At 41.3% G+C, this 135,790-nt stretch overlaps 7 protein-coding genes across 9 annotated transcripts; 4 read left to right on the plus strand and 3 right to left on the minus strand.

Moving 5' to 3' along the window:
• The first annotated feature begins 15,111 nt into the window (after positions 1-15,111).
• Positions 15,112-32,317, plus strand: pdyn (prodynorphin). 2 transcript variants are annotated; one of them, XM_039604824.1, is made up of 4 exons: positions 15,112-15,158; positions 30,749-30,907; positions 31,144-31,267; positions 31,593-32,317. In XM_039604824.1, exons 2-4 carry the CDS (start codon positions 30,849-30,851, stop codon positions 32,157-32,159), a joined length of 750 nt encoding a protein of 249 aa, XP_039460758.1. In that variant the 5' UTR covers positions 15,112-15,158; positions 30,749-30,848; the 3' UTR covers positions 32,160-32,317. The 2 variants fall into 2 exon arrangements, with proteins under 2 accessions (XP_039460758.1, XP_039460757.1); XM_039604823.1 differs by lacking the exon at positions 15,112-15,158 and adding an exon at positions 26,993-27,038.
• Positions 32,318-35,143: 2,826 nt separating this feature from the next.
• On the minus strand, positions 35,144-42,587 carry gmeb2 (glucocorticoid modulatory element binding protein 2). Its single transcript, XM_031726715.2, has 10 exons — positions 41,745-42,587; positions 41,143-41,305; positions 40,458-40,537; positions 40,117-40,241; positions 39,939-40,042; positions 38,244-38,401; positions 37,381-37,449; positions 37,147-37,284; positions 36,915-37,037; positions 35,144-36,792 (listed from the first exon to the last, which is right to left on the minus strand). The coding sequence occupies exons 2-10, from the start codon at positions 41,283-41,285 to the stop codon at positions 36,170-36,172; spliced, it is 1,563 nt and encodes a 520-aa protein (XP_031582575.1). The 5' UTR covers positions 41,286-41,305; positions 41,745-42,587; the 3' UTR covers positions 35,144-36,169.
• A 2,643-nt stretch (positions 42,588-45,230) lies between these two features.
• Positions 45,231-55,821, plus strand: tpk2 (thiamin pyrophosphokinase 2). The gene is made up of 8 exons (XM_031726694.2): positions 45,231-45,492; positions 45,574-45,815; positions 50,447-50,510; positions 50,593-50,723; positions 50,841-50,959; positions 51,603-51,735; positions 51,838-51,934; positions 52,012-55,821. Exons 1-8 carry the CDS (start codon positions 45,423-45,425, stop codon positions 52,056-52,058), a joined length of 903 nt encoding a protein of 300 aa, XP_031582554.1. The 5' UTR covers positions 45,231-45,422; the 3' UTR covers positions 52,059-55,821.
• Positions 54,171-65,149, minus strand: LOC116310003 (rho-related GTP-binding protein RhoA-C). Its single transcript, XM_031726725.2, has 5 exons — positions 65,016-65,149; positions 61,003-61,158; positions 59,658-59,778; positions 59,425-59,555; positions 54,171-57,096 (listed from the first exon to the last, which is right to left on the minus strand). The coding sequence occupies exons 2-5, from the start codon at positions 61,156-61,158 to the stop codon at positions 56,923-56,925; spliced, it is 582 nt and encodes a 193-aa protein (XP_031582585.1). The 5' UTR covers positions 65,016-65,149; the 3' UTR covers positions 54,171-56,922.
• Positions 65,150-70,077: 4,928 nt separating this feature from the next.
• tpx2 (TPX2 microtubule nucleation factor) lies at positions 70,078-86,305 on the plus strand. 2 transcript variants are annotated; one of them, XM_031726719.2, is made up of 17 exons: positions 70,078-70,158; positions 70,653-70,804; positions 73,407-73,529; positions 73,623-73,746; positions 75,412-75,474; positions 75,619-75,720; positions 80,241-80,350; positions 81,164-81,309; positions 81,463-81,634; positions 81,729-81,867; positions 82,595-82,817; positions 82,921-83,016; positions 83,098-83,271; positions 83,354-83,500; positions 83,572-83,683; positions 84,358-84,542; positions 86,018-86,305. In XM_031726719.2, the coding sequence occupies exons 2-17, from the start codon at positions 70,693-70,695 to the stop codon at positions 86,126-86,128; spliced, it is 2,139 nt and encodes a 712-aa protein (XP_031582579.1). In that variant the 5' UTR covers positions 70,078-70,158; positions 70,653-70,692; the 3' UTR covers positions 86,129-86,305. The 2 variants fall into 2 exon arrangements, with proteins under 2 accessions (XP_031582579.1, XP_031582580.1); XM_031726720.2 differs by having other exon boundaries at positions 84,376-84,542.
• Positions 86,306-86,453: 148 nt separating this feature from the next.
• plod1a (procollagen-lysine, 2-oxoglutarate 5-dioxygenase 1a) lies at positions 86,454-110,708 on the minus strand. Its single transcript, XM_031726709.2, has 19 exons — positions 110,298-110,708; positions 109,232-109,323; positions 108,827-108,960; positions 106,670-106,833; positions 105,228-105,340; positions 104,729-104,792; positions 102,991-103,088; positions 99,615-99,716; positions 99,347-99,478; positions 96,495-96,616; positions 96,224-96,328; positions 95,943-96,068; positions 94,321-94,456; positions 94,110-94,223; positions 92,438-92,503; positions 92,095-92,199; positions 90,267-90,413; positions 88,667-88,792; positions 86,454-88,437 (listed from the first exon to the last, which is right to left on the minus strand). Exons 1-19 carry the CDS (start codon positions 110,386-110,388, stop codon positions 88,282-88,284), a joined length of 2,193 nt encoding a protein of 730 aa, XP_031582569.1. The 5' UTR covers positions 110,389-110,708; the 3' UTR covers positions 86,454-88,281.
• Positions 110,709-113,948: 3,240 nt separating this feature from the next.
• On the plus strand, positions 113,949-121,219 carry kiaa2013 (KIAA2013 ortholog). Its single transcript, XM_031726710.2, has 3 exons — positions 113,949-115,252; positions 115,933-116,786; positions 119,348-121,219. The coding sequence occupies exons 1-3, from the start codon at positions 114,295-114,297 to the stop codon at positions 119,396-119,398; spliced, it is 1,863 nt and encodes a 620-aa protein (XP_031582570.1). The 5' UTR covers positions 113,949-114,294; the 3' UTR covers positions 119,399-121,219.
• The last annotated feature ends 14,571 nt before the right edge of the window (positions 121,220-135,790 follow it).

Raw genomic sequence — 135,790 nt, forward strand, 5'->3', positions numbered from 1 at the left:
CAAACGCTCTAGTGTGAACGCTCAAAGCGGCCCGCATGCGCAAAAGAAGACGTCACACACAACGCGCTCTGTTTAGACCCAGAGCAAACAGTATTGTTTGACTGATGGCCCTTAATATAAAGACTTCGGACTTTACGTTTCCCAACTTTTGCTTTAAGTTATTTTGTTATTTACATAATAATGTAAATAACCTAATAATGATCCTTATTGCTGTTTTAGAGGAGCGGTGCTTCAAAGGATAGCTGCAGGTTTCTGTCAGAATCTGCAGATTATACAGTACAAATAAAATGTTCACGTTGTCTTCCCAACAGTTTCACTGGATGGCCAGGAAGCGTTCACGATGTCTTCTCAGGCGCTTCTCCGGCGCTGATAATTGGCGTCTGTCTTGTGTCAGTGACGTAAAAGACGGATTTAATGCGACATGACCGTTCACACAGCAGTCGCTTTCTAAAACATCGGATATGTATCGGATTCAGGACCACATACGAAAGTGACCCAGATCGGATTTGAAAATATCGGATTTGTGCCGTTCACACTGTCATACCATGATCGGATATGGGTCGCATAGGAGAAAAAAATCGGATTTGATGCGCTTTCGCCTGCAGTGTGAACGTAGCCTTACAGAGGGCCTCCTGACATACACTTTTGAATATATGTCCTTATATCATCCACTGGTGAGCTTTCAGAGAACATCAGGACAGTTTCAGTCAAATTAAGTGCTGATCTACATGCTTTTAACAGTCATCCCTACTAACACAACAGAAAGGGAGTCGTGGAGTCCTGTGTCTGATATTAAACACCACCAGAATGAACCCACCACTTGTTTTGAACCACAAGTTCAATACGACCTGTGTTTCAACACAAAATGTATTGAGCCACTTTGTGGTTTCTCCACCAAGGTGAGAACCAAGGCTGTGGTATGATTGTCTGACCATTACCCAGAAACTACCAATCTATATTTCATGAAACATGGTGAGAGGATGAGCACTGGCTGAGAGTACAGGCAAAGAAATAACAGTTCAAATTATGGTGTAAATCCAGAAGATTTGCTTTGCTTTGCTGGATAACACGGATGTATTGTTTTAGTTTTCACTGTGCTCAGTTCTTAGTTCTGTATTTACTGTATGACAGTCAAGCCACTTTCCTGTGATGAAACGATACATACATTCATACAGTTACTGCAGTCGAGTTCAAGAAATAAGTCCAATACATAAAACCAGAAACCTTTTCATTCAAAGAAACCTGGTAAGATTTTTAAAGAAAAAAAAATCAAAACACATACAGTGAAAGTGTTCCAAAGGTTATTAGGAGAACTTTCAACAACAGCAACCCTAGCTCTTCTGACTTTTCATCGAGCCGTGAGTTTGATAATGAACTTTGTTAGTTGAAGTTATTAACTGAAACAGACCACCTAGCATGCAGGAGAAGTAAAGTCCTGCTGCTCTGTGTTAGGCAGGGATTCCTGTGTGATTTTGTTTGGGATGAGCCTCCAGGTCAGAGCAGTCAGTACTGAGGAAATGGCAAAATGCTTTTAGATGCCTTGTAGGAAGTCATGGCAACATGCTGTGTCAAAACCACACAAAGTAAATGTGGGAAGTCAAGCAGGTGACTGCCTGATGCATCGTTTATTAGTGTCTCACAGCAGTGGAAAGTCAGTGTTACCTTCCTCAACTATGAAGTGGGATAAAAAGGGGAAGCAGGCACCAAACGAGGTTTTCATCATGTTTCAGCCATTGTACATCAGCATTATATTCACTGCCTGAGACTGATCCATGTTACAGAAAGGGCGTGGAAACAAAGTATTAATGTTAATGCTGTTCTTATAAAAACTGTAATCCAGACATGTTGCTCTCCTACTGTGGTGATATGTGCTCTGTCCTTTTCTGGACATCAGGCTTAGGTTAAGTTAATTGGAGCTAAAACCTAAGCATAAAGTGCAGCTTCCTTTTTTTCTAAATTCTGTCCTGTCTTGGCAGCTTTTGCAATCTGAATCATGATCTAAACGCCCTGTTGTCCCAAACACATTTTGCTTTCACAAGATGTGCTCTATAAATTCTATAAATGGGCTCCTATTGTTTATGTATCTCTTTTAACTGTTTATTTAATTATTTTTATTAGTGTTATTTCAGTTATTACATTATATGTAACATAGTGTAGTATAGTGTGACAATGACCAAGGCATGAAAAAAAAAGGGAACGGGGAGGAAATATGAGAAAATATAATGAAAGGATAGAGAACATCTGCACCTGTAAGAATAGAATAGAATAGAATAGAATAGAATAGAATAGCCTTTATTGTCATTGTACAGGGTACAACGAAATTGGAGTGCCACTCCCTTGGTGCAAAAATACAATAATAAATATAAATGTAGAATATAAAAGGTACATTAAAACAAACAATAGTAAGTACAATATATACAGGATAGCAGCATTAATATAATGACAGTATGAATAGCAGCATAATATAATATGATGACAACTCGGTTCACTCTGGCACAGCTGGCTGCCGGCAGAGCCGGCGGGCACGCCGGTGCAGCCCCCTCTGGCTTCTGCTCCGTGGCTACTGGGTGACCCCCTCGTCTGGGGATCTCCTCAGCCCTTCCCAGGAAGGTGGCACGGATGCCCCTCCGGTGGTACTCCTTGGGCTCTCGCACTCTGGGTCCTCTGGATGTCTGGAGCCTGGATCTCCTCCATGCCTGCTTCATGCCCTGGGGGACGGGGCTATGGGCCTCCACACCCTCTAGCAGACCGTTACATGGGAAAACCTTTTTTGTATACAAGCGTTGATCCACACAGGTGTGCACACGGGTGTTCACTGTTCGTAGACATAAACTACACCTTTCTTAGCTGCTACTTCAAAGCACATTGTGCGCTGTCTGTCCTGCGTGCTGCACAACAACATTCAATATTTAGTATTTACTGCTGTTCACACTCAGCTAGATTAACGTGATGGTGTTGTGTTTAGTATGTTGCTTTGTTTTTGTTTGGTTTTTTTTGCTTGTCTTCTCTTCTTTTCTCTCAACAGGTGATCCAAGAGATTTTTTTTTTTTCTTTCTCTTTGTCTTTGTAAGTGCCCTTTCTCACTGTCCCTTTTCCTTCTGTTTTTCTTTTCCTTCCTCTCTTTTTTCTCCCTTTCCTATCCCCCAGTCATGTCTGTCCCATCTGTAACAACTGAAAATAAAATAAATAATAACAACAAAGTTTGATCAAATGGACCAATACGGCAATGCCATGATGATCCATTTGGCAAAATAAATCCATTTGGTATCCTTGTTGGTCTTCAGACAACAATTCTGACGGCTTAAGAACCAAATGGGACAGACAAAAAAAAAAAAAAAAAAAAAAAAAAAAGAATATAAAAGGTACATTAAAACAAACAATAGTAAGTACAATATATACAGGATAGCAGCATTAATATAATGACAGTATGAATAGCAGCATAATATAATATGATGACAGTGACAGTATGGTGTAGCTAAGCAGGTTCAGTTGTTTTTGTGCTTATTTACTACGGTGATAGCTCTGGGAAAGAAGCTATCCCTGAATCTGTTTGTCCTGGTTTTATGTGACCTGTACCGTCGGCCTGATGGTAATAGTTCAAACACTTGATTGCTGGGGTGAGAATGGTCCTTGATGATATTGCCAGCTCTGCTGAGGTACCGAGAGTTTGCAATGACCTCCAGGCTGGGCAGAGAGCAGCCAGTGATCTTCTGGGCTGTGTTGATGACCCTCTGCAGTGCTTTCCTGTCTGCAGCTGAGCACCCTGCATACCATGTTGTTATGCCGTACGTTAGGATGCTCTCTATGGTGGCTCTGTAGAATGTCACCAGCAGCCTCTCCTCCAGGTTGTTCCTCCTGAGCACTCTCAGAAAGCGGAGACGCTGCTGGGCCTTTTTTACCACCGCCGTGGTATTTGCAGTCCAGGAGAGATCATCAGAGATCTGCACGCCCAGAAACCTCATGGAGTGTACCCTCTCCACACGGTTCCCGTGAATGTACAGTGGGGCCGGGTCTGCTCTGCCCTTCCTGAAGTCCAAGATAAGTTCTTTAGTTTTTGTGGTGTTCAGTTGGAGGTTATTAACTGAACACCACTCAGTCAGTCTGTTGACCTCATCTCTGTAGTCCGACTCATCCCCCCTTGAGATGAGTCCAACCACTGTGGTGTCGTCCGCAAACTTTAAGATGGTGTTTGAGAGATGGGTAGGGGAGCAGTCAGATGTGTAGAGTGTAAACAGGAGGGGACTCAGAACACATCCTTGTGGAGACCCGGTGCTGAGTGTGATGGTGCTGGGCAGGTGGGGGCCGAGTCTGACAGACTGTGGTCTATTTGTCAGGAAGTCCTTGATCCAGAGGCAGATGGGGGTGGAGAGTCCCAGGTGAGACAGTTTCTGGACCAGGATCTCTGGGATGATATGATTGAATGCTGAGCTGAAGTCCAGGAAGAGCATTCTCACATAGCTTCCTCGGTGCTCCAGATGACTCAGCGCAGTGTGGAGCGCTATGGTGATAGCGTCCTCGGTGGATCGATTTGTCCTGTAGGCAAATTGGTGGGGGTCCAGAGTGGGAGGCAGACTGGCCCTGATGTGCTGACAGACCAGTCTCTCAAAGCACTTCATCACTACAGGCGTAAGTGCAACAGGCCTGTAATCATTTGGGCTGACCACAGCTGTCTTCTTGGCGATGGGGATGATGGTGGAGGTTTTGAGGCAGGGTGGGACGGTGTTTAATGACAAAGAAAGGTTGAAGATTTTAGTGAAGACTCCAGTCAGTTCGTCAGCACATGCTCTGAGAACCTTTCCATGTATTCCATCAGGACCTGCCGCCTTCCTGGGATTCACTGACCTTAGAGCACACCTCACTTGATGCTCCCTAAGTGTTAGTGTGCCGGTGCTGGGGGCGGGTGGAAGTGGTGTGACAGCTGAGGGTCTGGTCGTCTCAAAGCGGGCGAAGAAACGATTTAGATCCTCAGCCAGCGAGGCATCAATCCTAGATGTCGCCTGGTTATTGCTTCTGTAGTTGGTAATGTGATTGATCCCCTGCCACATTTTTCTGGGGTCGTTGTCAGCAAAGTGATCTTCAATCCTCCTCCTATAGGCAGCCTTAGCTTTCCTGATGCCTCTACTCAGGTCTGCCCTGGCCGCCCTGTACGCAGCCCTGTCCCCTGACTTGAAGGCAGTGTTGCGGCTTTTTACCAGCATCAGATGATAGTCTGTGAGATGGCTTTGGAAACAATGAAGAGGAAATGAGTGAAGGCAGAGGCAAGAATTAAATGGAGGAAGTTGAAAAAGGAAAAATGCCGTTGAGACACGCTCTGGTCTTAAGTCCCCAGATGTCTGCGAAGGTGCAGCTGTCCTTGGTTTATCCTCTGGAAAGATGACAAGGAGGCTTGATAATGAGATGAGAGAATTCAAGAGTATCCAAAAACAGACACTGGGAGTAGACATTCTCTGTTGATTCACCCGTGTGGCAGAGGTGTGGTTTATGGCTCCAATGCCGGTGAGGGGTGGTGCAGGCTTGAGGGGAAGCCATGGAGGCTGGCAGGACAGCTGCAGCGCCTCCATTAATCACACTCTCGCCCTTTTTCAGTGATACTGGAGCCTGGAGTGAGAGGTGTGTGCAGAGTCGGCTGGAAAACTATTCAGCAGTGGTGGTGAACAACGGTGTGGAGACAAAACTCTGTTCAGAATAAATAAACACAAATCTCAAGTAAAAAGTTATGTGTATAACTGCGGTTATAAAGTGGTGCCGAAATCCAGTTGCGTCATGTCAGACTTGCAACCTGCTCAGCCAACGCAAAAGGTCCAATTGCTTACACAGATGCTCCCGGAGATGGCAGCGATGCACAGTGAGCAGGCAACGGCACAGAGGGAGCAGCTGGGCACACGGCAGGACTAAGCCGAACGTCAGACACAGTTCAATTCAATTCAATTTTATTTATATAGCGCCAAATCACAACAGAAATCGCCTCAAGGTGCTTTATATTGTACAGTAGATCGCACAATAATAAATACAGAGAAAAACCCAACAATCATATGACCCCCTATGAACAAGCACTTTGGCGACAGTGGGAAGGAAAAACTCCCTTTAACAGGAAGAAACCTCCGCAGAACCAGGCTCAGGGAGGGCGGGGCCATCTGCTGCGACCGGTTGGGGTGAAAGAAGGAAAACAGGATAAAGACATGCTGTGGAAGAGAGACAGAGATTAATAACAGATATGATTCGATGCAGAGAGGTCTATTAACACATAGTGAGTGAGAAAGGTGACTGGAAAGGAAAACTCAATGCATCATGGGAATCCCGGCAGCCTACGCCTATTGCAGCATAACTAAGGGAGGATTCAGGGTCACCTGGTCCAGCCCTAACTATATGCTTTAGCAAAAGGAAAGTTTGAAGCCTAATCTTGAAAGTAGAGATAGTGTCTGTCTCCTGAATCCAAACTGGAAGCTGGTTCCACAGAAGAGGGGCCTGAAAACTGAAGGCTCTGCCTCCCATTCTACTTTTAAATACTCTAGGAACAACAAGTAGGCCTGCAGTGTGAGAGCGAAGTGCTCTAATAGGGTGATATGGTACTACAAGGTCATTAAGATAAGATGGGGCCTGATTATTTAAGACCTTGTATGTGAGGAGCAGGATTTTGAATTCAATTCTGGATTTAACAGGAAGCCAATGAAGGAAGCCAAAACAGGAGAAATCTGCTTTCTCTTTCTAGTCCCTGTCAGGACTCTTGCTGCAGCATTTTGGATCAGCTGAAGGCTTTTCAGGGAGTTTTTAGGACATCCTGATAATAAAGAATTACAGTAGTCCAGCCTGGAAGTAATAAATGCATGAACTAGTTTTTCAGCATCACTCTGAGACAGGATATTTCTAATTTTAGAGATGTTGCGCAAATGGAAGAAAGCAGTCTTACATATTTGTTTAATATGTGCATTGAAGGACATGTCCTGGTCAAAATGACTCCAAGGTTCCTCACAGTGTTACTGGAGGCCAAGGTAATGCCATCCAGAGTAAGAATCTGCTTAGATACCATATTTCTAAGATTTTCAGGGCCGAGTACAATAACCTCAGTTTGATCTGAATTAAGAAGCAGAAAGTTAGCGGCCATCCAGGTCTTTATGTCTTTAAGACATTCCTGCAGTTTAACTAATTGGTGTGTGTTACCTGGCTTCATGGATAGATAGAGCTGGGTGTCATCTGCATAGCAGTGAAAATTTATGCTATGTCTTCTAATGATGCTGCCTAAGGGAAGCATGTATAATGTAAACAGAATTGGTCCTAGCACTGAACCCTGTGGAACTCCATAATTGACCTTAGTGTGTGAAGAGGACTCTCCATTTACTTGAACAAATTGGAGTCTATTAGATAGATATGATACAAACCACTGCAGCACAGTACCTGTAATACCTACAGCATGTTCTAATCGCTCTAATAGGATATTATGGTCAACAGTATCGAACGCTGCACTGAGGTCTAGCAGGACAAGCACAGAGATGAGTCCACTGTCAGAGGCCATAAGAAGATCATTTGTAACCTTCACTAAAGCTGTTTCTGTGCTGTGATGAGCTCTGAAACCTGACTGAAACTCTTCAAATAAGCCATTCCTCTGCAGATGATCTGTTAGCTGTTTGACAACTACTCTTTCAAGGATGTTTGATATGAAAGGAAGGTTGGAGATTGGCCTATAATTAGCTAAGACAGCTGGGTCTAGAGATGCTTTTAAGTAAAGGTTTAACTACAGCCACCTTGAAGGCCTGTGGTACATAGCCGATTATTAGAGATAGGTTGATCATATTTAAGATTGAAGCATTAATTAATGGCAGGACTTCTTTGAGCAGTTTTGTAGGAATGGGGTCTAAAAGACACGTTGATGGTTTGGAGGAAGTAATTATTGAAGTTAACTCAGAAAGATCAATTGGAGAAAAAGAGTCTAACTTAACATCGATGGTACTGAAAGTAGCTGTAGATAATATTACATCTGTGGGATGATTATTGGTAATTTTTTCTCTAATGATAAAAATCTTATTTGTGAAGAAGTTCATGAAGTCATTACTAGTTAACATTAAAGGGATGGTTGGCTCAACAGAGCTCAGACACAGGTGCTGGAGAGGCTGTTTGGGGCCTCACCAGCGGTGACACGGGGTTGTCTGTCTGGGGAGGCAGCCCCACCGGGTCCAGTTGTTCGCTTCACGGAAGCTTTCCACTAGAGCAGTCTTGTGACAACACACTACCCTAAACCTTTGACCAAGTGTCTTGGTGCCCCCTGAAGGAGCGTGGACCTACCCGCACTTTGTATTGATTAATGATAGGCTTTGTCGAGTGGGTCATGACACTCACAGGGAAGAGAAACACACCCAGTTGTTGATGCCTAAAAACCATTGGGAAATTTCCAGGCGACTCATTATATTCCCATGGCAGGGCATATGGGATATGGCCCGATTTTATTGGCCAGGCATCTGAGCGGATGTGTGCTGATGGTGCGTGTCCTCCCTGGAGGGTCAGCTGAGATTGTTAACCAGCCAGCCATTCCAGAAGTGCCTTTGCTGTCGTTACCATTAATCCCATTTGATTTTATCGGCATGGACCTCATTGGGCCATTACATCGCTGTGCACGCAGATATCACTTTGTGTTAGTTCTGGTGGATTTATGTGTCGTGATTAGGGTTACAACCCAATAACTATATTCACAGTATTCACTCATTATCTTTAGCTTTGCGCTAGCTTAGCTTAGCTCATAGCTGACTCCCAGGCAGTACAGACTCTTCACCTCTCTCTGCTGCGCTTTCCTGCTCATTGTGTCAGATGTTTAGTTACTCCTCAGCTTCCTTAAGGAATAATGATACTTGTATTAAAACTAGCTTATTTGCTCTGGAGGCCAGGATGACTGAATTGGAGACTCAGTTTGGGCTGTCATGGTAACTGGATCATTGACCCAGTGTTTTGAGTTTGGACATTATGTCAGTGTTTAGTTTTCCAATGTGTTTCCTGGTTTATTGTGATAGTCTTTTCTTCCGTGCACATTATGTTTATTATGTTTGTTTTTGCTTCCTCTGTTTCATTTGTTAGATCTGTTTCCTATCCTTCCATTATCCTGTCGGTTTAAGGCCTCAGTTTGTCTCTGCTCCTGGTTACATCGTCATCATCTCCTCATGTCTGCACCTTGTTTATTTCACTCATATGTGTTCAGTTCTCTTGGCTCCTTTAATAAAAGCCGTGTATATTCCAAGCCAGCCTTCCCTGTCTTGCATTTGGGTCCTCTTTCCCCATTCATCACACACCTGATTGTTACATTCGCACCCTCGAAAAGCAAACTCTGGTAATTCACGATTCTGCTCTGAGACATGTGAATCTAGAGACACCAGCAACCATAGTCAATTGTCTTCCAGGGGCCAGAGCAGGCGACATTGAGGGAAATTTAAAACTGCTGGCTAAGGGTAAACGTAAATACAGTAAGATCATAATTCACGTCGGCAGTAATGACACCTGGTTACATCAACCAGAGGTCACTAAAACTGATATTGAATCATGTGTAACTTTGCCAAAACAATGTCGGACTCTGTAGTTTTCTCTGCCCCCCTCCCCAATCAGACCAGGAGTGACATGTTTAGCTGCATGTTCTCCTTGAATTGCTGGCTGTCTGAGTGGTGTCCCAGAAACGATGTGGGCTTCATAGATAACTGTTATCCCCCCAAAACTCCATCCCCTCTGTCTGCTCAACCTATCTCTAATAATCGGCTATGTACCACAGGCCTTCAAGCTGGCTGTAGTTAAACCTTTACTTAAAAAGCATCTCTAGACCCAGCTGTCTTAGCTAATTATAGGCCAATCTCCAACCTTCCTTTCATATCAAACATCCTTGAAAGAGTAGTTGTCAAACAGCTAACAGATCATCTGCAGAGGAATGGCTTATTTGAAGAGTTTCAGTCAGGTTTCAGAGCTCATCACAGCACAGAAACAGCTTTAGTGAAGGTTACAAATGATCTTCTTATGGCCTCTGACAGTGGACTCATCTCTGTGCTTGTCCTGCTAGACCTCAGTGCAGCGTTCGATACTGTTGACCATAATATCCTATTAGAGCGATTAGAACATGCTGTAGGTATTACAGGTACTGCGCTGCAGTGGTTTGTATCATATCTATCTAATAGACTCCAATTTGTACATGTAAATGGAGAGTCCTCTTCACACACTAAGGTCAATTATGGAGTTCCACAGGGTTCAGTGCTAGGACCAATTCTGTTTACATTATACATGCTTCCCTTAGGCAGCATCATTAGAAGACATAGCATAAATTTACACTGCTATGCAGATGACACCCAGCTCTATCGATTTCTTTTTTCCATTCTCCAATGCACAAGTTTGCAGACGACACAACTGTGGTAGGTCACATTGTTGGGTCTGTTCCCACAAACCCCGCTAATTCTAGAGACTTATTCATCATGAATGAAAACAAGACAGTCAGCGATCAATCGATTACTTGCGCAAGGGAGGCCTCATCTGTGTCCAGCACGAAAATGACCCCAAATCCGGCCTCCTCTCGCTGCCTTTTATTGAGAGACAGTTCACACAAAACACAGCAAAGCAACGCCCACATGGTTCTAAGGCATTGTATGTATATGTGTGAACCTTTATATGTAAGTGTCATGAAACGCTGTGTGGCAGGCAGGAGTAGGACCCAAAATGCAGGCGCTCAGACTCAAGGTGTAAACTCAAAGTCACAGCTTTATTGGCTGGCAGGGAAAAAAGGCATACAAACTAAACTAAACTGGGAAATATAAACTTACATTTGACGGAGAGGCACACGAGGAAACACACAGCTTGAGGGACGACGCGACACTGACTCAGAGAAACACAGGGTTTAAATACACTGGGAAGTAAGGAGGGGAATGAGACACAGAAGGAGAGCACAGCTGGGAGAAATCAGGACTGACGAGACAAGGGAGCAAAGCAGGACACATTTACATAAGACACGGACCTTCAAAGTAAAACAGGAAGTATGACACAGAGACATGAACTTGGCACAGTGGAGACAGCAACTAAGAAACACAGAGACATAAACCATAAGACAGAGGACTCTAAGAACCGAAAGACACAGAGGGAAACTCAACATGCAGACAGACTACACAGAACAGAGGGGACACAGAGAAACACGAAGGGCAACGGATCGAAACTAGAAACGATACAACTCACAAGCACAATACTACAAAAATCATAAAGAATTAAACATGCTGGGTCAGGGGACCCAGGACCCTGACAGTAAGTAGGAATGTGTGTGTGTGTGTGTGTGTGTGTGTGTGTGTGTGTGTGTGTGTGTGTGTGTGTGTGTGTGTGTGTGTGTGTGTGTGTGTGAGACCTCCTGCTGACCAAAGGGTCGTAAAAGCAGGAAGCTTACAACACAAGAAACAGATCTTTCAGATAGGATGTATCTACAATAAAACCTCCCCCAACACAGAGTGGTTAGAGGTGCTCAGGATCAAAGGAATGGCTTTGATAATACTGCTTGAACTAAGACTGTACAAATTTAAGAAACACAATGGCAACATTCAACAATTAGACCTAACACACATCAACAACAACCATGAGACCTACTATAGGAGTGAAGTTAAACATCTGGCCGAGTGGTGCAGCAACAGAAACCTGTCCCTCAATGTGGAGAAGACTAAGGAGATCATCATAGACTTCAGGAGAACTCACTCCCTGCACACCCCACTAACCATCAGTGGCGCTGCTGTGGAGCAGCAGCACCAAGTTCCTGGGTGTGAACATCTCAGAAGATCTCTCCTGGTCAAAACACACAGCATCACTGGTCAGCAAAGCCCAACAATGACTCTACTTCCTCAACAAACTGAGGAGAGCAAGAGCCTCAACCCCCATTATGAGCACCTTCTCCAGAGGCATCATTGAGAGCATCCTCACCAGCTACATCACTGTGTGTAATGGCTCCTGCACTGAGTCCTGCCAGAAAAAGTTACAACGGGTAGTGAGAGCAGCGGAGAGGTGCCTCTCTTCCCTCTCTCCAGGTTATCTACCGCACCCGCCTCATCCGAAAAGCCCTCTGCATTACAGGTGAGCACACACACTACAACCAGGTCATGAATGTATCCCCACATACTGCCCCAAGTATATGGGCACACATACCACCCCAACAGGTTATTAAACCCCAGGCAATCTCTGCCCAGAATTAAGGGGTGCGTCAGGTGAGAGATAACTGAAAGACCTGGTCCTGCAGTTGGTTGAGCTAGTGTTGATGCACCATCGCCTGCTCCCGATGCATAGCAGCTAGCTCCATCACTTCTCAGTACATCACACACAGCACCAGGAGAGAAGAAAGGTGCTGCATAAGAATCAGTCCTTTTACTATTTACCATATACGTTTTCTTGGGACATCCACTAAAAAGTCATCCCATCAGTACAGCGGTCCCTCGTTTATCACGGGAGTTACATTCTAAAAATAACGCACAATAGGTGAAATCCGCAAAGTAGCCAGATTTATTTTTTACAATTATTTTAGATGTTTTAAGGCTGTAAAACCCCTCACTACACACTTTATGCACCCAGACAGGCATGAACATTTTCACACTTTTCTCTCTTGTTTAAACTCTCAAAGTTCAAACCTTCGTAGAAAAATAAGTCCAGTATTATAGAATGAAACCAAAGATCAAACCCTGTTTTCAGGTCCAGGACATTGGAATAGAGCAGCTGCCAGAGGATTCAACATTAATGAATCAATGGTACGGAGACAGAGGAAGCAAGAAGAATGAGTTGAGTAAAATTTGACTTATCTGACTGTTTTGTTTCACTTAATGCAACTTATAATCCGAAAATACAGTAACTTCTACCTTCCTTTAGCCTGTCCAGAAGTCCTACTTTTTGTGTGATGGTTAGCATCTTCCTCTGCCTTTTGGGTGCTACCGCAGGTACCTTTGACGGTCAAAACATTGTGTTTATTGGGGAGAACACTTACAAACATACAGTACAGCACTTCAGAGTCACACTGCTAGAGATCGAAGAACAGAATGCGCTGTAAAAAAAAAAAAAAAAAAAAAGCATGCAAAATTGCACACAAAAAAAAATCAGCGAAACAGCGAGGCCGCGAAAGGTGAAGGGAGGGACCCCTGTATATCACAGTTGGCCTTCGACTTAGGCTACGTTCACACTGCAGGTCTTAATGCTCAATTCCGATTTTTTGATCAAATCCGATTTTTTTGTCTGCTTGTTCACACTACAAATAAAATGCAGCAGCAAACGCGCTCTAGTGTGAACGCTCAAAGCGGCCCGCATGCGCAAAAGAAGACATCACACACAACGCGCTCTGTTCAGACCCAGACCAAACAGTATTGTTTGACTGATGGTCCTTAATATAAAGACTTGTTTCGGACTTTACGTTTCCCAATTTTGCTTTAAGTTATAAAGTTATTTTGTTATTTACATATGGCCTAATAATGATCCTTATTGCTGTTTTAGAGGAGCGGTGCTTCAAAGGATAATCTGCAGATTTCTGTCAGAATCTGCAGATTATACAGTACAAATAAAATGTTCACGTTGTCTTCCCAACAGTTTCACTGGATGGCCAGGAAGCGTTCACGATGTCTTCTCAGGCGCTTCTCCGGTGCTGATCATTGGCGTCTGTCTCGTGTCAGTGACGTAAAAGACGGATTTAATGCGACATGACCGTTCACACAGCAGTCGCTTTCTAAAACATCGGATATGTATCGGATTCAGGACCACATACGAAAGTGACCCAGATCGGATTTGAAAATATCGGATTTGTGCCGTTCACACTGTCATACCATGATCGGATATGGGTCGCATAGGAGAAAAAAGTCGGATTTGATGCGCTTTCGCCTGCAGTGTGACCTGTACTCGGGCTCACTCCAAATAATGCAGCAACTTGGATTTTGCGGACACTAGCTTGGAGTTGCCCTACAGCATGGGCCCCATCCAGATCAGTTAAATGTGGCATGCTTGGAGCAGACACCAACTGACTGCTGTAGCAGGATACGCACTCACACGTGTGCTAATCAGCCCCCAAACAGGAACTTGATTGTCAGGAACAGGGGTTCCAAAACCTTGTAACAAGAGTCAGTAGCAGAATAAGTCGTTTGGCACTGGCAGAGAAGATTTGGCAAATATTTCATGGGCACAGCTCTGCTGCTCAACAAACACATGCATTTTCATCACAAATGTGGCATTATTTAAGGGGAAAAACAGACATACCTATAAAATAAACAATTGTGTCAAAAAAACTGCAAGTTCATTTAGTCTTCACTGAAGCACTGGAGCTGCTTAAAGCAGGTAGGATTTTTTATTATTATTATTTCATCTCCAACCATCTCCTGTCAGTTTTGGGGTTCTTTGTTTTGTTTTTTGCACATAACAAGTGGATGGGATCCACCTTAAAACTGCTGAATGTAAATGCATTATTAATTGAATAATGTTTTTACTTTGTTGTCTGCTTTTTTGTACTTTTTTGTTTTCCATGCATTTTAGTTTCCTAGCAGCAGAAGTCGTGTCACAGAACTATACCTGCTATAAAGGCATACATGTAGGAAAATCCATCTTCAGTGAAGTATGTTATTGACATGGCACTTTTTTTTAAACTTAGTCTTCTGATATTGAGCATCAAGTCTGCTGTTTCACATACTTCTGTTTTATTTTTGCTTTGTTCGGGAGCATATCTGCCTTGTTGCATTTAAGACACTCTTGCCTTGAAGCACACTTGATGTTTTCAATTCAAACACACAGAGGCTGGCACTTAATATTTTCCCTTGTGCACACAGCCTTCATCTACAGTCGCAACTCTGAGGAGTCAAAAAAACTCTTTTTGAATATTATCATTAGCTCTGTTCAAGTGGAGAGTGGCATTAATGAAAAATTAAAGTCTGTTGTATTAAATTGTGTATTTACACTGTGTAGCTGCGTATCTGTTCGCTGTTATAAAATAAATACCATGATCCTCCACCTATCAGGAAGTTTTATTTATGGTCACAGTGGCAGCTTTTCTTAACGGCTGCTATGGTTACTTTCACACCAAATACGGTGTATAGCTCAGGTTGGTGGTGTTGTTGTCACTTGTGTGCTCACCTCGCTTTTGTCTCACAACAGATCTTTTTCATTGGCGGAGGTGTGAGGCGTCACCAAGGAGTCGGTGGGTGGGAGGGATAGAGGTAAACTGTGTAAGCGTGTAAGTGTGATGATGATGATGCATGGAAAAGCCTGAGGAGAGGTTGGCTTTAAAGCACTTTTTCAGCCACCTTGACACAATGATCGTGTGCATGTGGAACCTACAGGAGTAAACCACTATGAGAGAGCAGGGAAATGGAAAGAAGAAGGTTTATGCTCATTGAACTCAAGACAAACATTACAGCGTTACTATCTGTTTAATTGTGCTGTAAACCATGACTTGCAAGATAACGCCATATAGTGTAGTGTGTGTGTGTGTGTGTGTGTGTGTGTGTGTTGAAAGCAGTAGAATGTCAGAGCAGTAGGCTGGTGTTCTGTGTGACATGCAGGTGTCTCCAGGTTACTGGGGAATGTAAATGCAAACAAGGCTGCTCAAACAGAGAAAGGGGGAGCATTTATGAAACCCAGAGCCATATACGATACTCGTGTGTGTGAGAGAGAGAGAAGAGGGGTGTGGGTGTGTGAGAATAAAGCAGCTCTCTACAGCCAGTACTTTGCAAATGTTGGAATGTTTTGGTGGTAAATTTTCCCTTTTCATGGGTTTAAAGGGTTGTCAGCTCATAAAAATAATTAAAATTAAAATTAAAATCAATTAGCAGAAATCAGCTTCCTGTGAAAAGTCTCAGTGTCAGAGGTTAGTTGAGGGCCTCAGAGATTTAAGTGGCTCTCAGTGTTTTCTTTTACCTCTCTGGTAGTCTGGTTTGCACTAACATATCTCTGGGCCTCATATTTAAAATTACAGTGAAAAACTAAAAAATACAAATGCGAAACTTTGTCTGCTTTTTTTGTAATTAATATTGAACCTCTGCAAACGGGGGACTGTGGATGTAAATGGCTGCATTGTCCTTGGACATATTCACCTTTTTGCACACCTTCCTGGCTGAAGAACTTCAAAATATTATAATTGACAGCTTGAAAAACAGGCAACCAGACTTCCTCAGGTTTCTGAAGACATTTCATCTGTCACACAAGGAGCTTCAGTTTAAAAGGTGACCCAGGTATTTAACCTCCTGTGTGGGTTGTCGTTTTTGGATGTGATCCTGAGGATTGACCCACTATTGTTCACATGAGTCATTACATCTGGCAGTTTGTGGAAAAAAAGTATGGGTCATTAATACTACTCATTAAGGGTGAAACCACTGGGAGACCTTGCCCAAGCTCATCATGTGACCTCTTGAGATCACCTGAGGGGGTTGATGCACCTGGGAAGGGATCTCAAGGATGCATTGTAGCCAGCACCTCTTTTCAATGATGGCTGTGGACATAAATGGCCCCCTCCTTTACTCCCCTTTCAAACCATACACAATATTGCCATATTATTTATTCACACATCCAAATTATTGATACCAGCACTAGAGTAGAGAAGCACTATATAAGAACCAGTCCATTCACAATTTACCATATCAGGTGTTCCACTCACGTCCATGGCCATGCCAGTTCTTAGGCTTAGGCAAGATAGTAACACCAAGCTGTTCTCCAATGCATGAATGAATGTGTGTGAATGCTGGATAGAAAAGTAATGATAGATGGATGAGGCAATTGTATAAAGGGCTTTTAGTACTCCGAATAGAAAAGTGCTCTAGAACAGCGGTCCCCAACCTTTTTTGCGCCACGGACCGGTTTATGCCCGACAATATTTTCACGGACCGGCAATGAGGTGTCGCGGATGAATACAACAAAATAAAACTAGTGCCGGTACCGAAAAAAAGAAGATTTATTCATAACACACGTGAAAAGACCCAGGAAAACTGAGTTAACGATAAAAACGATAACAAAATAACGTTGAAAACCGATAAAAACCCTGAAAACCATACATTTCACACCTGAGCCTCAACTCTCGCGGCCCGGTACCAAACGACTCACGGACCAGTACCGGTCCGAGGCTGGGGAGCACTGCTCTAGAAGAACCAGTCCACTTACTGTCCTTTATCCCGATGAGGTCCACTGCACTGTAAATAACTAGACAAAAACCCAGGATCCAGTGTGCCATCAAGGTATGGCACATGGTAAGAATTTAGCTATTCAGATTTCATTATCAATGTCACTTATCAATTTCATTCCTTATCGATTTTCATTGGGTTCTGTTAGAGCTGGGCGATAAAACGATAACGATATGTATTGCGAAATAACTTTTTCTCGATAGAAAAATTAAACTATTGCGATAGGCCTCATCTCTCTTGTCCTCTTAAAAAAAAAAGTACAGCCAATCCAAATTAAGTAGCGCAGAGCCGAACCAATCACAGCCGCAGCGTCACGTCACGTGACTTGTTACGTACAGCACAAGCGCCAAGGCGCACATGTGTATTTGTTTTTGCAGCCGGGCTGCCCGGGTAATGAAGGAAACGAGTGTGCCGACTAGAGAAAAATCAACCGAGAGCGTGAGCGAAGGTTACCGAAGAAAAAACAGATGATGGTTCCAATGCCGGAGAGCTTGTCGAACGGAAGGGCCACAGAAGTTCCGTGAGTGAAGGTATTTCGCTATTTCAAGTCTGACAAAAACAGAGTAGCGCCGCACTGTAAATTGTGCCGAAAGCAAGTCTGAAATACAATAAAGCGGTGCATGCTCAATCTCTGACTGAAAGCGCTAATTCGTCATTCGGCTTTTGTCAGACTAAAGTAACTGTTAAAACTGTTTGAAAAGCTAAGCTATACAACAAGGAGAGATTGAGAATTTCCTTTTAGTTCTCAGTTTATTTGATATTGACAAAAGTTAGTCAATTTTGTCTGTTCTTCTGTAAAACAAACTAAGATTTATTTTTAGAATTAATATTTTGTTTCTAAGTGGAATTGACAATTTAGTCTGTTTTGTTTGTTCTATTTTGAAACTTAAACGCTTTAGCGGCTGCCTTTTGTGTAGTTTGCAATATTTGCCTTTATTTATCTGAAACTGAAGTCTCATGTTCCTTAAGTACATCTACCCTGTTGAACTTATTATGGGAAATAAATATTTAAATCAAAACAAGCTGCTGATTATTTCACATTTTACTTGTGAGCAACGGCACATTTAAATCTTACAAATATAGTTATTTGGCTTATATCGTGATATATATCGTTATCGCCAGAAATGAAAAAAACATATCGTGATATGAAAAAATCTTATATCGCCCAGCTCTAGGTTCTGTACATGGGTGTCTTCGCCTCTCAGCACTCTTTCCTGGCTAAAAGATTATATAATATTATTACTTCTATAGTTCAATTAAGAAAAATAAAGTTGAGAAAAATCTTCCCCATTGGTCTTAAATGTGGTTCTATATGTTTAAGGCGGAGCTTATTTTAAATACTTTAAATCCTTTTTAAACTCTATCATCATATTCTATAAAGCATATGCTGTTACTTGCTGTCCTCTCAGGATTACATATTTATGAAAATGATGTTCCTGAGCTTCTTTATTTGTAAAAACTTTTTTTTTTAAAGTCGAGTCTGTGTGTCTAAGCTCATGAACATCAGGTTTTTGCCCAGAGATCTGGTCACAGTTGCTGTCCCTTCTCCAATATTATCGTAGCTTTCCTTGTTCATGTGCTAAAGGAGTTTCAAACTCCATCTTCCCTACATCACAAGTGTTGGCCAAGGTGGTTAGCAAGACGAAACGTATCTGTTACGATGATAAATCCCTGAAGGTTCTTTCACTTGCTAATGGTAGCTGTGTTTCCATTTGAAGACCAGACTGTAACTGATCTCAGAGCAGTGAAAGCGGAGGCGGTGCCAGCTTGCCTGGTCTTCCATCAGTTTAGCAGAGGTTGAAAAGCCATCGGTTTGTCCGCAATGTGCATGTACAAATGACCAGAAAATATCTGTTTGCCCCTCAGTTTGTGCAACTCCAGTAGCTGACTGTGGCCACAAGATGGCAGTAATGTAAAGGATGGATATAAACAAACCAGGAGATGAAACGCGAACGAGATGATTTATTTTGGTAAGTTTTTGATTTAGGTTTATTTTTAGAGCAAACACTGCTTGCCTTGCTTGACCTGATCGACCGCCACTGGTTTCGACCTGCATTATTTTCTCTGTAAGAACTCTGCATTAAAGGGTTTTTTGAGTTGCGTTTTGCATCTCCAACCTCCCACGCAGCCCATCTTTGACACCTGACATTTATGGACTGTTGCTAACAGAAGAGGGGGAAATGTGTCCCTATCCCAACTTTTTTGTGACGCATTTCTGCCTTCAAATTCAACATGAGCTAATATTACACATATAGTTGATTTACTCTGGTCTGAATCAGCTGATGAGTTAACTTGTAGCTTTTTCCTGTTGTTTGGTTTGTTTTCACAGGGGAAAAATCCCAAGTTAACTCCAAGTGAATCGAAATGTGTCACTACAAAATATAGAGGTGCGTCTGGAGCAGGAAAACAAAAGTAAAAAGAGGGAAAAGGTCCAGTTCTGGTCTATTGGAGAACATGGAGAATTTATCTTCATTTCACAGCTAGCTGCTAGTCCATACAGACCCTTGTACATCTATAGTATCTTGCCACATTGAGAATTAAAAGCATACGTGGTTGAGGTTTCAGGTGTCACAGCTGGGATGGCCGGTGTGTTTGTGAAGCGGACCCAAAAGCAGACACTGGAGAAATGAACGTGCTGTTTAAACAAAAAGCAAAACTTTATTTCGGCTGATAACATGAATCCAAAAAACAAGGCAAAACAAACAGTGGCAAAAACTAAAATCAAACTCGAAAAAACTAAAGACTATAATAACTACGACTAAGAGAGGCATGAACATGATTCTGAGCAGGACCATGAGAGAAGCTATGAGATAAACCATGAACGTGAAGCATGAATCACTTGAAACCTGACATGACGTAGAGGGAGCAAAACAGACGATGTGACACTGAACAAAGGACAGCAGAGGACTTAAATACACAGAGGGGTAATGAGGGAAGGGGAAACACAGCTGACACAAATGAACAAGACACCACAGGGGAAGCAAAGCCAAACACACTGAACATGGAAACACAAGACTTTCAAAGTTAAACAGGAAACATGGCGAGACATCAACTGGAACACACAAGCTTGACAAAGAGAGAGGGAGCGAGAGAGGTAGGGGGACACATAGGAGAGAAACCTACATACACAAGGATGATAACACAACTAGACTAAACTTCAACTAAACCCTAACTAAGAATAACATCACAAGAACTTAACATATTTCAATATAACGTAAGAAATCAAAAATACAAAATAAACAGAAGATGCTGGGTTGCAGACATCAGCTCAAACTTGCACACCTGTAGTTGGCTTAGATTGGGATCAGATCACCTTCATACTATAAACAAACTGCTTTGGAATCAGCCCCAGACCACCTCCTCCAACAGGTCTCAGCGTGGTTGTTTTGGTCCACACCCAAGTGCAATGTTCACATCTGGAAAAGGAACCACATCAAGAGGAAAAATAAACCACAGTTGGACTTAAATGGACCAAACACCACAGCTGTGAAAAAAGTACATTTTCTGCATTTCAGTGTGTTTGTTATGTTTGTTATGTTTTCTATGTTCTATTGTAAACAAAATACAACTTCATCACAGCTTTGTTGAAATTGGGGTTGTGCATGTGACAGCGGAGGATGTGAGGGATAAGTATGGGCTCAAAATGTGGTCATAAATATTTTGTACTTGTAAATCAGGATTTGTATGTGTAAAAAGATTTGTGTGTGGACTTAGCCAAAACCCCCCTGCAGTTCAAAAAAGTGCCCCTCCGACAGCCAAACCCATCTGTTCTCTGATTGGATTGTTACATTTGTGATTGACATGACATTGACCAATCAGATGACAGGAAGAAAAATAGGGTCAAAATTCGTACTTGTAACTTGCAGGGGGGTTTTGGCTAAGTCCACACACAAATCTTTTTTACACATACAAATCTTTTTTACGCACGCACAAATTCTTTTTACACATACAAATCCTGATTTACAAGTACAAAATATTTATGACCACATTTTGAGCCCATAGATAAGATGAGATGGAGGCAGATGTGGTGACCTCTAAAGAGAGCAGCCTGAAGAAGAAGAAAAACACATGATGATCAGAGCCTGGAGTGTTTCTGACTGTCAGCCACAAGGAAATGAGTCAAAAGCATCAAGCTCTCGATTTCTGTTGCCTCTTTAAGCTGATGCCAGTCAAAACTATTTCAGATGTTTTTGCATGGTGGGTCTTGCTTACATGGAATGTAGAAACTGTCTTACTGTTTCTACATCCCCAAACACCGCTGACTGACACGCAGCCAAAAAACGTGACAAAGCCTCAACTATTATCTACAGATGGCTGTAAGGACATTCACAGACTGTTTATCTCTATCACATAATATATCTCCTTTAGTTTCTCAGTGACTGACTGTTAGCAACAAAGTGAATAATAATGCAATTTAACATTGGCTCTTTGCTAAGTTGTCTGTTATGTTCAAACACAACACTCGTTTATCGTTTCAGTTCTATGCTGGAATGATTCATCGGTTAGTGTTAAGAGGCTTAACAAACAAAATAAAGCATTCCTCTGAAAATGATCAGGTCAGGTACAAGGACCGGACTAAAAATGGAAAAGCAGCAAATGTCAAAAGAGATTTTTTAATACCTTTAGAAAGTTTGGAGAACTTCTTGCTCAAGTCCACTCGACCATTTGAAATGACAGGAAATGCTAGCACCTTAGAAGAAAACTATAAAAGATACAAGGATAGCTCAAGACCTTAACGAAGTACTCTATATTTTAAAAATCAACACAGTGTGAGTTCAGTTTGAGTCTATAAAATCCGCTGATGTATCCACGTATCATACTGGTGATAAGCAGTCGCCTTTGAGTCAGCCCAGTTTAAGGATTCACATCTCACCACAAACATTTGACCTCGAGTCAAAAACTGTTTGCTTTTTTCTGAACCTGAGTCACACTTGCATATCACGGTCACTCTGTTAGGCCATGCTTACTCCCAAAATAACTTTGTCTTTAAAAAAGATATATTAAGTGGCTGCAGCGGTGTGGGTGTGTTGCTAACACTACAGCTGAGGATGGCATACAGCACGTCAGTTTAGTCAGTGAAAACATTACATATTATTTTATAGTACAACTAACTACATTAACCACATCTGACCATAAAATGATTTATCAAAAGCCATAAATAAATTCAACCACACCATATTTATCCATGATGTCATGGCAACAACAGCAAGAAAACTGACTGTATTGTTTTTTGTTTGTTTGTTTGTTGTAACTCAGGTGTAACACTTCTGTTGTTTGCTACGAGGTACCTGCTAACAGAGAGAGAGAAGGCTAAGAGGGGTACATTGGGGTAAATTGTAAAGGAAGCTTATGCTGTAGACCCAAGTAGCCGGTTAGGTTTCAAATTAGAGATCAACAGATTTGACAATTGCATCACCATTCCTGGAAGATAGGAAGATATTAAGTTATGTCTTTGTGTTTCCTTGATGAGCATCAGTAATAAACACAGATTCTTAGATGGAACTTTAGTCCATGATTTTTATTTTTCACTGTTCTACCAGCATTAATACATGATCCTGAAACAGCACCTACGCTCTGCTTGCTGATCTCATATCAAATTTGTACACAGAATACGCTTATGATTGAATTATGCTTTTATATTTAATCTTTGTCTCAGTCTCAAACCCTTAAACACCTGCAGCTGAAAAAACAAGAAACAAAAACTATCAGAGCAGCTTATGTTTCGGAAAATAACTGGAATTTAACCTGGAAGCTGGTTTCACAGAACAGAAGTCCTAAAAATGAAGTGACCAATCATCGCGTTCATATGGATCAACCCTCCTATGAACACTTGTTTGGTTTCTCTTTGTATTGTTTTATGCTGCTGATCTTCTCACAGGTCATTTCTGTGGTTTATCAGCATTTAGTGTTTAGTGTATTTTCCTCCTTATTATTTGTGGACATCTGTCTTTATTTTGGCAGCACCTACCAAGAAAGGATTATTATTCCTGAACTTTAGAAATAATGATGAATACACACGTTTTGTTGGATTTTGTCAAATTTTTTTAAATTTCTTTCACTTTTCACTTTTCTTTCAGTGGATTTTGAAAGTGCGAGTTTGCATCATAAGGATGTTAATGATGCACCCATAGCTGTGGCGCTTCTGTGAAAACTCTGAAAGGTTATCTACACATCACCAAGGGCTGCACAATTATTAGGCACATCATGCATGTTGTGTAACTGGTTGCAAGTCTTACTGCAGAAATCAGACTGCTTTCAAGGGTCATCATCTGTCACATTGTGAGACTTTGCACCCTTTGTAGTTGATGTTATTATACTATTGTTTTATACGATCGGTCCTCACAGGTTAGTTCATGTGCTTGTTAAGTAGTGTGTAAAAGTAGTACGAACATTTATTTATATAAAACTTCACTGATAATGAAGTACAAAGTTAAGAAGATTCCTGCAGTCCTGCATGTAACGGCCTGACACTGATTGATCACTCAGAGACACAGTAAACCTGGCAACCTTCACTCTAATCAAGTGTTTTAAATCAATATTTCCTATAATTGCTTATTTTATTCTTTTAAATATTAACTTAAGACCCTTTTATTTCATTAAAGGTTTCTGAACCCGGTCAATAACACTTGTGAATTGTAATAATAGTTTTAGCATTTTTATTCAGGTTTTACAGTTTATTATAGAGAGACTGCCATTATGAAGATTATCAGTGGCTTACTTTTAACAACTCATACAGGTGACTGCTGAGTTTTAGTGTTTTTGGGTTTAACTGTTGCATTCTGCACAGTCTGAACCTCCAATGTTGTTAGCAAGGCCAAGAGCATGGAAGGTGAATTAAAACTGTTCCACTGAGATGTAAAGGAAGAAAAATGGAGAAGGTGTAATTCTGAAGGAAAACATGTGAATAGTATTGTGGAGGTGAAGGGAGTGTTAGACAGAATCATGACTTTCAAGCTAGAAGTCGAAGGTGTGATATTGAATGTTGTCAGTGTGTATGCCTCAGAAGCTGGACGCCAGTTGGAAGTGAGACCTGCTACAGTGTATGGATGGAGACAGCAGGACTGACAGAAAGACAGGAGCTTTCTTTCATTTGCACAATTAGAAATATCCTGTCTCAGAGTGACGCTGAAAAACTAGTTCATGCATTTATTACTTCCAGGCTGGACTACTGTAATTCATTATTATCAGGATGTCCTAAAAACTCCCTGAAAAGTCTTCAGTTGATCCAAAATGCTGCAGCAAGAGTCCTGACAGGGACTAGAAAGAGAGAGCAGATTTCTCCTGTTTTGGCTTCCCTTCATTGGCTTCCTGTTAAATCCAGAATTGAATTCAAAATCCTGCTCCTCACATACAAGGTCTTAAATAATCAGGCCCCATCTTATCTTAATGACCTTGTAGTACCATATCACCCCATTAGAGCACTTCGCTCTCGCACTGCAGGCCTACTTGTTGTTCCTAGAGTATTTAAAAGTAGAATGGGAGGCAGAGCCTTCAGTTTTCAGGCCCCTCTTCTGTGGAACCAGCTTCCAGTTTGGATTCGGGAGACAGACACTATCTCTACTTTCAAGATTAGGCTTCAAACTTTCCTTTTTGCTAAAGCATATAGTTAGGGCTGGACCAGGTGACCCTGAATCCTCCCTTAGTTATGCTGCAATAGACGTAGGCTGCCGGGGATTCCCATGATGCATTGAGTTTTTCCCTTCCAGTCACCTTTCTCACTCACTATGTGTTAATAGACCTCTCTGCATCGAATCATATCTGTTATTAATATCTGTTATTATCTGTTATTAATGTGAAATAATATCATAAAAAAGTATTGGTCCCAACACAGAACGCTGCAGAATTACATGATTAATGTTTGTGTGTGAAGAAGAGTCTTTGAGTACATAAACAAATTGAAATTTAGCACATTTACATGACTCATGGCAGCGCAGACGTTATGCTGTAACAGTGATTATAGTCTTTGAATATTGGAATCAGAAGTTACATTAAGATCTGGCAGGACAAGCAAACAGACAAATCTACTATCTGAGGCCAATTCAAGTAACTTTAGCTGCTGTTGTTTCTGTGCTATGAAACTCTTAGTTTCAGTTAGTCAGTTATTTCATCATCTAATGCCGAGACTGAATTGAAAAAATAGCTGATGATGTTGAAAGTAAAGCTCTCCCATCGTTACACATCGTTTATTTTAACAACTTCCAGACTCCAGTTTTGGCCACTAATCAGGAGGAATTGCATTTTACTTATCAGTCTGTATTTTGTACTGTAATGTGGTCATGTAGGGAAACCATAATCCTACAAAAGTGTAGAATTAACCTTCTGTAAGGATTACATCCTGTTAGTACAGCTACAATTTGCAGCTTGACCAGTCTTTCAATGAAATTAAAACCAATGGGAAAAAAATTAAAGCTAGATGAATGCAGGTGAAAAAGTATGTCATGGTAACCATAGTAACTGTTGTGTTCTATGCTCCAATTCAATTACAGATCCAAGGGAGTTACTTTGTTTCTCAGATTTATCTTGTACTCTGTAGAGCAAAGCATTCAGAGTTTCAGGGTCTGTTCTTCTCCGTGCGGAGGAGGGCTTGCTGGTAGAAAAAACAGTTTGTGTGCTCATCTGACCATCTTTCACAAAAACGGGCCTAGAATCCCGAAGGTGTATTCTTTTTCTGTGCATGAGACAGGAAGTGATTAGTCACATTGAACACAACTGGGTCTAAGTGGCGTCATCAAAATAGCTACCACCTATGAAACCAAATAGTCTCAGATGTTGATAGAAGAACTCAAACGGTTTCCTACAGTTGTGTTAGCAACAGTTCAGGATTAACGAAACCCGCAAACCTTAATAAAAGACTTTTACTTTAAAAAACAGAAAGCCGAGCGGCTAAGCCTTGCTGCAGGGGCTGGAGGGCTACAGCATCAACCAGGGTGTCTGTAGACACATGTCAGTGTCTTGTGTCAACTGACAAAAATAAAACACTAACATTTCAGTCAGTGGGATTAAGGAGGTCTTCAAAGTGTTCCTTAAACCACCCAACATGTTGAGGAACCAGACTGGCAGCTTGTTGAAGGTTATCCTGCCTCACACCCGAAGATAGCCTGAAAAGGTTCCAGGTCCCCTATGACTCTAATGAATAGGATTTTATAATAACAGTGAATAATAATAATAATATTAAAAAGATAATTACCCTACTTCAATCCCTATACAACTGAATGTGGACAAAGCACTTGCAGCAGTTGTATAGGGATTGAATGGCCCATAGTAATGAGCTGATCGCCGTCTGATCCAACTCACCACCAGGTGGTGATCAGTTGACAGCTCACCCCCTCTTTACCAGAACATACGGCTGCAGATCTGATGATGTGATTGCAAAATCGATCATCGACCTATGACCTAGGGTGTCCTGGTGCCACATGCACACCATAATGAACAAACTGTGCTTTGAACAGAAGTCCAATAACAAAACACCACTTGGGTCCAAGCAGGCTGTTCCTCCCAAATGCCACTTTCCAGGCCTCACTGTCATTGCCCACATGAGCATGGAAGTCTCCCAGGAGGACCACAGACTCTCCAAGTGGAGCACATTTGAATGCCCCTCACAGAGACTCCAAGAAGACCAAGGACTCTGAGCTGTCAGGGTCCAGTCGGGACCTGTTCCCCAAACCAAAGGCATAGGGAACCAGCCCTCTCATCTAATTGGAGTCACTGAACTAGACTTTTGAGTTGCCTTTTCAGAGCTCTAGAGTGCGACCAAATATTTTCGGGTAACAAAAAAAAAAAAAAAAAAATCTCTGCGACTCTCAGTGTGGTCAACAGCAGACACACATTATGCCCCTATCGTGGACTAAACCAATCAGAGATAGTCAGGGGCGGGACCTCTCTGATTGGCCGTGGTCCAGTTGAACGTGCAGGTGGAAGAGAGAGGTGAGTAGCTTGAATAAAGCGATATCGATTCATTAACGGATTCCACACAAAGACGTAAACACAGAGCGACCCGACGCATCAGAATCAGCTTTGTCTTTCTCGGCTTTCTCACCCCACGGCCCGAACACGGACACGCTGTCGGAGCTCAGCGATTCTGATGCGTCGGGTCCGCGCTGTGTTTCCGTCTTTTTGCGCTGATTCTGAGCTGCAGGTTTTGTCTCTCCAACCAAAATTCGCCGAGCCAGCAGCAAAAGAAGCAGCAAACTGCGCTTCACATTTGATCAATGTCGTCATGAATTCCCTCTGACTTTTGCTGTTTTGCTTCCACCACGATAAAAATCACACTTCATGCACAGCTCTCTCTCTCTCTCTCTCTCTCTGTACTTCAAGAACAGTTTCCCGTCTCAAATCTCTGTTTTCTGCATTATTCATTCGCTTATTACCCACCAGTCTACCGTTGTTTACAGCGCTGTCTTTTTCTTTTTTCACTTAAATGACCTCGGACAAGAAAGCCTAATTTCTGCTGTTCAATACTGAAGAAATGTAAACTTTTTAAAATTATGCAAAATTGCAGAATATTGCAGAATATTTTTAAGGTTATCTGCTATAAAACGCCAGACCAGGAAAATCTCCTTCATGTTTTTCTGTGTTTTATCCTCAGTTACTTTGACACAAAGGCATCTGCTGTGATGTTCACATCTCTGATGAAGTCTCTGCGGTGTTAAGCGATGTGGTTGAAAAATTTGAGTGCGCCTAACTTTTGTGCCGGTACGCCTAAATTTTTAAAGTTAGGCGCACCGGCGCGCCCATGTCAAAAAGTTAGTCTAGAGCCCTGCTTTTTGGTGTTGTGTCGTAAATGGAATGAAGTCTGCCAATAGAATTAAATGTCACTATGTGTAATGTTGACATTTATTAGACTAAGAAATCAACTTTTTTAAGTAAAAGGCTGGGTGTGATACCAAAAACAGATGTAGACTGTGTCAGCACATTGTTATTCCATCATCATGTTTCCATATAGAAATACTGAAAAGACTCACAGTCAGGTGGTCTTCACTTCAAACTTGAACCTGATGAACCTGAACTGTCATGCTTGATCTGTTTCACTGGATCCTTTCACTGTAAAACAAAGACTGGCTGGATTTGCTACTGCTTATCTCATAAACAAACCTTTAGGTGTTTACAGACCATGTGGGTCACATGAATAACCAAGAAATACAGTGGGTGTAACTCAGCTGAGAGGTAGAGGAGGGGTTGACATAGTCTTATTTTTTAACTTCCTGAAAACTTTACTCTATTATTGTTACTGTTACTTGAAAACCTTTAAATTCTAAAACATACACTTTGCACCCACACACTGAACCACGAACACTCAAACCCCAAAGTTACAGCCACCCCAGTAACCCTCCTCCACCTCCTAGACCTCAATGCACCATTATCAACTTAATAAATAGTGGTGAAAAATCAGGGACATGTGTGTTTTTTGACAGAACGAAAAGTCAAGGGATGTTGGCTACATTTGTACCCTGGAGATGGCACTGCCCCCTGAACCCACTGCACTACCCCTGCCCTGCAGCCGAGCCACAGACCACACATCACCTCAGTTTGTTTCCCATATGAGAACATTTCATTTTTTTATTTGGTTAGACAGCAAAACTACCTGGTTAGTGTTATCAGAAGATGATGACCTCTGTGAGGTCTCGGACATCATTAGCAACTCTACACATAGTGTTAATGCTTTGCTATCACAATACAGAATTTATGGCTTTTCTCCAAACTCTTAGCTTTTCAAATAACAAAAAGTAAACACTGTAACAGCTCACATTAAAAGCACTTACATTTTTTAAGCAATTTCATTTTTATTCAAACACTGGGTTAATTGGTATTAATGACGCCTGATGCAGGGTTAACATTTAATCATTAGCACCGGTTCACAGCAGAAACATTTTTAGTAAAATACAACTTCACAATAAAGCTTTACCACAGTGATAAAAGTGTGTGACAGGTCAGCTTAGATCAGTAATGACACTAATCTGGGGTTTTGTAAAATCCACTCGTTAATGGGAATAATAATTCACCTGCAACATGAAACAGCAGCAGGATCCTGTCATGAATGAAGAGAGACTTTCACGCATTCTAACCTGATTATTTACAGTAAATTAACCTCAACAGACAACTGAAAATGATACTGTACACTTCAGACTGTCACGAGGAGTCACAGTTCATACGCTATTATTTAACAGTTAGTTAGGATTATAAATAGTTACCAATAAGCAGATTTTTCTCTCTCTGATAAAGTACTGTTGTTCAGCTAATGTGTGCAGATTTACTGGACACAGTGTGGGTGGTGCTATTTATGTTCTCATTATCCAGGTATACACAAGTATGACAGCAGGAAGAAATCTAACACGTGATTTCATGTCAGAATAAATTATTTTTGTTTGTTTTCTTTACCTGAGCTTCCAGGACTTTTAGGTGAAACTGGAAACTCTGCTTGCCATCAGTCAACACAGGCAGCTGTTGGGGACCCCAGACCAGTGTGGGGACCAAGGGCTGACAAACTTTAAACTACATCACTGACAATGTGCACGATGTCTGAGGGCTTGATGTCCTCTAGTGGACCCTGTGTTCACTGCCCACTACTGTGGTATTCTATGGCAAATGCCAGTTTGTCATAGAATTGGCAGGTGAAAAGCACTGTGTTCTCACTGGCTTTGAAGAAGCCATTGAGAACGTTATGTTGCCTGGTTCTTCACTGGGTCAGTGTTTTTTGGGGGGAGGCACTTCCATGGAGGGACACAAGACCTCTACAAACTGTGCAATGACATCCTTGGACCCACTGTCAGACCCTACACTGATGCGGTGCGCCCTGGGTTCTTCCTGATGCATGACTATGCAGGCAGTTCCTGGAGGATGAAGGAACAGATACCAGTGACTGGCCCCTATGGTCGCCTGACCTAAATCTATTAGAACACCTCTGGGACATTATGTTCATGTCCATCCTCTGGCACCAGGCTGCACTTCAGAATGTTCAGGAGCTCAGTGATCCCCCAGGATACCATTCGCCAGTTCATTAGGAGCATGCTCCGACGACGAAGGAGCCTTTTGCGTTGCTGCAATAATTTTTTGGCAAACTGAACTAGCATGCCATATCCTTTTTTCACTTTGATTTTTAGGTTGTCTTTGAATTCAGCACTCAGATCCATCCAACAATGTGGCATCCTTTTGTCCCTAGTCCATATGAGTCTAGATACCCAGCATGATTTTTTTAATTAAAGCGTTCCTTTAATTATTTTTGAGCAACGTAAAATGTTAATAGGGCGTTGTTTTGGCGGTGGTGGAGTCTGATTATTTACATAAGATAACGGTGGTGAACCTGGAGGGGCCTTATGTGTCTAGAACCCCAGAGGATTTGCCGCTGACTGAAAAGCTCTGTTTTGACGCACAATGGTCACTTTTGGATCCATTTCCTGCTCAGTTCAGATATATGGTGTTCTACAGAAAAAGAAAAATCATTTTCTTATTGATGTCAGTATGATTTACAGCCAAGGGTTTGGTCACTTCAGAGATGGAATGATGACAATAATGATGTGCTGATGGGATGAACCGCGCTGCTACTCCTGTCTCTGTGTGGGCGTTGTTAAAACTCCTGAAGCGGGGAGGCAGTGCGTTTATTTACGCAGTATATTTCCCTCCTATTGGTCCGATTATAGAAGCTGTTCTGATGACACAGCCAAATCTCCAGTAATAAAAAGATAGACGCCAGGACGCGCTAGAGAAACGGGTGTCGGAGGGCGGACAGCGAGCAGTTTCATGGTAGATGTGCCTCTGCGACTCTTAACAAGGCTGGAAGTATCGGTCCGATTCCTGAGGTACCGAGTCTGGTTTTTACACTTTTTTTTTCTCTCAAACTTTAATTTAGAGAACATTTTATTTCCATTTTATTGATATTGATAACAAATAGAAGAAGGAACATAAAAACTTGGGCGTTCCGCTAACGTGATTCTCAGTTTCAGTAATTCCTTTAATTCCAGTCTGGTTAAACATTTGATGTGGTGTTTCTCTCCCCTCACTGACTCTGTGTGTGTGTGTCGGGATGTTTTTAAAGAATGGAGTGGTATGTCCTGGTGCTGATGCTGAGCTTGCCGCCCTGCATCCACACAGATTGTTCTTCACAGTGTCAGAAATGCGCGCATCAAATCCTCAGCCCCGATGAAGCTTACAGCAGCCTGGTAAGAAAGTTCAAACGGGAAATTTAAGATGACTTCAGAATCTTGTTGCTAATCCCAAATGATGGAAAATTCTTCGGTGTGTTATTCTAATTGTAATCATCTAAATTCTGGAGTTAAAAAGCAGGAAAAACATTGATAAAATCTTGGAAGTGCAGCAGCCTGTGTGTATATATCGTTTTGAAATTTCCCGTTTGGCTGGGAAGTAAGGCGCATACGCCAAGCTTTTCCAAAAACATAACCCACAAGTGGGAAATGTAACGTGCGCTCAGGTATAGTGCGCCCTGCTAATGTTGCCTGGTTTCCCGATCTTGTCTGTGTCCTGCAGTCGTGCAGCGCCGAGTGTGAGGGCCAGCTGGAGAGCTGCAGCCAGGCTCCGCGGTTGGCCGACTTCAGCCAGGATGAGGCTGCTGCGGAGGAGGAGAGCCAGCAGGCGGATCTGGTCAAACGCTACGGCGGCTTCATCAAGAGGATCGACAAGAACAAGAATAAAATATTCACATCTCCGTGGCGCGACAATTACATCCTGAAAGCTGCCTCGCTGCCCAAGAAATATGAGCTTTTTTTGAAGAAGCTGGAAGATAGAGACGCAGACACAGCGGAGCAGGAAGACGACACTCCAGAGGATCACGTCCTCCGCGGTTATGTTAAACGTTACGGCGGCTTTTTACGGAAATTCGGCCCTAAGTCAAAAAGAAGTAGTTCCGTGGAGCAGGAGAACCAGGAGCCCGAGGAGCTGCAGAAGCGCTACGGAGGCTTCATGAGGAGAGTCCGACCAAAGTTGAACAACCTGAAGTGGGACAAGCGGTACGGAGGGTTTCTGCGTCGTCACTTCAAAATCTCTATGCGCTCAGTGGAGGAGCCCTATTTCTCCTATGACGAGCTGACCCTATAGACACGGTCGCAGGAGAACTCAAAGGAACTTGCACAGGTTTACTTGAAATGCCATAACTGAAGTATCATATGCCTGCTGAGCTTGCCTAGATTCGGCTGCCTTCTGTGTAACATTTGTGTTATTTGCATCATCGCCTTTCCTTCAATAAATGCTTGTTTAATAAAATCATAAATAAATTCACCCTCTTTTTTAATGTATTATATTGTTTTACAGATAAGTAGGACGAAATGGCGCGATGTTCGCTTTGAGAGCGATTTAACAATTTTCCGTTGTTGTTTTTCTTGTTGCGGGCAGGCCGCTGTTTGCTCTCTCAGGATGGTTGGTTTTGTCCTAAATTTGAATTTTCCAGTAAAACGATGTCTGCGGACTGCACTTTGAGACTTTACAGAATCTAAATGCCAACTACCTGAATATTTATTATTATTATATTAGTTTATTATCGTTATTATTGTTGTTGTTGTTGTGGTTACACATTTTCCCAAGTTTTCCAAAATATAGATAAACAGTTTTTACAGGATGAAAATAACAGGAGCGCAAATGCCAAGAATTTGATCCTGAGACAGAAAACTGATGAACCTGCGAAGTCATTAAAATAGGATGTTCTTGCGCCACGTTGTGGGCAAGCGTCAGAAGTCTTTCCCCAGAACAGGAGTTAAAGCACTTTAATAATAGGCGTCATTTACGATGAATGAATGTGAATTAGCTCATTCCTGTACCAGAGAAGAATATGCAGATTTTATTAATTCCCTTTCTTATTATAATGAGAAAAAAAAAGGAAAAAATAGAAATAGACTCGTTTGACATTTTTCTATTCTTACTGAACAAATTATTTTCAGTACTAGCTTTAGCATATCTCTCTCACTGTGCATGGCTAATTTACAATGACAAGTTACAAAACATAAACAGCATATCTGTTCTGTGCGATGAAGCCAGGCGTGCCTGTAGGAAACCCACAAAGGTACAGGAAAAATCCACAGAAGGCCCCGGCTGATCAAGAGGTTTTTCCTGAGAGGCAACAGTGCCAATCACTGGTGATTACCTAAAAATTTATAGTGTTCAGTTGAAGAATGTTAATTCAGTTTTAATTTCAGTTATACATGTAAAGAGATCCATCCATCCTCCCCTGCTTAGCCTCAGACGGCAGAGCCGATTCCAGCTGCCAAAGGACAAGATGTAGGTACAGCCATGACCCCGGGCTAACACAGAGAGACAGACAACTCTTCGTACCTATTGACAATTTAGATTCACCAACTAACCCAACCCCACTGACTGCATGTCTTTGGACTGTGGGAGGAAGCCAGAGTGCCTGGAGAGAACAGGGGGAGAACAGGGGGAGTCAAACTCAGGATCTTCTTACTGTGAGGCAACAGTGCGACCCACCGGGCCACCTGCTGCCCACGCAGACAAATGATCAAACAAAGACTAGACAAAGATAACCGGCTTCTCGTCCTATGGTAGCTGGGAAAGCTTTTAGCCCTCCTGTGATTCTGGTAGATGAATGGATGGACAAAGTAACTGACATGTGCCATCCTGGAAAGCATCACAAAGCAATTTCTAAGGATTTGGAACTCCAGCAAACTTTAGTGAGATTCATTTGTGGTTCAATCTCACAGATGGAGAACACTTGGAACAGTGGTGAAACTTCCCAGGAGTGGTTGTTCTACCAAAACTACTCCAAATGGTAAATGGCCTGTATTTGTATAGCGCCTTACTAATCCCTAAGGACCCCAAAGTGCTTTACACACCCAGTCATCCACTGGTGATGACAAGCTACATTGTAGCCACAGCTGCCCTGGGGCGCACTGACAGAGGCGAGGCTGCCGGACACTGGCGCCACCGGGCCCTCTGACCACCACCAGTAGGCAACAGGTGAAGTGTCTTGCCCAAGGACACAACAACCAAGACTGTCCAAGCCAGGGCTCGAACCGGCAACCTTCCGATTACAAGTCAAACTCCCAACTCTTGAGCCACGAACGCCACACCAAGTGCATAGACGAATCATCTGGGAGTTCATAAAACAACATCTAAAGAACTGTGGGTACCACTTGGCTCAGTGGAGGTCAGAGTTCATAATCCAACAGTAAGAAAGAGACTGGACAAAATGGCATCCATGGGAGAGTTCCAAGATGAAAATGACAGTTGACCAAAGAGCATCCTGATGATCCAAGGGAAAATATCCTGTGCTCCGATGAGAAGGTTTGAGTCCCATTATATTGTGGTATAAAACAAACATTTCATAAGAAGCTCATCATAGTAACCGCTCAAACATGGTACTGATAGTGTGATAGTCTGGGGTTCCTTTGCTGCTCCAGCACCTGGATGACTTTCTGTAATTGATAACAGTGAATTCTGCTCTTGATCAGAAAATTCCAGCCATCAGTTTGTACCCTGGAGCTCGAGCACATTTGTGTTATGCAGCACAGACCTGAACCAGCACGTCCACCTCTGAATGCCAAAAAACTAAAGTGTTATACTGCTTTAATCAAAACTCAGACTTGAATCAGAATCAGACAAACTTTATTAACCCCAGAGGGAAAGTGAATAAATTGCATGATCTTAAACAATGATTCATGAAAAAACCCTTCAGTGTGGATGAATTAGAACAATTCTGCAAAGAAAAGCAGACCAGTGTTGCTAATCAGTAACGTAAATGACTCAGTGCCAGTCATCTGTTGATTGCTCTGTCAAGGGTAACACAACCAGTTCTTGGGTTTACAGTGCAATTACTTTTTTCTCATAACAGAAGACTGTTGTCTAATATTAACATTTGTTCTATGACCTGAAATATGTAAGTGTGCAAATGCAAAAACTAAAGAATCTGCTGCAGATCTCCTCTGGTTAAGAGTTCTTCCACCAACCATCCGATGACTGCGGCTTGTGTCCAAGCTTGGAATGACTGCTGTAATCTCCTGCTTTGTTTATCAAGCTGAAGGATTTACTCATAATCTTCATGTTCTGGGGAGAATAAGGCTTTTAATGCAAAGTAGGGTCACAAAACTTTAATGCAACAAAAGTAACAATCAATTAAATACATGTACACCTGTACATGCTTTCCTCAATGTGAAGTATAATTAACACAAAGCTTTTGTCATTTACATGTTAATGCTGAGTTCATGATACATACTCCAACCAGCGTAAGTCGTGTACTGGTTAAGCTTAAATGTTTTTTAGCCTATTTTAAAGTGTTCTCCTGACCACACCCAGTGTGCCAAAGAACAGCATGAAGCAGGGAGCCGGTGCTCATGTACAAATCTGTTTGGAAAACAGAAGGATTCAGAGTCTTGGGGCAGAGAAAGCAGATTCCATATAGTGAATAATTTTGAATATATCAGTAGTATTCGCTCTCTTTCAATGGAAAATACCAAATTAGTTCATGCAAGTGTCAACACACTGGTGGCTGTAGCCCAGGAGGTGGAGCAGGTCATCTACTGGAAGGTTGGTGGAGTTAAATCCCAACATGCTATCGGATGCATGTGTCAGAGGATGAATGTTAGACAGAAAAGCATAAAGCATGTTGTACAAAGTGCTTTGAGTGTTCAAGTAGAATAGAAAAGCACGATATAAGACCCAGTACTTTAACAGTGTTTTCTAATCTAGTGAATTTAGACTCTATTAAGCGAGTAACATCACAGCAAACAGTCATGAAGATCAGGACAATTCAAAAATCCCTTCACTCTTTTTCTTTTTAAATGAAATTTTGAATTATAAAAATAAGTTTTACAAAAATCCTCAAGTCCTGAACTTTTCTTTAAAAAAACAAGCATTTATTATCAAACTAAACAATCTTCCTGTGTGGAATAAGCAGACAGACGTGATGCATATTTTATTACAGATGAAATATACAGTCACAACACCTGTTCAGTTTCTAATAAAGATCTATGGATGTCTTGAAATGCATGAAACAGTGTGGAAAAGTCAAAGGGTTCGCAGGCCTTCACCTCCACCTTGCGTCCACTGCAAACTGAAGCCAATCAGAAGCCAGACGAGGGAGCAAACAGCCAGGCTGTATTTCACTGCTGCTGGGCCTGCTGGTCCCCGTCTTCCTCTTTAACCTGCTCTGGCTGACCTTTATCGTCATCATCCAGCTGGTTTGCCTCCTCGGAATCGGCGGCGGTGGCTGCCAAGGCGTCGACAACACTGATGGTGCCAACCTGCTGTTGGACAGCGGCGCCCTGTGTGGTGGCCAGACCCTGCAGCGTCACCAGCTGGAACTGAGGTCCCACCAACTTAACGAAGGCCCCTGAGGCTGCTTGGCTGCTGGCTGCAGCTGTCCCTTCCTGACCGGCAGCAGTGGACAAAACTGTCAAGTTCGAGCCATCAGCTGAAAGCTCTGACCCAGAGAGCGAGGAGGTCAGGAGGGTGTACGAGCCAACATTGGTGCTGGGCTGGGCTCCTGCCATGGTCAGCACCTTGCCCAGCGGGAGGCTGGTCAGCTGGCTAAGAGGCAGGGTGATCTGGGTGGGTGCAGCGTTGACTGCGGCAGGACCGGAGACAGCACGCGTCAGCCGGGGACGCTTGGGCCCGGGAGGCACAGACACCGGCGTGAGGGTCATCAGGACGTTGTTGAGGTGCTGCGATTTGTTCTTCAGCTCCTTGGCTCGCTTCCTGTGCTCGTCACACTGCTGCTCCAGGGCTACGGGGGAGACGGTGAAGTACCACAAGATTTCTGTTACTCCTTCATGCAGAATGCAGTCATTTCTACAAAGTTACACAAATCACAAGCACAAGAAAGACCACTCAGGATTCTGCACTGACCGGCTAAGCTGCGAGTGTACTGCTCTCTGTAACGGTCCATCTGGCTCTTGTGACTAGCCAGAACCTTTTTCACAAGGTCCAGCATTCCAAAGTTCTGCACTATGTTGTTGAGTAAAACAGCATCTGAGAAACAGAGCAGTCACGCTGCGTCATTTCACGATCGGTATTTATTGCTTTTATTAGTCGTCTGTGGCAGGTGACTAACCGACCCACACCTGTGTGTGTTTCTAACCTTTGACCTGCAGCGGTGGGTCACATACTCTCTCCTGCAGCCCCTTCAGCACCTCCTGCAGCTCATTCTGGAAGTCCTCTACCACCTCTTCCAGCAGCCCCGCCTCCTTCACTGCACGCCAGAACGCAATGGAGTCCTCTATGCACACAAACACACACATCAATAACATGATTACCTGTGTGAGTCAGGTGACTCCACTTGATGGTGACTGTGTGTATGTAGGTTGCTGATCACCTCCGATGGCTGTGACCCAGCCTGAAGCTTCCTCCATCACCTCTGGAAATGATGCTGCAGCTCCATTCACTACAACAGAGACAGCACATGTGACTGTGGTGCTGGTTCAGAAGCTCCACTCATCTGTGCTGCGCTTTGGCTTCACTTTATGTTTATTTATAACAGTGACGTACTGTGGCTGAATTACTGCCAAATGGGATTTTTCACAGGTAACATGTTTTGCCAGTGTTCACTAAAACTAGCTCGGAAATAAGAAGCCCGGTTTTCTGTTTGCCTGTAACTATACTGCTGGATGAAGGTTAAAACTGTGCTCACACTCGTACATGCGGCCGAAGCATCGAGCTAAACCTAAAATCTGTGTTGGCAGGATTACACTGAGTGAGGCTAATGCAAAAGATTACTGATTAATGTTCATGATTCTGACCTCATCACGTTTGCAAACCTGCACATGGAGGTGTAACACACTCCAAGACTCTGCAAAGTTATTTTTACATCTCTACAACTAATGCTTATTTAGAGAGGACCGCCAAAGAAGATACGAAGCATTATTTAACTGAGGTAATGGAGTACATGTGAGTATTGTGTGTGACTCTGTATATATGATTATACCTTTTAAACAGGAAAGTTTCAAAGGCACATGGATGTAAACTGACACGTGTCTATGTTAAATGAAAGTCTGATAAGGAAACATCACATTTCCACGTCCAAACTCTTTACAGTTCTTATTTGTATTTGTTTTCAGTACAGTGAACAGAGTCTGTTAGTATTTACTGTTTAAAAGTGTTTATTTTTGGTTTATCACAGTCATTATTTTTTATGTAGTGTATTTGATTTGCACTAAATCATTTTGTAAAAGGACTTACAATCAGCTGATGAAGGCGTGGCGGGAATCACATCGCCCGACGAATCAGTGCTGATGGACACTTTAGTTCCCACCAGGTCTATTTTAGTACTGCGGCAGGTGTTGGAGCAGACCTTTGTGTGGTGATAGAAGTCCAGTTCACCAGAGTCCATGATCTTCCTGTGAAATTAAATATGATGAAAGGCTTTGAGGACAACAAGATGCACAATTTGCTGTAACTGTCTATCATGTCTGACAGAAGAGTGCCATCCTGACACAAAACACATTGAAAATAAGTTACAATGCAAACCAAAGGCCAAAAAAAAATATCTAGGGGAGATTTTAAGTATAGACAATAAATAAATAACCGCAGAGCGTGGGAATCTCTACGGGTTTATGAATAAATTAAATGTAAACAGGGGAGGGAAGAAAATATACACACACAAAAAAAAGAAAAATTAAACAGTATTTAATACTAGTTTGAATGAAAAAGTTATTTTTTATTGCATTGCACCCGAGACTGTGAGACCACCAGGCCCTCTACTGGTTGCTGTCGGGAACAACAAGCCGGCGGACGGAGAGGAAACAAAAGCAGAGATGCAGAGCTGGCTACCGCACCCAGCTGTGAATCCATGTTTCCATCCATCTTCCTCAACAACACCAGATCCCTCGCAAACAGAACGGAGGAGCTACAAAGAGATCGGCCTGGGAGTGTGGAGTTACCAGGCCGGACATTACCCCCCAGGACCGCAACAAAGACACCGCAAAGGGAAGGCGTGGTGAGCTCTGTGCTCCAGAACTGGTGTCATAACAGTAGAATTACAGAATGTCACTGCTCACCAGCCTTGGAGGTCATGTCCATTCAGCCCTTATTATCACAGGACCAACTGATGACAATTTACTCATCGTGGGCCAAACTAAAACGTTGCCCGGGTTTTCAAACTGAAGCAGCTACTTAAGGAGCGGAGAGTAAAAGCTCACTGAGAGTGATGCATTTGAATCAGGCAGAGACGGAAATCGTGACGTACTGCCAAAGTCAAAGTTTTGCAGAAGACATCGTGATGTTAAAGGTGGAGTAAAGAAACCTAGCCTTTGTTTAAGTTGAATCCAGTTATGAGAGTGAGAGGAAGTTTAAGCCGCTCAGTGGTGCCAGATGATTTCAAGCAGCATTCATTTTACCTAAATACTCTCATATTACACCTGAGACAGACTCATCATATTACAGCCCACACTGGAAGGGATCTTATGATGGCTAACTTGCATGAAAGATTTTAGATATCAGGGGCAAATCGAGCCATCGGGCCAGATCCTGGCTGGATATTTCATATGCAAGCATCAGCATGTACCAACCAGTGGGTGTATTGAGATTCAAACCTGTGCGAGATTTTTAGTGAAAACACCTATGCTGTCAATTTGAAGCTCCTATGTCGCCTCGTTTTCTATTACTGCATTCACAAACTTAGGTGTCCACGGCATCAGCCCGCCAGCAAGGTGACGACAGTACAGAAGGCTGATTTGAGATCACCAACTAACACGCAATGATAGCATGTCTCCAGTATTCATCAGAGGCCGGTTTTACTCCTGTAATATGATCAAGTCTGATGAAGGCAGCTATAAGAAGTCCTGCACACACTCTGAAAAGGTTGTGTTGAAAAACATACTGCACAGTGGGGTTTGTATCCACTACAGTCACTGTCTATTATTAACAAGTCCAGACCTGAGCATGGTGCCATTGAGTCGGATAGCTCTCTTCCAGTCCTTCAGAGTGGATTTCCCTGCTAAACACACAAACTCCTTTGGGCTGATGAGCTGCTCATTGAACTGATCAGAGGGGAAAGAAAAACAAGTCAGTGTAGATTCAGGACAAGCTAAGTGCTTTAAAAACGACTGTGTACCTGGACACATTTCACATTTATCCCAGGGCAGACGAATTTCTTCCAGATCAGAGTGGCTTTGACGTCTCCGCATGTGATTGGGTAGAACACATCAGCTTCCACATCCACCTCTTCACTTAATTTCACTGCAAAGACAGAGACGCAAATATCTTCATAAGAACATTGAGTAAACTGTAAAGTAACGCCATCACTTACACTTTCTTTTATTTACTTCTGAAAAATTCAGAAGAGTGAAAAATGGCACGGCAGTTTATTCTTTACAGAAAATTAGCCAAACAATGTGGAAAACAAGAAAAATCAATCCAGCTGAAGCTAATAAAGAAAAGTGCCGTTCAAATTACCAATCATTGCGTCTTCCTTTGCCAGTGAATCTGCTCTGATGGCCTCTGCTTCCATTGGTGCTACTGTGAGGACATTCTCCCTGAGGGGGAAAAAACATGGCTCAGCTCAGCAAACTTCTACACATCAGTACATCTGCTGTACTTGATTTCATGTACGATATGTTATTTCGTATATATATGACTGTCAAGTAACCGGAGTTGGCAGACCACCTACAGTTTATCTGTTCTTTATGTAACTATTCTGCATCTTATTGTACTTGTTTGAGTTTATTTTTAATGTTGTATCTCTCTCACTTTGTATGACCGTCATCTTTTAGGCCATTTTATAAATTTTCCCTTTTGTACATGTTGAGTGATTTTACATTTCTGTGTTTGTTGCATTTCTTTGTAGTGTGCACTTTTGCATATTTTCATTTTGTGTTTTGTATCTCTTTATAGCAGTTTTGCATTTCCATCTCACTTTGTAGTCATTCCATATGTCTGTGTCTGTGTTTGCATCTCAGTCACGTCATTCTTGCTTCTTCATGTTTTGTGTCTTTTAGACACAACTCTTTCTGGTCATTTGAAGTCTTTGTACTTCTTTTAACTTTATATTATTATTTGCAGTTCCATTACTCATCTTATATCTTTCACATTTATTTTACATTTTGACCACAAGCCGTTGTGTGCAGTGAGTATGTGTTACCCGGTCTGAGGGGTCAACTCTGCAGTCACCAGCACTGCTTTATCCTCCACTGCCACAGAGGGGAGGTCCTCGCTCCCCGATTCTGGTAAGGTGACGATCACAACCTCATTCATTTCCTGCATGTTTACCTCTGATGAAGCCATGGAGACTCAGTGGGGCTCACCTACAAACAGGTGACAGCAGGGGGTGGACAGATGTTACTGATTGTATAATGTTGTTAAAGATTTAGTAATTAGAATAAATGGTCTCCTGACTATAGCAAAAACACACCATAGTTCAGAGAAGGCTGGGAATGTGCAGGGTTATTCCAATAATACTGGGAATAACTGCAGAACGTCAGCAACTGTATACGGGGGCTAAATGGCTGCTAGCTAGAGTAAACAATGACAGCATCTACTGTGTACTTTGTCTACACTGAAAAACTACATGAGACATCACTGTTTTATGACGGAATTAACTTGTCGGGGTTTGAATTTGTTTGCAACAAACTAACTAACATATTGAAATGAAACATATTGAAATGAATTGAACGTGTTTGCTTTCTAGTATGCAACGACACTCCCGCAGATTAGAGTAATAAATAGGGAACTGAATAAGCTTACCTTGGCCTTGGGACGTGAAGTTGAAAACGGTGTGTTGGTGTTGCCCCGACAGAAAGGATGCTATCTAGTAAATTTGAACCTATTCCAGTAAATTACTGCCAAAATGTAAACCTGCTAAAACCAATTGGCTGATATCCGTCTCTTTTTGTCTTCATACATAACATTGCCGCTCTATTTTCCAGATTTCTGAAGCCTAAATTTGAAAACAAATACAATTAAGATTTCCTGCTCGTACCAAGCTAGCATGAATTGTTTTCTGTGTAGTTCTTCTTCTTTTGTTATTTTTTTTTGGTGGTTCGCGCCCCCAGATGGTACGTTACTGCCCTCCATCGGTGTGGAGGCTGAAATGCCACACAAAAAACTACCTAACAAATTAGTCTGTCTTAAAAAAAAAAAAATGAAATATAGCCTGATAGTTTTCACTTCTTCACTTCTTTATGAATAAATCAATAAGGTGTAGTTTCATTTCAGTTTTTGGATCAGGTGTCTATGCATACCCTCATATTTCCTGCATTGCAATAAAACATGTTCTCCACTGCAGACACATTTTCCTGTATGCTATTTTTCTGTTGTGCTGTTTAAATCAGTGTGTCTAAGTCTAAGTCCAGATATGACTGTCACCTCTCCTGTGCTTTCTTGTGCTTCTCGTTTCTCTGTTTTCCTTTAAATTTTGTAAAAAAAAACCTCTCCTTTCCTTTCTTCCTCTCATTGCTTTTGTCACCTTTACTTTATTCCCTGTCTTGTTATGCTCTTTATCCTTGTCCTAACGAGAGTCTGTTTGAAAAACTCTTTGTGGCTTCCTTTGCTGTCCTCTCAGCCATTTCATGTCTTTTAACTTCATAATGTGCAGGTACCCATTACAAAGTGAGCATAAGCCCCCTCATACTGATTCTAAAAAGTGTTTGCTGATCTGTATCAGAATGTCCTGTTGATGTCCACCTGGAAATAGCAGCAAAAGAAACAAAGAGAGGAAGAAGGGAATCCCTCAGAAAAACCTAGAGCCCAGCACAGAGGTCAAAGGTCAACGTCGCTGTCCTCCCAGAGAATCAGAGAAGAGACTATATACCTCAAACATGAACTATGAATATATTAATGAATATATAAATATATTGAGTGTCTGTCAAGTCTATTTTATGTACAGAGCACATTTAAAGAGGAGAAATTGCCCCAAAGTATTTTAAGGACCGACACATTCAAATTCCAGGTAAATAGTTTTTTTAAAAAGCTTTAAAATACACAAAAGGCTAAAAGGTGTGTTTTTTGTGTTAATTAATTATTGTGAAAAGTGGAAATAACAGTGACTTAGTAGTCATTATGATGTGTTTGCAAATTTGAAAATTTATTTTGACCATAAATCATGGCTGCTCTCCTCGAAATAAGCTGCCTTTATAAGTCACAGTATCATAATCATAATTGGCCCTGTGTTTACTTGGTATCTGCAATATCGCATAGCACTAGAGGGAGGGAGACTTCATGATAAATGGATGGAGATGAGGTGTGAATGGGCAAAAAATACAAATAAAATTAAAGCTGCAAGCAGCGATATGAGGGCCCTCGCACCCCCGGCGCATCGAGCCAAGCCCAACACCTAAAACCAGCGCTTCCGATCTGATGTCACATTGATGGAATTCATGCATTTAACCACCAGCTAAAATTTCATCTCATTCAACCATTATTATAGTCGTCCCACTAGGTGGCGCTCTAACCATTACTGACAAATGGCATAACAAACATTTCCGAGCTCGAGTCTCATCACGCCTGCGACCTTTGGGAGAGATTGGACATTGTGTTTTTGAGCGACAGCAGGTTACTGCTTTTTGGCGAGGGATTGAAACTCCACGTGCCGCCATGACCACCCCGTTTCCCTGAACGTAAAAAGCTTCGCAATTTAACATCACAAAGGTCTTTAGATTCCACACACTGGAGATCGCGTAAATCTAATGAAATCCCTTGGAGGAGTTCGTCAAAGTATGAGGCCTGAAAAGAGGGGAAAATGTCACCAAATTTACACATTAATTTTAAAATGGCTGACTTCCTGTTGGATTTGGGATATTGCTCCAAGAGACTTTTTTGTACATCTTGATATCTCCAATAAGCTTGCCAGGTTTCAAACTCATACATAAAACACAGAGCAGGGGCTGTTGTTTTGAAATTTTGTAGGGGGCGCTGTGGAGCCTTTTTGCGCTGTTCAAGGAAAAGAAACATATAAAAAGAAATCCCTCATCACATTAGAGGTGTGTGCCAAATTTCAAGACTTTTTAAACTTTTCAAGCCCCTCAAAAGCCACTTCATCTTTCATGGTGAACTGCGTTGCCACCAGGGTGCGCCGTTCAGTTTATAGTCACAATTTTCTCACTGAAGCATCAAGAGGGACTGATGGTGATATTCACCGCTTTTGAGGTGGCCACGATGAACCTGTGAAAATCAGTACAACAAAATGAAAGACATGACATTTCCTGGTGCCACTAGGTGGCGCTCTACGTATTCCTGACAATGGGCATATCAATCTGTTCAGGGCGGGTCTGACATCATCCCTGTAAAATCTGGTACTGATCAGATTGGATTTCATTGAGTTACACTAATTTGTTTCTTCATGGCGAGACCTCAATGTTCGCCATGCTGCTGGGGTCACACCCTTCAGCGAAAACTCACAGTTTTCTCTGTAACCCAAGACCAACTCCTTAAGGCTTTCCTGGAGAAATTTGAGGCTGCAGATGTCACCCATTACAATACTGTACCCCAAAGTGTAAAACATGACATTTCCTGTTCCCACTAGGTGGCGCTGTCCCTGATGTCAAATATGGCAGTTGAAATATGTTCAGGGGTGGAGCCTTATCATATGTGTGCTCTTTGGTCCACATCGGACCATGTATGAGGGAATGAGAGACGATAAGATTTTCATGGCGAGTCATCGAAATTCGCCGTGGCGCCACGGCCTCACAGTATCGCGAAAACTCAAAAGCTCCGCAATTTAACATGGCCCAGGTGTGTAGTTGACACTGACCAAATATGAAGCTTATATAATCAAACCCAAAGGAGGAGTTCGAAAAAGTTCGAGGCATGGAAATGGCAAAATTAGAGCCAAAATGTCACCTTCACTTCCAAATGGCGGACTTCCTGTTGGGTTTGCGTCAATGGGCCCCAGACTTTTTTGTTCGTCTTGGCATGATACACATGTGTGCCAGATTTCAGACATGTAGCTCAAACGATGTGTTCGTAGGGCTGCATTTAACAAGGCATAGGTGGCGCTCTACAGCCATTTCCCAGTGCTCATATGTAAAACCAATAAAATACAAAATTTTTCACCAGACCTGGCATGTGTGCAAAATTTCAAGAGTTTTTGAGCATGTTAAAGCCCTCAAAAAGGCCCTTGTTTTGCCTGAATAATAATAATAATAATAATAATAATAATAAGAAACGGAGCAGATACAATAGGGCCTTCGCACTCGAAGTGCTCGGGCCCTAATAAGAATCTTTACTGCAGTGACCTTTGTGTTGCCGTCAGTTTTTATTGTTAACGGTCCCGTTATCCAGCGGGTCAGAGGAAGTGCTGCCTGACAAGCAGATCCCAGGGACAAATCTCTCTACAGCAGTTGTCTCGTGAGCATGCGCAGTAGAGTGGCTGCAGTGCCAATAGCTAGCAGCTGACTTGTATGCAGTTTTTTAGTGACATTTAAAATGGCTAGTTGCTCTTGGGCAGAAAACATACTCCAGCTCCTCCGTAAAATGAATAACTTTTATTTACCAGGTATGCGGGTGGCAGCAAGAGAAAGGATGCAACGGATGAAGGCAGTTTGAGAAGTAACCACGTCTAACTTCGTCTCCACAGGTTCACGTCGTTCAAGCTGCTTTCGTTTTGAGATTGAAGGAGCCCAGGTCGGCTGGATACCTCCTCACGTAGCTTCGCTTTTAGCGCGCTATCCAGACGTGTTCAGTCCGCCACACCAGGGTGCAGTGACCCTCTGCCACAGCCTGGACTCGTACGAGAAGAGATCAGAGGCTGTGAGTCATGTAGTGCAAGCTCTCAGACAGGAGCCCTCTTTAACCTGCCTTAAAGGATGGAGAGATGAGGTGAGGCACGCAAGTCAAACGTCAGCGTTTACAGTTGTGTCTTTGTGTGGATTTTCACTGTAAGCATTACATACTCTTTACGCGTGACCAACTGTATCACGAGTTGTAAAACCAAGCCTGAGCCTCCGACAGCCCTGTGCCAAAGTCAGAGTTTACTAAAACATTTCAACTTTGCAAGTGTGTCCTCACTGCAACGTCTGAGACTCAAGTACACGCACAACCTCGGGTAAATATAGAGGAAGTAGTGTTTCCACAAAGAATGCAAACAGAACGGTTCAATTAAAGAACTGAAGGGTTCCCACAAACCTCTGGCGTTGTGGGTGGATTAGACTGTCAACTGTTCTGTGATACAATTTGTCCTATTTTTTAAATTCAACATGAAAGTGAATGAATGAAAAAAGTATTTTCTTCATTTTGTTACTAAGAATTTATTGTGTTTTGGATGCTTTATTTTGCATTCTAGTGAAATATAGCTGTATACCATTCAGAAATTGTCACTAGTCATCTTTTGCAATATAAAGTTTTTTATTTGTGCGTGCTCAAATATGGGGCCGGGTCTTGTATTGGACACAGAAACTTTGTGCCAGTTTTGCAACAGTCTTGCTTGTGAAGTTTCTTCCCTCCAAGATTATTCACAATCTACAACACGTAGTATTATTAGAAGAAGTAACTTTGTGGCAACTCAGATTAAGTTACACCCACTGGCATATAAATTGCCAAAGCTCTGCTTAGCCAAGTCCAAATCTCGTGGAAATTAACATTGGCGCAAAAACTGCACCAGGAGCTTCATGGCATTGTTTCCATGGCTGAACAGCTTTGATATGTGTAAGCACAGTACTTGTGTTCATATAGTGTGGCATGATCCAAACCAGACGGGTCCATTATAATGCTTTGTTTTTTACCTTTTAACTTAATCATCTTTGTCTCTTAGCAAATGATGTGAGTCCAGTACCAGCTATACAGTGTGTTTTGATTCAGCCTATGCTATACAATAAACACTGCTGTGAAAACATTTTTGCCACCTTTCTTATTATTTGTTTTAATCTGCCGAGCCCTAAGTGAAAAAGTAATGTTTCTGTTCCACTAATACCTACTTGGCTCCACTTGGCTTGACTCGGTTTTTTGGGTTTTCCATTAGGTAGTAGTACCTGATTCCAGGTACTTTTTACTATCTGCTGGGATTCCAGGTGAGCAGAGTCGATCCAAAAATGTGATGTTGGTAGACTGCATTCCACCAATTGGCCAGTCAGTGACATCACTCATTGCTGTGGTTCCCAAAGTGCGTGGGGGCGCGCCCCGAATGCTTGCACACTGCCAGCATAGTGCACAGTTTTTGACAAGGCTCCCACACAAATGGAAAGCAGAAGATGAAGCATCGCTAAACCAACTTCCTTCCAAGCCAAAGACTATAAAATATGATGAACAGGCCTGCTGACTTTAGCACATACGAGGAGGAACTGTTCATTGATCTAAGTTCTGATTCAACAAAGAGCCTGCAGGCTGTGCAAAGATGTTCTTGTAAAGCAAAGTGGAACCTAGCAAAAAAAGTTTGGGAACCACTAACTCAATGTCTCATAAAAGCAAGTCATTCACAAAATTCGGACCCGCCATTTTTGGGGAAGTGTCTACGCAAATACCAACACCTTGGACCAATCATGATATGCATATTTATTTGGTCTTGGTGGCTGATGATGGCAGGAACCAGGCAGAACAACCTGAAATGAGGTGTACCAGGAGATCTCTGAGCCTGGTGGCTGCTCAGGGGTACCAGAGGACGTTAAAGCAATTTCAACAAAAACCTATAGAATATAAAAGCGATTGCAGGACCATCAAGGACCACCACAGTCAGAGTGGGTCGACTGGAAACGGTTCAATCAAATGGACAATGCACTGACCGGCGAGCAACAAGAGGAAGATTGGGCCCGACTCAGCTACAGCATCGTTGGAAACCATAATGAGGTTGGTGAGTTCTTTATGGGTTTATGCATCTTTTATGCTAATTATCCCATTGGTGGTAAGCTCACTTTGAACTAACAAGGATATTTTAAAAGTAATGCCATTGTCTCCTATATGCAGACAATTACCTAGATAGTTAACTATCAACTCAAACTCCATACTTTTATTTGGCGCTTGCTGTATTTTAAGTAGTCACTTCCAAGAACAAAATATTTGTTATACGTTTATTGGCCTAATATTGTTTTTAAACTGGATTTCATTAACCATCTCCCATTTCTGCCTTTTGCAAGAGGAAGAGGACGCACACCAAACCAGACCTGACAAGTGTACTTGAAGAGATGCAGGCTCAGTGTCCTGAATCTGGCCCACCATGAACAGCACAATCGATTTGCTTCTCAGTGAGAGATGTAAGGCAATGGAGCAAGAAGCCATCTTTCAGAGGAAGCGATTAGAGTGCTACCTTAATCCATGCATTCCTCTTTGTACTGGATGAGCTTGTGCAGGCAATGAGTTGCCAGTGCAAGTGACATTTTTACCCCTCAGCTGTGAAAGGCTGATGTGGTATTGTCGTCACTCTGTTGGCGAGCGGGCAGCATGCACTCCTAATTTTGTAAATGTGATAACTCAAGAAGGAAGTCACGTAGGACGTTCAACTTGATACCGTAGGTGTGACTACTAAAAATCTGGGACAAGTTTAAATCTCAGTGACCTCGGCTTGAAAGGTCAGAGGTCAATTTTTCTGAAAGTCTTGTGAAAGCAATAACTCAAGAATTTAGGATTTTGAAAATCCCTAGGTGTGCCCAGTAGGAGGCTGAGGGGGTAGCACTGGCAGTCACCAGTATCTTTACATCATGAATGCAATAAATGTGTATAGTTTCATTTTTCAGCCTTCATTTTGTACATTTTAAATCGTTTGGCTTTTGCTGCTGACTAGAATAAAGAATTTAGTGACCATTGAGTATGTGATTTTCTATTTTGTCTGTTACAACACCAGTAAGAAAAGAGTACGAACCAAACAATTATCAGTGAAGTTTTGGTGCAGTGACGGCCCCTTTTTTAATAAAAAGTAACCAAAAGAAATAATCTTCTTCACCAGGTAGTCATCACAAAAAACACTATAGTCTTGGATATGCAGAAGATACTGCACACTTTAGTCATAGCAACAGTATATCAAGAAACTCTGTGCCATACTGGTGTCGGTTTTTCCTATAACTCTGTTAGTGTTTAGTAGGATTTAACATAAACAAGTTAAATTTATCTTTTAACATTTAATTTGTGTCACTGAATCTTGGTCACCAGCAAAAATAGAACTTAGAAGCAAAGATGGAGACGGAACACAACTTTATTGTCAAAATTCATAGTGACGTTAAACAGGAGTACATTTGTAGGGACATGACTGGGAAGGCAACAGCACCTTCCCTTCAGTCTGCCGAAAGGATTTTCAATAACCAACCATGCTCAAATGATTTTTTTAATGTCCAGTGTCATGGAATGGTTTCAAGAACCAGCCTTGCAAGGGACAAGCTGAGTCTCCAAGGATGTAATAGCTACCACACCAATGTTCCTGATGCGAGCTGGTAAGAGGTTTTCCCAGCTAGCTAACTCCCACAGTGTGGACGTATTGATATGGTAATCAGTTATATTGGAAAACGACCTAAACCAAGTTGAGTCTAGTTAAGTTGACTCAAGATGAGCAGGTACTAGTGGAAAAGAGGTTTATTTGTCCTCTAAACCTAAGAACTGGTTGTGCCACCCTTGGCAGGGAGAACTGCAATGCAAACCATTATCATGCTGTATGGGTTACTTGGGTATGGGTTATTATGATCTCTATTTATATTTCCTATCAGTACTCTCCCTGTAGCATTCTGGATTGACTCAAAGTTTTTAAGGAGTGTTTAGATTACTCAGATAATAATAAAGTATAATAGTCCAGCCTAGAATTAATAAACATGAACACACTTTTCAACGTCACTCTGAGAAATTATGTTTCTAATTTTTTGCAATATTGTGCAAATGAAAGAGAGCAGTCCCACATATTTTATTAAAGTGCTGGTCAAAGTAGCTCCAAGATTTCTCACAGTGTTAATGAAGGCAAAGGTAATGCCTTAGTAGTATTTGATTAAAAACCCTGCTTCTGGGGGTTTAAGGCCAAGTACAAAAACATCAGTTTGATCCGACTTTAGGAGAAGAAAATTACACAACATCCAGCCCTTTATGGCTTTGAGACATGCCATAACTTGTTGATGTAAAGATGAATATACCTAGGCTTTATAGCATTGAAAATGTACGCATCCATCCATTTACATAATCCCACTAACTGCATGTCTTTGACTGGTGGAGGAAGCCGGAGAACCTGGAGAGAACCCATGAAGACACAAGGAGAACATGCAAACTTCATAAAGAAAAGCCCTGGCCAGATGGTGGAGTCAAACCCAGCAGCATCTTGCTGTGTGGCAAGAGTCCTAACCACCATGCTAACCAAATTGCATTACATTTTGGCTTTGGGTTCAGTGCTGCTTGTTTACATCTCTGAATGGTTATAAGCAGGTGGAATGAAAAGGGCAAAGCAAGATAGTTTCACTGTCTTAAATATAGGTGGAAGGTGTGAAAAAATGTTCAAGTATAAATCAACTTACATGTTCTCACTTATAAAACTAAAACATCTGTTCTTTCAGAAATACAGTGTAATGCCCAGATTTGCAGACTGCCCTTTGATGTGGATGGAAAGAGCAGCTACAAGTAGGTTTTGGAGCATTGTCTCAGGCTTTTATATTACACCTGTGTTTGAGCTGTATGAGCAGACCATGCTGCTACACTGCAGGTCTCTTTGGGGTGAAGCGGTATGGAGTTCATATCAATGGCTACACTGTCAGTGACCGTCAGGAGGTTTGCATGTGGTTGGCACGACGCTCCCACACCAAGCAGACGTACCCTGGGCTCCTGGATAACATGGTAAGAATAGACTGAAACACTGACATACTGCCATAGTGTGATCAAAGCATTGGTGCAGCATCTCATGTCAAGCTATTCCACTTCAGTTTCTTCAGTGTATTGCTTGTATCCTCGAAGGCAGCAGGTGGGCTGGCTGCTGGTGTTGGCATCAAACACACTCTGGTCAAAGAGTGTCAGGAGGAAGCCTGTGTTCCAGCAGCCATAGCTAAGAGGGCTCGTCCAGTTGCAACAGTAAGGTGAGCTTGACACACTGCTAAGAAAAAGAGGGGTTAAAGAACAACGCTAAGGGTAGCCTACACTTTTTCTTACTGACATATCTCCCGAAAAGACTCCAACTAACAGTGATTACACAGTAACAGATTAAAAGGCGAAAACAGAGCCACCAGAACCCACATAATGGGGGAGGGGGCTTGGTCATTCATTTATTTACATATATATAGCTGTAGATATACTAAGGGCTGAGGGAGGAACTGGAAAAAATGTGGAAGTTGAGTTTTTTCTTTTTATCAGTATATGAGTTGCTGGACAGTAACTGGAGGCACTGTGCAAAAGGTTCATCCCACTGCGATGTACCACAGAAAGCCATCAGACAGCTTCTGTCTGTAAAACCAGAACTATTTTTATTTGCAATATCTTTTTAAATTTCTACATTGTAGTTTTGATTGTTGATTGTTTGATTTTGATCTACAGATCTGTTATCTTCAACCATGTGCACCTGCTTAGAACCTCTCAGCAGCTCGATCATGTTGCTGTAACAAGCAGAACAAACACAATTCTGTTAAAACTGTTCTGGAGAATCATTGCTTTATGAAACAGTTAGTTACATCATTGGATTTTCAAAGAGACACTTTAGCTGCTTTTGCTTATTTTATTTTCAAGCTACACATATGAGGATGAAGAGGGTGTGTTTCCAGAAAGCCAGTTTGTCTTTGATTTGGAACTTCCTTTGGAGTTCAAGCCCAGAATAGGGGATGGAGAGGTGCAGGAGTTTTACCTCCTCCCCATAGATAAGGTTGGTGTTTTTCTCATACTATAATTTGGGAATTCAGCTTCTAGGAGCCAGTACTGCATGGGTTGATGACACAAAGATATAAAATATAGCGTCTTGTTTCAGGTGAAGGAACTGCTGGCCACTGATGACTTCAAACCCAACTCTGCCATGGTAGTCTTGGACTTCCTCATAAGACACTCGTACATTGACCCTGACACAGGTTTGTGGGTGTTTGCAAAATGTCCACATTTAAAAAACCGGCTCACTGCCTCAGTTCTCTCTTTGTTGTCATTTCAGAGCCATACTATCAGGACTTTGTGACAGGACTCCACCAGATATTATAGAAAGAAGATGAAGATTAAACTCACTGTGTCTGAGGCACAACGTTGTTGTTCACATTTACAGTTGCAAGAAACATCACAAAAATGTGAACTGATCTTCAGAAACACTCTAAACAAAAGTCATACACTTTGTTGTACATCATGTTAATATTAAATATAGTGAGTTGTTACATTTCACAGGTGTTTTTCATGCAGTTTTGTTCAGTGGGCTCAGCCTGATAACAGCAGGTTCAGAGGATGGCTGAACCACATGAGTGCTGGATCTGAGAATGACATGTAGGAGTTATCCTGCACAACACTTTGCAGGTGTCATACAGACCTCAGAGTAACTATGTTCCTATATTTATAGTCATAGTAAGACCTTTTAAGTACAAAGTGCAATTTCAGTTTCTGCAGTTCCACCCATTAAATGCCGTAATCATACCTGATTCAAATCTGGTCATCTCCTTAGATACTGCATTCTTCGACAGGATTTAATTTTTGGTAAGAAGATACTCTTTTAACTGAGGGCTGCTGTTTGGGCTTTGGGTTGTAGTCAAAGATCACAACAAGTTGTTTTTATTGTGTTTTTTTCTAACTAAATTTATGTATAGCATAAAAATGTAGAGAACAAAAATATATGTTATTCTTTTGAGTATGTAGAGCTCAAAGCTAAGATAAGCAACCTGATTAGAGTAAAGCACACATGGATATTTGCTGTGTAGGTGGGTGGCTTGTGGGATCCAGCACTCCATCACTGGTCACATAAACCCAACAGAGCCTGGAGCTGTGTTTGGTACTGCTGAAAAACTAATCACTGTTTACACAGTGATATATATACTACAATATACATATATAACACTCCAAAAAAGAATGTTTTGAGACTCCTCAAAGCAATAAAGTGGAACTTGCGAGTTCATTTTTATTTATTGGTGCTGTTGTAAAATGTTAACAGTGTTCACTGGACCAGCCTTCATCATTGCTCGTGACACTTGCACAATAACGAAGAACAACTTTAGACCAGTCCTTCTGCGAGGCGTCTCTTCATCAACAGTTATGGAATATCTTGATCATACAATATCATTGCATCATGCTACACCACCTCATGTGGGTTAAGCGCAGGACTCCCTGATTTTTCTTTGAACAATTCTGATATTAATTTACATTCATGCTTTGGGTAATTTCTTATTTCATCAAACTGTCCTAAGATTCAACTCGTGAATCGCTCCCCAGATCCAGTGCAAATAATCAGACTCACTGATTCAATTTATTGTTCCTTTAATGACTGTAAAGCCTCAGATGTACTTCCACTTACATGCCCACTAGTGTCTGCTCAGGTCCAAGTGGTGTGAATTTTGTAATTATTCAGACTTTAAAGTCATCACTACTCAGAGTCTCCACTTGTCTGTGTCCACAATGGGATATATTTGAGGCTGAAGAGATCAGGCTTCGATCCTAAAACATGCTTCCTCCACCATATTTCACTGTTGGGATGAGGTTTGATGTGCAGTGCATTGTTCTTGCAAAAAACAGCAACAGTCATTTTATCTGTTGAACTGCTGAACTGTCAGGTTTTTAGAATGGCTTTCATAACCTTCTCCAGCCTCTGTGCATCTCAAGCCCTTAAATGTGGGGCTCACACCCACTTACGTCCTAAGTCTGCCAAGTGTTGGCCGGTAATTACACTTTGGCTTTTTTTTTTTTTTTTTCCTTTGTAAGGTAAAAGCTAGAGTTATTGCTTATCTGTAATACTTGAATATTATAACAGTTGAATGTTTGCAATATGAAGTGGGGATTATACTTGGCTGTTGATGAGGTTTTAGCATCGATGGGAATATGTTCCTCTGTACTGTCAAAAGGCGAAAACAGAGCCACCAGAGCCCACATAATGGGGGGTCTTGGTCATTCATTTATTTACATATATATAGCTGTAGCTATACCAAGGGCTGAGGGAGGAACTGGAAAAAATGTGGAAGTTGAGTTTGTGAAGTCTGCAGATACACTACAAAAAAAAGAATTTGCAGACACATGAACATCTTCACAGACTCTCAAGCTCACCATCTTGAACAAACCATAACTTGGGCACTTTAAGTGGGTAAGAGGACAAAACACATGAGAAGTGACACACACAGCAGATTTGGTCGTTCTCAAATGTATTTCCTTTAGAAAACTTTACAAAAGACTACTGGATATAAAAGAATATTTTGCTTACAAATAACCAATCCTATAGAAGATCCTTGCATTTCAGAATTTGGACATTGTGTGTTTTTATACAACACAGACATTTGAAGCTATGTGCAAATAATACAAAAGTAAGCTGATGGAATATCCCATAGTTAAAATAGCATACAATGGAATGCAGAGCAGGAAAGAAAAAGAAAACATATAGGTACACTATAAATGTTCAAACTTGTACTTAAATAATGAGTTGCATACTAGCCTCACAACATGCTTTAAAGGAGTATAGTGTAAATTTCCAGAGCCCTAATTCCATCAGTCCAACACAAAGATATTAGAAGAGAAACACTGTCCTTTACCAGGTGTGTGCAGGCTAGAAAGCCTTCTAGTTACAGTCTAACTGTAGCACTGATGGAATTAGTGTTGTAGAAATTGTACATTATACTGAATTCTTCAAGACAGCAGGTGAACAAGGCCAGATCAGAAACATGGAGGTGTCGCATTAAAACTGGAACTGCTTGACTCGAACACAATCCTTTCTTCTATAAACATGCACTCCTCTCTGTCAGAGGTACACCAAGGCCTCTTTAATATCTGACAGTTAACAAAAACTCTGTTCAGGATAATTTGCCTTTGTTAACGCTTCTATAGCCAACTACATACAGTGTTAGACAGTCCACATCAGTTTAATGACTTAAAAAACAAAATCAAGCAATCTAATTTTGAAAAGTTGTACAAAACACTGGTAATTTAATCTTACACACAAGGTTTGGCATCACGCAGAAAGTCCTTGTTTTGAAAGACAAGCACAGACTTTTATTTTGAAAAACAAAAACAAAAAAATCAGAAATGAACCAGAGTCCATGGCTACATCATGCACAACTAATGTAATGTATTGCTGTAATTTTATTGGAATACCTGTATTGGAGTAGAAAGGCCAATTCTTAGCACAGTGTTCCACTGGCATGTTGTTACTAATTCAAGTTTATCATGTTAGATGGTTAATTAATTACACTTTTAAACCTTTAGCTGAGTAACTGAAACATCATCCTTTGTGTGTTCAACCATAATCTGCTATGACAGTGAACGCTATTGCATGCAGGAAACTGCCCAGAACATTGTACACAATATTATTCCCTTTATAAAACAGCCCAACTGAGCAACAGGCCAAAAACATGAGTCTGCTGTTTTGAATCCATTTAAAAATTATTTTGTTTTTAAGTCTCTTAATAGTTTTGCCCCTGAGCTGCTTCACCCTTACATGCTGTCACATGCTCTTACATCAGCTAACCAGGTGCTTTTATAAATCCAGAGGAGACCGAGCTTTTGCAGCTTTCGCTCCCAAAATGTGGGATGACCTGCCTCTGGAGGTCAGGCAGGCTCCATCCCTCACTGTTTTTAAAACCCGTTTAAAAACACACATTTTCTCCTTGGCTTTTAAGTGAGAGTTGACATCTTCTTATCCTTTGTATGTATTTTTACTGATTTAGTCTTTTGTTCTCTTATTTTCTGTACAGCACTTTGGTCAGCGGTCATGTTGTTTTTAAAGTGCTCTAGAAATAAAGTGGGGAAAAAAAGAACGTAGATGTTGGACAGAGGAGGTCAGGGAGAAAGTTTTATAAACAGATAAACCTAACTTAGAGGTATTTGGGTCAAAATGAATATTTCAGAGACAAAGACTGAAGGGTGGTGGAGGTGTGCTCGCCCCCTGTCAAGTGGCAACATGTAAAAGTTTTGGGGGTCTTTGGGATAAAGTGGGAAATTCTGGGAAATTTAGCACCACATCTGATCCTCTGGATGCCGACTGACTGCAACAGCACAGTGAGCCATAGAATTACTAAACTATACAGAAGCAGCTGAGAGCCCAGCACAGTCATTGGGTCTCAGTCCACTCTCACCCACATTAAACTGGGAGCTTCTGGAAGAATGAACTAAAATGTCAGCAAACTGATGGTAGAATGCTGGAAAAACTCAATTATTTTTGCAAAAATCATTATTTCTAACCTTTTTAATATCAATAATATGTTTTCTACTCACTTTAGGATTCATTTAAAGAATAAAAGTGTGATTTTTATTGAATTATTTAATTTGACATTTGGTGACTCGTACTTTTGAGTGGTAGTGTGGATTTTGAATATGAACCTGCAGCGACAGGTTACTCCATCATCATACAGGAGGAAATCAGGTCCGTATAGAGTTGGTTGGTCTTTGCAGAGAAATAAAGGAAATGACAAAAGTACAGACTAATAGGGTGTTAAACTCAAAGAAACACCATAAGCCAAGTCCTCCAGAAACTTGTTCATATGGTATATAGCTGTGAATGTACTGAACACCTGGGATGAATCTGTTCTAGAGATGGTCTCATGTACAGACCATCAGGCTGCAATTTAGAATAACGGAGACCACTTAACTGTGTTCATAGGTCTGGAAATCCAACGCACCTCTTTAAGAGAGATGGTTCCTTCTTTCCATGTTCTCTTGATTTTAGGTTTGATGAATCCAAAGATATGATTACATATTAAAGGCTTTTGTGTAACCTTGGACATGAATGCTTACACTCCCCTTTTGACCTAGTTTGACTTTTCTCCCTTATTCCTGAAAAGGCCCCATTCAATTCTGCACAGCATGGTGACAAATAGAAACAGGAGGAATGTTTTTGTTGGCAAGGATCCTTTCCTCCTGTCCTCCCTAACCTGTGTAACTTGACGCTCTATAGCAGAAGGCAGCCACTCTTTCTGCCTCGTTTCTTAGCCTGTAGCGCCGCCCTGGTGGCCATCTCAAACACCTCCCTCACACCATCCTTCGTCTTGGCTGAGCACTCCAAGTAACCAAAGGCATTGATCCGGTTGGCCATTTCTCTCGCCTCCTCTGACTTCACAGGTTCCTGTTTGGGAAGAACAAAACCGTGAAGGAAAACCAGCTCAATCCAATGAAAAAGAAGAAGTGAAATCATTATTTGATCCTCTGTGGGATTTAAATACGTTTGCTCACTTACAAGAAATGAACACACTCTAATGTTTATGGTAGATTAATTTTAATGGAGAGTACTAAGAGTAACCAAAGGTCCAGAAACAAAAACATTACATAAAAGTAATGTTGATTTGCATGTCGTTGAGTGGAGTAAGTCTTTGATCCCTCCCACAGATTGGCTGTGAGCACATTTAGCACACAGATCAATCAATTACAGACACTCCCGATCTGAACTCTGTACTGTAAATGTATCAAGCACCACAGTACGCCATATGTACAAGCCTGTCTTAAGTTTAATCAAGCAACGAATTTTTGATATGATCAACAATAACAGTGGAGCTACTCATTACTGAATTCATGTTTGTAACTTTAATTTCTGTTTTGGGGGGTTTACGGATTTTTTGAGGTGTGGTCCTAAACTTTCCATCAGCTGTGAAACTGCGTGTTTCAGTTTAAGCGTTGTTTTCAATAAATTGCATGCTCAAAAAAATGTTTTGTCTCAGTCCCATTTCTTCATGTTGCATGTTGAATTTCTACTTGGAACCTTGTTAAGATCCAAACATGCAAAATATGATTTTTTGCCATTTTTCAAGTGGTTTTTAACTTTTGATTGGAACTGTATCTGGAATGATGTAGCAAAGAAAAAATGATAAATAACTGTAAATATGTTTTATATCATAGATTCCTCAAAGTAGCCGCCCTTTGCTTTGTTGACAGCGCTGCAAACCCTCGGCCTTCTCTCAGTGAGCCTCATGATGTCGTCACCTGACATGGTTTCCCTTCACAGGTGTGCCTGTCAGGGTTCATGTGTGGAATTTCTTGCCTTCTTAATGGGGCTGGGACCATCAGGTGTGTTGTGCAGAAGTCAGGTTGGTACACAGCTGCCAGCCATGTTTGACAACTGTTAGAATTCATATTATGGCAAGAACCAATCAGCTAAGTAAAGAGAAACAACAGGCCGTCATTACTGTAAGAACTGAAGGTCAGTCAGTCTGGAAAACTTTGAATGTGTCTCCAAGTGCTGTTGCAAAAACATCACTACAACAAAACTGGCTCACATGAGGACGCCCCAGGAAAGGAAGACCAAGAGTCCCTCTGCTGCTGAGGATACATTCATCCGAGTCACCAGCCTCAGAAATCACAAGTTCACAGCAGCTCAGATTAGAGCCCAGATAGATGCCACACAGAGCTCCAGTAGCAGACACATCTCTACATCAGCTGTTCAGAGGAGACTGTGTGAATCAGGCCTTTATGGTCAAATAGCTGCTAAGAAACCACGACTGAGGAAAAGCAACAAGCAGAAGAGATTTGTTTGGGCCAAGAAACACAAAGAATGGACATTAGGCCAGTGGAAATCTGCGCTTTGGTCTGATGAGTCCAAATCTGAGATGTTTGGTTCCACAAAGGTGAACAGAGGGTCTCTGCATGCAGGGTTTCCACTGTGAAGCATGGAGGAGGAGGTGTGATGGTGTGGGGGCTTTGCTGGTGACACTGTTGGGGATTTATTCAAAACTGAAGCCACACTGAAGCATCATGGCTACCACAGCATCCTGCAGCAACATGCCATCCCATCATTGATTTTTCAACAGGACAATGACCCCAAACCCTCCAGGCTGTGTCAGGGCTATCTGACCAAGAAGGAGAGTGATGGAGTGCTGCACCAGATGGCCTGGCCTCCACAGTCACCTGACCTAAACCCAGTGGAGATGGTTTGGGATGAGATGGAGCGCAGAGTGAAGGCAAAGGGGCAACAGGTGCTCAGCATCTCTGGGAACTCCTTCAATACTGTTGGAAACCATTTCAGGTGTCGACCTCATGAAGCTCATGGAGAGAATGGCAAGAGTGTGCAAAGCAGTAATTAAAGCAAAGGGGGGATATTTAGAACAATCTGAAATATCAAACATGTTTTGAGTTATTTCCACATGTGGTTCATTCATAGTTTTGATGCCTTTAATGAGAATCTACAATGTAAACAGTCATGAAAATAAAGAAAAACCATTGAATGAGAAGCTGTGTCCAAACTTTTCACTTGTAGTTTATGTCAAAAACAAAAGTTAGTAAATATATTTCTCTTCATTATCAGTGGCTGCAGCCCTATAAAAAAAACCTAATGAATGTTAGTGGAAACTGTAGTAGACTAAAGGCTGACAGACAAAAGTTATGGACATTTTTGTCATTAGTTATGTTAGTATTTGTGTGGTGGGATAAATATGAAACTGTATGAGTCCATGCCATCACTGACCTGTTTCATTTTAGCCAACTCTCGGCGTGTGTGCTCATCATTTCGCAGGTCTTTCTTGTTTCCCACAAGAATAATGGGCACATTGGGACAGAAGTGCTTCACTTCTGGAGTCCACTTCTCCGGAATATTCTCTGCATCAAGTACAATGTGTACAAGGTAAACATGCAGCAGGTATAAAAGATTTTCTCTTTTTTTTTTCTTTTTTTTAATGAAACAAACAGCAACAGGCTCACCTAAACTGTCAGGGCTGTCAATGGAAAAGCACATGAGGATGACATCTGTGTCTGGATATGACAGAGGCCTCAGTCGGTCATAGTCCTCCTGACCTGCTGTGTCCCACAAGGCCAGCTCCACCTGCAGGGGGAGGGACTATAGTTAACTCCTACTACACACACCGATTCTGCTTAGGGTCATCAAACACAGGCCCATTTTTACCATGTAACAGCATGCTATGAAGACAGGTGATGGAAGCCATTCAGGCATGTATGTAAGTGTGTGAGGTGTAAATCATTGATTAGCGTTCTAGCTTACACAGAGTCCTAAAATCGAGGGCATGAGCACTCGACTGATGAAGGTGCAGACAAACTTAAGAGGGAGAAAGGAGAGAGGAAAAGAGCAGCACAACCCACCAACCTCTAGGTGACATCTGCCCCCAAGATCCTTGTTTGATGAGGCAGACATTCCCTCAAGATTAATGTGATCTACAAGTAATTTCTATACTGAGTAACACATCGACAATTTTTTTGATTTTCCATTCATAGACACTTTGGATGGACAGATCTCGCTCCAGTTTTACAACTGGGAGGGAAATGGATTCATTTTTGTTTGTTTTCTTGCTAAGCTGTACAATTATGACCCAGCTCCAGATCATGTTTTGCTTAATCAGTGAATCCAAAGCGTGAGCCGCACAGATACTGCAGGTGAGATACAATAATAACAGAAATTCAGTTTGAAATCACGAGTATGTACAGTTACATATAAACAGAGATTTAAAACTGTAATAGAAGGTGGTTAGTTTGTCATGTGCCTCTTTACGCTGAACATATATTCATTGCTCTTGTATCGAAGTTTGACTGGCCTTAACACTTTGCATACTGCAGGTAAAATAAGTATTGAACATGTCACCAAGTTTCTAAGCAAATATATTTCTTAAGTTGTCTTTGACATGAAATTCTCACCAGATGTTGGTAACCATCCAATCCACCCATGCAAACAAGTCAAACCACTGATGTCCATAAATTATGTATAATAATGTGAAATAGGCTCTCTTAGATCTTTGGAACCATACTGATGGAACAGGTTACAGGAGAATTTCTAAACTACTGAAGGATCCAGTAAGTACTGTTGGGGCAGAACATCAACGAGCCACGACCCGATGCTCCCCACAAGACTTCAGACAGAAGAGTGAAAAGAATTATCAGAAGAGCTGTCAAAGAGCCAAGGAGCACTTATGGAGAGCTACAGAAAGAGTCCTGTCCTAACACTCTTAGCCTCACACATAGCACACACACTGCTATGCTACTGTACTACAATAAATATGAAACAATTTGACATTTATTGTTAGAATGAACAGCTTACCTGTTTACCATCCACCTCAATATCTGCCACGTAGTTTTCAAACACTGTAGGCACGTAGACCTCAGGGAACTGATCCTTGCTGAACACTATGAGGAGGCAAGTCTTGCCACAGGCTCCATCACCGACTATCACCAGTTTCTTTCTGATTGCCGCCATCTGAAAAAAGTCAAAGTATAGAATCCATCAGCCAAGTTAGAGATTTAAATTAACACACAGGTTTATTGCCAAAGACAAACTTGATAGGGCGAGTGGTTTGAGCTCTTGTGAAAACACAAAATCAGTGAAATAAGAAATATGAAAAGGTGTGAAAATACTACGTAAAAAATGTGTGCTTGGACAGAGCTGACGTAAGGTCCCTAAAATGTGTGCACATTTCTCACCAATCACAAAATAACTTCAACTGTAATGTTTCATCACAGCTTATTTTGAACGTTAGGCAAAGCAGTTCTAGCTTTTGTCAGTTGTGGTTATTTCCTGTCTTTGCAGGTGCAGTGCCTGATGAGGACATTATTCATGTCCCCTCTGTTACTAAACCAGACACAACTGTATCAGAGAGCCTCAAAATGGAATGCAGGGATTTGTAAAACATTTAAAGCCAATAGGCCTGTTCACACACTCTGAAACACATTCTTTTCTATTGCTTGTGCTGCAAAATAACGGTTTCCTGCAGAGCAGAGTGCGAGTACTCACACATGTCATGGTCAATCCTCAACAGTTGAGCTTTGAAAACCGTGCGTTGTGATGCATGTTTGCAACACCAACAAAAACAAAAAAAAAAAAGTGTACAGCTGCATGAAGTTCAACCACACAATGAATGAAAACATGGAAGAAAAGTTTATCCAAGTCCAACGGAGAAAAGTGGTGTTGAATCATATTTTCCCTAAATTAGGCACAACACAGGTTTGTTAAAAAAAATAGAAGTTTGTTGTATCTAGGTAGGTGGACTAGTTTTTAAATACAGCAGGTAAAATAAGTATCGAACATGTTTTCTAAGCGAATATATTTGTAAAGGCGCTACTGACATGAAATTCTTCCCAGATGTTGGGAACCATCCAATCCTTTGTGGATCGGATGGTTCCCTGCAGGAAAAGACTTATCAGAAGCGTCGCCCAGGAGCCAAGGACCACCACAGAATTTGAAGAATGGCCCAAATCACACCTGAACAATGCATGTGACTAGGTTTTCCAGACAGGAGGCATATTGAAGAATCACCAATACCAGTCCCAACTTGACATCCTGCTATTATGCGTTCTGTATCTTAGCTGTTCCTAGGACTGCTCTCTTCTCCTGGAAAGAGGTCTCAGATGTTGTTCCTGGAATCTGCTGGATTCCAGGAACAACACTCACCAGCTTTGATCCTGGTACTATGCGTTTCACAGTTTCCAGGGTCCCTTTGCACAGTTTGTAACTTGGGTCCTGTCAGCTGTGACAGCCGCCTCTATGATCTGGTGCTTAGATCCATAGCAGCACGTGCCATGATCACAGCATCTGTGCTGTCCTGTAGGCCGGCCTCTTCTAGGAACTGGTAGTCTAAAGAGCTTGGAAAGAAAATGTCATTCACTTCCTTCATCTGTCAATGGTACATCCCACACAGGGGCTCAGTCATCCATACTTCCTCTTCCTCATCACTCTCCATCTTCAGCTGTCTTAGGCATTCTTGGAGCAGCTAAACTCAGGAGGTCATCTTCCTGATGTATTTGCGGATGCGTTGTGTTTCATCAAGGATTGCAGTTCTGACAATTACTAATCCTTACCTTGCCTGTTTCCATTTCTCGCAGAGGCTCGAAGTGCTCGACTTCAGGTGAAGGCCTGCATGTACTGTTCTTGTTATCAGTGACATATCTTCTACTGTGGCTACCTTACTAGTGGAGATGGGCATTAGATGAATGGTCGGCCATATGTATTGATGGCTTGGATGTTACTTACTTTGGGCAGCTAGCTTCCAAGAGTATTTATTTATTTATTTATTTGCCCATGAGTAAGTTTGCTAATAATGATGGAGCTAATAGAAGCAGTCAACAGAAAAAAAAATAATAATAATAGCGCTGTTTTAACAGCACCCTCTTTCATCTGCGAGCAAATGCCCCCTCCTCAGAGTGCACCCAGATGCTTGTTGATGGAGCTGTAGAAGCTGGTGATAGCCTAGCATACTTAGCCCGATGGTGGACACGTACATGCTCATGTAAGTTAGCCGTGTTTGAGTACTTTGCTCCCACCATACGTCTGCACAAGTGACACACCGCTTTGGTTACATCCTTAAGTTTACCTCTGTCATCTGATTTAAAGCCATAGAAATGCCAAATTGGCGACTTTATATTTTTTTTAGTGCTGTCAGTGTTAACGCGCCATCATCACGACTAACGGGATTAACAAATAACCCATCTGGAGTGCAGACTGAATCAAAATTCCTGAAATGTCTCTGTCAACACACTTCGGCAGTTTGTCCAAAGTCTGCTCATTCTGCGCTCCAGATGGGTTGAGCCCATTCAAAATTTTAATCGCGTTAATCGTGATGACCACGTTAGGGCTGACAGCCCTAATTTTGGGGGGAAATTAGTTCGTCCATGTTTGGACTTCTTCTGTGTTGTAAACGTGCAAATCAGTCTGTGCATGATTACGCCCATCGTCAATTTTGAGAAGTTCACCACTGTTCCAAGTGTTCTTCATTTGTGGGTAATAGCTCTCACTGTGGTGCCCTGGAGTCCCAAAACCTTAAAAATGGCTTTGTACCCATCTCCAGACAGATTTCAGTTACTTTGTTTCTCAACTCTTTTTGAGTTTCTTTAGACTTTGGCACGGTTTGTTACTTTTTGAGATCTTTTAGCCTACTTCACATTGTGACACAGGTTGTATTTAAGCGATTTCTTGATTTAACTGGTCTGACAGTAATCAGGCCTCGGTGGTGAGTGCAACTGAATTCAACTCAAGGGGGCCAATAACTTTTTCCCCACAGGGCCAGGTAGTTTGGGTTATTTTTTTTTCCCTTGATAATTGAAATTATTAAAAGCTAAATTTTATTTTTCAACTTTCCAAGTTATTTTGGACCAAGCTGCCTTTTTAGAAAAATGAATCTATTGAACTAATCTCTTACATTAATAAATATGAATTTTGCTAAAAGCATTAGTGGACATGTTTTTATTACATATGACAATCCTGTCAAAAATTAAACTTCTTGTAGTATTTTTGGGGGGTGTGGCAATAAAACATTTAACCAACACTGAACACATCACTACACAATAAAGTACAGTTATGATAGTTAAGACCAAGTTTCTGTTCTTTTGACTAAATATGGCACCCAATATAAATACTTTGGCTCACAAATGCCACAATTTGGATTTTAAATTGTCTTGATAAACCCATTCAAGCGCTGTGACTCTTCTTTATCCAAAGCAGTAATTTCAGGATGTATTTCTGTGACATCACTATTTCCTGAAGGTTCAGACGTCCGCTCAAACGCAGTTCAGTAAAGGCAGACATATTTTGAGTACATCGATCTCCTAACTAACTAACTTTCCAGTTATACTATAAATGATTAGTCTTTCTGTAAATACCTATACGAACCATTAACGATATAGTTCACAATTATACACTCCTGAGAGTTTAAGCCTCGGTGATCTGGGGATTTTGTAATATTATGTTGCTTTAGAACTTCACTTCCTTAATGATACTTGCCTCCAATGGAGGGGGCACTTGTAACTCAGCTCAACGCTGGTGAAATGAAGTTACATAAAACTTGGCACGCTAATGTTTCCTCAGTTCTGAAGTAGCCCGTTGACCTCTTTAGGTCACGGGAGTGTCGGCTAACTTCTACCTAGCTGCAGTTTCCATTTCGTCTAAGGAAGCTAATCATTAGCTTGCTAACTTTGCTTACTTCTTCATGATAGCTGGCCTCTTGTCGACCTAAACACACACACTTTAGAGAAGGAAGCATATTACTTGATACCAGCTGCAACGCTAGAAATTTAAAAAAAAAAAAAAAAAAGCAAAGGAATATTCTGAGCAATCAGTTTTACCTTTTTCCTGCGAGATATTCGCCTTTCTTTAGTTTTCCTGTCAGAACTAACAGTCCCGCCCCCGAAAGCGCTACGAGGATTGTCCCGGCCAAATCACATACTTTCAGCCAATAGGATACGTTGAAGTCATGAGTGAACGGCAACTTAGCCAACCAAAATAGCATATTATGAAAAGTCTCCATATTTTGTTTAGCCCTAACCGAGAGCCTGAAAGGTTGTGCCCCTGAGTACAGCCTCCCAGGGATGTTCGTGTTTAGAGCGCAGTTGGCGCTGTAAATAAGGTTAGCACGTTGTTAAAGCAGGCCATAGAAAAGGCATCATACGTTTTGTGAGGTGCAAACTTCTGCTGGAATGAGTGCTGAATCTAAGTAACGGAGTGCTCGTGTTTAGAGCGCAGTTGGCGCTTTCTCTATTAAATTATATGAAACAAGGTTGGCTGACACCCACAGCATCCCCTTTATTGTTTCTGAAGTTCTATGTTATTGATTCAATATACTGAAGGGTCACCGCTGATAGCCCGTGTTGCAGATATATTACCCTGTGCATTACCCACACAAGTCAAAATTCTGGAGAGCACATATGAATGTTTTTTTCAAGTGAGTCAGGGCACTAAAAGTCAAGACTGTGAGTATGTGAAGACTATACTGTTTTCATAATTACTCTCAAACAGCCAGACATGCTGAATAATCATACTGAAAATAGTAAACAACACGAAAGAATAAAAGAAAGGCCAGGCCAGCCGCTAAATGCTGAATCATCATAATTTAATTATAGCTGCAAGGAGGTTTGCACCTCAGTCATTGTCGTGTCTGTAGCAGCACAGGAACAAAGCTGGTTGCTCTGTCAGTCTGTTGTTCTGATGATGATGATGATGAGAAATAGTTTATTTATCCCATATCCTATTTGGAAAATAATTTTTCCCACTTTAAAACAACAACATACACATACAATATTCAGGAATTATTAACATAGGGATTGGTTGTCACATTGCTGGCTGATGTCACATTTAATAGGAATTGTGGAATTTTGTCAATATCACACATTTAACCTGACAATCTGTCCATTTTCCAGTGGTCAATTTGTGGAAAATACACAAAACTTTGAGGGGAGAAGTATTCTAAAATTTTCATGAATCAGCATAATTTTTTGTGCTGTTTTTTATTAAACGACTATACAATATTAGTCATTTTAAAAGTCTGCACTTCTTAAAAAGCTGAAGGTAATAACTTTTGAATGAACTGATTTGAATCAGTTTCTTACGGAGCCCCTCTGATGACATGGTCCAAAAAATAAATAAACTGTGGCCACAAAATAGTATAACGTGCCCACGAAATACTTATTTGTGGCCACGAATTGGGTACAACGTGGCAACGAATTACGCATTTGTGGCAAAGAAATAGATAACGTGCGCACATCATATTGATACAATTCCTGGACAACTGCGTAGAGACATAAGCATAAGAGTAGGCTAAACCTATACACCATGGACAGAGACAGTATGATTGAGTTTTATTTTAGGCTGGGAATGAGCTACAAATGCATTTTGAAAAGCCTGGCACTGCAAGGAACCATTATTACGGAGAGACGTTTAAACAGGATATTGAGAGCCCAGTTGCTTTACAGACATAAGTACAACCTGGACACCGGGATAGATTTTATTGTCAACCAACTGCAAGGGTTTGGGAAGGATCACGGTTATCGGTCAAGTGTTTCGTGCCCACAAATTAGCATTTCGTGCGCACGTTAAATAAGTATTTCGTGGGCACGTTATACCCATTTCGTGCCCACGAAGTAGTATTTTGTGGCCACAATTTATTTATTTTTTGGACCATGTCATCAGAGGGGCTCCGTAGTTTCTCAATGATGCAGTTATCAGAGACTGTCCCATCTGGAGAACTGCCATGCAAGCCACTGTCAGATAAAAACAGTCCCCTCTTGTTGATAACTACACCAGTGCAGTCAGTGTACAGCTGCTTGGCCTTTGGATCATGAAGTCACATACTTGGGGGTTAAAATATCACTTAGTCTGCACTGATCACTTGTTACTAACAGCTTACTTTAAATCCTTCTGTTAGGTTGTACTGGCCAAGCAGAGTGTTAAATAAAGAATGCAAACCCAGAGTTGCTCAGCACTCCATCAAATATCTTGGCTGGCAGAGTCTAGATTTAAAGCAAAAGGAAAAACAAATACAATGTGACTCAGCAAAGGTTTTAATGGGACCAAGCAGTTTTGACCACATACAGTAGACAAAGTCGAGTATAGAGTATACAAAATATATTTAAAATTAAAGTGGAGAAAATGGAGACAGACAGTCTGATGTCTTGTATTTTACAAGAGTTTATATATTGTTTAATTTTTACCATGCGTCAAAGTAAATATCAAATTACACGAGGGCCTTCTGGACTCAAAATCCAGCCCATTCCAGTAAAGCGCCCAAATGTTGATAGTGATGCCAGTTCCAGTTCTCCTGGCTCACAGACTCCAGCTGAAAAACAAACCAAAACATCGTTTTAGTAATCTGACTAAGTAATCGTTTCAAGGTCACATACTAGATTCAAATTAACAGCATTTAATTAGGACTATACACTTAAAGCACATGTTTTAACATTTTTGATGTACACTTTGTGTGTGTGTGTGTGTGTGTGTGTGTGTGTGTGTGTGTGTGTGTGTGTGTGTGTGTGTGTGTGTGATTATTATAAAACATAATGCTTTCCATAAAGTTAAGAGAACATTTCGCACAAAGACAGAATTTTAAAGAATGACTGATGTGTCATCTCAGACACTCTGTGCATCAGTTTCTTCTCCTCTGGATGACTTCACCCTCTTCCGCACACGTTTCATATCGGTGCGAGACACATTTTTCTCCACCTAAATCAACAGTGCTGCCAAATGATGGCATTATTTTTGCCACTTGGGGTCTCACAGCAGCTGAACCTCACTGACTGACCCTTAAAATGCACCTAAATTTGAATCCTTACCTTAAACATTCTAACAAACATCAGCAGTACTGTTGTGTGTCCCGGTGTTTCAAATTAACTGGTGTTGGTCAAACAGATGTGCAGTAGACTTGCTTTTCAGGAGCTGCTACTTACAAACCAGGAAATATGTAATTCTGTGCTTGTTGTTTCCAACATGGCACATCAGTCGCTGACACTTTGTTTTAGACATTAAACAGCATGCAAGTTTAACTGGTGACGCTACAACACTGAAGAACAATGCAGGTGTGTCTGCACTGATCTGTGCTTGTAATTTAACAACATTAAACTGTTGATGTGAGGATGGTCAGCACTACAACTACAGCACACACTTTATATTATCTGCACTCACAGTGGATGTTAGTCCTCCCATGCTGCGCTGTCAGTCAGTCCAACCTGTGACACACCTTCACCTGGATTCATTCTGACCAGATTTCAGATCAACACTTCCTGTTCCATGTTCAACACACCAGACACGACCTCTGCAGCTGTCAGTGTTTTTATCTGCTACACTCTTAGAAATATACTATGACATAAATAAAATGTCCCCTTGTGTTTATTTCACTTTACTACATTTAAGAACATGATGATGTTAACAGTATTACAATAATAAAATTCAATTCAATTCAATGTTATTTATATAGCGCCAAATCACAACAAAAGTCGCCTCAAGGCGCTTCATAGGTACAGAGAAAAACCCAACAATCATATGACCCCCTATGAGCAAGCACTTTGGCGACAGTGGGAAGGAAAAACTCCCTTTTAACAGGAAGAAACCTCCGGCAGAACCAGGCTCAGGGAGGGGCGGGGCCATCTGCTGCAACCGGTTGGGGTGAGAGAAGAATCAGCTGTTTCTTTTGTAACAGTAACAGTAACTCTGAGGGGAGTTACTGATTATTTAGCCTGAGCACAGGCCATCCCCACAGCAAACCCATTTCAAATAAGAGACAATCCTATTGGTTTATTGATCATCAGTGATCGTCGGTGCTTACCTCAAATAAATAACCTTAAATGAATTAATAAGAAAAAGGCTAATTGATGCATTATTTATAGCGTGATAGACTTTTTTCTGTTTGGAGACAGTTGACTGGTGGGCTGATGTCTGGTAAGGAATCATTCTATAGAGAGGAGGAACTGTGATTTGTCTGCTTTTGGAGACCCAAGCCTGTATCATTGCTCCCCTTGTTATCCTGCAAATAAGCTATACTGAACTTCTAGCTTGGAGTCTTGTGTGAGTCCTATCTGCCAGAAAGGTTGTGACAGTGAATGGTTGTAGCAAACTTTCTAGGAAGATACTCAGTAGGACTGTTAAGATGTATGTGTGATGAAATATTTCATTTATTTAATAAACTGTATATAGTGTTGCATATTGTTATTTTGATGAGGACTAAATTGAAAAGAACATGCATTACTTTTGGAAAACGTCTTGGTCATAAGACAAATAGGAAGGAACAAAACCATCCATCCATCCACCCATTCGCTTTCACTTATCGTTTTCACACTTGGGGGGCGCTGGAGCCTATCCCAGCTGTCTTTGGGCGAGAGGCAGGGTACACCCTGGACAGGTCGCTAGTCTGTCGCAGAGCTAACAACAAAATCAGTCCTGCATTTCATTATTTCATAATTTAGTTGTGTGTGTTTATCTGTATGTGTTATCATATACTGACATCATGATATGTAAGTGCAACGTTTGCTGATGTTTTTACTTATTTATTTTTTGTTCCATCAGTTTTTCCTTAGCTGGTGAACGTACCCATTTACACTGTTTATAAGACAGAAAGGTTTGGGGGAAGAAAAAGTGTCTGCCTATTTAACGATCTTTAAGCGAACGAAAAGAAAGCGACATATTAAACATTTGTACTTTTGGATGATTCAGTTTGGATTTAACAACTTGTGGGTGTGTAGCTCTAAAAAATAACAACGTATATTCAATATTCTTGTGTGGACTGGAGCACAAATTACACACATTGTACAAAATCACGCAGATTTTAACTTTCGTGATTACGTGGTTACGTAATACGTTTTACATTGCATAAGCCAATAAGTGACAAGTTGGCGAATACAACGTTTGTGATTGGCTGGTTCAAACAAGTGGCAAATTTAAACGCTTCCGTTGAGCGCTGCGCGGCTTGTTTGTTTTCCCCTTTAGTCCCAGTGAGCAAAGACGGTGAGTTTTTGCACTCATTTACATTATTTATTGTTGCCTTATTTTCAGATGTAGTTTTTAATGAGCGGTATACAGTGTTGCGTATTGTTATGTGTATAATGGGATGAGCTTGTAGTTGGATTTATGTTAATAGTACCTTCTTGTGAAGACGTATGTAACGCTAGCTTGCCAGTTGTTTCTTTCTCGGCAATGTTACCGTTTATCTCCAGTTTCTATGAAGAAAAAGCGACTCGGAACCGCAGTTACAAAACTAACGTGACATTACTGTGGGATAAATTCTCGTAGGAGATGAGAAGTAAATGCTTTTGACCTTTTCCAGCCAGTTTGGTCTGTTGTCTTGGCTAACACGGCCAATAGTCTCCCATCAAACGCCATAGCAATAGAATGCAACCTAGCTGTGGTTTACGTGGATGAAAGTCACCTGAGTTTGGTTGTTGCAAATAAAACGGCTGTTACCTGAAAGGTTAATAATTTGAAGTTTGCAATCTTCGTAGTTTCCTGTTTAGTGAGTTGTTGAAGAAATAACCCGAAAACATGGCCGAGAACGAGTCCGGGGATATTTCGGAGCGCTACGAGTTTGATGCCCCGTCCCACGTCGTTGACTTCAAAGAACTAGTGAATGCTGAAACCGACGACAAGTGGTTTGGTAAGTGTCCTCTGGACATCTTTATCCAACAATATGCATTTTAAAGGATACCCTGCTGAGCATACAGAAAGTGGCTGTTGTTATGGAGAGCTACAAAAGCGGATCTAACACTAACAGGCAGCGATCACTTTTTGAAGGCGGCTTTTTGCTGACTTGTTTCACAAAAACATGCGTGCGTCATTCCTACCATTTGCCAGTATCCTTTATCTTAGGATAATGGCTAACAGTTTTATCCAAATTGTCCACTCGCAGGTCATATTGTCATCTCCAAGTGTTTTGAAAGTAGAGAGTTTACTGGGTGGCTGTGGCTGAGGAGGTAGAGCAGGTCATCTTTAGTTGGAAGTTTGGTGCTCTGATGCTGGGCTGTTCCAGTCTGTTTGCCAAATATCCTTGGACAAGATACAAACCCCAAGTTCCTCTCTGATGCATTGATATTTCTTGAAAAAGGTGCTTGTGTTAATGGTTGAATGAGGCGGGTTGTATAGAGTGCTCAGAGCAGAAAAGCACTATATATGAACCAGTCAGTTCATCATTTTACTATTTAATTTCATATTTACAAGAGCTTCAGTGTCCCTGCATATGCATTTTAAGAGTGTTGTATTATATATTTTTTAAAAGACGTGATCTGTTTTGAAGTCTGTGTGTATCTTTTACATTGAAAATGAGTTTTATTGAAATTTAGTCCAGTTTTTTAAATTCAGATTTGTCATGTTGGGTATTTGGTGACTGTGGCGTTCCGTTTACCCGTGGGATTCCCAGGTACTTGTAGCTTTCCTCGATATCTGCAATATTGCCTTCTGGTAGTGCAACCCACTCAATTCTCACTACCTTCCCTCTCTTTATTACCGTCCAGCAACACATCTCCAGTCTGAATTATATTCCTGTGTCACTGCTGTAGATCCTTGTTGTATAGATCAGTAAATCAATGTCACTTTCACTCCTTGAATACAGCTTTATGTCCTCCCTGTAGCGAAGGTGGCTAACGTCAACTCCACTCTGTAGTCTGTATCCCTAGCGAGTCGTGTTAACAGTCTGGCTGAGGGGGTTCAGGCCTGTGTAGAACAGCAGTGGGGACAGAGCATCTCATTGGTAAAGCCCACATTTGATGGTAACTTGTGCTACAGGCTTGAAGTTGGCCTCTAGGTGCTATTCACCACATCCCCATCGAATTCTTGATGCTGTATATAAACACACACCAGTGATTGCTTGTGGAATGGCAATGCATCGTGGTTTGTTTCCTCATAATGGTTTCAAAACCAAATAAAAGACACCAACGGGGCCCTATTCCAGGAAGCATGTTCAACAAAGTATCACAATTGAAAAGATCTCACATTACTCCAGTTTTAGCCTCCCTTCACTGGTTGCCTGTAAGTTTTAGGTTTCATTTTAAAATTTGAGTTCTAACCTTTGGGGCCCTACATGGTCAAGCTCCCCAATATTTATCTGACCTGCTGAAACCGCATTCATCTTCTCGAGCTTTAAGGTCATTAGATCAGAGACTGGTGGTGATACCGCGCACTCGTTTTAAAACTGGTGGTGATCGGCAGCGGCACCACGGCTGTGGAATTCTCTTCCACTGTCTCTACGGTGTACGGACTCCATTGATTCTTTTAAAAAAACAGCTGAAGAAATTTTTATTTAGAAAAGCATTTGATTAATTTCTTCTTATGTTGTTTTTATTGTTTTATTGTTTTACATTGCTGTTTTATTTACTGTTACATTGTTTTATTTCCATTTCTTGTCTTGTAAAGCACTTTGTGATGTTTATCTGTGCAAAGTGCTATATAAATAAATTGTACTTACTTACAATTAACTGTGAGATTGGTAACTCTGGCGTTCTTCTGCAGAACAGGGTCCAATGTGAGTATGCTGACTAGAGTTAAGCTCATGTTAGATTAGGGAACGACGGCTATCATAATTTACAACTGGATACAGGAGTCACAGTGGCTACGGATAAATGAAGAGCAGGGTCTCCATTTTAATCCAGAGGTCTAGGGAATATTACCACGTGTTAGTCCCGACTGTGGTGTTTTGCAATTGTTTTCAAAAAACATTTTTGTGCATTTTATGCCTCTATTTAATAGATGAGCAATGAAGACAAGAAAGTCGAGAGTAGGGGTGAAGACATGCAGCAAAGGGCTGCAGCTCAGACTCAAGCACGCGTCGCTGCACTCTGGCCACGTGGCCAATGGTTTCCTGGTCTCTCACTGAGCTAACCAGCGCGTCCTGACTGTGATATTTAAAATAGGAGGGAAGAAGAGTCGTTTTTAGCTTGGGTCTTTTTCCAGATCGACAACACTCGAGGTCAACAAACTACTACAGTGTCTTTTGGATTAATGGCGTTTGATCCTCTGTGTGATCCTCAATCCTGAGGATTTGACTGAGCGTTCCAATTAAAGTCCGACTTTATTAGGTTAATAGTTTCTTTTTTTCCTAAACTGGAATGGCCCCTCAAGTTTCTAACTGAAAAAGTGGGAGCTTTACACCAATGGAACATGGTGTGTGTGCACAGAAACATCGGTGATGGTGTAAAAATTTACACCTGTAGTGTATTAGTGACCAGAAATTGTTTTTAATTTTGACTATCGAATCTCATGGGCAGAAATGCACGCTGCGGGAGAAAGTGATCATCTTATCACACCTTCAAGACCAGACCAGCTGCATCTGACAAGTGATGAGCCTGAGCAGGCGATGTTGCCTCAAACAAACACTGATGGTGACTCTGGTTAGTCAACACCCCCGTACATCTTTACTCATAATTTTCTGTCCTTGTAACTTGGTTAATGTGAGACTATGTGTAATTGTTTTTATGTTCCAGGTCCCAGCATATCTGCATCTCCACCTGCAAACATTGTGACGTCCTGGGGTGCTGAACGTCATACACAGAACGACGCCCGTTCAAAGCAAAGGCCAGATAATAAAGTCCCTGCACAGCCACGCAGGTACAGTTGGTGTAGTTGTTACTTTTGTGCAACCATGTGAAACTTTTACACAAAAGGTTTCTTTCCCACATGAAGCACTCAGTAGAAGACTTGTTGGGTTTTGCCAAACCTCTGAGGGTCTGTACATGAGACAGCACTCGTGAAATTCAGAGTGAATTCTCACAGATGGTTTCCTGTTGTATATCATTAGTATTAAATAGGTTATACACAAGCCCTACATGATAAATATGGACAGATACTTTATTGATCCCACAAAGAAAAGTGTTTTGTTACAGCAGAACGATAAAGAGTAAAAATAGTAATCACAATAAAAGTGCCACTGTTGCTGAGTGCTGGAAGGAAAGAAGGTGAAAATGAAGCTGGTTTAAAACAATAAAAGTCAGACTGACATTGTGGAAGAGACAAGTGCAAATTACATTAATAAATACTATATAAATGTATGGCTATGTATGTATTGGCAACTCCTCTAACTGGGTGTGCAGTACTCTTCATACCATGCAGAGTCCAAACCTTAACCGCTGCAGCTTAGGTGTCTGATGCAGTCCCTGTGTAAAAACACGATGGTTATAGAACAGTAGGGCTGCACGATTTTGCATGAAATGAGAATCACGATTTTTTGGCTTAGAATTGAGATCACGATTCTCTCACGATTTTTTCCAATATAAATATTTATTGCACTTATTAACTGCACATCAACTTCGTAACAGTTGAAACTGAACATAAAAAAAAATAAACATAAAAACAACAAATGCCTCACATTTTGTGGTTGCCGCAAAATGTTTTACTGCTTGTAATTCCGTCTCCACCGTTGCTCGACACTGCGTGTATAGAGCAGGTAGTGCAACAACAGAAAAATAGTTGCGGGACGGCACTGTGTAGCGTTTGTCTAGGGCAGGGGTGCCCAATCCTAGTCCTCGAGAGCTACTGTCCTGCAGCTTTTAGATGCATCCCTACTCCAACACAGCTGAATCAAATGGTTTGATGACCTCTTCAGCATGTCATCAAGTTTGACAAAGTCCTGATAACAAGACATTCATTTGATTCAGGTGTGTTGGAACAAGGATGAATCTAAAAGCTGCAGGACAGTAGCTCTCGAGGACTAGGATTGGGCACCCCTGGTCTAGGGTGTTGATCATTTTCCTAAATCCCTCGTTTTGCACAGTGTTGACATATCTTTGGTCAGGTGATAAGTAATAGCCTCCGTAATTTCTTTGTGCCTGCGGGAGTTCGATGTGTATAGGGAAGCGCTGTATAAGATTCCCGTTATTGATGTTTGGCTGGTTGACCGGGACGAATTTTCTCCTGTCACTTTCTCGTCATCCCTGACGTGTTCTCCGTTGTTTTTTCCCTGCCAATTTGAGCATCACGGCACAGCTTCTGTATCACGTGGTATAAGGCTCTGCCCTTGTCATTTGTTGAGCAGGAAGAGGGAGCGCTTGTTTTCATGCAGATTACGTCCCGGATCAAAATGCGGTACAATCGTCGTCGTCTTTTTTTTTTTTTTTCTTTTTTTTTTCTTAATCGTTGTCATTTGGAAATGAGATCGCACATAAGTATGAATCGAGATCGCGATTTTTTTAACGATTAATCGTGCAGCCCTATAGAACAGCATCTGTGTGTAATCAGTTCAAGTTTGATAACAGCTTCTGTTCTAATTTATTTTAGAGTTTCAAAGCGTAAAGAGATGACCAGTGGTCCAGCTGCACCACCATCAAAGAAATGCAAAGAGTAAGTATTATAGCTCTGAGTCCAGCACATGCACACTTTCTACCAGTTAGAAAGCTAAGGAACCATCTCTTCACCTTAGCTTTAGTTCTGCGAGTTTTCAGTTGTAGCGGTTTAATGTAGATGTCCTGTTGCCCAAAAATCCAGGAGTGAGCAGCTGATTTCCGGGCTGGGTCCCCGCAGGAGTGAGCGGCTGAATTCAAAGAGAGAACATCATCACGCAGCAGCTTCCACCTCCACACTCACAGAGTAAGACTGTGCCTTACACCTTTATCTATCCTTGAATGTACAATGAGAAAGAACTTGAAATTAATGTTAAAATGCTCTCAGCTGGAAATGTTCAGCATTTGGGTAGAATGATAAAGTTAAACTAGCTCATATTTATTTACTTCAGGGTAGAGCGAGCGGTTTTAAGGCAGCTCAAAATAGACGGCAGGTTCCAAGTTTGTAAGCAGAATGGAGGATGAACTGGTACTGGTAACAAAATGAAGGCTGGAGAGTATAAAACTAGAGAAAAAGTGGAAATCGGATATTTGTCAGTCTTAAAGTGGTTATAAACAGAGAATCTGGACTTTTGTGAGAAGTGTGTTCATAGTTTTCAGTCACATGACCTGACTCGCTACCCTCGTGGGTAAAACGTTATTTTGATCGTGACTGCAAATAGTAGACGGACTGCTTGGATCATCTGTCCATGGAGGGAAAATGAAGATATGAAGAGAAACTCTGAATTTTGGGGGACCTGTGATCATACTGTGCAGCTTTATTTGAATCCCTGAAAGTAGCGATGCCAGAGTCGCTCCAGTTTGGTCACCACCATGTAGCTCGTAGAGCACCTTACACTGCTGCCAGGATTAAAGCGTTCAAAGCAGGGACAGTGTTGTTACAGTGTACAGCCAGAAAAGTTTCAGTGTTCATTTGTCACATTAGTGTCGTAACAGTAAAGTATTTTTCCATTGTCAGGTAAATCATTCCCACAGAGTACATGAGCTGCCACTGGGTTATTGTGGAGAAACAGGGATTTGTGTGATTTGCTGTGGGGGGCGTGGTTAGGAGAGGTGTGGTCACATGTTGGTGCTCTATGCTCCTATAACAGCTGTAAATAAACGTTAATGAATGCATCTGACAGCAAAATGACAGCATCTGTTGTTTTGGCAGAGTTGAAGACGTTAGGAGGATCGTTGAAATGGTTGAAGGTCACGCTGAAAAATAAAACCTGCCTTTTCCTTTTATTTCTGTTTTTAACTTAACAATTGAAATGGCTGCAACAAAAACCTGCACTGTGCTTCCTTAGTGTGACACCAGCCTGCAGACCGAGCAGCAGGTTTACCATCACCATCCTCCATCAGCATCCTCTGTTGGTGTTGCATTTGCCGCATACGGATGACATCACAGGGTTTTTGCTTTGTTGCTATAACGACCCAGCATTTGGGGCAGAGTTGAGTAGGTACTAGTGGAAAAGGAGCACTGGGTGATAAAGCAGGGCTGTGTCTGGTGCACCATGACAGAGGACTGTTACACACTGTGTGTGAGTGTGTGTGTGAGAGTGGGTGGTAGCTGGTCTCCAGCTGTTTGAACTCTCCAGCCTGGTCATTTTGCTTACTGCTGCAGTATCAGTCACTCCTGTTTGTGGCTGTTGTCGAGGCACAGGTAACCACTGCAGAGTGCTCCTCATGTATCAGGCCTCACAAAAACAGGTGTTTATATATTTCATCCTGCCTTCGGTTGGTTCTTAGCCAGCATCTGTGACATTCAGGAGTCGCCTCATTGTTTTGAAAAAACAGACGAAACCCCTCACATCAGAAAGCTCGCCCTCAGTGTCGCTCTGGGTCCGTCTGGTGCTGCCATGTCACTTCTAAAGCTTTCCCCCTCCCCAAACAGCCAAATGCCACAGACATTTATTTGTGTCAGATAGGGCTGCCACAAACGATTATTTTGATAGTCGACTAGTCACCGATTATTTTTGCGATTAGTCGACTAATCAGATCATGCATCCATTGAACGTAAAACGTACAGCTTATTGCACCAGCATGCATCTGCTCTTATATACAGGGTTCGTACGGGTGCTTGAAATCCTTGAAAATGCTTGAATTCTAATGTCGTCTTTTCAAGGTTTGAACAGTGCTTGAATTTCAGATGTGGTGCTTAAAAGTGCTTGAAAATGTAACTGTATTTCATTCACAATAAATAGCTATCTGATTGAATTGTTTTCTTATCAGATAGAGAAATAAAATGAGACGCAAAAGCAAAATTTCCCCGCCTGGGCTGCCTTGCGTCTGTTTCAATATAGACCCGCCCTCCCTCGGACAGTCGGGGATGAGTGCGCTAACATACCTGTAGGTTGCTGTTTTAATGAGTGTTTGATGGAAAACAACAATGGCGGAGTTTATGTTCTCCAGTCGCATGATAGGTGAGTCCTAGTAAATAATTTTCCAGTACGCGGCGTCGTTACACATGCTATTTTTTTAAAATTATGGTTATTATTTTGCTAGCTATCAAACTCGCTGGAGAAATGATTGAAATGCACTGAGTGTGATACAGTATGGCAGCGCTATTACGGAATATGCTGTGAACTTAGCTAACATTACTTAGCAGTAATATGAGTTAATTTACTCAAGTGAAAGCTTTAAACATTAGCCCGATACATAACTAGCTAACTTAGGGCTTTCTGATTAACCCTCTGGGATCGACGGACCCAGAGTCTCCATTTCAACTTGGGTCGAACGTGGGGACTTCAAGCTATATACCAGTTTTTAAATTGTGTTGATAGGTCACGTAAAACCGACGTTTTTGGGGGGTTCTGAATAAAACAGTGGCGTTTACTTGGGAAGAAACGGTAAAACGGCGTTTTTTTTATGGAGAGCGCTAGCAAACACGCTTTGCTTGTGAGTGAAAAAGAAAAACACTCCTTCCCTATTGGTGGAGAAATGTACCATGTCGACCAATCAAAAATGATACGGCAACATGTGGTATTTGGTTGTTGGGAAGAGAGAGAGAGCGAGTGAGCGAAAAAGAGAGAGAGAGAGTTTTGATAGTGAGAGATTTGTGATGTTTATCATGTTTGGAGTTTCAAGTTAGTGTGTTTTCTTGTGTAGTTAGTGTGTGGTGTAGTCGTTTTGTTTTGTTTTGTGTGTCAGTTCTACTAGTGAACGTCACAGTTGCTGCAACTGTGTGCTGGAAAAGCTTAAAAAGGGACCTTGAAACTGCTTAAAAAGTGCTTGAATTTGACCCTGAAAAAAGCGTACGAATCCTGTATATAACTATCATTAGCTTACAACTTTAAGTGTTTAAGGTATGTGCTAACTAAAAATGAAGACAAGATGATAGTTTATTAAATTTAAATGAAATTTGCAGATTGTTTTGGTGGAGTTTAATAAACGCAGCCGTCTGCTCCTTGCTATCTAAAATATAACAGGACACCGGAGTATATTCTGGAGCATCTCACACTTCTGATAATCAGGTGTCTGCTTGACGTTTATTCAGCTGTGTAAAACTATAACTTTCAGCCAAACCGATTTACTCATGAACAAATAAAATACTGAAAAAGCCAAACAATAACATTTTTAAGTTATCTAAGTGGCTTATATATCATGTTTAACCTGAGTAGCGAAAGATTTGCCGGGAGTCCGGTGTTCTCACCGCTCTAGTGAGCCTTGCCCCGGCTAGCTATGGAGCTAGTGGGTAACAGACGTCTCCGAAAACGTCGGAGCGCTTTTGCAAATATGTGGTGTCTTGATAAACTAAGCAGATATTTGAAGTTTACACAGCTACATTCTCGCCTGAAAATATGTTAAACGTTTATTTTGTGACCCAGAAAGAATAATAACAGTAACATTAAAACTAACTAGCTGCCGCCATTGTTGGAAACTGAGCTGAGCTGCGCTATGAATTCTGGGACAGTTTCTTCTTCTTCGGGGTTTAACGGCAGCTGGCATCCTTGTACATGCAGTGCTGCCATCTTCTGTTTCAGTCCGTTATTACACTCTTAAATCCTACTACTTATTCCTGCATCTTTTGGGATCTTACAAAGCTTCAAACGACGCGTCGACTATTAAATTAGTCGTCGACGATTTTGATAGTCGACGTAATCATGACTAGTCGACTAATCGTGGCAGCCCTAGTGTCAGATTAGAGATTTTATGTATACCTTATTTGATTTTGACCTTTGACTGTTCTTGAGATTATTTATATTAAAGTGTTTTCCTCAAAAAGTGTTTTCTGTTTTTTCCTGTTAAGCACTGACATTTGCAAAATGGAAACTGAGCCGTTTTTTCTCTTTTGATTATTGCTCATAAGTAAAAATCATTTCTTGTCTGATTATGTGATTCATTGACAGAATAACCAAAAGGATACTTAGTTAAAATGATGAATGGTTGCAGTCCTCAGTCTGAGGGTTTGCCTTTCATGAAGTGCTTGAATTGAGGGGCGCTGCTTTTCTCTTGTTCAGGTTTGTTCTGTTCTAAAAGCTGATGGAGATGAATGGTGGGCTGACCTCCAGTACTCGTATTGTAGGAATCCTTCTTTAAGACAGCACCCCACCCAAACATGTGGGAAGGTGGATGATGGTAGCAGGTGTAGTGTCTGGGATAGCACTGGGTGTAGTTGTTGGGTTTTAGTGTAAATGAGTCCTTGAACTTTCTGCCAGTTGCCTTTTTTATTTGAGTAGTCGGGTCATGAGGAGAACGTTGACATGTTGAGCCTCTAAACGAGAGACTGGGGTACAGATGTACTTTTACTAAAGATTAAAGTCTACAAAAATCTGTGACCCACAGGCCGAGCACCTCTGAGGAGCTGGAGCTGGAGCGCATCAGGAACCTTCAGAAGGAAGTTGCTCTTCACCGGAAGAAGAATGAGGCCAGCTACAAGGCTGCTCTAGCTGGGAGTGAGTACATGCTTCAGACTGTGGTGCTACAGCCAGTAGTAACACTTTAACTCTAGAACTGCCAACGGGTACATTTGACCCTTTGGCATTAAAAATAAAAATAAGCTGTGAAAAATAAAACTCCATCATTTTTTTCATCTGCCTGTGTTTCGAAAAATATTCCTAAAATTAGGTTTTTTGTGAATTTTTTTTTTCTTTGTTTTTTTTTTTCCCTTTTGACCACTCATACCCTGAACTGTCACAGACGTCATTGACCCATAGAGACTAAAGTCAAATGAAAGTGTTGCTAGGCATGCTGGGTGAGCTGAGCAGACAAGTGTGCGGAGAACTAACCCAATCAAATGGTGAAGCAGATGGGTCAGAACTGAGCTGCAGTGTGGGTGGTGCTTGTGTCCGATGAGCAAAGACGATGTGAAGGAAACTGATAAAACTTGACTGTTTTACTTTTTATAGAAATTAAATGTTTCTTACATTTTTGTAGCTGGCTCTGTGGTTAAGCTACAATGCAGACAGTCTGTTTAACACTGTTTTTACACCTCATCTATTTTAGCACATGCACTACCACATGTTTAACTTTTTATAATGTTCTTATTCAAGTAAATTGTTTAGGTGTCAGTTTTATGTGTTATTGGTTTATTCTCATTTGCATTTTTAAGTTCACGATCTGTAATGAAATGACGGTTGTTGCAGGATGAGTCAGAATGACCCCTGTTAGCAGTTCTGATGAGTTTAGAGTTCTGGGGTTTAAAAATGTTCACTTTACTTGTTGGGTTTAAAAAAACAAAACAAAACCACCGAACACTGTCATTTCAGATCCACCACCGAAGAAGATGTTCCTGTCTACAACTGTGCCGAAAGACTTCCACTTCAGTACAGATACTCGTGTTAAGGCATCGACTTCATGCAACACAGAAAAGGAAGTGGACTTTGTCAGTCAGCTTCGCAAACCTTCCTCCCCAGTAAGTGGCACAACTTGCTTTATTGCCAGTTCATTGCAACTCACTATAAAGTTCATCTTTGTTAACAACAGCTAAAAGAAACGCGATGAAACATCTGCATATTTGAGCTAAAGTGACATGAAAAAAATAACACCTGATTATACTTGTTTTCAGGCAAAGGCTCGGAAGGGTGCCACAGTGCCCAAACCTTTCAACTTGTCAACAGGCAACAAGAGAAAGGCGGAAGAGCCGAGCGCTTATGTGCCCATGGCCCAGCAGATCGAGCAGTTCCAGAAGCGAACCCCCACCCGCTACCATATGCACAGTCGTAGAAGTCAAGAGAGAGGTGTGGCACATGCTGACTCTCTGTGACACTCTTCAGATAAGGATTTAAAAACATTGTTGCAGGTTTTCATTGTATCTGCGTCCTGTTTCGACAGGACCCGCCACAGCAAAGGGGAACCACCTGAAGCTCACTCAGCCTCACTCCCCACACCTGATGACTCGTCAGAGGAGCCGACCGACTACTGTTAAGTGCACTGCTGAGCTGGAGGCTGAGGAGGCGGAAAAACTTGCAAAGTGAGAAGCTTGGCTTTTTCTGTTAGACGGTTCTTGTGATGTGCCATCACTCTGTGTTGGGAAACGTGGTTTTGCAAAAAATGTATTGTATTTAAAGTGTCTGGGTGACCCGATCCAGTGCTACCTATAAGCAAAAAGGGAAGTTTGAAGCCTAATCTTAAAAGTAGAGAGAGCGTCTGTCTCCTGAATCCAAACTTGTGTTTGAGGGGAGGATTTTAAATCAGAATCTGGAGCCAAAAAAGAAGCCGGTATGTGTGCTCTCTTACTTTCTAGTCCCCGTCAGTACTTTTGGTGCAGTATTTGGCATCAACTGAAGGTTTTTCAGGTAGTATGTAGCACAGCCTGACAATAATGACTTACAATAGCATAGAAATAATAAATGCATCAAGATGAGTGCGATACGATGTTTCAGATGGGCCATTGTAAACTTCCTCCTTTTGCTAACACATGGAAAATGTAGCATTGCAGGGTTTCTTTAAGGACCATTATTGAACAAAATACTGCTGATTATTTTGGAGCCATGGATCAGTATGTGCATGGGTACAGCTTCAACAGTTACAGAGCTCCAAAATACTGAAATGTGTTGGTTGATGTCGTGATGTGTTTTAGCCGCTACAGTCCACAGTTGTAGTTTGGTTGTGTCAGAAGCTTACATTTGGGTCACTTCACTGTGAACCATTACATGTTGATCTAGTGATTATTGACTAATGTTGGCTTTTAAACGCAGCTTTAAAATCAAGGCGCTGGAGCTGAACAGGAAGATACTGGAGAGTGCAGAGGACCTAAAGAAGCCCGCAGTGAAGGAGCCCACCGTACCCGAAGGCTTTGAGCTGGAGATTGAAAAAAGGCTCCAGGAGAGACAGGCTACAAAGAAGCCCCAGGAGGGTGACGAAAAGCCCCAGAACTTTAAAGCCAATCCTCTGCCCAAAAAGGTTCTGGAAGGAGTTGTGGTAAGTTTAAAGACTGATGACTTTCAGAGTTTAATTTGTCCATTGCAGAAAGGAAGGTTTTGTTATGTGGGAATACAGTTTTTAAGAATCCTCTCATCAACAGGGACTGCCAGAAAAGAAAGTTGCAAATCCGACTGTTCCCGAGTCTCCTGCCTTTGCCCTCAAGAAGAGGGTTCGACTAGACCGCAAGGTCGAGGAGGTAAGGACGCGTGTGTTTGCTATAGCTCTGTGCACCGTCTACCGCAGCTGTACCCATAAAACTGTCTGTCGTTTTTGTCAGGTCAAGCCGCCGTCACCAGTTAAGGCCCCCCCAGTGCCTCACTTTGGCCTGCCCTTTCAGCCCCGGCTACCTGAGAACCACCGTGTGGAGGTCTGTCCTTTCTCCTTTGAGCAGAGGGAGCGTGAAAGAAAAGCCTTGAGAGAGAAAAAGTTGGAGGAAAAGCGAAACGAAGAGGTAGTCTGACTTTCAGTCTGTCGTCGAGAGTTTCACAGTACAAAGTTACTGAGTGACTTTCTGTCGCCTGAATATTTTCCAGATTCCACAGTTTAAGGCCCAGCCGCTGCCTGACTTTGACAGTGTGGTCCTGCCAGAGAAGAAGAAGCTGGAGCCTACCAAGCCAGAGCCTTTTAGGCTGCTTCTGGATGAACGGGGAGCTGTGAAGAACAGCCGCTGGGAGCAGATGGTATGATGGGATTTTTCTCTTTATTTTCATTTTTCAATTTGAATAACACTAATACCGTCTATACCTCGCAGGTGAAAGAAGAACAGAAACATCAAGAGGAAGCAGCAATATTTAAAGCTCGGCCCAACACGGTCATTCACAAGGAGCCTTTCAGGCCCAAGAAAGAGCCCCGGCCTGCAGTGGGTAAGGACGTCAGGAGACCACGTCTGTCCTACAGCTTAGACTAAAACAGATCGTTTGCATTTATTAGCATCGTTGCAGCTGTATAGAGATCGTCTGTTGTGCTGTTGTCACATCTCCTTTCCTCAGCTGAATGCCACAAATGACAGTCTGACAAACTATAAAGTATAAACTGCTTTATTTTATTTCTCTCTCTGAGGAAAGTCAATGACACACATGAGCGTCATATTGCTCTTAGCAAATGAGATTACCTGGAGACTGATTGGAGACTCCACCTTGGCATAGAGGTTTTTGCTTCACCTCCATCTTCAGCTGACATGTAAAACGCTGCCATACAGCTGCAGCCACATGTTTGCGCCCTGTTGTTGCTGCGAGGAGTATTCAGTGCAATTATCAGAAAAGTAGTTTTGAATTTGAGTATTAAACACTGGAGCCACATTTACTGACTCTACATAAATATCTTTGTTTGGCTGTTTCTCACTATTGTCTGATTCATCTGAGAATGACTAATGGATGATAAAAGTAATGGGCAGGTGCAGCGCTGGTGTTGAATACTGTCTGAAAATTGCATGTGTCTTGAAGAGTGCTTCAGCTTTGCTGAGGCTGAACCACTCTTCAAGCTTGTGTCACTCACTGTGTCCTTTGTCTTCACTGTCATCTCTCACTGCACTCTGAAGGCAATAATTCTTCCATAGTTGTAGAGGCCTTTGAACTGGCAACAGAGCGGCGTGCCCGAGAGTGGCAGGAGTACGAGCGAGTGACCAGTGAGAAGGAGGCTCTGCGGGCACACATGGAGGCAGAGCAGAGACGAGAAGGAGAGCAGAGACAGAAGGAGGAGATTGCCCGGCTGCGACAAGAGCAGGTAACTGCAGACAGTATCAGCAGCGCCTGGTGCTGGTGTGTAGATGTAGAGCTACAGATGGATGGATATAAAAATGCTCACACAGCCCCCAGTTTTAAACAAACTGTTAACACAACAGCAACAGTGATGATGATGCTGGCACCAGCTAGAGTCTGCTCATACACTGCAGAGAGGCGGAGCTGCAACTGAGACGCTGAGCTCAGGTTGAGTGAAAGAAAACGCTGCTCCTGTGATCACCATCAGGAGTCCTTCATCCTTCATTAGCAGCTGATGAACAAACTCCAACATGGAGAAAAGCAAACTCAGCAGCTGCTAAGATGTTTGTTTCACACAGAAATCTGCAGCAGAGATGGTATTTAAACCTGCAGATGAACTGCTAACTTAGTCTGATAGCATGTTTAAATGATACTGTTTGCTGAAGGCTGACAGCAGCTGTCCTATTTTACAAGCGAACAGGGGCGAGTCTAAAGGGGGCCATGGGGGGCACCATATTTATCTCAAGGCTCTTGTAACATTTTTCAGATTGAAAGTGAAATTATATCAAACTGTTTGAATTAAATTGTATAAATATTTAAAAATATAAAAATATTTCTTTGTAACAAAGAAATAATTGACCAACACAAGTTTCCTTACTACATGTGTTACTGTTTATGTGATTCAGTTACTCACTGGATTAACTTTGGTAAGATTTGCACATTCCAGTGTTCTTCAGCTAACCCTCTGACTTGGACAGAGCACTGCTGGAAGAACGTAATGAGAGATTTCAAAACTCCACATCAAGACAAATCTAAGAACCCAAATTCTGTTGGAGACAGTGCAGTTCAGATGATGCAAACCACGACCATGTATTTTGGGATTTCCCAAAACCCAAGCTATACTGGATTGACCTCTAAACTTTGAGACCATTTGCTTTGGTCGTGTTCCTCGCTTGATGCTGAGGAGGGATATAAAGTTGCTGCAGGCAGTACAAAGACTACTAGAAAATAACCAAGCCCTACCCCACTGACAACAGAAAATGATGTAATGTTGGAAATATTTAATATGGAAACTCTGTTTGAGAATCAGAAAGCTGCTTTTTATCAGATTTGGAACAAATAGATTTAATTTATAGCTTCTGCCTGAGCATACTTTTATAAACCCTATTGTATCGCTCGAAATAAAATCACATCAAATAATGTTGAGATGTCATCCTTAAATATATATAACTTACATATTCAATGTAATTTTGTTTATACAGCACCAAATCAAAACAGTCACCACAAGGTGCTTCATATCAAATATCAGACACAAACATAAGACAGGCCCAGCAGGATGACCTGTGTGATAGATGGTCTGAGCTGGTCGTGTGAAACTGTACACACAGTCATTACAGGGCTCAGTGTAATGATACTGTATACTTGTATGTTATTGCCCTATTAGTACTTTACAGGCTGTCAGTGTGTCTGTGGTCTGACAGTGTATGTCACACTTTGCAGGTGCACAAAGCTCAGCCCATCAGACACTACAAACCTGTAGCTGTGAAGAAGAGCGAAGTTCCTCTTACAGTCCCGGAGTCTCCAAACTTCTCTGATCGCTTCCGCTTGTGACCACTTTTGTTGTGAAATGTAACGTTACCACAGAAATCTCTGACCTGAAATGTCTTTACATTGCTTTTATGTTTTTCTTTTTTCCATGTTTAGCTTTGTATTTTAACTACCTGATGTACACTTATTAATGTCACTGTTTTAAATTACAGAATAAAATGTCATCTACACCCACCAATAGTTATTGACCTGTTAACTGCTGAGTTTGTTCTGTCAGATTGTTTGACATCAGTATAAGGTCGCCAGTTTATTTTCTAAAAAGCACTTTTTTGTGATTGGCCAGGAACTGGAGTGCTATACAAATAAAAGAACTTGTGCATCCATGGGGAAGAATTATTACAGAGTTTAATATCAAACTTTTAACATTTGGTATCAGACTTCTCTTGGTTGGCTGGTTTCCTGGCGTTGATGGCGCTCTCTCAGTCGCTACTGAACCACAAAACCAGAGGCGCTGCTTCATAAGACAAACCGTCTCACTGACCACTGCTGAGGCTTTTAATCCTTATTATTCTTAAATATGTTTACATACAGAGCTCGATTTTGGGTCAGATCGTTCAGTGAGACTGAACCTCACAGTCATACAAATTTAAGCTCATGAACATAAGTTTCAAGAATAAAAGTGAGCTCTGATTCCAATATGAAACTTCTCAGTGTGGCTTTTATCTAATACAATGTACAAAAAAGGCTTTGGAGTGTCTGAATAAAGCTGCTTTAGCTACAGTAAAGAGTTACTTGCTGAAGTAAAATCAAGCAAAACACAACTTATTTTTACAAATCAAAGGTAACCTGCCTGTAATGAAAGAAATTCAGCTGAAGACATGACTAGAACCACACAACCTGCCATCTGTACCAGCATCTGGATGGCCCAACAAAACTAATGGGTCCAAGCATTTACAGGTTTCCTATGGCTGATCCATGTTAGTTTTTGCAGCGATGAACTCGTCAGAAATACACGCACAACTGGAATAAAATACAGACAGACTTGCATACAAGGCTGCAACAGCAGGAATGTGCAATTTATAATGAACATTATCAATAAGACTACAAGAAGCCACTGAAACAAATTGCAATAAATGGAAAATAATTTAAATAAAACTAGCACAACATGACAATGAATGTTGTACCTGAGAAATGTTACTAGGCAACAATCAGCACACAGTGGAAGATGTCAGGACCAATTAGCATCACAGTAGTTAGTAAGATGACTTGACTGGGTAAACAAACCATATCAGAGAATTTTCAAATCCAAACAGAAGTGAGATCTAAGAAATACAAAATAAACCAATCAAACTCCAGCTGTCCGTCCATCCAGCACCATGAATGCTGAATGACATACTGGTTCTCCAACAACAGAAGCTGCCATTCTGTGAGGGGGGAGCTCTTGGTGATTTCAGCACTGCAAGTATTCTAAAGTCAAAATTAACATATGTTTAAAATGAATAAATAAAAAAAAATCTTTAAAAGTTAACATTTTCAATGTGTGATATATCGTCTATGTACAGGTTTTCTTTATGTGGCTGTGGAGACTTGATTCATCTTATTTTTCCTGATGTGCGACGTCTATGTGCACGCTTTCCCAAAACCTCACCTCCTTCTTTCACATGTGAAGTGTTTGAGCTGTGACATCACCTATTGGTTTGTCAAATATCCCTTTGAAGCTGTTCAAAATCTGACAAGAAGTGGTACGCCTTCCCAAAATGCTTAATTATGAAAAAACCTATGAACAAATGGATAACTTAGGTCTTTCAAACCTCAGTGAGCCAGTCAACAATTATTCAAATTACACCTTTGATGGTTACTGACCTGAATACAAATGAGTATGTGAAGGGTAACACCTGCAGACTGCTGCTGAAAAACACTCATGGGCAAAAGATCAAGTCTGACACTTTAAATAAACAGTTCTCATCTTAATTGGTGATAAAATTGTGTGTTTTTCATGTTTCACTACAGAAAAGTTCGTCTAATGCAGCTAATAGTTCATCACCATGTGAAAGTCAAACATAACTGTGAGTGTGACAGAAGCCATATCAGATTAAAGGAAATGAGTTGATGAAAACAAAAACAATTCTGCTTTAAATCGGATAATGCAGAAAATGATGCTGGACCATGTGGTCAGTATGTGTCCTGGTTGGTCAAGTTGTGCCATCTTTGTGAGCTCAGGGATCCACGAAGGACACTGCGATGTAGCGGACACCAGCGGTGGTGGGCAGGCCTTCGTGGTAGTGGGTGAGGCGGCCCGGGTGCAAAAGGGCCCAACCTTTACGAGGAGCCTGAATGGAGCAGTCATAGCGGAGGAACCTGCATCCACCACCCTGCAACCAAAAACACGACATATTAACAGCTGATGGCTGTAGCAGTTCTGAAAGATCATCAAAGTGATCATTAACAACTCTTTTAATGTTTGCATGAAGAATGGGTTTATTTCATTCTGTAACACTGTAAGGTCCTGACCTGTGAGGGTCCTAAGAATGAATCTGTGTGAATAAAACCAAAATACATGTTAACTGAAATGTAGGTGGAAATGGAGCACTTGACACTCACCTGGTAATCAAGGCCTACTTGGTTGAGTGCAATGTTTACAGTGAATGTGGAGGCATCATGGTGTGGCCTTAAAGAGGGTTGCTCGTCTGGCTTATATCTAACTACAAAGGCCAATTCGAAGTGAGCCTGCAAACACACAGAGGAAAGGGAATCATGCAAACGTTTGCCTGTAGCCCCCTGTACACAGTTAAATAAAAGCATAATCCTGGTTCCTGGTCCAGCATTCACCTCCAGAGATGGAACAGAGAAGCAGAGAGAGCTGAGCATCTGCATCATCATCGCTACAATAATGGAGCATCTTTTAACTGACAGCTGGTAGTCAGGTAGACTACCAGCTATTGATGTGCTACAATAATTGTGAATGTGTAGCTGTCATGATGTGGCATGAGAAGGGGCTGCTTGTCAGGTTTATATCTCACTACACTTCAACACACTGATGGTAAGACATGCTGGTCAGTAATACACACACAGGATAGCAGCACAGAAACCAATGAGAGGTCGGCTGTTATCCGGTTTTATTCAATGAGTTCATAACATTTAACTGCTGATTTTGTCCTTTAGTTGTTCTACCAGTTAATTAACCAGTTATCAAAATCATCAGTCATCACCTGATCATTACACAGTATTTTCCATTCCAACATCTTAGAAGACATCCTAACAGTTACATCTGTCATGGCCCTTGGATACTTTTTTAAGACACTCCAGCTAGGCCGGCCATGCCCCACAGCTTACATATACGCGTTCCCAAACCACTGCTCTTATCGCTAATTGTGGTTTGAATGGAATGCTTGATGTGTTATGACCTGGGAAGCCTGAGTAAAACTCGCGACACGAGAACAAGCCGAGCTCCCCTAGGAGGACAGACAAGCTCTTCCTCGCGGAGCTAATGCATCAGCTACAGCCAGGTCCCACTGGCCAGGTAAACCCGTGACGGCGCGGGCAATAAGCCGGGCATAAGTCCTGCAGGCTGGAGAACGCTCACTCACCGGCTGACACCTGAGATGCAGAAAGGTCGTAACAGAAATCCTGCGAGGCTACTGAGAAAGGCTCTCACCACAAAGGTAAACGGACACACACTGTCACCACACACTGAACTGCACACTCACAGTACCACACAAAGATCAAACGATCACAGGTTTCATGTCTGAGCAGCTGTTTTATACGTAAGCTGTGGGGTGTGGCCGGCCTAGCTGGTCTTAAAGAAGTCCTCATGTGCCATTAACGGGGGGGGTCATCCCCTGTATTTTGGAATATGTAACAGAATGGAAAGATACTATGGATATAATAGAAACCCATACACCTGGATAAATGTCCAACAACTGTCTAAAACCACCACTACATCCCTCCATTGCTTGAAATTTCTTCCTGTTTCTACAAAGACTCATATGTGCGTACTACAGATTTTTAAAAAAAAGCTAAAAAATGAATCAGTGCATGCGACACCAAAATGTCAAGAGCAGGTGACGTAAATGAGCTGAGAATGTGTTCACAGTGTCCTCCTTACAGTAAAGCTGAGAACATCCTTCACAGATCTCACATGGAAGGAGATTCTTGAATTTCTCTGAAACATTTCACAAGTGTGTGTCAGTGATGCTCTTACCTTGGTGTAGTATCCAGGGAACATCTTTTCTGTGATTGGTACCACATACTCCACTAAGAATTTCTGCCATTCTTTTTCAAAGTTGATTTGAGTCATATGGATGTCGATGGTGGGGACATTCTCATAGCCACCATGGATTCTGTTATCCTGGAAAAACAAGAAACTTTATACCAACTTGTATCAGGTATATAGTTAAAGTAAAGGAGGTCTTCAGGACCAAATTCCACAAAGGTTGGGACCCTGTACAGTGTAAACAAAAACAGAATACAGTCATTTGTAAATCTCCATATTTTAAAACCACATTTTATTCACAACAGAGCATAGAAAACATATTAAATAATAATACATTTTAATAATTTTAAATGTATGAATTGGGAAAACTGACTTTATAAAAAAGACATTCTGGCTTATTTTGAATCTGATGACAGCAACGCATCAAAAAAGCATCAAAATGGGCTGAAAAAGTAAGTAGTACTGAAAAGAAACTGGAGCTGAACATTCTGAATTAATTTGGTTAATAAGTAACAAGTCAGTGACATCAAATAAAGACGAGCAGAGAGAGGTTTAGCAGTCTGCAAAAACCCGCATCTATAAATTGTGAAACAACTTCAGAATAATGTCCTTCAACAAAACTGATCTCGTTATCATTACACAATATCATCGAAGGATTCAGAGTCTGGATAAATCTGTGTGACAAATCAGTGCAAACACAGTTTGCTGTGCCGTCTCTCTCTTTGGGCCCAAGCTTATTTAAAATAGATCGAAGAAGAAAACATGGACGCTGCTCTGGGCTGAAGTGAAAAGAGACTGTTTGACTTTTTATCAGCGCTCGTTTCAAAAGCCTGCGTCTCTGTTGGTACTGAGGTGCATCGGTGTCGATGGAAGCTGCAGCTTGCTTGTTGTTATTACTTTACAACAACATATGCTGGGATCAGAACGAGACGATTCTAAACCACACGCTGCATCTGTAAGAATACCATAGCTTGGTAGAGTTCACGTGCTGAACTTTAGGCCTAACTTTTCACCAACTGAAAACATTTATGAAGCAATATGACGATGAAGACCCAGAGCTGTGGAGGAGCTAGAATCCTATATCAGACGAGCCTGGAACAACACTCCTCTCCCAGGATGTTGTTCAGCGTGAATGAAAACTATTCTCAGTTTTAATTTGAGATAACTGAATTTCAGCAGCGGGGCCACGCCTCCAAACACATCCCCCAGTTCTGCAAGCCGTCCCTCCCCTTTTTTTACCTCGTCACTTCTCATTAGTACACAGGGATCTGCCAGGCCCGGGAGCCGCCGCCAGTCCCCATCGAGGCCTTCACCAAACAGCAGCTCAATTCTTGATTAAGCCTTTATCTACTAAAAAGCCTAAAATGGACGTGAGCCCAGTGAGTGAAATACAGACCGTTGTTGAAAGAAGAGGGAATCTACACAGTGGTAAACATCTGTCTTTACCTTTAGAGAGATGTTGCTGCCATCAAATTAAATATGAGCTAGTACTTTTCTTAAAATAATATATTTTATAAGCGTTTTCTTTGTTCTATTTGAAAACAAATATGACTTTCTGAAATTTATATATATATTTATATATATATTTTATATTTTTTTACACGAGCAGTTGTCCCAACATTTCAGAGTTGGGTATTTAGCTGGAAGATGCAAATGACATGAACTTGTGACAAATAATGCTAACTAACAAAGACAAAAGGGTGAAGAGTGAATATAAAGAACACTGAAGCTCAGTGATGTTGTCTTATTACATGACTGACATGTTATTATCGATAATCATGACTACATGATTAATGTTAATAATAAGATGCCTTACCACATTGGCCCCTCCTGACCACTTTCCATAGTGCTCCATTTCTTCAATCATGTGGTTACAAGCAACACTGGAGAAGACTGGGAACCAGTACACATCTGGGCAAGGCTGGAAGACAGAAGACACAACAGCATTAAGCACCGGGTAACAGTTTGTAACACAACTGTGTCTTAAAGGACGGTGTTAGTTCCTCTGGTTGTGGCAGAAGTGACTGAACTAACTTCTTAACTGTGCCACAATATTTCTAAGAAATAGGGAAGTTGATAGGAGTTCAATGTATTTAGTTTTGCCTCTTTTAATGAAAACAGGTTAATCTGACTTCAGCTCAGCTCCAGTTTAAACTTACATTTTCAATCAGCTTGTCCTTCATGATGCGGGTATAGTTCTCATGGATGTAGCGCTCCTCCCAGTCCTGAAATAAATATAACATACAGATTTGCTCATTGCAAATTACACCGTGTCCTCATCAAACCTTCGTGTAGACACAGAAATTCTTTTACATTCTTCTTTTACATATGAAGATCAGACGGTAACTTTAAAAAACGTTTAAACTGATTGTCTCAGTAATGTTGATGATCTGTATACTAACACTTTGATACTTTATGCTGATGTCAGCACTGGTAATATGGAAATCCCCTATAATGACATCTACAATGTTCTCATGGATCATTTGTGCTGAAGTCGTATAATGTTATAAAAAAAAAGAAGAAGAAGAAAAAATCTTAAAAAACTCAAATAAAGAAAGTGCTTATGTGCCTCAGTGACTAATCGATTGGTTTAAATCTTGGAGACAGTCCAGTGGAAATTAGGGCTGCAGGTAATCTGCCAATTTCTCTTTGATTAGTCGATGAGTCAAGGATTATTTCAGTAACTCCTATCTCTGCTTCCTGTGGGAAAACCTCCTGCTCTAGGGTCCAGTACCTCACCTGTGCATATATCTATTCTTAATACTGTTATTGGTATCTACCACCACATCACAAACAAAACACAAACTGAATTTCACTGTGAACATTACAAAAGACTTTCTCAGACACTGTTCTCTGTGGATAATCACTTTTAAATTTAATTTTCCTTTCCAGGATTTTTCAGAAAAATATTTGAAATATGTGTGTGGATCTAAGATGATTGCAGACACGATGTCTGAGACAGTGTTGAAGAAGAGCACAGAGGGAGGAAATAAGCACAGCTCTTATTTTACAGTGTACATGGCAAAGCATTTTAATACTAACAATTATAGTGGATGTGTAGTGTAGATGCAGTCCTGGTCAAAAGTTTAAGACCACCTGAAATCTCATATTTTGCAAGGTTGGATCTCAACAAGCTTCCAAGTTGAGCTTCAACACGCAACAGGAAGAAATGGGAGTGAGACAACACACGTGTCAGGCATAAGATCCCAAACATATTTTGCATTATACCTTCATGTACATGTGTACATATGATTTATGGATCCAGTTTGCACTTGTCTCCTACACAATGTCAGTCTTACGTCTGCTGTTTTTAACTAACTTCCTTTTTACTCTTAAATGTTTGTATCTCATAGTATAAGAGGCCCTTACAAGGCATCTGTGGCACTTTTACTATCTTTGTTGTCTATTTATTATTTATTGTAGTTTGTAATATTTTTATTTGTTGTTCTGCTGCTGTAACACAGCAGTTTCCCTTTGGGATCGATAAAGTGTTCATCTGTCATCTATGGAAAAGTGTGAATATGACCTGCATGTTGTCATCCTCTGATAAAGGTCATAAAACTGAAACGTTAGCATGTTTGGTGGCATGGCAAAAATAAATTGAGCCAATATCACACATAGTGACTGAGTGGTGAGATACTGTGTAATATGAATGTTTTGATTTTGTAGCTAACATTTACACATCACTATAAAATTAAAACAGCTTGTAAATCGTACATAGCAGCTTAATTCCCCCAACTTCATTGCTGCCACTGCAATAACCATTCTCTGACCTGCCACAGACACTACAACAGCTACTAATGTTTCCAGGTGTTTCTTCAACCATCTCACCACTGGATTTTCAAAGATCTGCCACAGATCATTGTGTAGATGACCGGTCTGGTAATTTTCTGTAGACAGGATGCGGCCAAATGTGTGCATGTTGGTTACATACATGAAGATTCCCTGAGAGCAAAAACAACAGGTCAGTCACTACTGTGGACAGTTTTTCACTTAAACGTTTCTTTAGGTAAAAAAACAGTTTCCTGTTTCTCTTACTGACCTTGTTGCGTATGTTGTGGCAGAAAGCCATGTCAGGGTCCGAGGAGCTGAACAGCTCGTAGTCTTTCAGCTCTCTTTGGAGGAGGCCGGCTTTCACCAGGTACACATTGGACACATATGGCACATTCCAGACGCCCCTAAAAACAACAGATAATTGACGTACCAACAAATGTTCCAATGAAGTCTTAGCTGCTCCAAATTTCTCTTGGTCATTATTTAACAAGCCCACCCTACAGGCACTGTTGTCAGGACTGCAGTGCTTTTTCAGCTTATTCATTCTTTATTTAGTGGTGAGTTGAACAAAATGTCATGACTGATGCAAGCTGACTGTCAGCTGCTGATGTGATATATGACACGTGAAGCAAATGAAAAAGGAGACCGTAACGTCTCAGGGGAACAAAGCAAAGAACACCATATACTAAGGCTCTGCACGTACAGAATACCTCTCCTGCATCAGATACATAGTACTTGTTATAAGTTATTTCAATTTTAAACTCACCAGTATCTGTTTCAAACAATATTTGACCATTTAAAAATCTTACATTATATTTTTATTCTGTCTTTCTAGTTTTTTCTTTCTAATCTTTCTCATCTTCCTTCTCCATCACCTTTCCCATCCTCATCCTCATCCTCATCTCATCCTCTGCCTTCTCACCTGAAGCCTCACTCTTGAACTGAACTTATGGTTCTAGCATAAGAAATCCTACAGGAACATACTAATTTATTCTTGATGTTGTTGCAATTATTAATTGTCAGCAGATCAGACATACATCCCTCCCATCTCCAGACAGGTGATGAGAGCCATGAAAGCTGAATTTACGGTCGAGCAGAGGAAGCACAATCGCTGTCAGATGCTGTCAGTCAAAGCATTTTATAGATACAACATCTCCATATTTCCACATTTCAGCTTTTTTCTCGAAATTGAATTTAGACATCAATCTTGGAATTTCGGCTTTATTCTCAAAGAGATTGAGGTTTTGAGGTTTTTGTCGCTGTTCTCCTGTTCCCGCCGAACTCCATGATGACACACTTTCATCCCAGAGCTTTACTATTCTGAAGGATCAAGTGAAGGTGGATCTAGCTGAGGTCCAGGCGGGTTGGTCTGAACCAAGTACCTACAAACAGCTGCAGCAGTTCCTGCCATTTGACAATTTCTACCATCACTTTATCACTAACTTTATCAAGACAGGTCTGCCTCTCACCACTCTCACCTCTCCTAAACTCTCCATCTATTTTAAATTCTCATCCAGCTCCTGTGCTCACACACTCTTATACACACTGGGGCTAAGGTTGCTGAGAATCAAACTCATTCGATTTTTAAAAGATCAATATATAGTCCCAGTTTGAAAATCCTAATTCCTTTTTGAGGTATTGTATTCACAGGATTTTCTGGAAACTTGACCTCTGACCTTGACCTGGAGGTCGAGGTCGAGGTCACCAAGATTCAAACTTGTCTGAGAGTTTTCCTAGATACACCTAGATACACTAGTTCCTGCAGGCGCAGATTTGGGTTTCCATGACGACAATACCCCATCAGCCTTTTATGGTAAAAAATGAGGAATGCAAAAAAATTACACTTTCTAAATGCTGACAAAGTTTTTAGGGAGCAAATAAGCAACTTACACTCTCCGTCCTTGTACAATGTCCACATAGTCCTCAGACCTGGCGTAGTAGCCGTCTCCACTCAGGGCTCCCCAAAAGTTGCTCCACAGCCGACCGCCTCGAGTTATCATTGGTGCTACAATAGGACTACAGGAGGCCATTCAGGAAGTGCTATGTGTTACATTTCTTCATCTAGACATATACTCAACTCACGTAAATGCACTAGAGCTAAAGAAGTTAAATGTGACTGTGACTACTGCCAGCACATCAGCGAATGACTCAGTATCAAAACATTTCCTTACAGGTTTTGTTCAATCAGAATTTTGAGTGTATCCTTGTTCTTTAAGACCACTTCAATGTCCAAACTGAAGAAATAGTCACAGTCCTGGTCCCTCCGGCACAGATCACTGAAAAAGAAAACACACTGATAGATTAGCACATATATTATAATAGAATTTAAAGAGCAATCTGTTATTGACCTAAATACTGTATAATGAAGACTACATGTCATTTTCTGCAACTCAGTTATTAAACATTTTAAAATGTGTCACGTTCTGGTTGGACAGCACTCACAGGCCTAGGTTCCGAGAGGCAGCTCCATCCATCTCTTCTTCAGGTTCGATGACTGTGACTTTCTCATACAGGCTTCCATAATCCTTCAGGAAAGATTGGACCTGACGCTGATGATGAGCTTCCTGGAGGGAAAAGGAAAACACAGAGATATGCAGAGCAGGAAGACTGCTGTCAAGATAAATATGTTGCAAAACGTTGAATAAGAAGTGAGAATGTGTGGAAATAATATGTTTTTTACACACTTGTGTTTTAAATTTATGATTACAAAAAAATATTTACAAATGCACAGATTGATGTTTTCACAAATATACTAGAGCTGCAAACTTGTAATTCAAATTTTACTCATATTTATTTATGTTTTTACTTCTTATAATCACAAATCTGAATAAAAGTGCTCAACTGCATCCTCTCAAGTCACAAATCCACAATCTGCGCTTCGACTGTGATGTGTGGTAAAACTCGAGCTTGTAGTCAGTGGTGAGGAGTATGGTGGTTGGGGGCGGAGGGAACAGATCAGCCAATCAGAAAGCAGAAGACCAAATGATCTTCATCAGCTAATGGTGCAGCAGCATGTGACATCATACAGACAGAAGAAAATTTGATCACATCACTCCGATATTGGCCTCTCTACACTGGCTTCCAATTGAATTTAGGATCCGTTTTAAAGTCCTTTTATTGGTTTTTAAATCTCTAAATGGTCTGGCACCTGTTTATTTGTCTGACTTGTTGAAGCCCCACGTCCCCACTCGTTCCCTTCGGTCAGCTGAGCAGCTGCTGCTTTCTGTCCCAAAGTCACGGCTGAAACTTAGAGGAGACCGAGCGTTCTCTGTTGCAGCGCCGATGCTTTGGAATAACCTTCCTCTCCATATTAGACAGGCTACATCAGTGCCAGTTTTTAAGTCTTTATTAAAAACCTATTTTTATTCCTTGGCTTTTAACTCTGTGGGTAACTGATTTTTTATTTTTATTTTTATTTATTTTTATTACTATGTACATATTAGTATTGTACAGCACTTTGGTCTACCAGGTGTGTTTTTAAAGTGCTATATAAATAAATGATGATGATGATGATGATCATACACATGACAGTTGCTGACCTACCGCATAAACACACAGAGGCTCTCATCACCATCACTGGTGATTTTAACCACACCAGTCTGGACTCCAGTCTGCCCACTTTGCAGTAATATGTGGACTGCAAAACACGGGACAATAAAACTCCCCCCACAATGTTGTCCAGTAAGCACCTCAGTATGTTCCTGCAGTTTGAAGACTTCCTGTTGCCACCAAGTCTGCAAGGAGTTGGAATCAGGAAGCCAGCGAGGCTCTGCAGAACTGCTTGGAGTGTTTAAAGAGTGTAAAAATGCATCGACAGAGCATTCATGACATGTAAGAGTAAAAGACACTCGATTTCAAAGGTTCGACAAAAGATTTCCTGCAAAAAATGCCACAAGCTATAACACCGCCTAAATGTTTGCCAAAAAAAAAAGTTGAAAAGAATGTACAGAAATGTCCGAGGAGGGCACATTTGGCAAAGGATAACTGCTGCCTACGCAAAAACCTTTACTGATCCCTTATATATGAGGAGTATTGGAACAGCTAACAACACCGCGTCTCTGTGGCTTTCATACCCCAAAACACTTTAGCCAGAAATTTGCCGAAACATTGGTCCCAAACAGAGTAATATAGTGTAAGCTGTTAAGTGCTAGAAGGTCGGCCGTGATTTATACACTGGGAAAACCAAACAACCTCTGGCAAAGCAGATGGTACGACACAGAGGAGCTAACTCATCAGGCCAGGATTCACAGTCTATTTACACCCACAGGCCAGTTGTTTTTCAATGATGAGGATGGACATCCTGGACAGGAAGGACACTGTGTACAACTCTGGAAATGAATTTCAAGGAATTTTCAAATCACAAGTACTTGATTCCCTCCAACTCTTTGTGGCTGAACGCACTGCTGGGTTCCACACACAGCAGTCTAACAAACTGTTCTCCTGGATCCATGTCACCGAGAAAATCACGAACCCATCTTCTGTTAAAATTGCCAAAATCAATCTGTTTCATTAGCTACTTAGTTAAGTTAAATCCAGCAGGTTAATAATTTGTGCATCTGTGAGTGTTTTTAGAAGGACTGAAAATGTCCTTCTAAAGGACTTCTCTTCAGTCCTCAAAAACATCAAAGTCTAACTGTAACTAAGTAAGAAGGTGCAGTACCCATCATGCACCTGTGATAAGAGTAGATACTGTAACCATTCTGATTCCATTATCGATATCACTTACCGACTGTCACTGGCTCTGCTTTGAGAGTCACCACCATCGCTAAGCAACACATCAACATTACCATCATGCAGATACTTGCACGCTGTGCGGTCAAATGTTTGTGCATGTTTGTTGAGGTTTTTCCTTTCTTTGTTGTGATCAGTGTCGTTATTCAAAGCAGGTAGTGTATTACACATATTACACACAACACATTTTTTAAAAGTAATACAGTACATCACTTAATTACTCCAAGGAGAGGGTAATTTGTTACACTACTCGTTACATTACTTTTGGGTTTCTCCATAAAGTGACCTGAAAGATAATAAAACTACAGTCCCACAGAGCAAGTTTCTATTCACAGACTCTGCTGGAGTAGCTGTGAGTCACATAATGATCCTTCTGTACATTATACTAGCACCTGGTGTGTGTGTGTGTGTGTGTGTGTGTATAAATAGCAGCTTTATGAAATGAAATCAGTGTTTCATTTAGCCAGCACATCTACATCTTGGTGAGGTGTTCTGGTGTGATGCTAATTTGTGTCAGACTATAGCAGATATATTTTTGCTGAGTGTCAGGAAAATGTAGTTACCTTGTTAAAAATGAAGAGTTTGAGTTTGTTCTTGGGATACTGGAGCTTCAGCAGCCGTTCGAAGAACACTGTAACAAATGGAGTGGGCTGCTGAATGAAGATGCCAATCACTACCAGAGGGTATTCATTTTCCTGTTAGAAACACACACATAAACAAAAAATAAGTGTCATGTTCTTCCAGGATGAGGCTTTATGCCATTTTTATCAGGCATCAAAGGAAGTTTTGGGAAATAATACGGATACAGTTTGTCAGGAAATGTAAACAGACCTGAAGAGCTGAGAGTGACCGTAGATCCTCATGACACACTGTGCACCCGGACTCAAATGTCCATGTGTTGGGGATGTAGTTTCCCAGGTAGTTGATCTGGAGCTGGAAAACAGTCGTGTGCTCTTGTAGTTCATTGTATATCAATCTCACATCTAATAATCTAACACTGATAATCTCTTAGTCGTACTAAAAGATGAGAATAACAGATTTTCAGGATCTCAAAAATATATCTGGATTATCATTAGATTACTGGAACATAAATTAGATAATATGTCACAGAGACGACCCTCAGATTTACTATTTATCAGAATCAGTGAAGCACAGGCCGAGGCGGGGATGGCAGCAATCGTCCAACCCAGCTTATCAATCAACCAAACACACCAACAGTTTCAGTTCATTTGAAAGCCTGATACTTAACCCAGTCCACCCAAGAAGGCAAACTAAAAATACTGTTTTATTTGTTGTTTTCCATCATCCACCCGGCCTTATAGGCAGGTACTAAACATGTCAGACTCAACACAACCCTCTGCTGTCTGATCATTTCCTGATAACATTTACATTTACAATAATTGATTACACAGCAGTGGAGAGTAGACTTTATCACAGTAGATGTCTTTCTGAAAGTGCTGTAACTAAGTTTAAGAATATAATCCACCCACTGTTATCATCTTCAATGCCCTGTACCAACATAGAGCAGAGCAGCTATCTGAACGCTACTCCAACAGAGGTCGATTATCTTGTTAATAATTTTACCTCCTCACTACGTACGACTCTGGATACTGTAGCTCCTGTGAAAACTAAGGTCTCAAATCAGAAGTACCTGACTCCGTGGTATAATTCTCAAACACGTAGCCTAAAGCAGATAACTCGTAAGCTGGAGAGGAAATGGCGTGTCACAAATTTAGAGGATCATCATTTAGCCTGGAGAAATAGTTTGCTGCTTTATAAGAAAGCCCTCCGCAAAGCCAGAACATCTTACTATTCGTCACTGATTGAAGAAAATAAGAACAACCCCAGGTTTCTCTTCAGCACTGTAGCCAGGCTGACAAACAGTCAGAGCTCTACTTCCAAATATGGTTTAATATTTGTCCCATTCTGGCGGCTCTTTGCTGGCTCTATTAAATCCTGCTCCTCACATACGAGGTCAGGTCCCGTCTTATCTTAATGACCTTGTAGTACCATATCACCCTATTAGAGCACTTCGCTCTCACACTGCAGGCCTACTTGTTGTTCCTAGAGTATTTAAAAGTAGAATGGGAGGCAGAGCCTAACAGCTGAGAAAATGAAAACTCAAACCTTTGGAGCAGGTTTTATTGTTTCCGTCTAAAATCAGCTGGAAGTGCCATGTTTTCACTCTTCTATTTACAGAATTTTTTAAGTGTTTAAAAGGGGGGAATATGTTTTATATGAGCAGCGTGCAGCCTGCTGTACTACAATCACCGAATGAAGAGTAAACAGTGCGTTGCATTGTCACAGGAACATGCATGCATTAATTCGGTGATTTATTAAATGTATAAATAATATTATACTTGGTTCTAATCTGCTGCTGATGGAAATGCAGATAACACAGAACACGCAGGAACACCTGTTTAACCAATCACATTCATTCACATTCGTTTGACTGCAGATTTTCACGTCTCTGGAATAGTTGGCACTAACAATGCTGATTTTCTGTGGAAGAACACGGATATGACCCGTAAATTAGATTCGTGGATGACCGTTAGATTGGTTTGATGCTGCCGACACTTTCATGTGACCCAGCTGGGGAAACTCTGGGTTAACTCAGAGCTGATAACCAGCTTCGTGTGACCGTTTATCCTGGGCTCAGTGTTAGGACCAGTGATTCCAGAGAATGGAAAGATATCCGGGATATGCTGACCTGGCTCCGTGGTGTACAGGGCTCTGAGGCTCCAGCTTGACAGCCTGTTTGCCCTCATGATTAATATTCCCAATAAAAATATTAGTCAAACATCTTGAAGTCTGTATGCGTTTCATAGCACCTAATAAGCTTTGTACAATTAAACCTAACAGTTACTACATGACAGAAACACAAACACTCTTTTATTAAAGTTTATGCATTTATACGCAGGTCGCGCTGATTATTGAGCAAAAACCCAAAGATCTGATGTTAATCGGATTTATTTGCTTTCTCTCCTCCTTAAACATGTTTTTAATGTTAGTTATAATTCAGAATTGGCGACTGAAACACATACGAACATCAGGAGATGAAGACCCGATAGATATAATCTCAGTAAATGAAGTCGGTGTACAGTCAGTGTGGGTTATGACAGTTGTGTACCGGGGCCTGAGCTGGGTCTATCACACGCTGTGCCGTGAGACTGGGCTGGGCAGACATCTGCGAAATCCTCGAAGCACTTTTGCGAAAGACGCTTGACAAACCGACCAGATATCTGAAGATTAAACCACTACATGCTCAGCTAAAAACATATTAGAAGTGTATTTGGTGAGAGACACACAGGGTTTTTCAAGTTTAGTTAGTTTCTATATGTTTGTTGTTGGCGCTGAGAAACGCCCACTGAAAGAACGGCCACCAGGCCAAAGCAATGGTTTACACTCGATCAGCGTTAACCCCGCCCCCTGAGTTTGACACGTGAAGCTGACAGATAAAATTAATTCATGAAGGCAGCCACAGGGTCAGGACTGCCAAAATGAATTAAATAAATACATCATTAAATAATCAATTAAATGTGTCAATAATTTAATAAAATTGGACACAAATAAATAAACAACGTATTAAATGTTTTAAATGAATAATTTATCAATTATTGAGATATTTATGTAATTAAGTAATTAATGAAACATTTAATTATTTCATGGCATAGTTAATTAGTTCATGTTGTCACTCCTGGCTCTCCATAACTTACAACTGATCCTTTTCAGATTTCAGTAGAATATATAGAAAAGTCTTAATTTTGTGAAAGTGACGTCGGCCATTACCCTGATTTTTCTGACACAACACACTTCTCATTCCCACACGTCTCCACTGGCTGCCCCTCCCTCGGACAGGTTCTGGCAAAGGTCTTTGTCTACTGAACAGGAGTTATTCGTCCCCACTGTCACCAGGTGCTCGATGCTACGGGATCTGCTCTAGCTTTTCCACAGAGGACAATGACCTGACAGCTTAAATAGAAAGTATGGCTCTAAGACAGATGTATTAATGGTTAAAAGTATTATTGTCCTGTTACCATTCAACATAATCTTCAACAAAAGCAACACATTAATTACTAACCAGTATGACTAACTTGTCACACTGGTTTCAGCTCCTCGGTGTGATAAGACTCACGAAAGAAGTAAAGCCATTTAAAACTGTGCGATGTGACTGCAGCTTAATATCATGGAACAGATAAGCTGGTACCTTTGTTGGCCCGTTCCCATGGATGATGACAGGCAGAGTATCATACAACACATTTCTGACTCGTACTTGATGATCTTCAAACTTCAGCACCACGTCATCTGGAAACACAAACAAATGTGGATCAGCTATCAGACTTGTTTTTAAGATTTGAAATATCAAAAATACACATTTAGATTTTAAATGTTTCAAGAGAACACCGAAGATAAATACCTCAGATAGACAGAGAAGAACAAAAGAACAAGTTAACTACTGTAAGACCTAGCTACCACAAAACATACATTGTTGGGTGTAAACCACCCCCCTTACTCTAAAACTCGCTTTGGCTCATCGATATAAATGAGAATTTGTTACCAGAGTTTGAAATACTTGGTGGAGAATATACACAGAGACAGCATTTATGGTACAGCTGATTTTCACCTCTGACACACAAAACTGATTATGAATGAGATGAAGCCAGCCTGTAGCCAGGCTGACACAAAGTCAGAGCTCTTCTTACAAATATGGTTTAATATTTGTCCCATTCTGGCAGCTCTTCGCTGGCTCTGTTAAATCCTGCTCCTCACATACAAGGTCTTAAATAATCAGGCCCCATCTTATCTTAATGACCTTGTAGTACCATATCACCCTATTAGAGCACTTCGCTCTCACACTGCAGGCCTACTTGTTGTTCCTAGAGTATTTAAAAGTAGAATGGGAGGCAGAGCCTTCAGTTTTCAGGCCCCTCTTCTGTGGAACCAGCTTCCAGTTTGGATTCAGGAGACAGACACTATCTCTACTTTCAAGATTAGGCTTCAAACTTTCCTTTTTGCTAAAGCATATAGTTAGGGCTGGACCAGTGCTTGCTCATAGGGGGTCATATGATTATTGGAGTTTTCTCTGTGTGTATTATTGTAGAGTCTACCTTATAATATAAAGCTCCTGGAGAGTGACTGTTGTTGTGATTTGGTGCTGTATAAATAAACTTGAATCGATCCCACACATTACCAGAGAGGGACTTCCTCATATTGCCTTTCCTGCCAAACCTTGTGACATGTGTTTCCTACTAGACTTGTTCAGTTACACACAAAACACTGTACCTGCCACCAACTGGACAACTGTTCTGTAAACAGTATGACACTGACTGTTATTCTTGTAAAGACACTTTAACTCTCTCATTCTTACAATGATCTTTGTATATTTTGGTGACGGAGTACATGGAGCACTCCTCCTGAGACGTTACAGTGTAACTACAGACCTGTCAACAGAGGAAATAAATGTAACATCTAAATGAAGTGTATAGTTTAGTCACCATGCCACATCTGCTTACATTGTTTGTTTTTTATGCACCTTGCTAATGCAGCCAGTGATTGTTCATTTCAGCAAAGGAAATAATGCCACAAAAATTACTCTGGCAAATCATTACAATGTCACAGTGAAGGTGACCCTTCACCTTTGGGGTATTAAAACAATCACCACTGTGTATGAATTTCTAAGTTATTGTCCAAAAGTATCACCTCATCTATGTATCCGTAGGTCAAAGTGAAAATGCTACAATTTAATAAGTTGAGTTATGAACCCAAACATGAAACAGTTGTTAAAGTTGTTACTCTGTTACTGTTTTTATTGTCTCTTGTTGATTGTTTTTAGTTATAATGTGCATTCTAGTAAACAAGAGCAGGAGAAGATGCTGGGCAGTGTTACGTGTGCTATCAACAACCTTGGCCTGCTGGTCAAAGAAAACAAAATTCAGTGCACTCACCAAGTGCTCCATGAAGGTTCTGAAAGAGTCTGCATTTGTTGTCCAGGGTGATATTTATAGATTTCTGAAACAAGGAAATACATTCTTTTGATTGATTATGTTACATGTGTCTGATAAGATGAAAGCTTCTACAGGAACAAACAAACTGTGTATATTTACCTGCTTTCACATGATAGCTAACATCAGAATACTACAGTCTTAATTATGCTGCATTCAGCATGAAAACCATGTGTCTTCAGCACTACTCTTTTGTGTATTGCTCATCATTACCATCAAAAAGCCCCTGGTACATGTTTCAAATCACAAGCCTTACAGGAACCAGGAAAATGCCCAATCGGCTAAAAGACCTGTAATTTGAACCATGTGGACAGAAAGTGCTGAATTTCAGTTCGCAGGAGATGTTAGCAGCATTACTTCCTGTAATTACTGTGCTGTAGGGGCATTTATGAAAAAATGGTGGTATTTCATAAAGTTATTACAGCAGTGGAATAAGTCTTACTCTTTTTGATTGATCAGTGTAAATCTTGGTGAAAAACAGCTGGTCACTGTCACCATCGTCTCCTGTCCAATTAGCAACAAGCTCTTTGATGTTGGGGAGATAGCCAATGAAACCTGGGAGAAGTCAAGAGAAATGAGACAGGAAATGATCACATATGTTAGAAGTACAGATTTGTTCATGACCTTCATGCAGACACAGTGACGGAAAGTGAAGGCGTCTGTTTCAAAGAGCATAATGAGCTCTACCAGGTTTATGTCACCAGTGCAGTGCTGAGTAACGACCTGCTATAAAACGATCTGTCCTATCCTATGATTGGGTGAATGAGGCATGTTGTATAAAGAGCTTTCAGTGCTGAGGTTGAGAACCAGTCCGTTTACCTCCCAGGTTTTCCTGCTGGATGTGAGACATACAGGAGCAGTTTAACATTTAATACCATCTGAAAATGTTTTATTTTTTATAATTTACATTTTTATAATTGCTTACACGGCACCAGTTGACTAAGTGTGCAAATGTCAAAACAACGTTAAGAAAGTACTGAATTAATAAAATATTAAAACAACATTATGTGCAGTGCTGCCCTCCACTTGGATTTGGATCTGTTTACCTATGTTAGAGGTGCTTAAAACAAACTAAAAAGATATTTAAAGGCTTCAGTCATGGTCACACTGAGCTACCTCAGAGTCTCGGGGTTGATTTTCATTAATACATACTTTCTGCTGAGTTTGACTTCTAGTACTCGAGGCTGTATTATGTAGAGAATCAATAAGAGAATTGATAAGGAACTGAATGGACAAATGATATCAACAATGGAATTGGAATCGCTAAATTCCTATAGATTCCCATCCCATATGAACAGATATTTCAATATCTGTTGAAACTGTCTCCATTCTGTGTCTGTGTGTTGGTCTTTTTGTGTGTTTCCTTGTTCTGTAGTAAGAGTTCGTGAGAGTTGGTAGTCAGGATGTTATAAATTTGCCTGTTTTACTGTGAAGTTGGCCAGCTGGCCTCCAGTTTTTCATCAGGCCTCAGTGTGGCTACATACAGTAGTATTTGCTTTGTCCACTCTCACATTGTATGCACTGGTCTCTGTAACTTTTCTGTGTTTTGTTGTTTTCTAATTTCTTGTGTTTTGGATTTTTACCTTGAACAATGATAAACTTTGGATTAGCTAAAGCGCTATTAAAGAGCTCCCTTTTTGAAAAATCCTTTGTTCGCTGTGTCCTGCATCCTAAATCTATGTGACCCTCCACACGGCTACACTGTGAGGTGTCAATAACCGAACTATTGGACTGTTCTGGACCCAAACTCAGCCTCTCTAACCAAAAATATGACATAAAAATATTGTTTCTTTTCTCAGGAGAAATACTTGCTGTTAGGCAAAAACACACATACAGAAATTACACAGCACTATTACTCTTTTCAGCAGTACATGATAAACATACCCCCTGAGCCCAGGAACCTGTTGCCCTCCCTGACATGGGGATATTTGTCCTCCAGATGTCTGTCTGGCCAGATGAGGGTCTCAGAGGAGAACACAACCCTGTGCTTGGCCTGTTGGAACTTCTTGAGCAGCTCTTTGGGACCCGAGGCGAAAACCACATCATAGCTAAGTCATGAAGGGAGTGAAAACAGAAAACTTTAGTACAGTGTGGCTCAGGACTGTGTGAAGCCAGTGACACAATTAAAACAGATGAAGGCGTTGCTATTATATGATACCAGCCAGAGTTAATTTGCCTGTGACTATGTTTACTACCAGAAAAGGAACTGTAACAAAAACAACACACACGCTCATGATTTCACTATAATTACATGCTTCACCATAAAGAAGTTTACAACTTTACAAAATATCAGGACTTTTCCTTTAGCTGCCATGTACAGCTAAAGTACATCAAATGTACTTCAAAAACATGCCATTTAAATGAAATAAACATAAACACTGCAACAGTAATATCTTCTGAATTTAGTATACTGACTCATAACATGGTAATGCAGCAAATAAACTGCTATAAGTGGAGCTTTTTCCTCAATTCAAAGCACGCTACCTTAAAAGACTAGAGAAACAGCAGGAACAGTTAAGAACTGCTAATGTGTTTTAAATAAGTGGCTACTAAATTTATACAGAGGCAATTCTTATACACTTGTACTCTATATTTGCATTATTTTGAACTCGGCACATTGAGTCAGTTAGCCTAGTTTGGTATAAAATGTGGAAGAGAAGAAAGAAAGAAGAGAGGTTATATTCAAAGGTAAGGACTGCTCAGTGGTATTTGATATACTGGAAATTTTAGGTTTACATTCAAGTCCTCATTTTTAAATCAGATGCAGCTTCTGTATATGTGATGTTTTGTTTTTTTCTTATTTTTTAGGTTTCCTGCAAGACAAACTGAGGTGTAGCCTTCTACCTTTGTGTTACTGAATCTGCTCTTTAGTGCAGGATAAACAGGTTAGCTTGCAGTCATACAACAGATTCTAAGTAAAGCACTGTACTGGACGGGTGCACAGCAGCTGTGGTGTTCATGGTCAGTGTCGGGTTACATAAAGGGTAGCAGAGATTAATATGAACTTTATCTGATGATGCTTAGATTCATTCACTGAAGTCCACCTTCATAGCAGCTTCAGACCGTCCAGCATAAACATTGTGCTGTCAGTGTAGATGGCAACAATCAGCCAAGATAGCTCGTGAAACATCTGCTTACATCTGGGTGAATTCAGTTCTGTAAATCCACAAAGAGCTGCAGGTCAGCTAAAACAAATCTACTGCAGCGCACAATAGAAATTATTGTAAGTGTGATTTTTTTTCCCTACACTGAGCCACTATAGCTGATTTTAGAGTTCCCCCATCTGCTGAATCCCTCTTTAACCCCTGACCGTACTCATTTTTCTGTTTAGGTGTGGAGGCAGAGACCTCCTCTGCAATGTAGGCAACAGAAACTGGAGCTGTATTTTCCTATACTCATGTTCTACACAATTGACTCATGATGAAGTCACAAATGTGCATTCATCTTTACAAAGAGAGTTTAATGCAGTGCAGCTGTTCAATATTAATCACTTTAACTGCTGACTATTCATACCTACAGCCTGATTACATCATGCACTAATATTTAGTGCTCCTATCTTTTCCTTACGTATCAATGCCAAATATCACGCTCATCAAATGTTTGCTGTTGTTCTAACCATGTGGACTGATGTTCCTCCAATATGTCTAAATGTGTTTCTAGTCACTGTTCCTACTGAAACACAAATTGATCCGTCATTTCAAAGTCACTGAGCTCTTTTCTTCTTACCGTTTTGATACATCAGAATCAACCTGCTTAGAGTTTACACACACAATGCCACACAGAATGACGGGATGCTAACTGCAGCCTGCAGAGCACCACAGTTCTGAAAAGGTTCCAAACAGAGTATATTTCTCACCTACTAACACAGTTTTCTTCCTTAATTTGTCATCAAGCTGTAAAATCACAAATTACACATTACTAAATTTTTGTGTGCTGACAAAAGGCAGAACAAGGCAGATTCATGTAACATGAAATGAAACTGGACCAGTGGCTGAATAACTAGGATATAGTGACTAGCATTATAGTGGATAGACACTCTACCTGTCAATAAAAAGGATTATTTGGTGGTCATCCTTCATCTCCTTCAGACCTTCTTTAAGAAGTCGTACTTTCTGGCCTCCTCCTGGGGCTGACATGTAGTCACCTCCCTTCCATTTCTGACCTCGGCCCAGAACCTTAAAAACATACACATCATCTTTTAGTTTAAAGATTTAAATACATCATCCTTTAAAAATACAGCCAATAAGGTTATGTCTTCCCCTATTTTCATCTTTATATTATCAACACATATTAGTATGACTGAAATCCACTGAAAAGGACCCAGTTTTGTGTTAAGATAAAACTCCTCAAAACACACACCAGGGACTTGTTTTAAAGAGATTGTGAGGCCTCACGTCTACAGAGCATGGAATAAACTGTCCAAAACTTTGCCCCAGAAGTTCTTACCTTGACAGTATAGTTAAAGTGTTTCGCTGTCCTCAGGAAACGCCTGTAGCCATCAGTCTCTTTGGTCGCAACAGTCACAACTAGAAGTTTGTCTGGAAACCAGAGCATGACAGAGGAATTCACAATGCCTTAAGCGTGACAAAACTTTACAGTACCACCATAAAGAGTATTTATGTAACGCATGTATGACTGTGAACTATAACCTAGCAGAAAGAAGAGGTGCTGTATTAGTAATATGATGGTATTTTGATGCTCGCATATTTGCTCTTACACACAAAGCTTTAATGCAGGGCTATACTTGTGCGACTGTGTCGATGGTGACATGTAGTTACATTTCTACAGAGGAGCAAATACGTTTTTGCACAGGCTGTGATGAAGGCTTTAAGAGTTACGGTCTGTAGATGTAACAGAGAACTGCTCGGGGTTAATGTCGCTATGAATTAGGCTTGAAAAAAAGTCTCTAAAGTTATATTTGTATTCTTTGTGGGTGCATCACAGAATCAGGTCCACATCCCCTGCACACTATTAATAATATAGGTTTCGCATAGGCTAACGTGAATGCGTTAGAGGCAATACAGCAGTTCAGAGCAGCGTCGTCCACGTCAGCGGCATGGCAGCCCTCCTCAGCCCGAAGCGACTACAGTTTGCTTTGAATTGGAAAGCGCTGACGAAACGTTAATAAACTCCGTTCATGTTTTATTAACAGTGATTTTTATTTTGGAAAACTGAAAAACAGCTTTTCGACATGCATCAAGCACTACGAGGCAAAGTGGGGAAATCTGAGTTTTTCTAACAGACAAACACTGAACCGGATCCGGGCTTTTCATAAAGATGCAGTCAGATCATTTGTCGCCAGCGTCTTTTGTTTTGTTCGGCTTGAACTCTATCCACACATTTCTGTGACACGCGTGGTTGCAGCACAGCTTTTTTCAGCCCGTTATCAAATGAATTAAGTCTCCGCGTGTCGAGCTTTACTCGTCTCGTTACACAACATTTGCTACAAACTGTACCACTAACACCGTGGGGTGCGGGCACAGCGTTATCTCTGCCAGCATTCCAGACTTACCTTCAGGAATTCCCTCTACTTCGGAGTTTACCAGAGCGCAAAGCGCACAGACAGCAATACCTGAAAACAACAGCAAAGATGAAAGTCTCATTTTTGCCAGGTTAACGTCCCTGTTTTTGAACCGGACTGGTCCCGTTAGCGAACGTCAACTACGACTGTGTTGGATCCGCCAGCTCAGCCTTCTCTAACTCTCCTTGTTTTCCCTACTTTGCCCTTTCTCTCTCCTCCTCGCAGTTTCTCAGTGTGTGCACACAAACCGTGTATTTGTCTATACAACAGTTGCAGTAGAACAATAACAGTAGTAAAACAGCAGTTTGGCATCTGTGTAAAGATTTGCCATCCAGGCTCTTTTATAACATAGTAGCCCACTTGTTAAAATCGCAAACAAACGCCTACTTCCACAGTGGGCAGGAGAGAACTGTGCACATGGGGATCCTGCTGTTCTGCAGACATGAGTATCTGCACGTAGCCTGAACCAGTGGTTGTATATAAGTTTCTTACAAAGACTATGGGTAAACTCAATTTGTCAAATTAAAGCTCTCACTATAACTTGACCATGAAAAGAAACAACGGAAATGTTAAACATTAGTGCCAGTCACATTATCCAAAGTAATCATAAACTTAACATTAGAACCCAAATGAAAGGTTGAGACAGAGGTATATCTAATCTGGTATTGACATCCGATATATTTGCGAATACTGGTATACCAGTTCTTTGTTAGTTAGTGGTTAATTTAATTGATGTTAAAAAGTGTTATTGCATTCGTTAAACTCCAGCTAGAGGTAATTAGAGGTGGAAAAATGGATACTAATGATGTTTTTGAGTAACAACCCCAACACTGATCACAACAAAGGGGGAGAATACCTCCAACATCTCCAGCATGTACAAACATTTGACCCAGAACATGCAATTCATCTGCATGAATGTAATGTCTTTGATATGCTGTTTAACAATGGTGGCCACTCTCAAAGTGCAGCCACTGAGAACCCAGTGAGAATTGCTAAGATAATCAATAGGAAATTGAACTGATAAGTGATGTTGGTAATGGAATTGGAATCACCAAATCCTTATTAATTCCTACCCCTAACCTGATGGCAGAAACATATGAAATGGAGATTAATCCTTAATCCTTCCTTCATGTTTGATATTTCAGATTGTTCTAAATATCCCCCCTTTGCTTTGATTACTGCTTTGCACACTCTTGCCATTCTCTCCATGAGCTTCATGAGGTCGACACCTGAAATGGTTTCCAACAGTCTTGAAGGAGTTCCCAGAGATGCTGAGCACCTGTTGCCCCTTTGCCTTCACTCTGCGCTCCATCTCATCCCAAACCATCTCCACTGGGTTTAGGTCAGGTGACTGTGGAGGCCAGGCCATCTGGTGCAGCACTCCATCACTCTCCTTCTTGGTCAGATAGCCCTGACACAGCCTGGAGGGTTTGGGGTCATTGTGCTGTTGAAAAATCAATGATGGGATGGCATGTTGCTGCAGGATGCTGTGGTAGCCATGATGCTTCAGTGTGGCTTCAGTTTTGAATAAATCCCCAACAGTGTCACCAGCAAAGCCCCCCCACACCATCACACCTCCTCCTCCATGCTTCACAGTGGAAACCCTGCATGCAGAGACCCTCTGTTCACCTTTGTGGAACCAAACATCTCAGATTTGGACTCATCAGACCAAAGCGCAGATTTCCACTGGCCTAATGTCCATTCTTTGTGTTTCTTGGCCCAAACAAATCTCTTCTGCTTGTTGCTTTTCCTCAGTCGTGGTTTCTTAGCAGCTATTTGACCATAAAGGCCTGATTCACACAGTCTCCTCTGAACAGCTGATGTAGAGATGTGTCTGCTACTGGAGCTCTGTGTGGCATCTATCTGGGCTCTAATCTGAGCTGCTGTGAACTTGTGATTTCTGAGGCTGGTGACTCAGATGAATGTATCCTCAGCAGCAGAGGGGACTCTTGGTCTTCCTTTCCTGGGGTGTCCTCATGTTGTATGTTATTCATACAATGAATAAGGTTTCTATAAAAATTACACACAGTGTAAGAAAAACATTACAACATACTAATACATGTTTTATGAAAATCTGACATCGTTTCAAAGCATAGTAATATAATTTGTATTAAAAAAGTCTTTGATGATCACATTAGTGTTCACAAAACAGTTTTAGAGAAATTACAGAGCTTTACTTTTTCACCATCAGACACAATAACTCACGATTATCTAAGACCTGCCATCAAATGTCCTTCGCTTCTTCACAATCATTTGTGTCCGCTGCTCTCCTCAGGTGTGCTGGATCAGATCTAAATGCACAGTCTTTTGTACTGGGGGGTAAAAATGGCAGTTTATCAAAAAATATCGGACAGTGCGATGTTTTAAGTGGAAAAACGCCTGAATGTGGTGAGGGGACCAACCAGCACTGAGTTATGGAGCAGCTGGTAAGGACTTGTGCATTTCTGGAGAGTCTGCAAAGCTGTCTTGGTTGATTTCACTCGTCAGTAAATTCGGCTCATTGGTCAGATCAAAACCGTCCCCCGATGTTTCAGTGGCTGAAGCGAGAGCCAGCCTCTCTGAAATGACTTTATTGTCGTTCTGGGAGGAGTTCGAGATCGTGGCCGGGGGTTACAGTCAGGGGGATATTTCCAGTTGGTGAAAGTCAGGCAAGCAATAACTTCCAGTCACTTGGGGTCGCTGGGGTTGAGTGAGGGTGGGGTATCCCCCACAAACAGCTGTTTCACATGGATCAGGTTAAACCCAGGCCTCCTCCACTCTCTTACTGGTCAAAGCGAGAGCCTGCCTTTCTGAAATTACTTTGGGGTCGCACCGTCAGAGACATTGTCAGTTTACCCACACTGGCTGCTGTGTGACTCTCTCAGGGATCCTTGCTCAGGTACGACCATCTCACGCTAAGGTGGAGCGTGAGTAAGTCTGACTCATTTTCTTTGTTTGGATTAAACAAACACAAAGAAAACGAATCATAGCCAACAGAGCATGCAGCCTCCAACTCCCCCCATCCTTATTGCCCTCTGTTGTTACAAAAGCACTGGTTTAATCAAAAAATAACTTTTTTATGGTTTAACACATTTTTATACACACACAGGTCACCAAAACAGTTTCTAAAAAGATGACATTTTTGTCCAAAAATCACAATAAAAGACCAATATCAATTATTCCATCAGTTTAATTTCTATCTCAAACATCCTGTTCATCAGCCTAGTCCATGTCCCCTATTTTCATTTTATTTTTGGGACATATGATTATTGCTGAGGTGTGAAATATCATAATTTTATGATATTTATAAAAATGTTATAAAAATGTTATAAAAATATTATAAAAATGTTGACTCTCATGTTCCTTAGTCGAGTTAGTGCAGAACACCTCACATTTTCTCTGTGTCAGTTCAGACAGACAAACGCTGGATCTCCTCCCCTCTGACTGCAGCTGTCGTCACTGATGTTGTACCCAAACAGCAGCAACCATAAAGCACCAGTAACTCCACTTTGCTCTGACCAGAGCTGTTGAATGATCAGTTCCGCAGGGTTTTCCTGTCCATCCTGTTTTCCATCCGAAGCGCTGTTTGTCGTAAAGTTACTGGTTTTTGCGACAGTTCCGGTCGTTATGTTTGCCGATCGTTAATTTTTGCCGATTTGCTTTACGACATTTCTGACAAACCAGAAGTGTCAGCCTATGGCAAAGTTGTTTCTGGAGAGAATCGCTTTTAATTATTTATTCGATTTTTCTAGTTGAAGTCAAACGGAGATCTTGATGGCTCACTCCTGAGGATACGAGCAGAGCTTACAATGCGAGAAGCGTCCGCACATTTTGTGCAGCTTTTGTCCACAGTGCTAGCTAACGAGCTCATTTAGCCTGAATCCTGTTTGTCAGCTTTCGCTCCTGGAGAAAGTACGAACGATATTCCATGTGAGACATCCTCGCGTGTTCACCCCGAGCCCTCTGGGTGCTGTCCTTAGCAGACTCACAGCCGGGTTTTGATCGTAAAATGTGGCTACAGCAACGACTGAAGGGGCTACCAGGCTTGTTATCGAGCAGCTGGGCGAGAAGACTCCTTATAGGACTGTTGCTCTTCCTCATTTTCTATTGGTACCTGGGAGCCGAGCGAAGATGGAGGTTGTTCAGTGGCTCAGCCATGCCCGGAGGGGCGGCCGGGCAGTGTCTCCTGACTGAGATCTACAGGTGGAAGTCCTTGGTAGACCGAGGAGAAGGCATATACAGCACACCTCAGGAACGGCTAGACACGCCTTTTGTAACTGGTAACGGCCATATTCTGATTGATATTGAGTCTAACAAACTTTGGGTAGCTTCATCCTCACAGCCCGGCTCGGCTCCGGTACACCAGACTGAGTACTCTCCCAGAGTCACCGTCAGCCTGGATGGGGCGCTGGCCGAGGCTGAGGCTAACATGCTGTGGTTCCGGAAGGGATCGGTCCTGTCAGTCCGCTGCGCCTCACCAGCCACCCTGCAGTCAGCCCGAGACTGTGTCACTATTAGAGAGGAGTTTATTGCTCACAGAAGCAGACCTAACGTATTTCTGCAGCGAATCCATATCAACAATCCCTCCGATAGGGCTCTAAACCTGGACTTATCGTCTGGAAATCCCTCTTTCGGTAGCAAGTTCTCCACCAGTGTGGAGAAACTGGATGACAGAGAGGTAATCCTCTCCTCTGGCAGGGTGCCGGTGGAAAAAAATAGGATGGTTCTGGTCGTGGTGGTCACCAAAAAGCTAAGCAGCAGGATCCATGTTTTGGCTAAGTCAGAGCACGTAGACAACATTGTGAGTGTGGTGTGGACCTCAGAGTCCATCGAGTCCTCAATGCTGGAGGAGACCTTCAGCGCCCTCAAAGATGGAGCCAAAAAGGAGCTGGAAGAGCTGCTGAGGACCAGTGAGGATAACTTGGTCGAAGACCACCAGAAAGCCTGGAAGGAGCTCTTCATTTCAGGTGAGGAGTAGCAGTAGCTGGCTGTGTTTTATGGGACAGCTTCAGTAAATCTCCTCAGTCCATCAGAGCTGCAGTGAACAATACCAAAAACGATCATAGATGGTGTCACCGTGAAGCAATAATGCAAGCGTGACAGTAACTAAACCTCCTTTAAGGCTAAATAAAAACAGTGCAGTCATTTGCAAGTCGTCCAAAGGTGAAGCTTCTTTTTTTTTTTTAGTTAAGTTAGTAACTATCGTGTCTGAGGCAAAGACCCACTTTTTTTATTAGCAGTCACAAAAACACAACATTTGTTCCCATTTCTTTAGTTGAATCTACAAAAATGCCAAAAATAACACAAAAGTAGCAAAACTAAGCAAATGATCAGAATCAGCAGCCCCCACTGCAATGTGGATGTGTGTGACCCTGTCTTTAATTTGTCAAAGCTTCCTGTCAGCCAATAGTGTCTCTCTGCGTACAGTTAAATGTATTTTCAATAGCTGCTTTCACCTGCTGTGTTATTCAGAAGGGGCCCAGGGAGTCGTTTGCAAACCACTACACTATGGAGCCAGTTTGGATAATGATTTTGATGCGATAAAAATGAGAAATAAAGTAATGAATGATCTGGCTCAGACTAGTCTTGTATGCACTACGTGCCAAATTTGGGTGAAGCTATAACTCCGCTTTCTGTTTCCATTCAGGTATTGAAATGAGGAAGATCATCGACTCCCACACGCCATCGAGCCGCACCGTGAACACCACCCTCTACTACATCTTGTCCTCCTCCGCGGCTCCGCTTCTGGACCAAAGGCTAAATGGCGAGGAGCGCGCCAGTCTCGAATCCAGTCTCAACTACGCTGACCACTGCTTCAGCGGCCATGCCACCATGCACGCAGAAAACCTGTGGCCTGAGAGAGTCAGCAGCACTGCTCAGATCCTGCAGCTGGTCACGCTGTGGACTCTGACGTTGCACAAAAGAGGCTGCAAGGTGTTGGTAGCTGCTGGGGCCCATGGAGTCATGCAGGGCATGGTGCTTAGCTTTGGTGGCCTTCAGTTCACAGAGAACCATCTGCAGTTCCAGACCGACCCAGATGTGCTGCACAACAGCTACGCATTGAGAGGCATTCACTACAACCAGGACCTCATCAACTTGGCGGTGCTGTTGGATGTGGATGGAAAGCCTTTTCTCCACGTGTCGGTAAAGCCGCAGGAAAAGCCGGTGAAGCTGTATGCCTGTGAGGCCGGCTGCCTCAACGAGCCCGTGGAGCTTACGTCAGAGATTAAAGGCCACACCTTCCCCGTCATGGTGACGCAGCCCATCACGCCGCTGCTCTACATCTCCACAGACTTGCGCCATCTGCAGGACCTCCGCCACACTCTGCACCTCAAGGCCATCCTTGCTCACGAGGAACACATGGCCAACAGGTACCCAGGCCTGCCCTTCCTCTTCTGGTTCAGCGTGGCCTCGCTCATAACTCTCTTCCACCTTTTCCTGTTCAAGCTCATATACAACGAGTACTGTGGGCCCGGAGCTAAGCCTCTCTTCAGGAGCAAGGTATAAACAGCAGAGATAAAACAGAACTGAACCCTGATGTCCTCTGCTCGAGTGTGTGTGTGTGTGTGTGTGTGTGTGTCGCTGGCTCAGTGCTCTCTCTGTGGGATGGGTTCTCAGTTTTGACTTTAACCTTTTCTGTCAATGAACTGTTTTCTAAACTCACATGGATCGTTTTGGAGTGGATTGGCATAATGGCATTACACACTTCCCCTTTCCAGCTCTTTCTACAGTTTTTGTTTCGTGTTGAATGACTTGATAAAGAGTTTCACTGCACATGTTTACTCTAAGAGACTGAAGGCAAAGTCAGATCTCAGTTAAAAGCAGAGTAGCAAAAAAGAGTAGCGTCCTTACAGAGTTGCAGTAAATCATTTAGTCCTCTTAGCACATCTGTTTGCACTTCACGTTCGTTGTGGAATGTAAAACATTGTTGATTACAGTGGTGAAAATTTGAGCACAAGGGGCTACTGTTTTATTATTTTTCTCCTGCTTGCTTACCCATCATTCCAGGCTGGTGTCTTAATCGCCTACAATAATGAGTTTTATGGCTGCTGTCAGGCTAAACAGTAACAAAAAGTTGGGAAATGAAAAAGAATAGGAAAAATGAAAGATTCATTAATGTACAAATTTCTTAGAGAAACATAACGAAGAGTAAGTAAAAGTCATCCACTGCAGACACGGCCAGCAGATATCTGTGCTGATCCAACCTGGATTTAGTAAAATTGGTCTAATGTTTGAAATTGAAACCATCTAATCTCAGTGTTCTCAACTTTTCAACACGTCAAAAATTCGGAGCTCCTTTCCCAAAAACTCCCTTTTTTTAAAAATAGGCTTAACGTGCCATGTTTATTACCCACATTCCTGTAGTGATGAATGATCTCTGAATGAAATGAAAACGTTTGTTTTCATTGTGTTACGACACTGAAAAGTCCTCTTGGAGAGTTAGACAGGACACGTGATCTGTGTTTATTATCATGTGTTTTAAATGTGGAGCAGCAATAATAGAACAGCCTCCCACATGAACTCACATTTAAAAGGCACCTTGACTGAATGTGTGCACAGCCTGTTATACTAACATTAAGATCTGATATAATAATGTGTTTGTTTGCTCACAGGCCACCATTGTTATTTAAGTTGCATTGCAGTCTGGGTAATTGAACAGATGGTTCAAACTGAGCTGGAAAACATATCTGACATTAAAGCAAGGTGAGAATGTCAGTGCAGCCACTGCTGCTCTGCTGAGAGGAAGAGTGGTCATCTGTTATATGGAAATCGACTTACTCGCTCATTTTATGATCATGAATGTGGATTCATCGCTGCCTCCGTGATCAGGGTCGTGATGAGTACCGGTTTGCTTTCAGGAACAGGAACTGTGGCCGTGATTGGTTTACCACCTAGCAGGAAAGCATATCTTATTTTTCATGTTTCTCAGACTATTCAAGGGTGTTTGGACTCTATCTGCCATTTTTCAGCTCTTTTAGTTGATTGGTACCAAGAACACCACAGTAGGTGTTGTGGGTCCTTTCTAATAAGACAGCTGTGCAGACCAGTGTCACTTCCCTCGATTCCTTTCAGCTGGAAATCAAAGCCAAAAGTAGCACACTGTGCCATGTTTTATACTCTGTGAAACCTGTTAAAGTGGCAGTTGATAAAGACTGCTCTGAAGTGCCATCAGTTTACATCATTTACCCAGAGTGCATTGCTCATGTAAAGTAATTATAGGGTATATGTGTCAAACATTGAGCATTTTTAAACCAGTGACCGGTACTCACAGGTTAGCGCTTTAATTTTGAAAAGCAGTTTTATGCTCCCAGTACAATGTTTAACTAAAACAAGTTCATGAGTTCATTTTGGACTAAACCATCGGCCCAGAAACGCTCTGTTCATCAACAATACACAACAAATAACAAGCAGTCACAGGAAACATGCGCCAACGTTAGCACAGCTCTGACAATGAAAGGAAATTTATGTTAGACTGTGAAATCTGCAAATCGGTATCAAATTGATCTGGAATATGTAGATTCTCTTATTTTTATCTACTCTGTTATTTATTGGTTTGTAGACAAACCTAAGTGGAGACAAATGAAAGGCTAACGTGTTAGCTCTGCAGTCAGGTGTTATCGGTATATTTCAGGGGAGCTTTCTTTCCTGTCTGATGGTGTCTGCTCATTTCTTTCTTCCTCGTTTCTTCGCGTTTTAAGCACAACAAACAAACTATTTGGAAGCATAAAAAACCAAAATTGAGCTTTTGGACATTTGCAAAAGAGGCAGGTTAAACGTTTCTGATCAGCATGAACCGTGTGCTTTCTTTGCCAGGTCTCTTTCTGCTGTTCCTTTTTCCCTGCATTTTAATGATGTTTTATATCAAATCACTTAATTAAATGATAAGAAATATGTGGATTTGGCTCTGACTCTTTTTTTTCCCTGCTGCTCTGTGAGATGCTCCTGTGCTTTGGTCGGGGTCCTGTCACTCTCAGCATGTCTGTTTTTCTCCTGGGTGGAGTTGTTGGGTTGGGGTAGCCAGTTTCCTCAGCTGTTTTAACCTTCCCCTCTGACTTCACCAGGTGGCCAGCAAACGTGAGGATAACTGCCATGACTCCTTGGATACTGATTGAATGCTGCAGCAGTGTGATTGCACACACATGTGGTTCTGCTTTAGCTTGGGGGGGGGGGTGTATTAACATGGATGTGCTGACCTGCATGTCACAGCCGTCACTGAACACTTAGAAAGAATGTCATCTGCTGCAGAGCGATCCTGTAAAACTAACTGGTTAAAATGGAATTAAGTTTATTTTTTGAAATGGGACTGTTCACCCAGGTAACCAGAGCATGATCCAAATCTGTCCAAAAACTAAGTGAAAGCAAAAGTTTTGTACTCACCGTCAGTGTTGGTTAAAGTGACTGTGACTAACTAATAACAAGGAAATCAAATGATGAAATATAGGAACAACAAATTAGGGAAACTGTTGATTAAGGCTCCATACAAATTTACAAACCTGGTAAGTAATACTAGGGGCACATTTGACGATTTCTCAGTGCTGTTCGCTTGATACAGTTTCATGGTTCTTATTTTTGTGCGTGACTAACATTGCTCCATTCTGTGTGATGAGGAGGCTGGAAGTTTTTATTATTATGAATTCTTCGTTTCCTGCCACAGAAGTGCAAACACGTAATAAAAGAATTTGGACAATCTGCACTCTAAATGGATTTTTAATGGAAGGATGCCTCCAATTCTCTGGTATCACTTCTCAGATGTGAATGTTGTACTTTTTCAGCTTTTCTGGCTGTTATTGATAGACTGTTAATTGTACCATTATTGTATAGTCTGCTGATTAAACACCGAGGACCTAAAATTAGAATTAGACTTGGAGTCACTGAAATCCAAAGCACAGGATGGAAGGACCTGCTGTGGCACATGCCCACTGAGGTCTGCAGAACATCTTTAAAACAACTTTACATTTTTCCTAATGAATGATTTTAGTTTTTATGACCAGAGATTGCAGCTGCTGGCTTTTGAGTTGTGGCTGTGTGACCAAACCTCTGGTACCAGCTTCTTAAAAGTAAATGAGAAAATTTAAGATACAGCTGAGTCCGTTTAGCTGGGTTTACATGATTCTTGCATTTTTAAAAATAATTCTGGCACTTTAGGTTTTGTTTGTCAGTAATGAGACAGAAGGCCTTCTATTGAAAAGGTGTCGAACAGACATTTTTAAGTTCAAATGGGGATGATGGTAGACATTTTATTCATCAGAAAAACTATTAGGTATCATGTGCAGTGTATGTGTTTCTAATTATTTAATAATAACACTTTCATTATAATAATTTCTAAGGGAAGCATGTAGAATATGGAACGTCCTGGTCTGAACACACAATCCTGCAGAACTCGTGCATGAGGAAAAATCTTCATTCACATAAACAAATGATGTATCAGACAGATGAGATTAGACCAGCACAACTATTATAATGCCAACAGTTTATTGTAGTGTCTGCACAGGGCTCAGTGTGAGAGGCCATGACAACATCATTAGTAACTTGTAGCTCTGCTGTTTTCTATCTTTACTGAAGCACTTCAAAATCATTCCTTTGCAACTGACAATATATAACAACTTGAATAAAATAAATAAATCGAAGGTTAGAATTGATTTCAGAATTTGCAAAAATACTTTTAAAACAAAGCAAACTCAGTTTATGTGTGTACACATTTCTACTACTTTTTACAAGTTGCAAACAAATGTTCTGTATTTTTCAACGGAGATTCTTACATGAGTGAACGTTCATGAACACATTATAGCCGAGAGGATGTGAAGCTTTTAGTTTCTGCTGTGTGTGTATAATGAAGAAAGAAGCTTGGATGATTTCTGATTGTGTAAATTTAAAACAAATGATTTTGTGTCTTACACTGGGGAGAATAAATCATGAATTATTTTGAGAAAATACTGAAATGTGTTCATTTGTTACATTCAGCCGACACTGGGTCTGATGGGTCCCAGATGAAAATAGAGAGAAAAAAGTTTAACAAGCAGCAATCAGTTGAACAAACTGCACATAATTTACTGAACAACGATTTGGCAGCGTTGTTAACCCAGGATCATCTACATGTCTGATTTGGCAAAGATTTTACACTTCCCAATGCAACACTCCTGATTTACCTGGGCTTGGGACCAACATTAGGAGTAAACTGCTTCAGGGTCACCTGATCCAACCCCATCTCTAAGTTTTACCCAGAAAAAAAAGAAAGTTTGAAGCTTAATCTGGAGCCTATTCCAACTGTCCCTGGGCAAGAGACAGGTCAGGGGCCCATCACAGGTCTAACACCAAAAGACCTGGAAGACCACAAAAGAAAGTTAAGTGGATGCTAGAATATATTTGTTTGTGTCCAGTTACAAGGAATTGTCTGTCCCAATGAGCAGAGTGGCCTCCAGTTCTCTTCCTGCCTGGCAAATCTGAGCAATCAGGGTAGAAAGGCCTTAGATGGGGAGGTGACCAACAACCCGATGGTCACTTCAACAGCGTTGCTTTGTGCAGTGAGGAGCATCTTCCAAGACACCCATTTCTGAAGCACTGCAACAATCAGCCCTGTATGGTAGAGCTGCTAGACAGAAGCTCAGTAAATGATGCATGACATAAGAAATAAAATTCTCTAGTCTGATGAAACAAAGGTTCAACTGTTTGGCTTGAATGCCAATCATCATGTCTGGATGAACCAGGCACGGCCCATCACCTGGTCAGTACCATCCCAACAGCACCGCATCACTGTGGGGATAGCTTTGGGGAGAGATTAGAAACTGAGAGACTAGTAATGGTCAAAGGAAAGATGAATGTAGAAGTGTACAGATGCATGCTTGATAATAACCTGCTCCAGAGCAATCTGGACCTCCAACTGGTGCAAAGTTTCATCTTCCAATGGGACAATGAAAAGGACTGGATCAGGACCACTCTTTGAATGTCCTTGAGTGGCCCAGCCAAAGCTGAAACTTGAATCCAATGTAATATCTGTAAACCTTTTTATAAACAATATTAATGACATAATTTTACAACTAAATCGTGAATTGTTTTGATACAGCCCAACACAGCTGTATTTTCATTTTTGACACATCCTTGGTTTGCTTGAGGTCACAGGCAGGCGATTAGAGGACAGAGGACACAAGCAGTGCATTGTAAAGACACGATGAATGCAAGTGGTGAACTGAAATGTGACTGAATCAACGGACACCATCAACTTTACGGGTGCTTCTGCTGTCAACCTCAACCTGGAAATTGCAGGTCTGCTACAGTAGGTTCATTGAGTCTGTGTGTTTGTAAATTCTAATTCTTGCAAAAGTAATCATCATCTTTCTGCAGACTGATTGTTCCTGTTTTTGTTTTTGATCCAACAAACAAACAAACTGCTCATCTGATGAAGGCATCCTGTGACCAGCTGATATTGTCTGTGCATCCACCACCAACAAAATCTTTAGTCTGGCTTAGAGTGGAAGCAGACAAACACTATTCCATAAACATGGAAAAGTGTACGTCTTCCAAAAGGATTTAGATGAATGTTGTCATATAGCAATGAAGCATGTCACAACTATTAAGTAATTAAAAGGCTGTCAAATAGGCATTCTACATTCTAGAGTAATCTAAGGCAGTGGTGCCATGAGTCGTAAGCTCATGTTCATGTTCAAAGATGACCGTACACAGTATGCATAATTGGCCTCCTCTTTCACTCCTCTATCAAACCATCTGTCTTCTCTGTCCAGAATGTGAACATCGGCATCCTCGAAGAGTGACCTTTGTCCTTTAGGTGCAGATTTGCAGCTTGTGCTTTCAATGTGGCTCTTCTATGTTGTGCCATGTGTTTATGGAATGGCTGTTTAGGTTCTCCAATGTAACGGACTGAGCACTCCTCACTGCTCTGCACAGCATACACAGTGCTGATGAGCCTTAGACTCCATGTGACACTTATCAAGACCTACTTCCTTTTCACAATTAAACAAAATAAAGAGAAACCTTAATGAATACTTTAAGTTTGCCTCGAACAACAAAAATGAAGAGAAAGCTGCGCTGATCTACAGTTTATCACCACAATCACTGAGATAAACTTTTCCTTTATTTGTGCAATTATTGTTTTTAAACAGATGTGTGAAGTTATGTACTGATGTACGCTACACACACTATCTCCTGTGACGATATGTTCCATTAGTCCTTATTACTGGATTGCTGAATATGAGGATTCCTCACAGGTCAGATGATTAGGAACAAGTTTTGAATGTTGTGAGGCAAAGATTTCTTTGCTGCTTTATTATCTGTGCAGTTTTGAGGCCAACCAAATCTTTAACTTAAGAGTATTTAATTAAAAACTGGATTTGTTGGTTCTCTTGAGGGTTTTTTTATTTCTGTTTTTTGCAGAAAGTGAATTGGATTGTTGTCGTTTGCACACTACCAAAAAGCATGTCATGTAAGGAAGTACAATATATATATTTGTAATAATACAAAGTATTTAATGATGAAATCTGTTACTTTATAAAAATTGCGAGACTTTTTTTGTGATTTTTCCTTTATTATAAGAATTTCTAGGCGGAGCCAAGTGGCGGAAGGCTTTCACTTCGGTGGTCTCAGGATCTCATCTCTGCTTTTTGCAGATGATGTGGGTCTGTTGGCTTCATCAGGTAAGGGCCTCCAGCTCGCACTGGAACAGTTCGCAGCCGAGTGTGAAGCGGTGGGAATGAGAATCAGCACCTCCAAATCTGAGGCCATGGTCCTCAGCCGGAAAAGGGTGGAGTCAGGGATGAGTTCCTGCCCCAGTGGAAGAGTTTAAGTATCTCGGGGTCTTGTTCACGAGTGATGGGAGAAGGGAGTGGGAGATCGACAGACGGATTGGTGCTGCGCCTGCAGTGATGCGGACACTGTACCGGTCTGTTGTGGTGAAGAGGGAGCTGAGTGTAAAAGTGAAGCTCCCAATTTACCGGTCAATCTACGTCCCTACCCTCACCTATGGCCACGAGCTGTGGGTAGTGACCAAAAGAACGAGATCGCGTATACAAGCGGTGGAAATGGGCTTCCTCCGAAGGGTGGCTGGCCTCTCCCTTTGGTTCGGCCATCCAGGAGGGGCTCAGAGTAGAGCCGCTGCTTCTCCACATCGAAAGGAGCCAGCCGAGGTGGTTCGGGCATGTGACAAGGATGCCTCCTGGGCAAGGTTTTCCGGGCATGTCCCACTAGGAGGAGCCCCCGGGGCAGACCCAGGACACGCTGGAGAGATTATATCTCTCGTCTGGGAGCGCCTTGGTGTTCCCCCGGATAAGCTAAAGGAGGTGGCTGGGGAGAGGGAGGTCTGGGCTTCTCTGCTTAGGCTGCTGCCCCCGCGACCCGGCCCCGGATAAGCAGAAGAAAATGGATGGATGGATATAAGTAATAAGGGGGTCCAGGGTAGGTCTGTGATGTTTAGATTTAATATACTAGATATAATATATTAGATTTCATATATATATACATATATATATATATATATATATACATATTGTTAGGGTTCAGAAATTGAAGGAGGAATACAAAATAATGACCACTGATCCGGCTGGGTGAAATTAGACGAAGATTTAATGACACACGTGCGGAGAGATCTAACCCTGTTCGCAGACAGCATCAGATCTCTGTCTACCAATACTCAAACAAAGGTTTTATAGGGTTGGGGTAATACAGCCCCCCCCCCCCTTCATGCATAAAGCAGACACAATACAGCGTATGTCAACCCCAAACCACAAACGTTCAGTTGACTTTTGACACAGTTTAAAAGAACCTCGCGTCTTCGCCTCCATGCAGGTGTTTTCCCCCACAGCTCGTCTCACCGCTCTCGCTTATCGCTGGAATCAGCAGATCGGTTTCCTGAAACAGCTCGGTCGCGTACGCCGGCACTCTTGCAGTTATAGCAGAATTAAATCTGAACTCTTTACCACAAAATGAGCCTACTACTATGTGTATGTATGTGTGTGGTTATGTCATAACCGCAGCTGCACTTTGTCTCACCTCTCACCTTCTCCCCAGACAAAGGCCAGCACATACACAACTGAAACTGATGTGTAATATATTGAATAAATGTCTTACTTAAATGGTACTACTTAAAACTTAATCAAAGAATGTAAACAAATAAGAGATCATAAAAATAACCTAATATACATGTCTTGTAAGCGTGTGTTGCGATCCTTCCACAGCTCCAGTCAAACTCACAGTAGATTGGCTGATCATAACGCCAACCAAAAGTTTTTGACCCTCACTTGACCAAGGAGCGACAGCTCTTTCATAAGCACAAAATGCAATTGTGTATAGATGATTATAATCATTTTCATAACAGAAGTTCCAAAGGTTTCAAAGGTTGCCAATATGTTTGCTCCTCCTAATATAGTCTAAAAGCAACCCCAAGCAAAACAGATTAAACTTTCACCTATAAATGATTCCTCTAACTAAGTGTGTGTGTGTGTGTGGGTGTCTACGTGTGTGTCTATGTGCTAACCACAATCGCACCCCATTTCACCTCGCCGACTAGCTCCTGGCCTCTCCCCAGACAGAGAGACAGAAGCCGCTCTCGTGTATGTAATAACCGAACCGAAACTATGTATGTGTACTCTACTGAATAAATGTTTTCATCAAGAACCTCTACTAAAAGCTTAATCAAAAGATATAAAAGTATAAAAGATAATAGCATCATCGAAACTGCTCCTCAGACTAACTTTCACTCAGACTCTGGTTTCGGTTTCACTTCCTGCAAAGCATGTAACTTCAAAAACATGTAACTTCCTGTCTTATTTTGGCACAGAGTTACTCTTTCACCCTGCAGTCTGCATATAAACATTTAAGATTATAAATCCAACTCAACAGTTTAAAGTGGTTATAACTGCACCTGTAATAAAGCTTAATTGGGTGCCAATATGTTTAAACATCTAAATGCAATATCACTATTAATAAATGCGTCAATGCAGATGCTTGTTATATGATTATGATGCAATAGCAATAACAAAATAATGAAACTAGAAATAGTAAACTGAAATAATAAAAATGGCAGAAAAATAACACCTCATTTCCTCACATTCCCTCTCTTGGTGACCCTTTAAGAGGGTCACCACACTTCACTTGTGTCATTCCTCTGACCCTCTCTAGCCGTCCTCTGGCTCAGCAAATCAGACAACAACCTCATGTCATCTAGTTGGTCCAGTAATAAAATGCCAGCTCCCCCCTAAGAACACTCCATGCGTAAGATTAGGTGTTTCCTCGGTCCCTCTCTCGTGGTCCATCAGGCCTCCTGCAAAGGAAACAAAACACTTTTTCCTCCTATGGCTCGCCAACTTACTCTGTTCCTCAATTGTTCTCTTTATTCAAAAGCATGAACCTAATTATGTTTTGACCTTCTGACTTTTGTTCATATACAGTCTTAAACTTCCCTCATCTCAATCTACAGCATTTTAACAGTCTTAAAGCGCTGGTTTCACACATGTTTCCTGTTGTTCACTCTATTCAACATCCTGTACTGCCTCAGCTGCACGTAGCTCTGACCTAAAGTCACCTCTAACAAGAAAATCATCATAAACACTTATTCTGTTAAAAGATCAAAGGAAAACAACCATTTTAATCAACTAAGTTTAAGCATATAATCAATCACTCCTGAACAAATTTCATCATAGCTAAAAGCTGCCTAGAAACAACTTCCATGTGTTGACACTAACTTCATTTTAAAACTCACAGTTCCTGTGTTATAACCTGTTTTGGTATAGCACTTTATTTCATTTTGCTGCTCTTAATGTAAGGGTACATTCTAATTATATTTTATCAGTCTTAACCAAAATATATATAAGCTTTCCCCCCTTTGCTCCTGGTTTAAAGCAAAAAAGAAAAACCTCGGTCACTTCAACAAGCGTTCGTTATTCTGTAACTGCATTTTATATAATAAGACTCATGTGTGAGCTGCATGTGTTCTCTCAATATTTTACATGTCACACAGTTTGGTTACAAGCGAAACTCCTATTCAGTTAGAAGCTAAATAGATTTGAGGCCTTTGGCCTGGAATCAATACTGTCATGTGTGTTTATGGACTCTATATGTCTGTAAGCGTGTACGACCTTCCATGCTCTGTCATCTTGCACAATAAATTGCCATAGCGCCAAAAAATGCAATGTGTATGAAATCATTTCTATGTGTGTAATCTTGAATGCTATTCATTTGGGTCAGCGGCACTTTTAGCATTCTCATAACAAGCTCTCCTTTACCCTAGAAATAAATCTATTTACTATCTGTTTTTTTTTTAAAGCCTACATTATAACAACTTATTCTAAAAATCAAAAAGAAATCACACATTTTCTACTCATAAAATCTTAACTGGGGAAATATGCTTTTCTCCCCAAAGCATGTCTTCTATTCAAAGTGTCCCGCAATTCCCTTTAAGTTTGGTGTACAGCTTCTTATGAACACCAGCATTTTATCTTCTGAACAGAATTCAGTTCATTTTACTTTAAAATAACTTTATTTAAAAATAACAATTTCTGCCTCAGTACTGCCATATCTAAATTATCAAAAAACGTCATTATTAAAAACGTCAGTATCAAAAATGTCATTAAATGATCCTAAACCCCATTTCAATCCCCCTTTTTTATTTGGACTTCACATGTGTGTCCAAATAAAACTCAAAATGCGTCACCCGGGCTTAAGAAATTAAAGGGAAAAAAGGTTAGTCATATCATCTCTCCAAACACCTCAGCAATCCTCCTCTCAGGCATTTCGCTCCGGCCCTGAAAACCTGTGTTTAGGAACAAAATCAATTTAATCATCATGTCACATCTCCTCGAACTCCTGCTCCCTTCAAAGTCTGGATCCTTGGAACTTCCTGGAAACAAAACCTTTACTAATATGAACTTCACATATAAAAACACCTTCTTTTTTTTTTCTTTCTTTTTTTTAAAAATTTTTATCCCCCCTGGTTTTCCCTCACTGACCACAGCAGGGGAATCTATGTCTTTATTCAGCCATGAATCCAGCTCACCTGATTCATCACTGAGCCCAACCGTCACTGGCATCTGATAGTGTGGCACTGCATATTCCTCTCTTAGTGTCACTGTTTTCAATCTGTTAGTTACAGTTCTTCAACATGAACTAGACTGTGTCTATAACAAGTCAGTACAGCTGTAAACGTGGCCAATTATCAATCAATTAACATTCAATACTAAAATGATAGCTTTTGATTTATGCATGTTTAAGTCAACCACCTACCCAGAAGGTTCTTCAATCCCAGAAAATTTCTTCTCCTCCTTTAATAATGTCTATCATCCTTCCATGCCCTGGTAACTGGGCTATCCAGAGCTGTATCATTTTGAAATATACATAACCATACCTTGGTCACTCCAACCTCTCTCCACCCTTAGCATGTCCAACGCCATCCTAGTCTGGACTGTGAAAGGTGACTTTAACGCCGACTGTTTCGACAATCCTGTTTTACTGCATTCTCTGGTCAGATTAGCCAATGTCTGCACACTAGTATAAACATACTCCACATGGTCCACATTTTACTGCGTGTTATTTTACCATATTATAGGTTCTAACACTCCATCCTTCTGTGGTTCACTAAATTATGTTTATCTAAATCTCCACTCTGTCTCTACATTTTGGAAAATTTTATGCTTGTTGTCAAGATTTGAAGAATCTTGAGTTGTTAAGTTCTCCCAATTCTTTCAGTCTTTGGGCTAAAGCAAGGACAACACTTTTGAGCATAAACCATCGTAAAAGCCTAAACATGCACATTCTCTCTCCCACACGGCGCCTAAGTAGCGGCCCTGGCTCCCGTTTTATCTCCTCCTGATGACATGAGCCAGAAAACCTCTCTGGTATATTCTGCTCTCTTCTAGTATTTCCTCTTAAATCTAAGGCCCTCGGTCCCCCTTTAACGAGTGGACCACATGTATAATAACTTCTATGTTTGCGCAGTTCAGATGCAAGACAAACTAGTTTTACAACAACAACAGAGTTTTGGAGAAGTTTTGTTTGGTGTCAAATTATAAGAATTTAAATGAAAGCTATGGTGTTATCACCCCCATCGGGGCTTACCTTTCCCACTACTGATAATATTTCTCCCTCGAATATTCGCAATTACCCTCCTTTTGGTGGCGAAAAACCGTTGGTGTGGTCAAGTGGGCGCTATAGGAAACAAAAGCTCAGGACAGAACAGTCATCAGTCATGTACTTCATACAGAATTTGCATATATCATGTTTTCATATTGATCCTCTGAGTCTAGTGGTACCATTTAATTTGAATTTCTAAAATACACGAAACACAATAGGTTTTCTTTCTTCACTTTGCTCTTGTCCTTTTCCAGTACCACATCCTATCATATGCCCCTGTCGGCTATATTCTACTTTTTAAATTCCTGACCGTTTCAAGAAAGAACCCAATTCACATGGACCAGTGTGTGTTATTACATATCTCCGTTTAAATGTTAAGTCTTCAATTTCCCTGTTATTCATAGATATTGTTAAAGTTTTTTGCTTTTTCACTATAAACGTTAATTGACTTTTTACAGTGACCTGCTATGGTTAATAATAACATGTTCAGTCATTAGTAAAATCAAACCTTTTCTCCACTGTAGCCTTTAACATTCCCAACAACATAATGTGATACATTAATCGAAACACAGCTAGTACAACACAATTTTCTTAATGCAACCATCAATAACTCAAAATTAGCAACTAAAGGATTAAGTCTGCAGCTCCACACTCTCATGTTAAGCTACATTCTCAGCCTCCAGTCTCTGTTATTTTCCTACAAAAACAAGGCAAGACAAAACATCCCCTCTTCTCTTACCGCCTGGGTGAATTGTCTGTCGACATTTGTTAATCCTCACCTTGGTCCAGTCACACACATTCACTCCCATGCATTCACACAAGATTTTTCTAATACTGGAGCCTCCTGTGCAAATACTCAGGTACTCCACAATAGCAAATTGAGCTCATTCATTTGTTTTATTTTGTTTTATCCTTCTAAAAAAATAGTTCTTTATGCTTTTGACTGGATTGAATCGCTACAATCCTTTTAAACAGAGACTCACAGCCAATCCGGTCTCCTCCTCAGCCAATTATAATCTGTAAAGCCCACCTTATATTTGTTCTCCCAAGAATTTTGTCAGCGCTGTTAGTTCACTCTCTTCCAGGCCTGCTTAGAACAAAATGAGAAAAGAGAGAGCTGATTATTAGCTCATCAAAGTACAAAACAAAATCACCTGACAGGTTTTCTCTGAGTGCACTACTACAAAAACTATGGGCCCCTCTCAGACATGCCCATGTTTAATCAAACTCCCTCTATTAAAATAAAAACAACAGCCTCAAAAATCTGAAACAATCTTAAATTTCACCCGTTCAATGCACCCTGTACCTCATCAAAAGCTGCACTGTTCTGCACACAACAATGTCCCCCTTTAGCACTGTGCCATACTTAGATTCAGCATAAGATATAAACACATTCAAACAATGTGTCATCACTAAATTATAAATTTCTTGTCCAAATCTGCACCTCTGAACAGTCCTGACCACCGTAATCAATTATCCTGTTACTTTACCCTTATATATTTGGCCAAACAATCCTCCTCAGTCACTGCTCTGTTTCCTCAACTGAAAGCCTCAGTCACACACACACACAGGAAGCTTCATCGTCACCACTCACTCCAGCTAATTTGCATACTGAGTCATATCTCAACAAGTTAACTTGACAAGAGAAATACATGTTTAAACCTTATCACATTATTCAATTATTTTCATTTTCTTTCTATACTAATCACTTGCTTTGATCAATCAGTGCAAGAGCACTCCTAAGTCACTCTTATAAAAACTACTTTAATCACTTTTCTGTTGTTTTTTTCCATAGCTCACTCCCTTGTCATACAGCTTCTTTTGAGTTATTCCTCAACTCTATTTTATCCAAGTGTATTTTCTTCAACATTCACACCATTTTAACACTCATGAAATTAGCAAGCTGATTTAATTACATGTGTTTGTGTTCTTAGCCAAGTTTAATCACTATCTATGCATTAATCTTCCTGAGCTTGTCTCTGTAAGGTTAGTGCATTTTCTGTTTGTATGTGTGGTTTTTTTAAATGTTTCTTTTACTGTTTCAGACTCCTTTTGACAGGGTGTGTTTTCTCTCTTTGGCTCATCACTGGTCATTGTTAATGACATTTCCCCTCTGCCTCTGCCCAGCGGCTTTACCCTTGAAGTCCCGTCTCCACCAGTGACTCCGAGCTCACACGGACTTAGGTCAAGTAGTCGTGACTGTGCTGCCTTAGGTTGTCCCAGGATTTTCAGGTGGGATCTTACCCGTCATGGGCTATCCAGCCTTCCATACTCGCCTGATACAGGGGCCAACTGGGCAATGGTGTTATCAGGTTAGGGGACACACTGGTTCTGGAAATTAAAGGAGTGTAAACTGCTTTCTTTATTTCATGTGTGTATTAAACTTTCCAACAATAATTTCACATGTAACAATTTGTGTACGTGCATTTTCAATTCATTAATGTAATTGTTAGTTCTTCTATTTATTTTCTCGGTCTTTCTCTTTTCTAAAACATGTAATTAATATAATTTTATTACTTTCTTCTTAAGACATTCATTCGCTTCATCTTCTTAGAGTTTAACTCGTCTGTTTCTCTCTGTCAGCTGTCTTGACACAGTCAGCTCCTTTTATGGGCATGCAAAGTTCCTCTCACAACCACCACTTCCTCTCACACACAGCAGCACAGTATTTTCTGTCTCTCTTTCCTGTTTCTACAGATTAATCAAACTCTTGTTTTCTATATCTACAGTCCATAAACCCTCTTTAGTTCTACTAAATCTTCGTCTAAAAACAATACACCCTTATTTCATGCACACTTTTAAATATTCTAACCTCTTTCAGACATCATGAATCGTCTCACACACACTGCCTTTTCTCTCAAACTTCCACTTTTTCACTCACTCTACTATCAACCTTCGTAATGTTATTAGTACCTATTTATTATTTGGCACAAATCACGCAGAGTTACTCAAATCAAATACTGACAGCATTCACACGGTTAAAATCACTCAAAATACGCTTTCATACGAGTATTTTGGACATGCTTTTCATAATCAGAAAGAGCAAGTCAAAGAAAAACAACTGAAACCTCTCATCATCCTCACAGCTTCTCACAGCACACACATAACTAAAAAAAAACTAAAACACACCAGCATTTATTGCTCAAGAGAGGTTACTGCAGAAAAATATATGGTGGTCTTAGGTACTGTACAATGCACTCAATATATATATTAAAACACAGTGAATTACTATACATCCACAGTAATGAATTCAAACTCTATTTAGTCACAGGCATTTGAGAACATCTACAAACAATAGTTATCAAGCTAGATAACACACGAAACCGAAAGCAACAATCCTCTCATGCGCTCCGCAGCAGCTGCCTCATTTGCATTCTCACACACCATCTAAAAATAGAAGTCAACAGGCAGTGCACTGCTGACACAGAGACTCCCTTCACACAAAGATTTCTTATTTTATATTACACAGACGTCTTTTAATTACAACTGCACAGATTTTAGGCCTCTTAACACCTACACAATTTTGACAAATTTACGATAACCGCCCAGCGGATAAACCCCAGGTTTTTTACAATCAATTTAACCGTTTGTCGGTCCCGGACCGCGGCCTTATCTCTAGTGCCCTAACACAATTTAAAAGCGTCAACCAACCCAAACTTTACCTGAAGCTCTATTTTGGCCTTCCTCAGCCAAGACTTTCCGGAAGTTTTAAGTCTTAAGGTTACACGCCCGAAACCCGGTTTCTACTGACCAAAAAAGCGCAACCTACTGTCCCGGACAGTAAAAGTGATCCAATCACTAGCTGTTCTGGAGTGCCCCAAATTCCACAGTAGCCAGCTGACTATCCGTCATAGAGGACAACGGCGCGCGTCCGAACCGTTGGCAAGCGTTACCTCTGAGCAATGCGCTTCCTAGGACCCAGTCCCGTCCTAAAATAATTTAATTACTTTGAAAACACCACATAAAATCACACAAGCAATTCTATTGATGTCCAAGCCCGGCTTTATATTCAATTGAGACTTCACAGTCACACACACTTCACCAATTACCTATTTTCTACGTGAGCCTCGAACTCACTTTCACTGTTTTCCTTTTCCTTTATTCTCTTATTATTCTCTTTATCTCAGTACTTTGGGACTCCAACCCATTTACAAACTTCCATTATCATTATTTCAACTGACAAACGTCATGAGACCTTCACCAAAATCAAAACAGACATTCACCAGTAATTTCAGTGAGTAGACTTTAATTTTGTAATATCCAATCTGGCACAGTTCGGAAATAATTCGACAGGTAGTGCCTTACCTCTAGATGTGCCGGCTTGTCACTCACTTTCGACCACTGACTCGTATCTGCCCGTCTAATCACCACGGACCCCGGATTTCTCCGTCTACACCTCCAAACTCATTCTCCCTCCTCAACCACCGGACGAGCCCCCAAATGTTAGGGTTCAGAAATTGAAGGAGGAATACAAAATAATGACCACTGATCCGGCTAGGTGAAATTAGACGAAGATTTAATGACACACGTGCGGAGAGATCTAACCCTGTTCGCAGACAGCATCAGATCTCTGTCTACCAATACTCAAACAAAGGTTTTATAGGGTTGGGGTAATACAGCCCCCCCCCCCCTTCATGCATAAAGCAGACACAATACAGCGTACGTCAACCCAAAACCACAAACGTTCAGTTGACTTTTGACACAGTTTAAAAGAACCTCGCGTCTTCGCCTCCATGCAGATGTTTTCCCCCACAGCTCGTCTCACCGCTCTCGCTTATCGCTGGAATCAGCAGATCGGTTTCCTGAAACAGCTCGGTCGCGTACGCCGGCACTCTTGCAGTTATAGCAGAATTAAATCTGAACTCTCCAAAAGTTGAATCTGTTCATCTGGACGTAGCGTTTTGTGGGAGAAACGTTTCGTCACTCATCCAAGTGACTTCTTCAGTCTCAGCTGACTGCAGGTTTCCCCAAACCTTATAAACAGTACATTTGCATAATGACTGAAACCAGCCCACTGAAGGAACAATGGGCTGGTATATATATATATATATATATATATATATATATATATATATATATATATGTATGTATATATATATATATATATATATATATATATATATATATATATATATATATATATATATACACATATTCTTAGTTTTCAATAGCAGGTGTTGCCATATTTATAAACTCAAAGTGTGTGTTGTGGTTCTTTTGGGTCTAAATCCATACTGTTGTTCATATAGCACGTTTTTTTCGTGTGATGAGATATACAATCTATTGTGAAATATTTTTCCAATATCTTAGGGAATATGGAAGCAGACAGATGGGCCTATAGTTTCTAAGATGTTTATCTTCGGCTTTACATATTGTAACAATCTTTGCAATTTTCACAGAATAAAACTTTGCGTTTGCAAATCCATTCTCATATAATTAAAAACCATCATGTTTAAACTGCTGTAATATGAAGTATGTTGACATAAATTCAATGTGTCTCACAGCCTTAATAGGACCCCGATGATTATCCCAAAAGGCCAACCATCTGCTTTACACGAGCTGAACTGGGAAACTTGCTACAGCCAGTGGAGTTTCACACAACTCCATCAGCTGTGTGGTAGCAGACATTTCCACTAGTTATCATAGTAAAGGTGTGGGTGGGTTAGAGTTCCTGTACCCAAAAACCCTTGGGGCTCTTGTGGGTGGTGCCATAGATGCTGATTGAGCTGCTGAAAGATTTTAACCCCTCCCCTTTCATTTAGACAGGTCCATAGGTGTTCCTGACGTGGCTGTAGCTCAGGAAGTGAAGCAAGTCGGCTAATTGGAGGGTTGGTGCTATCCCTGGTTGAGAAAGTTCATTCAAAGTAACCTTGCTGCTCTCCGTTGGGTTCATCAGAGTATGAAAGGGTGTGACTGTTAGACAGAAAGCACTTAGGTATAGAAACAGTGCTTGTATGATGTGTGAATGAGGCATGTTGTATGAGTGGTAGATTAGAAAAGCTCTAAGAACCAGTCCAACTAAAGAAAACTGCACTTGGGGTCCTTAGTTGGTCATGTAGACAATAAAAGAAAGAGAATATTCAATTAGTAAAATCAACATCAATTTTAGCCAAAAGATAAACTAATTTCCAGGCCTCCTTGAATTTGGGAGAGCACCAGTCTGTGTTTAACACATGTTCAGGCAAATATTTTAAGTGAGTGAAGCCACTGCTGTGGTAGCTGCTCGAGCCTACAGGGATTTGGGCCATCTAAATAAAGAAAGCCTGGCTAGCCTGCACTTGCTTCACAGTCCACCTTTCTGAAAACCTTTAAATGTTATTGTGGTTGAAGCAATGACATGCTCTGACAGAGTATACTCTTACACATTCCCAGCTGCATTTTGGCTCTGAGCTGGGCTGTTTTGCATTTTTACCTCCGTTTCAGTCAAAGATTAC

Source organism: Oreochromis aureus, linkage group 20, assembly GCF_013358895.1.
Source record: "Oreochromis aureus strain Israel breed Guangdong linkage group 20, ZZ_aureus, whole genome shotgun sequence".
Classification (NCBI taxonomy): Eukaryota; Metazoa; Chordata; class Actinopteri; order Cichliformes; family Cichlidae; genus Oreochromis; species Oreochromis aureus.

Bases quoted from the DNA above. Each gene is read 5' to 3' on its own strand.
- LOC116310003 (XM_031726725.2), bottom strand. From the start codon at position 61,158: ATGGCGGCAATCAGAAAGAAACTGGTGATAGTCGGTGATGGAGCCTGT. The intron at 59,556-59,657 runs GTGAGCCTGTTG...TACTTGATGCAG, and splicing joins TGACAGCCCTGACAGTTTAG to AGAATATTCCGGAGAAGTGG. The intron at 57,097-59,424 runs GTCAGTGATGGC...CTTCCCAAACAG, and splicing joins AGTTGGCTAAAATGAAACAG to GAACCTGTGAAGTCAGAGGA.
- gmeb2 (XM_031726715.2), bottom strand. From the start codon at position 41,285: ATGGCTTCATCAGAGGTAAACATGCAGGAAATGAATGAGGTTGTGATC. The intron at 40,043-40,116 runs GTACACAGTCGT...CCCTCTGATCAG, and splicing joins TAAATGTGAAATGTGTCCAG to TTCAATGAGCAGCTCATCAG. The intron at 37,038-37,146 runs GTTAGAAACACA...TCTGTTTCTCAG, and splicing joins CCCACCGCTGCAGGTCAAAG to ATGCTGTTTTACTCAACAAC.
- pdyn (XM_039604824.1), top strand. From the start codon at position 30,849: ATGGTAGATGTGCCTCTGCGACTCTTAACAAGGCTGGAAGTATCGGTC. The intron at 30,908-31,143 runs GTACCGAGTCTG...ATGTTTTTAAAG, and splicing joins GTATCGGTCCGATTCCTGAG to AATGGAGTGGTATGTCCTGG. The intron at 31,268-31,592 runs GTAAGAAAGTTC...TGTGTCCTGCAG, and splicing joins ATGAAGCTTACAGCAGCCTG to TCGTGCAGCGCCGAGTGTGA.
- kiaa2013 (XM_031726710.2), top strand. From the start codon at position 114,295: ATGTGGCTACAGCAACGACTGAAGGGGCTACCAGGCTTGTTATCGAGC. The intron at 115,253-115,932 runs GTGAGGAGTAGC...GTTTCCATTCAG, and splicing joins GAAGGAGCTCTTCATTTCAG to GTATTGAAATGAGGAAGATC. The intron at 116,787-119,347 runs GTATAAACAGCA...TGACTTCACCAG, and splicing joins AGCCTCTCTTCAGGAGCAAG to GTGGCCAGCAAACGTGAGGA.
- tpx2 (XM_031726719.2), top strand. From the start codon at position 70,693: ATGGCCGAGAACGAGTCCGGGGATATTTCGGAGCGCTACGAGTTTGAT. The intron at 80,351-81,163 runs GTGAGTACATGC...CTGTCATTTCAG, and splicing joins CAAGGCTGCTCTAGCTGGGA to ATCCACCACCGAAGAAGATG. The intron at 82,818-82,920 runs GTAAGTTTAAAG...TCTCATCAACAG, and splicing joins AGGTTCTGGAAGGAGTTGTG to GGACTGCCAGAAAAGAAAGT.
- tpk2 (XM_031726694.2), top strand. From the start codon at position 45,423: ATGGCTAGTTGCTCTTGGGCAGAAAACATACTCCAGCTCCTCCGTAAA. The intron at 45,816-50,446 runs GTGAGGCACGCA...CTGTTCTTTCAG, and splicing joins TTAAAGGATGGAGAGATGAG to AAATACAGTGTAATGCCCAG. The intron at 50,724-50,840 runs GTAAGAATAGAC...GTATCCTCGAAG, and splicing joins CTGGGCTCCTGGATAACATG to GCAGCAGGTGGGCTGGCTGC.
- plod1a (XM_031726709.2), bottom strand. From the start codon at position 110,388: ATGAGACTTTCATCTTTGCTGTTGTTTTCAGGTATTGCTGTCTGTGCG. The intron at 103,089-104,728 runs GTGAGTGCACTG...TTGTGTTTCCAG, and splicing joins GAACCTTCATGGAGCACTTG to ATGACGTGGTGCTGAAGTTT. The intron at 96,617-99,346 runs GTAACTACATTT...TTTTCCCTCCAG, and splicing joins AACTCTTCATTTTTAACAAG to GAAGCTCATCATCAGCGTCA.